Raw genomic sequence first — 125,207 nt, forward strand, 5'->3', positions numbered from 1 at the left:
AGAGGGAAAGCAACTTGCCCAAGGTCACACAGCTCATGAGTGGCAGAGCTGGGATTTGAGAGCAGGCTGTCTCTGGAAACTACTCTTTTTCCCCCTTAATTAATTAATTATTAATTATTAATTGGGGTAAAAAACATAATATAAAATTTACCATTTTAACCATCTTTAAGCATATAGTTCTGTGGCATTAAGTACATTCACATTGTTGTGCCACCATCCATCTCCAGAACTTTCTTTCACTTGCAAAACTGAAACTCTGTATTCATTGAACAATAACTCCCTATTTGCCCTTCCCCTCAACCTTTGGCAAGCAGCATTTTACTTTCTGTCTGTATGAATCTGACTGCTCCAGGTACCTCTTATAAGTGGAATCATACAGTGTTTGTCCTTTTGTGTCTGGCTGATTTCACAAAGGAGAATGCCTTCATCCATGTTGTAGCGTGTCTCAGAATTTCCTTCTTTTTAAGGCTGAATGATATTCCATGATATGTATATATCAGATCTTATTCATCCAGTCATCTGTTAATGGATACTGGGTTACTTCCACCTTTTGACTACTGTGAATAATGCTGTTATAGATGTCGATGAACAAATGTCTCTTTGAGACCCTGCTTTCAATTCTTTGGAATGCATAGGAGTCCGGAGACCACTCTTAACCCCACACTTCCTGCCTCTTAGCAGAATCCCCATGGGGCTTGTCCGCGGCCTTCCAGCAGTGAGTCTGGCCAGGGGCCATTTCAGGGAAGTCAATGTGATCAGAGAAGATGCCCTTGTCCATCCTCCCCAACCCCCACCCCCCCCAGATTGGTTTCTAATCAGCCATTCTCATGAAGGTGACAAGAAGCTGGGGACCATCTGCCTAGATGTGGTGTACCAAGGGGTGTGCGTGAACTTCCAGCCGCAGAGGGCTCAGAAGCCGGACTCCCTGGGCCACAATCCAACCTTGATGCTGCCGGGCCTTGTGACCTTGACTAAGTTCCCGACTCCCCTTATTTGTTCAACTGTGTGACGGTGTCATCATCATCACCAGCATCATACCCACCAGTATCTTTTTTTTTAATAATAATGAGATTGATATTATTTATTTATTATTAATTAATTAATTAATTTTTGGCTGCGTTGGGTCTTCATTGTTGCACATGGGCTTTCTCTAGTTGTGGCGAGTAGGGGATACTCTTCGTTGCGGTGCGTGGGCTTCTCCCTGCAGTGGCTTCTCTTGTGCGGAGCACAGACTCTAGGTTCGCGGGCTTCAGTAGTTGTGGCACGCAGGCTCTAGAGTGCAGGCTTAGTATTGGTGGCACACAGGCTTAGTTGCTCCGCGGCATGTGGGATCTTCCCGGACCAGGGCTCGAACCTGTGTCCCCTGCATTGGCAGGCGGATTCTTAACCACTGAGCCACCAGGGAAGTCCATACACACCAGTATCTTACTGTATGGACCACATGAGCAAAACATGGCAAGCGCTCACAACAGTGTCTGGCTGTAATTACAGGTAGAGCAGAGCCCAGTGGAGCGCCAAGCCCTCCAGCTGAGAGTTGAAACACCTAAGCCTCAGCTCTGCCACTTCTTGTGTGACCTTGGGCAAGTGACCTCATCTCTCTGAGCTTTGGTTTCCTCATCGTTTAGAGATGATTATACTTCCCCTGCTTCACTGCTGGGGAGGAGATCAGATGAGACCCCGGATGTCTGTGATGCTGATCTAGTCACCTCACTGTCTTAGGCACCCTTGTTGCCTGTGTGTTGGTCCCGTGTTCCAGCTTGTGAGGGGCAGGGTCAGGGCCTCACACTTGACACCTCCCCCAGATCCCTCATTAACTGGATGGGGTGCTTCTGGACCCCAGAGCTCTGTCCCCAGCCACTTGTAGTTGCACGGGCAGAGCCCCAACCTCAGGGAACTGAAAGGGAATTTACTGGCTCACATAGGGAAAAGTCCAGGTAGGGCTGGATGCAAGCGTCTGACGAGGCTCTCAGGACCCTTCTCTATCCCTTAGCTCTGCTTTCCTCCATTCAGGGCTTATTTCCAGGCAGCCTGTCTCTACATGACGGCAAAGGCAGTCAGCTGCTCCAGGCTCACAGCAAACCAGTGAGCAACCTCAGTGGAAAGAGAGTTTCTTTCTCTAAATAGTTCCAGCAAACATCCTGGGGCTGCCTCCCACTTTCTGAACTTAATCTCAGACCATCTCAGAACATATCCTGGGATTCTGATTGGTTAGTTCCATGTCATGTACCCACTCCAGACTTGGGTGGTTCAGCCCCACTTGAAACCTGGGAACTTGAACCATGACCCGTGTCTCCCCAAAAGAGAACTGAAGTGCTATTATCAGCAGCCAGGGCAGGCAGAGACTACAGGTGACGAATACAGGTGTTAAGAGCCATGGTCAGGAAGCCTAGTTTCTGGTCTAAGCTTGATCACTTACTCCGTGTGTGGCTTGGAGAAAGTCACTGTCCTTCCCAGCCTCAGTTTCCTCATCTGTAAAAGGGGGTTTGACTCCATCATTGGGTCCCCAGCCTGACTGCTGCTGGAATCTCCTGGTGAGCTTTTTTTTTTTTTAATTTATTAATTAATTTATTTATTTTTTGGCTGTGTTGGGTCTTCATTGCTGCGCGCGGGCTTTTCTCTAGTGGCGGAGAGCGGGGGCTACTCTTCGTTGCAGTGCACGGGGCTTCTCATCGTGGTGGCTTCTCTTGTTGCGGAGCCCAGGTTCTAGAGCACAGGCTCAGTAGTTGTGGCGCATGGGTTTAGTTGCTCTGCGGCATGTGGGATCTTCCCCGACCAGGGCTCGAACCCGTGTCCCCTGCATTGGCAGGCGGATTCTTAACCACTGCGCCACTAGGGAAGTCCCTCCTGGTGAGCTTTTAAAAATGTAGGTTCCAGGGAGTTCCCCGGTGGCCTAGTGGTTAGGATTCAGGCTTTCGCTGCCGTGGCCCGGGTTCTACCCCTGGTCGAGGAACTGAGATCCCGCAAGCCCTGCAGGCCATGTGGCCAAAAAATAAAAATTAAAATAAAATAAAATAATAATAAAAATGTAGATCCTTGGCCCCATCCTAGACTGTTCTGATTCAGCAGGTCTGGGGTAGGACCAAGGACTGTGCGTTTTGGACAAAAACCTCAGAGGGTTCCGATTTGCTTTTGAATGAGATGAGTCCCAAGATCTCTCGCATTCTAATGTCCTCTGATTTTAGAGTCAATTAATATTGGCTAAAAGCCTGAGCAGGCAGACACAGCAATGCCCCCCAAACACTCCACCCACTCCCCAGCACTGGCCTGCACCCTTTCACTTGGGCAGGGCCTGTAACTAGCTCTGGCCAAAGAGGTGTGTGAAAGTGACATGTGTCACTTTCAGGTTACTGCAGTTAAAGCCCAGGCCCCAAATGTCAGTCTCTCTCCTGTCTGCCTTGATAATTTGTGAAGCAGAACCTGAACTGCCAGGTCACTGCCACACACAGCAAAGATGTGACAGTAGACACAGGGGTTTCTGCCCTGTGGGCTTGGGCCTTGATGTTCTAACTGCCCTCCTTTCTCAGCTGAATGGGAGCCTCCAGTGTAGAGCAGTGGTGGCCCAGGGGAGGAAGCAGGAAGGCTGTCCAAGGCCAGAGGCATCGTAGGACATTGGAGAAGTCTGGGTGTGGATTGGCTGGGTGGCCCAGAGCTAGCTGATATTCATGTAAGGCATTCGGGTCGGGGGAGAGCTATTGCTCCCAGATGAGGTGTCCAACCTTATCCGGGTTGGAGGGCAAGCCCCGCAAGGAGGAGTGAGTCACCCAGAGTCCTGAATACCCCTGATGCCGAGGATAATCCATCCAGAGGGCTTCCAGATCGAGGTCATTTCCTTCCATAGAGCATGACTTCAAGTGGCTTTGAGAATGTTTACACCAATGGATGGTCAGTCCCTTCAGAGGTGACCCTTTGTTGGATTTGGCAATTTTCCCTGTGATCTTAGAAAAAAACATGACTCTGCTTTTCCATTGTACATTCTGGCATGTGTGGGTACCAGGTTATACTTTGCATTTGGGTATCTTCTTACTGCAGAGAAGGCCTCTACCCATGAGATTAAAATTTAGCTTTAAATTTTAATTTATTACGTTTTGATTGTTATTATTTATTACAGACACAATGTATAATATTTCCATTTTAAATTTAAATTTTATTTATTTTAAAAAATAATACATTCCCATAATACAAGTCAAAAGATACGGAAGGATGTACAATGAGAAGCAAGTCGTGTTTTCACCCCTGTCTCTCAGTCCCTCAGTTCCAGAAACAGAATCGAGTGACATTTTAAGAAAAACTTGATAGTAATAATAGGGACCGTTTATTAAAATTTGTTGTGTACTGGGTGTACAGTAGGCATTTTCCATACACCATCTTACCAATGTCCACGATGGCCCTATAAAGGTGGTATATTGCAGAAGAGGAAACTGACCCTTTGACAGGGGAAATCACTTGTCCAAGGTCACACAGAGAATAAAAGGCAGAGCCAGGGCCAACATCATGCTTTTTCCCAACGTGCTGGCTGCCGTGCATTATCACTAATTAACATTGGTATAATGTTTTTCTATTTATAAACTGTGTCACAAGATATTTAGGCCTCATAACAATCCTTTGAGGCATATGGGGAAGACATTACGGTTGTATCCTGAAGACAGATGAGGAAACTGAGGGTCCAGGAGGTCCCATGTTTGTTTCTAGCCACCACGCGTGTCTTAGCCCTGTGCCAAGGGCTTTACAAACGTTAACGTGTTTAATCCTAAAAACAGCCCTTGGACTTTTTGACTTTAGAATTGAATAAAGCGAGAGTCAGAGAGGTAACTTAGGTGACTTTCCTAAGGCGGGTATCACAAGTAACTGGGAAAACTAGAATTTAAACCCTGGTGGGTCTAACCTCACAGTGATACTTTAAAAAGCATCAAGCACTATGACGTGCAGAGATGGAAACCCCTTGTGTTTTCCATTTGACTAGCCCATTGATCCTCACATCAAAGCCAGGAGGGTAGTGTTATTTTATTTATTTATTTTTAAAATAAATTTATTTATTTATTTTTGGCTGTGTTGGGTCTTCGTTTCTGTGCGAGGGCTTTCTCTAGTTGCGGCAAGTGGGGGCCACTCTTCATCGCGGTGCACGGGCCTCTCACTGTCGCGGCCTCTCTTGTTGCGGAGCACAGGCTCCAGACACGCAGGCTCAGTAGTTGTGGCTCACGGGCCCAGTTGCTCCGCGGCATGTGGGATCTTCCCAGACCAGGGCTCGAACTCGTGTACCCTGCATTGGCAGGCAGATTCTCAACAACTGCGCCACCAGGGAAGCCCCGAGGGTAGTGTTCTTAATCCCAATTTCCAGGTGAGAAAACTGAGGCGTAGGGAGCTGAGGCGGAGGGCCCAGTCACACAGCTAAGAAATAATAGCGGCAGGATTTGAGCCTGCTTCTGATCCTGTGCGGGGCTTTCCCCTACACCCAGCCCCAGATCTGGGACCTGCTCCTTCTGACGAAGCCGCGTCCTTTTTTCACGTCTACGGGTAGTGATTTCACCAGCCCTTGTGAGCACCTGACAGGAGTCACGCGGAGTGAGGGAGAGGGTCACTCCAGAGGTCAGACGAAATGACCTCTAGCAACCCTTCAAGCCTCAGTTTCTGTGATTCAGTGCCGTCAGTCTCACCTCGGCATTCCATTTATGCCCCAGTCCTCATTTCTCCACCTCCCGAAGTTCCTAAACTCCTTTCACCCTTGACAGAAATTTTACAGACCACTCCGAGCTCGGTCAGAATGGGAACCTGGCGGACCTGTTGCACCTCGGCAACCATTGGTTGTCGTGGGGGTGGGGGTGGGAGCGGGGCGGACAATTGATCTCAATTTACATAAACGTGCTCATTGGTTCATGCGACAGGAGTGGGCAGGCTCAATCAATCCACCTGGCAGAGGGTGGAGCGCGCAGGACTTCCGGGCAGGACGGGTGGAAGGAACACCCGGCCCGGTGAAACAGGCCCGGCGGTGTTTGTGGGTGAGAGGTGCCAACCGCCTGCATCCGGTTTACAGCCGGTCCGCAAGTGCGGCCTCGCTGTAAATGTGAATCTGCTGGGGCAAGACGCAAAACACAGTAACAGGACTTCTCTGGTGGCGCAGTGGTTAAGAATCCTCCTGCCAATGCAGGGGACACGGCTTGGAGCCCTGGTCCCAGAAGATCCCACATGCCACGGAGCAACTAAGCCCGTGTGCCACAACTACTGAGCCTGCGCTCTAGAGCCCGTGAGCCACAACTACTGAGCCCGTGTGCCATAACTACTGAAGCTCGCGTGCCTAGAGCCCGTGCTCTGCAACAAGAGAAGCCACTGCAATGAGAAGCCCACGCACCGCAACGAAGAGTAGCCCTCGCTCGCAGCAACTAGAGGAAGACCGCGTGCAGCACCGGAGATCCAACGCAGCCAAAAATAAAATAACTAAAAAATAAATAAATAAATAAATAAATTAAAACACAGTAACATTAGGGGAGGGCAGGAGTGGGAAGGAGATTTTTATTGTAAAACCTTTATGCCCAAACTGTGAATCTTGGGAGCTTATCAAAACATATATACGCATATTTAGTAAAAATAAAATATAAATTAAAAATATACATACGTGTGTATGTATATGTATAATTTTTGTATGTAAATGTGTAATTTTAATTTTATATTTAATTTTATTTTAAATATATATATATTTAAAATTTATGTTATTAGGCTCCCATAGTGTGTGTGTATATGTGTTCCACATATGTGTGTGCAGATAGTTAGAAATCGATATGCCTATAGATACAGATAATAGATGAATAGATCATCTTAAGACACTACCAGAGACTTATAAACTCCAAACTTCTTAGCCTGGCATTCAAAGCCCTCTGCAACCCACCCTAGCCATCTTCTCACCTGCCCATCAACCCTGAGCACAAAGCTACAGCCCGTGGATTGTTCTATGTGCCCGATCGACCTTTCTGCCCCTGCATCTTTGCCCTTGCCTCTCCCTCCCCATGGGATGCTCTCTCTCCTTACAGCTCCATCTTTGCAGTTCCACCCAGCTTCAGGGATCACTCAGAGGCCTCCTTCTCCTTGACCCACAGTCACAATTGATCTCTGCTTCCTCTGTGCTCTGAGGGCACTTGGTTTGTACTTGTTAGAATGTCCACCAGAATGGCTCGCCATGGTCCCCATTGGTTCATTAGCCCAACGCCGCAGTCTGGGCCCAGTGTCATTGATTGATTCAACAAACATTTATTGAGCACCTCCTCTGTGCCAGCCACTGTTCTAAGCACTGAGAATAGAGCAGAGAACCAGCCCTATAAGTTCCTGCTCTCCTGGAGTTTATGTTTTAGTGAAGATAAGAGTTAATGGATAAACCAAGGCAGTGTATAATTTGTCAGGCTGAAACACACTCATGAAAAAAGCTAAAGCAGGAGAAAGGGGCTGCCCTGGGCAGGGGGTGTTGGTTCTCATTCAGATTAGGGGTTTAAGGATGGTTGTATGGAGGTGACGTTTTAGGGGCGACCTGAATGAGGTAGGGAGGGCAGTATCAGTAGTGTTCCAGGCTGAGAGAGGGAATGGCCATGTGTCCAGTCAGTGCCCAGCAAATAGACATTGAATTAAACTGGACAATGGAGTGGGGGGAGAGAAGACAGTCACAGACCCAGGAGAGAGTAGGGGCAGCTTCTTATATTCTCCAGGAGAGGCGAACTTGGTCTCTACCCAAGTGACTGAGCTGTAACCAGTAGCACAACCTTTGGAAGCCACACCAAACAAGTTAAACTTCTCTAGGAAGGCAGCGTGGAACTGCTGGAAAGAGAGCCTGATTCTCAGCTCAATCCTGGTTTTGGCCCTTGTCTATGTGACCTTAGGAGCCACTTAATCTCCTTAAGCCTCATTTTCTACCCTATCTGTAGGGTGATAACACCCATCTTGCTGACATAGGGACCATTTCTTCATCCCTAACCGTGAACTAGGTCCTGTGTTAAACTGTTCCCATACCTTATCTTACTTACTACTCACAACAACATTTCAGTAACTTGCCAAAATCTGCAACAGAATTCCCCTGATGTGTCATGAAGGTAATGTCATGACTAGTATTTTCAAAAATGAAATAGATTAGAAAATATCAGAGTACTGGGGGGATACCTGTTTCATTTATGTAAGAGTATTTGTATTACAAAATATATTTCTTATAGTGGGTTGGGGGTAAAAAACAAAAACTCTAAAAACAGCCTTTGGTAAAATGCCTGCTGTAGCATTTGGCATGTAGGATTTGCTGCATGCAGGGTTGCTATGGGAATGTAATGAGTTAGGCAGCACACCTGGAGTTGCTCAGTGACCCTGGGCCCTAGGACCTCCATGCTGGACCGACGCTAACAGCAGGACTGCTGGATTCATAGTTCTTATTACGCCTGCATGATGATGATGATGAAGGTCCTAGAAGACCATACCCAGCCTGATCGCTCTGTTGGGGACTCTCAGGCCAGCCTCTACCCACTGTCTCCATCTCTAGACTAAAAAGCAGTAGAAGTGAAAATTATGTTCACAGAAAAACCTGCACATGGATGTTTACAGCAGCTTTATTCATAATTGCCAACATTTGGAAGCAACCACGATGTTCTTCAGTAGGTGAACAGATAAATAAACTGTGGTACCTCCAGACAATGGAATATTATTCAGCACTAAAAAAAAAAAAGAGAGCTATCAAGCCATGAACAGTCATGGAAGAACCTTAAATGAATTATTACTAAGTGAAAGAAGCCAATCTGAAAAGGCTACATTCTGTATGATTCCAGCTGACATTCCATATGGAATGTCATTCCATATAACATTCTGGGAAAAGCAAACTATGGAGACAGTAAAAAGATCTGTTGTTGCCAGGATTTGGGGAAAGTTGGGGGGAGAGGGATGAATTGGTGGAGCAGAGGGGATTTTTAGGGCAGTGAAAAAACTGTATGATACTATAATGAAGCATACATGTCATCATACACTTGTCTAAACCCACAGAAAGTACACCACCAAGAGTAAACCCTGATGTGAACTGTGGATTTTGGGTGATTATGATGTATCAGTGTGGGTTCATCAGTTGTAACAAATGTACCACCAAAAATGGTTCTAGTTATCAATTCCTGTGTGTGTGTGTGTGTGTGTGTGTGTGTGTGTGTGTGTGTTTCCCCACACCAAGAAGCACTGCTCTGGATACCAGCTGGGTGCCCTACAATTCAACTCAATTCTGGCACTATTTACCTGGAGATGGTGTCAGATCCCACAGGTTAAGGGCTCAGTCTTACAAGACCATTCCCTTCCCCCACTTTCGATGCCAATCACAACTCCAGGTTGTCACCTGTGCCTCTGACCAACTGGCTATAGATCGGAGCTTCCAATGACTTCCTCACTGGGTTCAATTAATTTTGAACTCAGGAAACCCATTTACTCACTAGACCACTGATTCATTATGAAAGGATGTAAGTCAGGAACGGCCAGATGGAAGAGCTGCATAGGGCTGGATATGGGGAGAGGGGGCGTAGCTCCCATGCTTTCTCTGAGTGCACCACCGTCCACATGTCTCCCAACCTGGAAGCTCTCTGAGCCCTGTCCTTTTTGGGTTTTTGTGGAGGCTTCATTACAAAACCTTGCTTGATTAACTCACTGGCCATTGGTGGACTGATTCAACCTCCAGCCCCTCTCCCCTCCCTGGAGGTCAGGGGGCTGGGAGAGAAAGTTCCAACCCTCTAATCACAAGGATGGCTCCCCTGACAACCAGTCCCATCCTTAAGTGGGGTCCAAAAGTCATGACAAAAGACACCTTTTTTGCTCTCTTCACTTAGGAAATTCCAAGGGTTCTAAGAGCTGTGAGCCAAGAACTGTGGCTGAAGGCCAAATATATATATGAAAAATATATTTTGGTTATCTGAATGACCAAATACATGTTTCTTGTAAACCACAATGTCTCAACCACTCTGGTGGGGGACAATTGATAACGGGGAGGCTATGCATATGTGGGGGCAAAGGGTATACGGGAAATCTCTGTGCCGTCCCCTCAATTTTTCTGTGAACTTAATCATGCTCTAAAAAATAAAGTTGGGACTTCCCTGGTGGCGCAGTGGTTAAGAATCCACCTGCCATTTCAGGGGACATGGGTTCGAGCCCTGGTCCAGGAAGATCCCACATGTCCCGGAGCAACTAAGCCCGTGCGCCACAACTACTGAGCTGGCGTGCCACAACTACTGAAGCCCGCACACCTAGAGCCCGTGCTCCGCAACAGGAGAAGCCCACAATGAGAAGCCTACAGACCGCAAGGAAGAGTAGCCCCCGCTTGCCGCAACTAGAGAAAGCCCGCACGCAGCAACGAAGACCTAACGCAGCTAAAAATAAATAAATAAATGTATTAAAATTTTTTTAAAATAAAGTCAATTTAAAAAAGGGCAGGGGCTTCCCTGGTGGCACAGTGGTTAAGAATCTGCCTGCCAATGCAGGGGACACGGGTTCGAGCCCTGATCCGGGAAGATCCCACATGCCGCGGAGCAACTAAGCCCGTGCACCACAACTACTGAACCTGCGCTCTAGAGCCTGTGAGCCACAACTACTGAGCCCGTGTGCCGCAACTACTGAAGCCTGTTCGCCTAGAGCCCGTGTTCCGCAACAAGAGAAGCCATTGCAATGAGAAGCCTATGCACCGCAAGGAAGAGTAGCCCCCTCTCGCCGTAACTAGAGAAAGCCCACACACAGCAACGAAGACCCACCACAGCCAAAAATAAATAAATTAATTAAAACAAACAAAAAAAAAACATGAAAAAAAAAGGGCAGGAGAAGGGTTGCTAAGAACTGGGCCCCTGGAGTCAGGCATCCTGGGCTGGAAGCCTGGCCCCATCACTGTTTGCTCTGTGAAACTGAGCAAGTTACTCAATCTCGCTGTGTTCAGTGGCCTCATTTATAACGTGGGGAATGTAAAGAGACCTACCTCATAGCGCTGTTGCAAGGATCACAGGAGCGAACATAAGAAATGTTCTCAGAAAGTGCCCGGCACATATAAACATCACCTGTTTACTGTCCTCTTAAAGGCCATGGGAAGCCACCGATGGAGGGTCTACCAGCAGAGGAGGTAATTTCCAGCCCCCTGGAGACCACCTTAAGGCCAGACACTGCCATTCACAGCACCTGCCCCCTGCACGGGTGCTTCTAGTAGCTCGAAAACTTGGCCACCTGTTTACCAGGAGGCACCAGCTGGGAGCCTCCACCTCACGTGCCTTCGATGGCATCTCCCTATCTTGCCCAAGCACTTTGTGGTTTTGTCTCCATTTCCTTTGGTTACATGTCTTCTTGAGGTGCAGAGGCTTCTCTTGGGCAAGAGCAGTGCTTCCTCAATCGGTCTTCTCTGCTTGCCAGGGTCTTTGGCCCTGGCTGCCTCAGCCTTGCTCCAAACCCTCTCTTATCTCCAGAATCTTGCAAGTCACTCTGTCTCCACTTTGGCCAAGACAACCATGTCCGCACTTAGGCCTCTCGAGTTTGTAAAGCACTTTTCCACATATTTTATCAGATGAGCCTCATGCAAACAATCTTCTTAGATAGACGGGGCATGGAAACACTGAGGCCCAGTATAGTCAAGTGATTAGCTTAAGATCACACAGCGAGGAGGTGGCAGAGTTGGGACCAGTCCAGCCCTCTTTTCTATGTAACAATAAACCACCATAATCCATGTGTGTGGCACCTATGGTGTGCCAGGCACTGTGGCAGGTTTTTACCTGCATAATCTCATTTAATTCTCATCAGTGCTTCTCAAACTTTACCATGTATCCGAATCCCCTGGTTGTGATGTTTAGATGAAGATTCTGATCCAGCAGGTCAGGGGTGGGGCCTGAGATTCTGCATTTCTAGCAAGCTCCCAGGGGATACTGAAGCTGCTGGGTTAAGTGGACTTACAATTTGAATAGCTGGGGTCCTCTCAGTGTCCTCAGACCTAGGGCTCACCCGCCTCATTCTTTCAGGTGAGCAAAGGTTGGCTCCAGGTGGTTAAGAGACTGCTCTGGACCACCCAGCTAGCAGGTGGTGGAGCTGAGATTCAAACCCAGGCATTCAGGTGCCCGATCCAGGCTGTCTGCCTTTATATCCCAGCTGCTTCACACTGGGGGTCAAATCGTTGGCTCCAGATCGCTGACATCCTATGACGTCACCTGACTCTGTCATCACCCAGCTGGGCTGGGCGGCTACCTACCGTGGCTTCCGCATCTGGGAATGGACTTCACACCACATGGCCTGACCTCCCAGCAAGGGATACGTTATGATCGTAAAGTCATTTGCCACACAGAAGGCCCAATGTTAAGAATGCACCCTCAAAGGGAAGAGAGGCTAAGAGACACTCCCACACCAAATCAAACAGGCCACGCTTGGCTGTGGGTGCCGTGCTGGGCCCAGTGGATGCCATGCTCTGTCACAGCATGGGCATGGGACCAGGGCACCTTCAAATACCTGCTTCCGTGGAACTGGAAAAGGCGGAGATTATTTTTATTCTTTTTCCTTTTATAACAGCTTTATTGATATATAATTCACATACCATAAAATCCGCCCTTTTAAAGTGTACAATTCAGTGGTTTTTACTGTAGTCACAGAGTTGTGCAACCACCACCACTATCTAATTCCAGAACATTTTCGTCATCCCCCGAAGAAACCCCATACCCGTGAGCAGTAACTCCTCTTTCCCTCCTCCTGTCAGCCCCCGGCAACCACTAATCTACTTTCCGACTCCATAGATCTGCCTATTCTGGACATTTCATAGAAATAGAATCATACAATATGTGACCTTTTGTGTCTGGATTCTTTCACTGAGCATCACGCTTCCAAGGTTCATCCATGTGGTAACATGTACCAGAACCTCATTCTTTTTTATTGTCAGATAACACCCCGTTGTATGGAAGGCCACATTTTATTTATCCATTTCTCAGTCCATGGACATCTGAGTTGCTTCCTTTCCTTGGCTATTATGAATAATGCTGCTATCAACATGCATGCACATTCGTGTACAAGTTTTTGTGTGAACATATGTTTCATTTTTCTTAGGTGCATACCTAGGGGTGGAATTTCTAGGTCAGATGGTAACTTCATTTTAGTACTTTGAGGCACTGCCATACTGTTTTCCAAAGTGGCTGTACCATTTTACAATACCAGTGATGCATCAGGGTTCCAATTTCTCTGATATTTGGATTTATTCATTTCCTTGTAAAGCTTCTCAGTGGGAACTGAGACTTTCACTTGGGCAATGCAATGTGGAATAAACACCCAGCAACTGTGCTGTGCTGAAGCAAGTTTGCCCTTGGAAACAAGCAGGCTTGGCCTTGAGGGCTGGTCCTCCCACTGAGCTGTCTGTTTTTGATAGTCACTTAACCTCTCTGAGCTGATTTTCTCTCTTGAGACCTGAAGTGGCATCTAATAGTAGAGATCACAGGTAAATAGAGTTTGAGAAGCTTTGGGCAACCTTGTCCTTTACTTATTTATTTATATTTATATTTTTAAAATATGACTTGAATATTTTATTTCATTTTTAATTGAAGTATACTTGATTTACAATGTTGAAACTTATCCTTTTTTAAAAAAAAATCATCTGCTCCCAAAGGCCTGATTCTAAATTCACGCTTGCCCTAAGAGGGACCCAGTGGTGGTAAAGAGCAGCGTATTGGAAGACAAGTGGGTCTAGATTTAAATCCCCGCTTTGTCTCTTACAGTCTAGGAGGCCTTGGGCTTGTAAACTTTACCTTTCTGACTCTCCAATTCTTCTTCTGTGAAAAGGAGATTAGACACCACATCCCAGGGTTGTTGTCAGGATAAAACGTCTTGTGGTCAGCATGCAGTAGATGATAGACACTATTTTTAAATTAATTAATTAATTGTTTTTGGCCACGCCACACAGCTTGCAGGATCTTAGTTCCCCAACCAGGGACTGAACCAAGGCCATGGCGGTGAAAGCGCTGAGTCCTAACCACTTGACCACCAGGGAATTCCTGATAGGCACTATTATTAAAACACGGAAGACTCATTCATTCCACTAGCATTGACCCAGATCCTATTGTGTCAGTTGCTGTGATGCTAAGGTGGTTTTCAGGTCTGCGCTCACAGGTTTGGGGGACCAGACAAATAAACAAAGAACTGTGTGACAGTGTGACCAGGGCTCTCAAGAGGTGTGTTTAAAGTTCTCCGTGACTGGAGAGGAAGGGGCATGGCAGGCAGGAGGAGCGGCCACAGGAAGGTCTGGGTGGAGCCGGGGCCGGTGGGGGAGGCCGCTTTCTACAGGGTGGATGGTGGGGTAACATACTCCCAGAACTTGGTCTCCTCTCGGCTAACACCCCCACCCCCTCCGTCGCCCCCATCCAGGAGCCAGAAGTGGCCTGTCTACACTGAGGCTGGAAAGAGGGCAGACCTTTGGCTTATAAATCCAGATCAGATAAAGGCTCAACACCCTTCCTTAGCATACATCCAAACCTCTGTGTATCCAAGGCCCGGTAGCCATAGGGCACTGTGGACACCATGAAAAGTGGATTTATAAAGGGAAAAGGGAGATGTGACATAAACTGGATTGGGGAGGGAGGCAGAATGGCACAGAGAAAAGGGCTTCAGATTATGACTCTGCTGTTTAATAGCCTGTGATGTCTGGCAAGCCAAAACTGCTCATTCTAGCCTCAGTTTACTCACCTGCAAAATGGGGCTAAACACAACATTCCTCAAACAGTAAATGTCAAGATGAAGCGAGGCAGCATGAGAATGCAGTTGCAAAAGCTAAATGCTGTAAACCTGCATGAAAGTTGGTTATTGTCATCTGATGAATGGATAAGCAAAATGCGATGTATCCATACAATGGAATATCTTTCAGCAATAGAAGGAACGAAGTACCGATACATGTTCCTGCATAAATGAACCTGGAACACTCATGCTAAGTGAAAGAAACCAGACACCATATATTGTATGATTCCATTTACATAAGCTGTCCAGAATAGGCACATCTATAGAGATAGGCAGTAGATTAGTGGTTGCCTAGGGCAGGGGGAGGAGGTTGGGGGGAAATGGGGATTGACTGCTAATAGATATGGGGTTTCTTTGGAGTGATGAAAATGTTCTGGAATTAAATAGTGGTCATGGTTGCACAACTCCATGACTATCCTCAAAATCACTGCATTGTACACTTTACCTGGGTGAAAGGTATGTGAATTATATCTCAGAAAAGTTCTTAAGAAAAATAGAGGCATGGTTATTTACTCTCCAGCACCCATCTGTGGAAAGACACCACGCAACAAACACAAATGAATAATTGTATTATCTAGCATTGATGGCGTGCTTTCACATCTATTCTTTTTTAAAAAATTTTTATTGAAATATAGTTGATTAACAATGTTGTGTTCGTTTCAGGTGTACAGCAAAGTGATTCAGTTATACATATATATATATATTCTTTTTTTAGATTCTTTTCCACTATAGGTTATTATAAGATATTGAATATAGTTCCCAACTGTAGTTCCTTGTTGGTTATCTACCCCCTATATGGTGGTGTGTCTATTTTAATTTTTATTAGCTTATTTATTTGTTCATTCACTTTACAAACATTTAACCGTGCCGCGTCATGGGGATACAGGCACAAACAAAGCATTGATCTGTGCATAAGAAGCTCCTGGCTCCTTGTTCGGAAGCAGGCAGGCTGATAGTACAAGGATGCTGTGACAGAAAGAAGCCCAGGGTGCTATGGGAAGAGGACCTCCATACCAGGTAGGAAGATCTGAGAGGCCTCCTGAAGGAGACACCCCACTCAAAGGCTCAAGAGGAAGGGGGGGAAGTGTGTGTGCATCTTTGAGTGATGGCAGGGAGACCAGGGTGGGCCCTAGACAGAAAAAGGTAAATTGGGCTTGGGAGCCCATGCACCAGATTCCTGGCATGATGTTTGTTGAGTGTGTGCTAAGAGGGGGGCCCTGAGTACCATTCCAGGAAAGGAGAAGGCATGGTCCTGTGCTCAGTAATCATTTTTTTTTTTTTAAGATGTGACATATTTTATTTTATTAATTAATTTTTTTTTTTTTTTTTGGCCGTGCCATGTGGCATTTGGGATCTTAGTTCCCTGACCAGGGATTGAACCTGCACCCCCTGCAGTGGAAGCCTGGAGTCTTAACCACTGGACCGCCAGGGAAGTCCCAGTAATCATTTGTTGAATGAATAACAGATTTATAAAATAAGGATGCTCAGGACCCACCACCTTGGATACTGACTGAATGCAAATCTCCCCAGAGATTCCAACATCCACTGGAGTGGAAGCTCCTCAGTAGGACCACAGGTCACCTGATTAAGCCCAGTGTTTGCCCCACTTAAAGACGATGCAAACCACCTGGAGGGCTTGTTAACATGCAGATTTGGATTCCGTGGGTCTGGGCTGGGTCCTGAGACACCGGACTTCCAACCAGCTCCCAGGTGAGGCCGGTGCCGCTACGCTGCTGGTCTGGAGACCCCAGTTTCTGCAGCAGGTCCTCGTCCTTTCCTACCCCTCCTGCCTCCTTGACACTTCCCACCCAGGCACCAAGCTGCTCAGTCCTGCACAGTCTGTGTCTTCTCCCCACTGGGGCTCGCACCCAGTTTTCCTGCCTGGAATAAGCTTCTCCTCCCCCTTTCCCTAGATGTCCTCCTTCTGCCCTTACACACCCCTCAAGTGCTTATTCTTTGCATCCCTCACCAGGCTGTCCTGTTAGCACCAGTGAGAGGATCAACAGAGCAGAACCTGAAGCTTGTCCATCACCAAAGCCCAGCACCTGGCACAGGGTCTGGCAAATAATCCACCCTCAGGAAATACTTGGGGAATGAAAACTGAACCTGCTAGAGGAGGTAAAATAGAAGTTGGATGATTATCATCATCATAGCAAACACTCTTTGGCGCTTACTCTGCGCTGACTCTTGTGGGTGTTTGACATACATGACGTCGTTTCATCCTCACAACAACCCAGTTTTGTAAGGAGTATCATCATCCCCATTTTCCACATGAGGATACTGAGGCACAGTAGGTGGTAGAGTCTGGATTGCGACCCAGGAGGCAAAAGACAGGCACACGACGGAAGGGGAAACGTGTGGTCAGAGGATGCTATAGGTCAGGAGGAGGGAGAGGTCGCTTTCTAGAGGGGGATCAGGGTCTGGACGGATGGGTTGGGGCCAGTGGGCAGAATCGCCAAAGAAGGTGTGAGAGCAGTGGTGTGACAGCGGCCAATTCGTAGAATGGGCAGGTTCAGTGAGCTGCTGCTGCTTGGGGGGTAAGTCCCTGCAGAGGACCAGGGGGTGACGGGTCTTAGCAGGAGATTGGAGATAACTGCATGCGGCCCAGGATACCAGGCTAGGAGTTTGGGCTTCACAGGGAAAGCACTGCAAAGGTTTTTGGCCGGAGAAGGGCAGAATGTAATCTAGGCTCTTTGAGGGCCAGGGCAGAGTCTACGCAGACAGAGCATCAAAATGAGAGGTTTTGGATTTTGTGCAGTGAGCACACCTGGGTTCAAATCTCAGCCTTGCCACCTATTAGCCGAACAACCTTGATCAAGTTACTTAACTTCCTGTCCTAATTTTCTCCTCTGTAAAATGAGGAGAAAAAGTCATGATGATTGGGTTGTTGAGAGTAATGAACCAATAATAATCGTAAAGCTGTTATCAGAATGTGAGCGATCTAGTATAATCTTGGACAAATTACTTAACTCCTCTAAGCCTCAGTTTCCTCATCTGTGAAATGGGGGAGAATAATAGTACCCACATCAAAAGACTGAGATGAGGATGTAATAAGGCAATGGATGTGCCAAGTGCTCAGCTCCATGCCTGACACATAGTAAGAGTTCAGTAAGTCTGTGCTGAGCTGCTGCTCATAGCTGGGCTTCAGGACATCAATCTTGGGATATGGAAAATACCAGTGGAAATGGGAACAGACAGTGGGGGAGAGCCCCGCTGGGAAGCTCAGGTCACGGTCTGGAGGGGAGGAGGGGAGGGCAAGTGCCAGAGAGCAAGGAGATGCTGGTGAGAAGGAAAGGAAGGCTGGGTGAGGTGGGGGTAAGGGGAGTGAGGAGTGAAGTCAGGGAGTCAGGGAAGAGAAAGGACAGGGGAGCGAGAGAGGACTCTGGGCTTGAGTCTGATCGGCATGGAGAGGCTGGCAACGTGAGCAGAGCTGGGAGTCAGGTGTGCAGACAGGTTTGGCAAGAACCACATCATTACACAACTGAACAATAGGGAAATGCACCAAGAATCTTGGGTAATAGAACTGTAGGTGATTTAGATGTTTTTCTTTATGCTTAAAATTTTTTTCTAGGTTTAAAAAATGAGAACGTGGTATTTTATACCTATATTTTAATTTGTAGCATATCTTTTTATATTTAAATTTGATTTATTTAAATAGATAATACATTCATATGAGGCTCAATTTAAGAGAGAGAAAGGTTTTTTTCAGTGGAAATTCTCCTACTCCTGTTTCCCCATCAGCCAGTTCTTCTAAGAACAGCCAGTGTTACTTCTTGTATATCCTTCCAAAGATATTCTATGTTTAGTTCAAGATGTATTATTTTAGCATAAAACATTATGTGGATTAAAAAAGACTGAAGGGCATATGCAACAAAAGAAGAAAATAGGCAAATTGAACTTCATGAAAAACAATTCTGTGCATCAGAAAACACTATTAACAGAGGGCTTCCCTGGTGGCGCAGTGGTTAAGAATCCACCTACCAATGCAGGGGACAGGGGTTCGAGTCCTGGTCTGGGAAGATCCCACATGCCACAGAGCAACTAAGCCCGTGCGCCACAACTACTGAGCCTGCGCTCTAGAGCCCGCAAGCCACAACTACTGAAGCCTGAGCGCCTAGAGCCCGTACTCCGCAAGAAGACAAGCCACCGCAATGAGAAGCCCGCACACCGCAACGAAGAGTAGCCCCTGCTCGCGGCAACTGGAGAATGCCCACGCGCGGCAACAAAGACCCAATGCAGCCAAAAAAACAAAAACAAAACAAAACACTATCAACAGAGTAAAAAGGCAACCCAGAGATTAGGAGGAAATACTTGCAAATTATATATCTGATAAGGGATTAATATCCAGAATATACAGAGAACTCCTAAAATTCATCAACAAGAAATCCCAATAGTTTGATTCCAAAATGGGCAAAGGACTTGAATAAACATTTCTCCAAAGAAGATATGCAAATGGCCAATAAGCACATGAAAAGATGCTCAGCATCGCTAATCATCAGGAAAATGCAAATCAAAACCACAATAAGATACTATCTCACACCCATTAAAATGGCTACTATCAAGAAAAAAATTTTTCACCTATTTTCCTGTTGTATATACAGGACTTTGTTGACAGTCCTTTTTAAAAAATTTATTATTACAGAAAATAAGCAGAAGTGAGGATGTGGACAAATTGGAATCCTTGTGCATGCACTCTTGGTGGGAAGGTAAAATATATCGCTGCTGTGAAAAACAGTATGGTATTCCTAAAAAAATTAAAAATAGAATTACCATATGATCCAGCAATTCTACTTCTGAGCATATACCAAAGAACTGAAAACACAAGAGATATCTGTGCATCCATGTTCATAGCAGTATTAGTCACAATAGCTAAAATGTGGAAGCTACCCAAGTATCCATCAATGGATAAAAGGATAAGCAAAATATGGTATGTACATACAGTAGAATATTACTCAGCTTTAAAAAAGAAGGAATTCTGACATATGCTACAACATGGATGAAAGTTGAGGACATTATGCTACGTGAAATAAGCCAGTCACAAAAAGGCAAATACTGTTGATTCCACTTACCAGGAGTGACAGACCTAGAGTCAAACTCATAGGGACAGAAAGTAGAATAATGGTTTCCCAGGAGGTGGGGGCAGAGCAGGAGAGGAGGATGGGGAGTTATTAGTTAGTGGCTATAGAGTTTCAGTTTTGCAAGATGAGATGAGTTTTGGAGTAGGATAGTGGTGATGGTTTCACAACAATATGAGTGTCCTTAATGCCACTGAACCGTACACTTAAACCTGATTAAGATGGTAAATTTTACGTTATGTATGTATTTTAACCACAATAAAAACAAATTAAAAAAAAGAGACTGAACATCAGGAAGAGGCTGGTGTTGGAGATACGGATTTGCAAGTCATTCACATGGCTATAATATTTAAAAGTGGGGGAGTGGGTTAGAAGCCCAGATCTAGGATGGAGGAGAAGAGGGGAGAAGAGAGCTGAAAATAGTGGGCACCTCAGTATAGTACGTAGCACATATGCTCTGAAGCTCCACTGACATGGGCCGAACTCTGACCCCACCACTGTGTGGCCTCGGCAAGTCACTTAAGTTCTCTGAGCCTCTTCTTCCTCATCTGTAAAATGGAGATAATATTCATCTCTAACCTCACAGTGTCCTTGTGAGGATTAAATGAGATGATATTTAAACAAGGCATTTAGCACCGTGCCTGTCACATGGTAAAACACTCAATAAATGTCAGCCTCTGGCAGAGGCACTATTAAAAGTATTTAAGGACAGATACAACCCAGGTACCAACCAACTGGAAGAAACACCGCCTTCAAAAAACAGATGCAGTCCAAACCTGTGCATTCCAGCAATCATGGAAGAGAGAAAAAGGAAGGTGACCAGTCCTTCTGGGGAGTTTCTAGAAAGTCTGTGTTGGGAGGAGGGGATGTTGAGCAGTTTCAAATTCCATCTAGGAAGGCAAGACCTGAGTGAGGCGTTGGGCTTGTGGACCACGGAGGGGCAGTTTTCAGAGAGCGGGAGGGGCCCAAGGTGAGTGAGAGCAAGGTGAGGTATCCGGGAACCTCATGCAGATGCTGTGAGTTAAGGCTCACTTTCTGGAGAAGTCTGCTGATGAGAAGGAGGGGAGAACGAGGAATGTATCCCCCATTAGAGTATTTTCACTGCCCTAAAAATCCTCTGTGCTCTGCCTGTTTGGCCCTCCCTCTTCCCACAACCCCTCAACAGCCACTGATCTTTTCATTTTCTCCACGGCTTTGCCTTTTTCAGAATGTCATGTAGTTGGAATCATATAGCGGGCAGCTTTTTTCATATTGGTGTCTTTCACTTAATAATACGTGTTTAAGCTTCCTCCACGTCTTTTCATGGCTCCAGAGTTCATTTATTTTTAGTGCTAATATTTCATTGTCTGGATGTACAACAGTTTATTTATCCATTCACCTACAGAAGGACATCTTGGTTGCTTCCAAGCTTGGGCAATTATGAATAAAGCTACTATAATCATCTGTGTGCAGGATTTTGGGTATATGTAAGTTTTCAACTCCTTTGGGTAAACACCAAGGAGCACAATTGCTGGATCATACGGTAAGAGTACATTTAGTTTTGTAAGAAACCACCACACCGGCTTCCAAAGTGGCTTTGCATGCCCACCAGCAATCAACGAGAGTTCCAGTTTCTCCACACCCTCGCCAGCATTTGGTGTTGTTAGTGTTTTGGATTTTGGCCATTCTAATGGGTGTGTAGCGGTGGCTCATTGTTGTTTCAATTTGCATTTCTCTGATGACATATGATGTGGAGCATCTTTTCATATGCTTATCTGCCCTCTGTATATCTTTTTCTGTTAAGGTCTTTGTCTTGTCTTTTAATCATGTTGTTTCTTTTCTTATTGTTGAGTTTTAAGAATTCTTTGAATATTTTGGATAACAGTCCTTTTTCTGGTTTATTTTTAAGACAGAGAAATCTCCAGGTATGTTTATAGGTAGATGCGCTGCCACGATGCTGAAGAGAAAAAGAATTAGCAGGAACACAAAACTATATATACTATATATTTGAATTTTATTTCTTTGTGTTACTTGTAACTTTTAATTTTATATAATTACAAACTTAAAGAAAATTGCAAGAATAGTACAAAGGACTCCTATATACCTTTTACCAATCTTTGCCCATTGTTTACATTTTGCTCGAAGTTGATTTTATTATTTTCCTTTTTTTATTGAAGTACAATTTACAATCAGTACAGCACACAAGTCTTAAGTGTACAAATCAATGAATTTTACATGTGAATACCCAGTGTAACCACCAACCAGACCAAGATATAGAACATTCCAGTATTCCAGAAGGTTCCCTTGGGTCCTCTCCCATTCACTAACTCTCTTCAAAGGGAAACTCCTGGCTTCTCTCGCTAGAAGTTGATTTTGTCTGCTTTAGAACTTCACAAGAATGGAATCATACAATACCTACTTTTTTTTTTTAAATCTAAACTCTTTCACTCAATGGTATGTCTCTGAGATTCATTCAGTAAAAAAAAAAAAAAAAAAAAAAAAAACAGCTTAATTAAGATATGTCACATACCATAAAGTTCATCCTTTTAAAGTAAACAATTGTTTTTTTTGTTTGTTTGTTTTTTTAGCATGTCACAGAGCTGTGCAACCATCTCCCACTATCTAATTTCAGAACATTTTCATTGTCTCAAAAAAAAAAACTCCCTCATACCCATTAACAGTAAATTGCTATTCTTTCCTTGCCCCAGTCTCTGGCAACCACTAATCTATTTTCTATCTCAAAAGATTTGCCTGTTTTAGACATTTCAGACACATGAGATTATACACTATGTGGTCTTTTGTGACTGGCTCCTTTTACTTAGCATAATGTTTTTAAGGGTTATCTATGTTGTAGCATGTGTTAGTACTTCATTCCTTTTTATTACTGAGTAATATGCCATTGTAGAAATATGCCACAGTTTTGTTTATCCACTCATCAGTTCATGGATATGTTGTATTATTAGTGTTACTGTGTTTTTTACACATAACACTAATTTGTTCTTTTTTATTTCTGTATAGTAGGCCATTGTATGAACATTCTCAATTTATCCATTGTACTGTTGTTGTTGTTTTTTTATAAATTTATTTATTTATTTTATTTTTGGCTGCCTTGGGTCTTTGTTGCTGCGTGCGGGCTTTTCTCTAGTTACGGCGAGCGGGGGCTACTCTTCGTTGCAGTGTGTGGGCTTCTCATTTGGTGGCTTCCCTTGTTGCAGAGCACAGGCTCTAGGCATGCAGGCTTCAGTAGTTGTGGCACTCGGGCTCAGTAGTTGTGGCTCGTGGGCTGTAGAGCGCAAGCTCAGTAGTTGTGGCACACAGGCTTAGTTGCTCCGCAGCACGTGGGATCTTCCCCGACCAGGGCTCGAACCTGTGTCCCCTGCATTGGCAGGCGGATTCTTAACCACTGTGCCACCAGGGAAGCCCCATTGTACTGTTGATAGGCTTTTCTCTTCCTAGTTTTTGGCTGTGTTAAGCTGCTATGAACATTTCCTTTTTAAAAATTTTATTTATTTATTTATTTATTTTTGGCTGCGTTGGGTCTTCGTTGCTGCACGCGAGCTTTCTCTATTTGCTGTGAGCAGTGCACGGGCTTCTCATTGCGGTGGCTTCTCTTGTTGCATAGCATGGGCTCTAGAGCACAGGCTCAGTACTCGTGGTGCACGGGCTTAGTTGCTCCACAGCATGTGGGATCTTCCCCGACCAGGGCTCGAACCCGTGTCCCCTGCACTGGCAGGCGGATTCTTAACCACTGTGCCACCAGGGAAGTCCCTGCTCTGAACATTTTTGTACTTGCCTTTGTTGGGCCTGGGCACTCATTTCTGTTGGGTATATAGTTGAGTGGAATTGCTGATCATAGGTTATACAAGTATATTCAACTTTAGTAGGTACAGCCAAACACTTTCCCAAAGTGGTTGTAGAAACTTACACTCCCACCATCAATTTATGAGAGTTTTAGGAGCTCATCTTTGCCAACACTTGGTATATTAATTTCAGCCATTTTTGTTGGGGTAGTGCTAACTCATTGTGGTTTTAACTTGCATTTTATGATAACTAATGATGTTTAGCACCTTTTCATTTGCTTACTGGCTAGTTATCTTTTTTATGTAGTACTCATTCAAGTTTGCCCATTAAAAAAAATTGGGTTGTCTGTCTTTTTCTTAACATAGATGTTCTTGATAAATTCTGGATACACACCCTTGGTTATATATAATGTACTGTAAATATTTTCTCCCAGTCTGTGGTCTGAGTTTTCACTCTCTTAAATGTATCTTTTGATGAATGAAAAGTTCTTAATTTTAATGAAGTTCTATGTAACAGTTTTTCTGGGCTTCCCTGGTGGCGCAGTGGTTAAGAATCTGCCTGCCAATGCAGGGGACACGGGTTCGAGCCCTGGTCTGGGAAGACCCCACATGCCGCGGAGCAACTAGGCCCGTGAGCCACAGCTACTGAGCCTGCGCGTCTGGAGCCTGTGCTCCGCAACAAGAGAGGCCGCGATAGTGAGAGGCCCGCGCACCGCGATGAAGAGCGGCCCCCGCTTGTCGCAACTAGAGAAAGCCCTCGCACAGAAACAAAGACCCAACACAGCCAAAAATAAATAAATAAATTAATTAATTAAAAAAAACACAAAAAACAATTTTTCCTATGGTTCCTGTGGTTTATACTTTTTGTGTCTTAAATTTTTTTTTGCCTACTTCAAGGTCATGAAGAACTTTCTTCTAGAAGTTTTCTTGTTTAATTTTCACATTTAGGTCTTGGATTCATCCTAAACTATTTATCTCAAAGGTATAAGACAAGGGGTAAAGATTCATGTTTCCATGTGCAGATAGGCGACTGATCTAGCACCATTTATTAAAAAGACCATCTTTTCCCCACTTATTTTGCAGTGGCACCTTTGTAATAAATCAGATGACCATATATATGTGGATCTCTCAATTTTATTTTAAATATGTGTGTGTATAAAGATTTGAAGGAAATAAGATTTGTTAACAGTTGCTACAGTGTGCTCGTAAGGTTGTGGGTAATTTTGATTTGCCTTCTTTTTGGTATTTTTCTACACCAACCGTAATACTATTTTAATACTCAGACAAAAGAGATAAAATATTTTTCTAAAATATTACAAGGGTAGACACCAACGAGGGTGCAGGTTCTGGGAGATAGAGGAAGAGTTAAGCTGGACAGTAAGTAGGAGGGCTTCCTCATTTAGGGAAGGATCCAGGCTAGTAGATGGGGAGCAGAGAATTCAGAGCTTGGCTGACAGGCCATCTTCTGAGTGACCTCATTTTACTGGAGAGGGTGGTGTAGGAGGCTGAGGGTGAGGAAAATGGAAATGATCATTATCCATAATGTCGTGTTGTAAGTACACATTGCTTAGCCGTTTATAAAACACTTATAGGCTCGCTTCTGTGTTCCTCCCAACAGTCCTGCGGGCTGGGCAAGCCTCCGTGATTACATGCATTTTATTTATTTATTTAAATTTATTTAATTTATTGTTGGCTGTGTTGGGTCTTCATTGCTGCACGCGAGCTTTCTCTAGTTGCCGCGAGCGGGGGCTACTCTTCGTTGCGGTGCGCGGGCTTCTCATTGCGGTGGCTTCTCTTGTTGTGGAGCACGGGCTGTAGGCGTGTGGGCTTCAGTAATAGTGGCTCGCGGGCTCTAGAGCGCAAAGCAAGCTCAGTGGTTGTGCATGGGCGTAGTTGCTCCGCGGCATGTGGGATCTTCCCAGACCAGGGCTCGAACCCGTGTCCCCTGCATTGGCAGGCGGATTCTTAACCACTGCGCCACCAGGGAAGTCCCTACAACCATTTTGCAGATAAGGAAACAGATGCTCTCTGAGTCCTGTTCAAGCATCCACTAAGGACCATTTCATGCCAAGCCTTGTGTCAGTTCTGGGTCCACAAATAAGGCATACTTCCTATCTGCCCTCAGGCAGCTGCTAGCAGAGAAAAAAGTTAAGTACATGGACAATTAAAATCTAGTGTGTAAATACTATGAGAGATAAATTCAAGATGATGTAAGGGTGGACTTCCCTGGTGGTTAAGAACCCACCTGCCAATGCAGGGGACACGGATTCGAGCCCTGGTCGGGGAAGATCCCACATGCCGCAGGGTAACTAAGCCCGTGCGCCACAACTACTGAGCCTGTGCTCTAGAGCCCGTGAGCCACAACTACTGAAGCCCACGCACCTAGAGCCTGTGCTCCGCAACAAGAGAAGCCACTGCATGAGAAGCCCGCGCACTGCAGCGCAGAGTAGCTGCCGCTCGCCGCAACTAGAGAAAGCCGGTGCGCAGCAACGAAGACCCAACGTAGCCAAAAATAAATAAATAAAAATAAATTAATTAAAAAAAAATAAAGATGACGTGGGGGTGAGTCTTTTTCTCCCAGTTTTCAAAAAATTATGCAAGTGATATATGTGTTAGAAATACAGATAAGAAAAAGAAAAAAATCAGTCACAGTCCTTCTGCCAAGACATAACCCCTACTTAGACTTTGATATAATGCCTTTTAACCTCGTTCTCTCTCTCTGAGACATACATGCATGTATACACATAACACACACACAAACATTACAAAAAAATAAATGAAATCCTGCTATCATAGCATTCTATAATTTGCTCTTCCTCACTTAGTATATTTTAAGTCAGTAATTACAAATCTACATACAATTTTTGATGACTTTCTGGGTACTATTCAACATGTGGATGTATCAAAATCTATTCAACCTCTTACATTGTACATTTACTTCTAATATTTAATGACTATAAACAATGTTGCAAAGAACTTTTAAACCCATCTTGGTGCACTTTCCCGATTATTATTTTATGATTAATTATCAGAGAAAATTGATCAATTTACTTTCTCACCTGTATCTCTAAACCTGGCTAACAGTGGACATTTTATTTTTTATTTTTTTTTAATTTGATAGGTGAAAAATGGCATCCCATGTAGTTTTGTTTGCATTTCAGATGACTGATTTTTTCATAATTACGGGCCATTTATATTTCTTTTTTTAATAGCCTGTTCCTTTTTTGGCTATTTTTATTTTGGAGTATTGGGGGTTTTTCTTATGGAAGCAGAAGAGCTCTTTACATATTGTTGATAATAATTCTTTGTCACAGAGTTGCAAAATCTTTTTTCCAGTTTTCCCTTGCCTTTAGATCATACTTTTTTTGAAGCTCATTTGGGAGAATAGTCATGATAGGAAGAACATTCCAAAAGGAAAGAGTAATGAGAAATTTACCCTCTCAGATATAAAATGTATTATAAAGCTACCATCCTTAAAGTATTGTGGAACTGGCACAGGAACACACAGAAAGGTCACTGGATACAACTCAGAAACAGATCCAAGAATATATGAGTTCGGTAGGTGATGGTGGTGTTTGGATAGCTGGCTATTACAAAAATTATATTCGATTTCTTTCCCACTCCAGAATTAAAATGGATTCCAGATGGATTAAAAATGTAAAAAAATCTTAAAAAAACAAAATTAATCCTCTTGTTGTGGGCAGTAACCAGGAAAAAAAAAATGCGCTTTGCCTACCTAAAAAACCCCAAGAAAACATTTTGCAACAAATACCCGAAAGGAAGTGTGCGAGTTAACCACGTGGAGGTAAAGAGAGGCTCGGAAGGGCACTCCAGGCTCAGGGAACCCGTTCGTGCAAAGGTCTGGAGGCTGAAAGACGGCAGCATGCCCACTCTAAAGAGAGGGTCAGAAATCGAACTTAGGGCGCCCAAAACGGATCCGGGGCTGAGTCCAGGTCCACCCCCACAGGCCGTCTTAATTGTAAAATAGCACTTTTCCCATATATGGTACTTAATGTCTGTTCTGGTAGAATGACATGGGTCAGGGAAAACAGCTCGCGGGGCGGGGTGTCAGAAACCCGGACTTCCCCAGTCTGCTCCCGCCTGGCCTCGCCCTGGGTCAGGCAATGCGCCAAAATCCCGGCTGGGAGGCCTCTGCGAGTCTAATCCTCCTGATTGGACTCTCTCTGTGTCAATCCTCCTCCTGGAACCTGGCTGTTTGTTGGGCCCGCCCTAGGGGGCGGGGCTCCCGCCTAGGAAGCGCGGGGGAAGGTGGAGAGGGTGGAGGTGGGGGCGAATGGGGAGAATGAATTCCCACCCCTCTGGCCCCATAGGCTCCGCCCTCTGCCTTCCCACAGGTCAAGATATCTGTCCATCATGACCAGAGGCAGGCTGGAGTGGGTGAGACAACTCGGGAGGCGGGTTCGTCCCGCCAGGCTCCGCCCCGCAGCCGGCGCCCGGCTCGGAATGGGCCCGCGCGGAGAGGGCGGGGCGGGAAGGAGGCGAGGAGCCGAGCAGGGTGCGGTGAGGCGCGCATATCACCGCGGTTCCTGAGCAGGGTACCGAAGGCTGAGCGAGGCTGACCTGCTGCAGCTCCCGCCTCGCGCGCTCGCCCCATCCCGTAGTCGCCAGAGCGCTCGAGAAAGACCTCTCGGGAGAAGCAGCGCTTGTTCCCCGGGGCAGATCCAGGTCCAGGTGAGCGAGCCCCACCGGCGGGTCCCGCCCCAAGCAGACGGACGGCTACGGGACGCGCGGCGTCTGGGGCGAGCGGGCCGACGTGTGGTTCTTGGCCTCCGCGCGGCCGGCGACCGGCGCGGGCGGGCGCGAACGCTGCGGAGCCGGTCCGGGGCACCGCATCCTTCGCTCCGGGAGGGTCTCCCGGACCTCTGCGCGGACGCTCGGGGAAGGCGCCGATGGAAGCGAGGCCTCGGGGAGCAGAGGAAAGCTTCGGGGGCCGAGCGCTCCCCGGAAACCCTCCGTTCCCCCCGCCCCCTCCCGCTGGCGCACTCCGCCAGCCGGGCACCCGGGAGCCTCGACCTCCCCCTCCTGCCGGGGCACGCGCCCCGCCCTCGCCTCGCCCAGTGCCCAAGTTGGGCAAACTTTTTAACCCCTTCTGGGGAGCCTCTGTCCCTTGGACCCAGCCGCACGGGTGAGGGAAAGGCGGGAGGCTCGGGGCGGGGGCTCCTTTGGAAGTTGCCCGGCGTTTTCGAAACGGAGGTAACGGGTAGGCGGGGACCGTTTGGCAGCTGTCAGGGCGTCCTCCTGAGTCAGAATCGGACAGTCCTGCTGCAGACATTGCGCTCGGCTGTTTCAGCCCTCCGCTCCAGACTTCCTCATTCGGCCGGCTGCGATCGGCTGGGCGGAGGAGGGGAACCGGGAGAAGTGCGGGTGGGTGCATGGGAAGGGGTACCCGGCGGAGACCGCGGCTCGACGCAGGAAAGACGCCCCTCCTCCCCCAAAGATCCTCGTCCGTTGACTTTTGACTTCTGCTCCCGGGGAGAGGAAGGCCCGCACCAATCTCCGCGGGCCCGGCGCGCACCTGATTCCAGCGCACCTGCGGGCCGCCCCAGTAGGGCGGGGGCGGGGAGAGCTGGGCCCTGCTCCTCTAGGATCCGGCCTGGGCTCTTGCATCGTTCCCGTTTGGGCCAGATCCGGGGTTTTCTACTTACCTCCCACCCCCACCCCGCCCTATGTGTCCGTGTGCAGGGTCTTCACCCCATGCTATCCTGGGGCCACGCCGAGGGCGGGACTGCATCCCCCCTCCCATGCCTCCCGAGAACCCCGGTGTCTCAAACAGGCCGAGTACCCTCCTGGACCAGGTTGCCGGCTGTCTTGAGGCGGGGGCAGGGCGAGCGTCGGGGCTGCTGTCTGCGGCCCCACCCAGCCGGTGTGGGGAGAAGGTTCCGGGGAAGTCCCAGGTCCTGGGGACCGGCGGTTCTCTCCGCTGGGCAGTTGAGAGGCCCAGTCGCTTCTCGGTTCAGTGCACCCTTTCTTGGGTTTAACAGGATTGCAAAGTAACTGTTGAGTAACTGTTGAAGGGGAAGAGCCTTAGCGCCTTCCTGCCAACACTGTGGCCATTTCTCACTATCTGAGCCTGTAACCTCACCCGGTGCTTTATTCCCTTTTTGGTAAGGAGGGAGGCTGCTTTAAGGCCTATTTAGACAGTCACTTGATTAGTATTAGTCAGTTTATGTACAAGGCTGCTAGGGGTGGGGGGAGGGTACACAGATGTGTAATTGAGCAAATATTTAACTGGCTTCTCTGTGCCAGGGACTCAGCCAGGTGGTAGGGGGGTGAGGTTGAGCAAGACCTGGCCCCTGCCCTGGGGCATCTAGGGGAGAGCTGAAACAAATCTGCAGATGACTCTAATGTGAGGCGAAGATGACAGAGACCCCAGAAGGGTGCTGTGAGTCATGGGGATTGGGAGAAGGGAGCCAGCCTATCCGCGGGGGAACCCAGAGGCCTCTGCCCACGGGCAGTTGACAGTCCTCAGGGGGAAATAGTGGCCCAGTGACTGAAATACAAAAGCAGCCTGTGATGAGTGTCCCAAGCAGGCTGCAGACAAAGGACTCGAGGAATTCTGAGAGGGGGCCACTACTGTCTGGGATGAGGAGGGAAGCCGCCCCCAGGAAGGAGGACGTTGCAGGTTTGGCAAACCGAGGCAAGCATTTGGTGTCGGGAAAGTGAGGACTCATTTAGTGGATAATTGAGGGGTAATTAAAAACATCAAGAGATTGCTCCATGTAATTTGAGAGCCGCTGTGCCCCCAGATGGCTGCAGGGTGACACTGAAAAGCTCTACTCTTCACATTCAGCAAGTCCCGGCAGTGCCCGTGGGCAGATCCAGGTGCTGGGGTTGGCAGGCTCTGTTTGGGGAAGGGCAGCCCAAGAGGTGCATTCTGTGGGGCTCCTAGTCTGAAGGGCACATGAGGGGAGAGGATGGAGAGGGGCAGGGCTCTCTGGTTTTTATTTTTTATTTTTAAACTTTTTAACCTAAGGGGCTGGAGATGGGACAACTTCCCTCTTACAGGATGAAGGATGCATGTTAATCACAGCCTGCCTCTTGCCCGTTTTTGCTCCAGAAAAAGACAAAACAAGGATCTGTTAGGGCTTTTTAAAGGGAGAAAAGCACACTCAGAAAATGCTGCATTGTTGTGTTGCCTGGTGGAGGGTATTGCTAGAAGCCAGGCTAGCTGTGCTTTCTTCACTTCCTCTTCCAGCTAATCCTTCCATAAAGTACTTAAGACAGCCCTTACCAGCTTGACATCTTTATTTCAAAAGGAGAGGCGGGCTTGGCTGTTGTTTTCCTCTGAGCCTGGCCCTTCCCTTCTCTTGGAGGGGGAGAAAGAGAAACCCAAGGCAAAGGGAAAAAAGGAAAAAAAAATCCGTGCCTTGACAGCTTCCTCCCAAGCATCGTGTTCCAAAAATATTTAGAATAACAAAATCTGTGTGTCGTCTTAATTAAACAAATGTCCTAATTTGCTGAGCATAAAACAGCATCTCTGCCCGCAGGGGCAGGAAGTGCCTTTTCCCTTTGTGCAGCCTCAGAGAGTCACTGCCTCTCGGCTTTAACCCTTGGTGTGCTGAGCCCCTGGGCTTAAGCCCTCTGGTGACAATGGCGTGGAACCCTGGCTGCCCCCTGGGAAGCAGTGAGCCTGTGACTTATGGAATCCCGTTCTTCAGAGCTGGGAAGAGTGGGGTCGTGAGCTTTGGCACTAGGCAGAGTTCAGCTCCCGACCCTGCCACTTATATGACTGTAGGCAAGTCATGTCACCTCCCTGAGCCTCAGTGTCCTCATCTGTAATATGGGAATCATGGTACTTATCCTGCAGGATTAGATGGAAGAACTAAAAGAAATAAAGCATACAAAGGGCCTGATATATAGTGACTATGTACGTTTTTAACTTAACTCCTGGGTTGTCAGGTGAGGAAACGGGAGGCGGGGTAGATGGATTTCCCGGCTCTTAGCTCAGTGCTCTTTGTACTTCTAAAAATGGTGAGCTTGTGTGTGTGCAGTGCTCATTGACCACAGAGCCCGAGTGGTAAAAACACAGGTGCTTCCGGGGCCCATCTGCTGATGCTTTTGGATGCTCTTGGTGATGAACTTGTGCTCACTAGCCTTGTTGCAGGGCCCTGGCCCGGGCAGAAGGTACACAGACTCACTGCGATTGTAGTTCTCCAACACGGTTTCCGTGATCTAGGAGAGAGCCAAGGGGTGACATGGAAAGAGCACTGGACTTTTAGTGTCTGGAGGCCTGGCTTCTGGCTCCGGCTCTGGTTGGGTGAACATTTGATTTTGGTAGAAGGTGCCATATCGCTCCATAAAGGCATCATACCAGTTTATGTGTCCACCAGTTATACCTGAGAGGGCCCGGGAAACTGAAACATGCACTTTACTTTCTCCAAGATTAATTTTAATTTCTCCAAGATGCCCCAGTTTCTTAGGCACTCTCATGCCCTGTTGGTAGGAGTCTAAGTTGTAACAGCTCTCTTTTTAGGAGGTAGTTTGGCAATATCTGTCAAAGCATTGTCTTTCTGATTGATTTCTAGGAACTCACCCGGCAGGTAAACTCAGACGTGCAAAAGGAAATGTCCGAGGATATTCTTTGCAGCATCGTCATAGAAAAAGACAGGAAATAAGCTAACTGTCCATTAAGAGGGTCAAATAAATCATGGCACGGCTGTACAGTGGGAATCCTTGCAGCCCTTAAAAAAATGAGGCTGACCTATAGGTACCGATAGGCCATACTCTTCAAGATATATTGTAAGTGGATAAAACTAGAAGCAAAGTAGGATACATGTTGCTCCCTTTTGGGTGAAACAGGGTATGTCGCCTGGGCTGTATGCACGGAAAGCTACAGAAACCCACGTAATAGTGGTTGTCTCTAGATAGGGCCCAGGAAGCCGGAGTCCGGGGTGAGCATTACTTTTTTCACTAGATGCCTTTTTACATGCGTTGCCCTTAAATAGTCAAAAATTCAAAATTTTCTTAGTTTTATTATCTATACAAATAAGTGGTTGGCTGGCCAGTCTTAGAGGTCTCCACTTTAAAATGCATTGCTCAGGATCCCAGATTGCACACTGAGTGCCTATAGTATTCAGGGAAGGAGGAAGGGTCTTAAAAATGGGCTGAATTGCTCTGTGGTTGGAACATTTTCGGGCCTGTGTTCTTCTCCATGATGTCATATGATCACCAGAGTGACCCCTTTAAACAAATGTCTACTCTGACCCACTCCCTTGTGTTCTGGAAAATGGTAGATGATTGCTTTTTCTCTGCAGTATGAGAAAAGGAAGCCTGCAAGATGTGTCTGGAAAGTATTTCAGGATGCCCCTTTGCCAGCTTTCCCACAATCCCCCTGGCTCCAAACGGTCCTCTTGTCCTTGCCTGGGGAGACCACCCTGACCAGAAGACCAGACCTTTATTCTCTTGGGTCCTCCTCATTTGGAAACTTGGGGTCATTGCAACCCACCCCGTCTCCGGTTGTCCCTCACACATCTGGCCTGTGGTTTTTATGTATTAATAACATTGGAAAAGCCCAAATTCTTGAGAAAATGTGATCAGAGGGGTGTTTTGAATTGGAGGGCCCCGATCCCCTTCTCAAGGAGGACTGCCTTAGTCTTGCATGATGTGGGCCCCGGAGAAGACGTAGGCTCTGCTCATCACCGAGTTGGTGCTTTCAGCCAGTGGCAGACCCCTTCAGGGTCTCGGGCAGGGCTGTGTCCCTCCCAGGCAGCCTGTAGGCCTCCTGGAAAGATGGTGTGAGTCACACATGAGTACCCAAAATGAGCCTGCGTCTAAAATGGGCCTGCCACCCCATGGGCAGGTGGTTTGAAGTCTGGATGCCAACCTGTATCTGCCCCCTCTGCCCGCACCTGCCCCTCAGGCTTTGAGGGCACCAGATATTTGGGGAGCAGGAGGGGAGCTGCCCCCTTGCGTCTGATGCGGGTCTCTTTAAAAAGTAACTGAGGCAGGCAGGCAGGCAGGCAGGCTGCTGTTGGAATTTCTCAGGCCCCCATTCTGCTGACTGGTTTCTCCAGCCTGAGGTGATTCAGCACCCGGGATGGGACACAGCACACCCGGGCCTGGGCAGGTGGGCCCGGAGAAGGCTCCTGGCCAACCTTCGGCTGAGGGCGAGGCCGTGTAGGGAGTTCCTCCACAGCCTGACTCTCAGGTTCTCACAGCGGTGCCTTCAGCAGCTGTCTTCATCTCTAGCCTGGGTGGGGAAGCCTCCCGCTGTGGCTGGAGGGAACCTTGCAGGGCCTTCTGGAAGTTGCCACTGAAGGGTATGGCTTCCTGCCTGGGCAGGTTGGGCTGTGGCCTGCAGGGAAGTTGAAGGTGCAACTGATCTTCCCCCCGCCTGCAGGTCACTTTCTTGGGGCCTCTCGGAGGTCCTTGGTCCTTATGGTCCTTACCGTGTTGCCCAGAGGACCAGGGGTCCTCCACGGGAGGTCCCTCTCTCACCTCCGTGGATGTTATTTTGGGAACTTCTATCTCAGGTTTTCTTTTCCTTTCATTTAACTCTAATCCTGAATGATGCCCTGCTTAAAAGGAAAATCAACAGCAACAGGACAGTCCTCCCTACTGAATTTGCTTAGGATTGTAGAATGTCTGAGCTGGAAGGGGTCTTAGGGATAGTGTAATTTTTGCTGCCTCCCCCCCAATTAGAGGAGTGAGTCGCCCAAGCTCATTCTGTGAGTTGGTAGAAGAAAGCTCTGGCCCCTGGTTTCCTTCAACCCCAGTGCCTTTCTCTCAAAATCATGTGGCCTCGCTTAAAAGTGTTTTTGAGCTGTTATCATGCCTTTCCTCAACTTTATGCACTGTTTAGCCCAGCAACACGTACTTAGCTCCTTTAATCTTCCCTCAAGAGTCTGTTTTTCCACACCCTTAATCTTTTTCTTTTTGGGGGTTGTGGGGGAGGGGCCCAAGGGTTAAGAAATGGGGTGAGAAGTGTTTCGGGTTTCTCTGAACTCCTTCCAGTTGGACAGTTCCACTTGGGCTGGAAGTTCCTGCAGCTCAAAAATCAATATTTCACACGGGGCAGCGCCAGGCATCGAGCGGGTGGGCCACTCAGAGAGCCACACCGGCTTTCCACGGTCTTTCAGCCAGTTCTGGTTTCTAGTAATTTTAAGTCACTTAACGTCTTGGGTGATCGAAGTGTTGTATCTTTGATACAAAACCCACGTAGAGGGCACCAAACCAGGGCTTTGGGATCTGGTGGAGCTAGGACCAGACCCTTGCCTTTCCTCCCACTGTTAGGCTGGAGCCTCAGTTTCCTCATCGGCCACATGGAGGTGTCGCTTTCGTAGGCTTGTTGTAATTTACATATAAATATTTGCCAAGTGGGCCAGTCCTTGTCCTCCTCCTCTTCCTCCCTTTTGCAGGTTGTCACCAACATCCTCTGTCCTCGGGTGGTAGGAGATGTACGTTCAGCTTTTAAAGATTTTGAATTTGCGCAACAAGCCTGTCCCTCGATAAGAAATAAGAAGGTGCGGTGAGATGACTGAGGAACCTGCGAAAAGATTCCCTGGGCTTGGAGGCTGAGGTTTTCCAGGCCTGCAGCCTTTGCATTCTTCTCCCCAGACCATACAGTTCAACTGGTGACTGATCTGAGTCGGTTTAAGCATTTAAAAAAAGTGATTATAAAGCTGCCAGGGCACCTTTTTTTCGAGTTGTCTATGTTCAAAAGCCGCCACATTTCCTGTGTTTTGCATTAAGTCACAGGGCTGGAGAAGGCAGCTTCCTGTCTGATAAACATAAAGATGAGGCATTTGGAACCATTTGGGTGACTTAATCTAACTGGGCTGGAATGGGGAAGAAGGTTTTAGACCCCGCTGAACTGAGAGGTCAGAGGTGGGGTCTTTTTTCATCTTTTCATCCCCAGTTTCTCGCCAGCGCCGGGCATGGACTTGACCTCTCGTCCTTGTTGCATGAGTGGAGTTCAGGTCTCACTGGTACCTGTGCCCGTAAGCCTGGGGACGCGGAGGCCCAGGCAGCCAAAGCTCTAGATTGCCATTTAGTGATCTCTCCATTTCATAAAAGGCGGATGCTCGGTACTTGTCTGGAAATCTCTGGGGTAAGAAAGTTGGTGGCAGGTAGCTATTTTAAAGTTTTTGTCTATTTTTTAATATTGAAGAGCCAGCTGTTGGGTATTGATCCCAAATTTCTTGGCCAAGTCAGTCATCAGAGATGCCTTGGGCTCCTGCTGTGTGGCCTGCTCTGTGCTGGGCCTGCTGGGGCTTCAGTGGGGACGAGGGCAGAGAGTCCATCCCTGGCCTCAGGAGCCTTACCCTTTATTAGGGAGTTGGGACACTGGGACAGAGACTTGGGACGTTAGGAAGCCCGTGCCACCCTGAGTGAGCAGGGATTTCTGGGCATCTCAAGCCAGCTTCCTGGAGGCTAGGATCACCTGGGAGGAGGAGGGAAGATGAGGAAGGTGGGCAAGGAAGGAAGGAAGAGGCTCTGGTGGAGGGACACTGGCCTGGTAATCAGGATATCTAGGTTGAAGTCCCAGCTCTGCCCGTAATAGTAATAATAATAAGAGTTAAATTTGATTGACCACTTGCTAGGTACCAGGTGCTTTGCTTGTGCTTTTACATGAATTCTCTCATTTAATTCATTCCCAGGAGGTAGGAAGTTAATCCCCATTTTACAGATGAGGAGACTGAGCAGGGATTCAGACTCAGGCGCTCTGATCCCTGTGTGTCCTTACAGATGCCCTTCCCTCCTGGGTTTGCCTGTTCTCACTTGGCAGTGAAGGGTTGGACTGGTCCCTGAGTCCTCCTTCCTTGACAGTGGCCGAGAATTAATGAAAAGAGTAGAGCTTTGGGCCGGGGCAGAATGGGGCTCCTCATCCCTAGTGCAGTTGGCTGTTTGGAGCGAGGTTGCCAGTTCGATAGTGTTGCCTTGGCTACTGACTTCACCTTTAACCTCAACCGACCATTTTTCAAATGTGTGTGTGTTTTGTCCTAAGGGAGGGCAGCGTAAATCCCGGCTGCCGTGCCTGCCTGCTGTTGGCGGGGCCCTGGCTGGTCCTCACTGGGAGCCAGCCAGCCAGAGGGCCCGCCACCATCTCCATAGTGGGCTCTTCTTGACATCAGCCCACTTGCAGACTTGCATTCCTCTCGCTTCATTTGTCCATCTGTCTATCATCGTTCAGTAACCACTTCTCAGAGCTTTACAGTGTATGCTGGGTGCTTGCCTGGCTGCTGGGAATAAGGAGGGGAAGGAATCAGGGGCCCTTGTTTCCAGGAGCTGTTGGTGTCCCACCAGAGTGCTGGCGGCCCAGGGGGATCTGAGGAGGCTTCCTGGAGGAGGCAGCATCTGAGCTGATTGCAAGGTAGGGACGTGGCACAGCACGTCCAGGCAACAGGGCTGGGACCTTGTTCATTCACTCAGACTTCGGTGGAGCTTTGTTCAAGGGTGATGCAGGTGGCCAAGGCCCTCTGAGTCACCCTGGACTAGTAAAAGATTTCTTCTCCCCCTTAGTGGCTCCAGGCCCCAGCCCCATCTCTAAGCCCCTTAAGCAGCCCAAATGGCCCATTAAGGTCTGCTTGCCTGTGCCATTTCCTGGGAAATGTGGCGGTACGGGATTCCACTCCCAGGCCCTTAACCTCTGGGTGGCTGCTGGGAATTCTGCCTGTGTCCTCTGCTTATGTGGTCAGCAAGCACACTGTTCCCAGCTGAAGGATCTGGGATGAGATTTTTCATGGAGTGTTGAGAGAGACAATTGTTCCTGGAATAGGTTCCCTTTTTTTTTTTTTTTTAAATTAAGTTATTTTTTATTTTATTTTATTTTATTTATTTTTGGCCGCATTGGGTCTTCGCTTATGATGTGTGCGGGCTTTCTCTAGTTGCGGCGAGCGGGGGCTACTCTTTGTTGCAGTGCGCAGGCTTCTCATTGCGGTGGCTTCTCTTGTTGCGGAGCACGTGCTCTAGGCGTGTGGGCTTCAGTAGTTGTGGCTCGCGGGCTCCAGAGCGCAGGCTCAGTAGTTGTAGCGCACGGGCTTAGTTGCTCTATGGCATGTGAGATCTTCCCGGACCAGGGCTTGAACCCGTGTTCCCTGCATTGGCAGGCGGATTCTTAACCACTGCGCCACCAGGGAAGCCCCTAGTTTCCCTTTTTAAAGTAAAAGAAAAGCGGGGAGGGGAGGTTTGTTTATAGCACAAACAATATAATAACAAACCTGGCAAGAAACAAATTTGCCCCTCACTCCATCCACTGTTTGCATTTTTCTGGGTTTCCTGTCCATATACTTGCATATTTTACAAAATTAAATATTAAATTAGATACCGTTGTGTGTTCTGACTACTCAGTGCTGTAATATAAAGTTTCCTATGTTGCAGCAGTCTCCACAGTTATTATTTTAATGGCTATGTTATGGTCCATGGTGGGAAAGAACCATTATTGACTTTGCCAGAAAGTTCCATGGGTTTTATTGAGTCTTTTGGAAATTCATTCATTCAGCAAATACAGAAACTGCTGGGTGGTTAGGATGTAGATGAATGAGACGTCCCAGATCCTACCCTCAAGGGGCTCACAGTCTATACCCAGGGAAGAATCACTTCACTTGGGCGTCGTGGGTTGTGATGGTGGTGAGCCCTGGAGAAAGTGGTAGCTTAGATGCCCTGGTAGAGTTGATGGAAAACAGGTAAAACCACTTTGTCATCAGTGGTGAGAAAGCGCAGGAACGTGGACCTGGGAGATCTTTCTGGGCTCATTGGAGGAAGATCTTTATGCCCTCTCTCCCTGAGTGGTTGGTTCATGCAGGTCTGGACCAGAAAACGCCCGGGGTGGGGTGGCGGTGGGCGGTAGTGAGGGACAGCGACTCCGAGGGACCATGTCAGTGGGGAGGCGGGGGGTCCTGGCCCTCCTGAGGGAGGCCCCTTGGTGACCACGGTGGGAGGCGGCCAAGGGTGGGGACAGCAGTGGGGGTGCGGTGGGGACGTCTGAGAATGTCCAAAGCCAGACAGGCCACTTGGGTTGTGCTATGGCTCCTGCCTCTGGGGAAGGAACCAACTGTAGCAACAAGTTGCAACAGTGTAGTTTTGTTGTAAAGAGGAAGTTGCAGAATCCTAGTGGCTGCTTTTGAGCAGACAGACGTTTCCAACAGTAAAGGAGTTTTTGGGGGCGGGGTGGGGCGGGGCTGGGTGTGAGGGGAGAAGGCGGGTGGTCAAGGGCCTAGAAACTGGGCTACAATGTCTTTGCTCTGGTGTTTTCTTTCATTCCAGATAAATGGCTTCTTCCCTCTTTCCAGCTGCCCTCTGCCCCTGTCCCCCAGCCCCAGCTTCTGGCTCAAGGGAGCCTGGCCTGAATGCTGCAGTCTTCCTAGAGCGCAGGAGAGAAGCCAGCCCCATCCCCGCAGGGAGTGAGAGGGAACGAGAGGGCCAGGGCGGGACGTGGTCACTGGGACACCTCCGTGGTTCTGTCTGTTTCAGGTTTTGCCGACCTCATTGGGTCCCCTCTCCAGGCCGCAGCGGCGGTTTGGATCAGTACCGGGTCCGCAGGGTTGAGGTTTGAGTAGGAGAGCTCTGTCCTGGTCCTCTGTCGTATGCTCCCCGCTCCGTCAAATACACACTCAAAAAACCAAAAACGAACCCTAAACCTCACCTAACCTTAGTTTTTACATATTGACGTTAAATTAGTAATGAGAATAAACCATTAGCTGGGAATTTCAGCACTTACTAGATTATAATGTTCCCTGGTGGTCAAGGTGAGGTCCAATGTGTATCTTTTTAAAATCTCCTGTCACCTTATTTACACTACTGTTTGGCGGTGATTATAGACTAGAGATTATCTTTGAATTTATTCTATTTAAAATTATTTACCAGCTTTTATATTGGAGGAGGAGAGGTGGGGCAGGAATAGAGAATTAGATAAAGCAGAAGGAGGCAGCGGGGTGTGGGGAAGGGAGTGGGTGACTCTAGAAGTGGCAGCGGGGTTTAAATCCCATTTTCACTCAGTTTATTTATTCATTAAATATGTATCAAATGCTGGCTGTGTGCTAGAGACTGTTTCAGTGCTGGGGATACATGACTGGATAAAAGTAACCAAAGTCTGTGGTTGACATGCCAGTGGGGAGAAGCAGACAGCAGCCAGACAAACAGGCTCACTGTGGCAGGTCAGGGTGGTGGTCATGCTGTAGAGAATGGTGGTCAGGTGAAGGCATGTACAGAGCACCACAGACCGGGCTGCTTAAACAACAGAAATTTACTTCTCACAGTTCTGGAGGCTGGAAGTCCAAGATCAAAGTGTCCGCAGGGTTGGTTTCTGCTGAGGTCTCTCTCCTTGGCTTGCAGATGGCCGCCCTCTTGCAGCCTCTTCACTCAGTGTTCCCTCTTTGCACACATCCCTGCTGTGTCCCTGTGTCCATACCCCCTCCTTTTACTAGGACACCAGTCAGATTGGATTAGGGCCCACCCTCATGGTCTCATTTTCACCTAAATACCACTTTAAAGACCCTCTCTCCAAATACAATCACATTCTGAGGTACTGGGGGTGAAGGCTGCAATATGTGAATTTGGGGGGCAGAGTGCAGCCCCTAAGAGGGGAGAGGGGAGTGGGTATGTGTCAGTGTCAGAGGAAGCTCTCTAACCCAGGGACACTCTATCGGTCCCTCTAGGACTTCTCTCTACTTCACTGATTGTTCCTTTAACTGCTTCGAGCCCCAGTTTGCTCACCTGTAAAATCTGGTTAATAAAACCCATCTCTTGGTGTCCTTTGGGCAGCTAAAGTGTGGAAGGCACTCCGTGCACTCACTGTCTGGTTCATGGGGGACCCCCCAGTAGATGTGTCCCCGTACCCTCTCCTGCCCCCCGCCTGCCCTTGGTTCACAGAATGCCTTTTCCTTCTGTCCTCTTTCATCCTCTCTGCTCCTGAGTTCCACTCCTCGACATCAAAGTGCCGCAGTAACCAGGCCCCCAGAATGGACCAGGGATGGACAGTTCTTAGGTCGCTCTGCCTTCCTCACCGGGGTGATGGCATCCCCCGCCCACTCTTGTGGAGCAAGTGTTCTCGGAGATGGCTTCTCCCCTCTGATGAGCCATGAACACTGCTTTTACAAGAGCAAGGGGAAACGCTCGCGGAAAACTCGTGCAGGACTAGAAACCTAAACTCCCAGTTGCTGGCCAAAGTGTTGGGTGGCTGCCTGCCAAGGAGAGCTTCCCTTGCTCTGTCAGCACCCACGCCCCCCACTGGTTTCTGGCTTAGCCCTTCTCGACCCTACTTGCTGGTGTCCCTGCCCTATTAGAGGAGTTGCCACTGGACGCCTTGCACTGTATGTGGCCCACTGTAAGTACTTAATACATGCTTCAGAGACGGGTGAATATATTCGTACCGGAGCGTGAGCCAAGCAGACCTGCTTCAGCACCAGCACCGTCACTTAGCTCTGTGTGACCTTGGGTAGGTGACTTCATTTCTTTGGGGTCTGAGGTTTAACCACTGTGCCATGGTTCTGTCTGGTACTTGTGTAAATAGGCAGGGGACTTGGAGTCAGACCCTCTGTCCTAATTCGGATTCTCCCCTGTGCCAGCTCTTGGACCTTGGGGGAGTCATGCATCGTTTCTGTGCATGTGTTTCCTTGTCTGTGGAACGGGGAGAATAAGAACTACCATGAGCGTTTTGGTGCTCAATAAAGTTTAGCTTTATTGTTTATTTGTTTTATTTACATACAGTTTCTCCAGCACAGTGCCAGGCTGTCTATAAATATATCTATTTTATCCATTTTTAACAAACCGATCTTCCTGTGTTTTTTCTATCACTGTGAAGTTTGAAGTCACACTCGGTCTACACACCTAGGGCAGACCAGTGTGACAGAGGCTGAAAAAGGATGGCTCTCTTCCCCTTTAAGACAAGTCTCAGGCTTTAGTTGTCCTTAGGCTGAAATAGCCGAGCCCCCGTCCCCTTCTGGCTTTCAGACAAGAATCCGAAGAATGTGATACTCCATTGAGGACCTAAGCAAAGATCAGGGGCTGGGGCAGGATTCAAGGCCCTTCCGGGGGACTTTAGCCGGCCGCCTTTGTGCTCCTGGACCTGGACATTCCAAACTGGTTGTGGTCGGGAGTGTGAACCACAGGCCTGTTAAATTCTTGCCTCCTCAGTGGGATCCACAGGGGACAGCTGGGAGGGGCGGGGAGGGAAACCTCCCCCTTCCCACATGCTCATCTTAGAGAAATCGGATTAAAGGAGTTTGCAGGTGAAACTTGCCTGATGCGAGGGGGCTTGCGTAGGCCGCTTGGGTGCTGGGTGGCAGGGAAGGTTGTGGGCCGTCCCCTTCCTGACCCATTGCTGACGGCCGGTCACCAGGTCTTCTTACCAGCCTTGCCGACTGCTCTGTGCCTTTGCTGCCTCTCTGCATGTTCAGAGCCTGCTGGGTAGGCGCAGACCCCGCGGTACAGGCAACAGCAGCTACTACTCGCGCCCTGGAGCAAGTCACCGAAGCACCCTGGGCTTTGGTTTCCTCATCTGCAAAGCAGGACACTAACAGAACCTACCTCTGCGTTGTCGTGTGCAGTAGTGAGGTCTCATGTGATAAGCACCCAGAACTAAGTGTCAGCATGGTCCTGTGCTGTGGGCTTTGTGATTCCTGTACAGATGAAGAAAGGGAGGTGCAGAACGGTTAAATTATGTTCCCAGGACTTTCCTGGTGGCGCAGTGGTTAAGACTCCACCTGCCAAAGCAGGGGACACGGGTTCGAGCCCTGGTCCGGGAAGATCACACATGCCGCGGAGCAACTGGGCCCGTGAGCCACAACTGCTGAGCCTGCGTGCCACAACTACTGAAGCCCACGCGCCTAGACCCTGTGCCCTGCAACAAGAGAAGCCACCGCATGAGAAGCCCGCGCACCACAACGAAGAGTAGCCCCCGCTCGGCGCAACTAGAGAAAGCCCGCGTGCAGCAACGAAGACCCAACATAGCCAAAAATAAATTAAAAAAAAAAAAATTATGTTCCCAGAATCCCTCAGCCAGTGAACGGAGACTCCAGTGCCCACATCGAGGTTGGCCGGATGTGTCCCATCCTGCGCTGATCCCACAGCCTCTGTGGGATGTGTGTGCACACGTCTGCGTGTGCACCTCTGTGTGTGGGGGAGGGGGGGCTCCGCCCAGGGCAGGCTGCTGTGGCCAAATCTGGCCGCTCCCTAAGGCAGGGGCCACCACGGCTTCTCTCATGAAGCTTCAGCCTTGGCCCCTCTGGGACCAGCCTGTGGCCCGGGCAAAGGAATGATTCTCAGCGGGTGGTTAAATAAGCAGCGGCCAGGTTTCTGGTGACAGATGTGGTGAGGTCATCCCTGCGGCCAGGCTCCCTGCTCAAGGACAGCTGGGCTGGCCAACCTTTCAGACACGGGTGCTACCACACTATGCTCTAGGAGCTGTCATTTAATTTTTGTGGAAAGTGTGAAATAAGTGGGTTTTATCTTCACCCCGCGTGTGGCTCGTATTTGGGTCATTTTCTCCCGGGAGGGCGAAGGCTCTGGGATGCTGCTTGTCCAGCCTGGCTTCTCTGGAGAGCTTGGCTCTGCCCGCCCTCCAGCCTGTGTGCCCAGGGCTGGCTCCGTGCTGGCTCAGTGGTGAACAGGCCCAAGGGATGGAAACGAAAGAGAGACAGTTTGCTGTGCAGTTTTGGATTTTTTGTTTCTGCCGTCCAGAGTGATCAGAGCAGCCCAGGGGACATGGCCTCCTGCCCTCACCATCCCAGGTCCTCTGCTTCCCACGCAAACTCTCACTATTGGGCCATCCCGACCGCAGCTCTGCTCCCTTGGACCCATTTTGTGAGATCCTGCTTAACCCTCTGGAGGATGATGAAGGAAGAAAACCCTCTTAAGTCAGTTCACGTTGCCTTGGTGGAGAAGGAGGCCACTCCAGTGCCCCTTTGCCTTTGAGCTGGTAACCAGGGGGCTCCTAAAAGTCCGTGGACTGTACTTGAGGGTCTCTGTGACCCCCTAAGATGGTACACAAAGGGTTCACAGCCTCCAACCAATTCTCAAAGGGGTCTTTGATGGCTGGAAGTGTTAAAAACCACTGATCTAGAGAGATGGGGACTTTGGGTTTCCTGTTTATAGAGTGTGTGTGTGTGTGTGTGTGTGTGTGTGTGTGTGTATGTGTGTATGTGTGTGTGTATAAACAGATATGCAGAGGCATATCTGTTTATACACAGAGACACACACATCCACACACACACACACACACAGGCTATTATCAGGCAGGAGGGTCTGCTCATTATAGGGTTAGGTGACATTGTCCCAAGGATATAAATGTGTGGAGAGCACCTTCCTGGGGCGGTGGGCTTTTCCTCTCCCATCTCATCTGTATTAAGGCTTTAATATAGCACTTCTGGGCATCTCTTCAGTGTGGGGCTAGGCCTGGAGCTTTGAGTGGTGATGTTTTGATAGTAGTGGATTTGATCTGTTGTTACTCTGCATACAGAAGAAACTGGGCTCTTCTTTCTTTCTGTCCTTGTGATTTTCCACCTGGGCTCCAGGTCCTCAAAAGATGTTTCCTAAGCCCCCAGATCCAGACAGGTCACTTCACCTCCCTGAGCATCTGTCTCCCTCTTTTTTAAGGGGGATGGTGGGGAGCAGGGAATGGGGCGGGGGCCGTGGGATACCTGCCATGGCTTTACTGAGGGTGTCAGGATCAAATGATGGGAGCAGCGGGAGATGAACAGTCCAGCCCAGGTCAGGTGACTGGGGTGCTACAGCTGCCATCTTACCTGCTGGAGGTTTGACACCGCCCCCCGCCCCGCCCCCCACCCCCAGCCTTGCTTTGGCTTTGGACTTAACTTTTGCTTGTGAACTTCACTGTGTGATCTTGGGCAAGTTGCTGGCCTAGTCTGAGCCTCACATACCCAGTGAAGGCTGAGGTCAGATGGGTGTTTTTCAGGCTGTCAGTTGAGACTCACTGGTGGGTTGTGAGACTACCAGTGGCAACCAGTAGTTTTAGGAACTAAATAGACTCGAGTGGAAGATATCAGAGTGCAGAGTGTGCACATATCATTTTGCGAAGCTTTTGTTTGACACATTTGCGTATTCGCGATAAAAAGCTTTTAAATTATTTTTTTTCTACTGCGACTTGAGAGTTTAAAAAAAATGTTGGCGCCCCCAGGATGAGATGCTTCTTGCGGGGGCTGGGTGGGGTGGGGTCTTTCAGCCCTGACTTGTGTGGTTCCTGCCGACAGGTCGAGCTGGGTCTCCTCCACCGCTGCAGCTGAGCCTGTAAATGCAGCTCCCTGCAGGATCAGACTCTTTAACTAAAGTTCTTCACAAAATTCTGGGAAGTGAGCTGCATTCCTGGGGTGGAATAAATCATGCTGAGTGAGGCTAGGCAGGATGTGACTTCAAAGCCCCCGAAGTGGGCTTTGTGAGCGCAGCATTTGTGACTGACTCATTATGAGCTAGCTCTGCAGCGACACAAACTCCTTGAGAGAAGAGGCAAGACTGTCCGGGAGGGGCACCGGCGGGCCCGGGGCGCCACCAAGCACCGCTCCTCCCTTAGCTCATTTTGGTCCCCACAATAGTCCTGTGAGTTGAGCCGTGCTCTGACCGCATTGCAGAGATGGGGCTGTCAGCGCTCTCCACTGGGGGCTGCACAGCCCCACGCCCTCCTGTCCTCCAGCTGTCCCGGGGAGGGGTGGGGGCAGCTGGTAGTATCTCCAGCTGATGCATGGAGAAACCGAGGCCTAGGGGCCGAGTCAACCTGGCCCAGTTTGTTCTGTTAGTAAAGTGACGGGTCTGCAATCCCCCGGCCAGTCTTGGCTGTCTCCTGAGTCTGATTCTTTCTAAGACGCCTTCCATAAAGGTCATGAATAAGTTATCACCATTTGGAAGGTCTCTCTCCTATCAGGGCCGACTTAAATGACTGCCTGATCAATTCAGGAAGATCGTTGTTGACCTCTGGCCAATCGTGTGTCAGTTAGAAACAAAACGGAGATTAGTGTACATCAGATTTAGCTGGAAGGGTGGTGGAGAAGAAAGAGGGCGCTGATATCCTGAATGGCCACAGAGAAGGCTCAGCCCATTCTGGGCCTTTACTGCCTTGTCTACTAAAGAGAATCACTGAGGTTTGGAAAATAAGATGCGGGATTACTGGGCTTATCCTCAGGCACTTTAAGAATGGGCGGCAGAGAGTCGGTTGGGCTTGGTCCTTGGAGTTTGGACCTTTTGGGAGACTGGAACCTTCCCCGTTTCTAAAGTTCATTAGGGATTACTCAGCACCTACGCAGGTCCGTCATCAGGGACCCGGTGGTGACTGGGATCCGTCGTGGCCCTAGAGCTCTCAGCCCAGCAGAATGGGATCAGGATGGCTATTGGTGGTAGCGGCTACGATATTCAGGGATTTTGTTTGTTTTTTGTGTCATTTGAACATCACTCAGAATAACAAGCTGCTGAAGACCTGGCGGGTCCTGGATTGAGTGGTCTTCAAACTTGTCTTTCGTTTCTGACCTCAAGTTGGGCTTCTCAGCCGTCCTGATGTGGACTCAGGAACCAGCACGCTGCACTTTCCCATTGAGACTGCGGCCGTATAATTAAATCTTCTCAGTATGGTTATTTTTCTGTGTTGGGTTTCAGCAAACTGTACTTGCATGCTTGGGGAAAGAAAAACCGTCCTATCAGCAGAACCAAAGGGAAGGAATAACTTGACTGCAGGAATCTGAAGGTTTGTGTCACCCCTGTGCGAGTGTGGGAAGCTCTTGAGGGTTCAGGAGATGCTATCTGCGGGAGGGCAGGGGGGTGTATCCGTGCACAGTTCCTGATGAGAAGTCAGCCAAGCTATTGTGTCAACCTTGTCAAACCTGGGGGTGCATCTGGGAGGATAATGTGCACCTCGCTCTTTGGGGGGGACCCCCCCACCACATCTGAAACGACTTGCTTCTCTACAATTTCTCCTGGGCAGCCGAGTGGAAGCTCATTACCGAGTAGGTGAGGCACATGTGTGATCTCACTACACAGATATTGAACCAGTTAAAAGCAAAGTCAACGTCCAGTGCAGACAACTTACCCGCAGATCTACTGGCAGCTGCTCGCCCAGCTTCTTACCATCGCGTGAGAGCTGCGTTGCTGGTGTGCCTGTCCTCTCCTTTGACACCAGACCGGAGGGGTTAGGAGGGAATGGTTATTCTGCTGGACAGCCAGGTTCCGGAAGGCACAATGTGAGCTGTAAACCCAAGCATTCTGAATAGTCGAGTTCACGTCCACAGGCACCGACTGACTGAGGACCCTCTCTCTGAACCCTGGGCTCAGTCAGCACCTGAAGGAGTTCCAGGGATGATGGGGACAGGCAGAGAGGTTCTGGTGGTTCTGGTATAAGGCAGACTGTGCTGGAGCTGGCCTGGGGAGAGGAGAGAGAAAGAGGAATAATATACCGGGTGTTAGGAAAGGCTGCCTGGGTGAGTGGAGAATTGTGATGAAGCGAAGACTGTCCTCTGGGGAGTTGTGTGGTTTTTTTGTTTGTTTGTTTTATAAATTTCTTTCTTTCTTTATTTTTGGCTGTGTTGGGTCTTCGTTGCTGCGTGCAGGCTTTCTCTAGTTGCGGCGAGCAGGGCCTACACTTCGTTGTGGTGCGTGGGCTTCTCATTGCGGTGGCTTCTCTTGTTGCGGAGCACGGGCTCTAGGCGCGTGGGCTTCAGTAGTTGTGGCACGCGGGCTCAGTAGTTGTGGCTCACGGGCTCTAGAGCACAGGCTGAGTGGTTGTGGCCCACGGGCTTAGTTGCTCCGCAGCATGTGGGATCCTCCCGGACCAGGGATCGAACCCTTGTCCCCTGCACTGGCAGGCGGATTCTTAACCACTGCGCCACCAGAGAAGTCTGGGAGTCATGTTTGAATGAGAGTGTCTGGCAGGGGACAGGAGAGATGGGGCTGGAAAGGTAGTTGGAGGCATTGGTTGCAGGAGCTGGTTGGGGTCTAAAGGCCATAGGGATCTTTCTCTTTAGGTGGGAAAGGTCGTCATTGTGAGTGGTGGATTTCTTAAATAGCAGAGCTGTTTTCAAGCTCTGCTTCCTGCCCTGATTAGTTGCTTGATTCATTCATTAAAAATGTACCTTGTGGCCCTGAGGACAGGATGGTATCTTAGTGGAGGAGACTGAGTCGGGCGCTTTGGTCTCTGACACATGATGCAGGAGATCTGTGCCCGAGACACTTTGGTAACACTGGCCAGAGAGTTCCTGGGATGCTGGATCACTTCTCACTTAGGAGAAAGTGACCGCAGTGGGCATGGACTGCCAGGGTTCTCCTTGCCTGGGTTCTCCCTGAGCTGGGCTGTTCGGAGTGGTAGCTCAGAGGGTGAAGTCTGCCTCCATTTGCCCCCCGCGTGTGGCATGTGATCTCTTTCTCCCCAGCCTTGTCAAGGAACTCTTTCTCCTCTCAGGTTGGAAGCCCCCTCCTGGCTGGTCCATGGTACTTTCCAACTGCTGACTTCTCTGGTTGCCCCCTTAAACTGAGGTCAGGGAGGGTGATCTCTTTAAAATACAAATCCAGTGATGTCACCCTCCCCCACCTCCCCTTGTCCCTAGAATAAAGTCCACATTCCTCAACATGGCTGATAAGATACTGGGTGAGCAGCTGTGCACCCCCTCCTCCACCCCCAGTCTCCAGCTACTCCCTCCCACGCCCCCCTGCCCCCGCCCCCTAGTCCTCCCCCCTGCCCCTCCCCCTAGTCCTCACTAGGAGGAGGAAATCTGCATACTCAAGTCTGGTGTCACTTTTGATGGCCTGCGTTCCTTGGGTGCAGGCCCTGTATCTCGGCGTTCCCTGGGGAACTCAGGAGTCCTGGGAAGCCCCTCCAGCTGGCCTCTGAGGAGGGAAGGGTGAAGGGGATGGGATCTGGGGCTCTGGTGCTAAATTCCTCTCTGGCCTGTCTCTGGTCTGGTTTTCTTATCTGCTAAGCATCGATACAGGCTTGGGTTGGAATACTGCTAATGGAAACAAGTCCCAGCTTCTTCTGTAAGCAAACAACATTCCTGAGGTGGGGAGGGGAGGGGCCCATCCGCCATTCTCCCATTCCTCAGCAGCTTCTGGGCTCTGGGCAGCTGGGGGGCCCCTCCCCCCTTCATAGCCTGGGGAGAGTGAGCACCTCGGGGTGGGGGGCTGCTGTGAGGTTGGCCCTGGGTGGCTGAGTGGCCGAACAGCCCCCGTGTTTATGCAGGAAGGCTTCTGTGTCCATTATCTTGTTTGAGCCTGACAGCAGCTGCCCAGCAAGGGTCACCCAGCTGGTCAGTGCCAAAGCCAGACTCAACCGCAGCTCCTCTGCCACAAGCCTCCTGCACACATCCCACCAGACCAGCATTTCCCAGGCCAGCATCAGATATTTTTCCTGAAGGATATTCCTGGGCGCTAAGCCTGAGTGGGCAAAATGAAGTGGGTTTCCTTACTGCAGGCTTCTCAGAACCTTTTGTGTGCATCACGGCTCAGCAGGAGGGCCACGGGATGCAGCATTTCCAACCTTCCTTGGCCAGAAAACCCTCTCCCCTCGTGCAAATCACTTAGGAGGCTAAGGTGGCTAAGAGTCACCGGATTGTACCACCTTGTTCTCTGTGGAGTAGCGTAACCTGGAGAAACAGTCACCAAGCTTCTGGAGGGTTTTTTCGTAAGCCCCAGGTATCATTCCAGGAAGGATTAGGATTAATCAGGTCAGGAGGACAAGACAGAGGAGTTGGGAGGCAGTTCCTAGTAAATGTCGGATTCTTTGCTGGGAAGTTGAGTTACAACTCCTCCAATGGTCGACGGTCCATACTTTTTTCTCTTTCTAAAGCTAGGAAATTGAGGTGTTCCCAGCTTGAAGATCACGGGAATCATGAGCGGGGGATCAAACCCAGGGCCGTCCAACTCCAAATTCGTGCCCATTCCATTCCTTGCCATCATGGTGCATTACAATCATTTTATCTTGGGATCAGCAGAGCCGGTGCCCCACGAGGCAGTGGTTTCTCCAAGTCCTGTCTCTTTGTTCTGAATTGGTACCAGAGAACGTGCCTGTGGCACTTGCTCAGCTGATGCAGACCAAGGACAGGAGAGGCAGGAAGCGTGGCCCAGGGCTTTTCCTGGCTCCCAGTGAGGGCAGAGGCCACGCCACCCCAGCTGAGGTCCTTTCTGCTATGTCTGGTGGTAGATGGTAGGCACCTCCATCTTGGTTAATCAGGGGGCGCTAGGTGGTTCCAGAAAACTGAGATGGTTTATTCAACCTTACGCAGAGCTTCTTGGGGTCCAGTAAGTTACCTTTAGCACTATTTCTCTTTGTGGGTTGAAAGCCCCCATATGCTTTCTTTCCCTTTTTGTTCGGGGGATATAAAAATTAGTCCACAAATGGCTCGGGGTTTGTAACAAATAAGACAAATAAGGTGGCTGCGACCCTGGTGTGTGCTTTCAGCTCTGCTCTCCCTGTCACTTCGGCTCTCGTACTCTCTGGCCTCTCTGCATAGCTCTTCGAAAACCTTCCCCATTTCTCCTCCTGCCTCCTCTTCGTCTTGTTCCTTATTCATTCATTCAGGAAACTTTAACTGAGCACCTGCTCCAAGTCAGGCATTGCACTAGACGTTTGAAGATGAATGAGAGCTGGTCCCTGTCCTCAGATGAAACTGCACATCATGACAGTCCAGCTGTTGGATGACTGCAGTGGATACAGGACAGAGCCCAGAGGGGAGGGACGTGAGGGAAGTCTTTTCACAGCAATCAGAGGACGGAGCGTGGAGCTATTTGAGAGAGGGTTCCTGGTGCAGAGGACACCTCTTCTTCGAAGGCCCGGAGGCGTAAGCAGAGTGGGATGTGAAGGAATTGTTTATGAGGAGCTGGGGACGGCTTAGGCTGCACCACAAAGGGAGGGCAGGGGGAGAGGAAGGGCTAGGAGCACAGAGGAGATTCATGGGTAGGGTCACAAAGGGCCTACTCACCGTGCAAAGATGATTTGATTTTATTTTGGGGAAGTCGCAGAGCCCTTGAACTGTTTTGGATGGGCTAGGAATATCAGTAAAATAGAAAGTAGCTTGCCTAGAAATGGAGCTGCTGAGTCATCCTGAATGCAGTGAGGAGGCTGGATTTGAAGGAGGTGGAAGATGCAGGGGAAGAAGAACCAGCAAGGAGCAGCTGTAACAGCCCAGAAAGGACTGGAGGCGGGCCCGGTATGGAAGGGGTGCTGGCCATGAGGTTGGTAGAGGGCTTGCTAATCCACCGGGGAGGAATTTACAGTGACTGCTTTGGGTGACCAGAAGGACAGTGTCTTAGCCAGAGATGGAGACCTAGAAGAGAGTGCAGGTTTGGGGACAGGAGGGTGGGGGGAGTTTAGGTGTGATAATGCTTGTGGGTCCACCAGGTGGAGACGTCCCTCTGGTAGGTGGGAAACATTCACCTGGGTATCATCCCTGGAACTAATCCTTTTTCAAAAAAATTTTTGGCCGCGCTGCTCGTCTGGTAGGATCTTAGTTCCCCGACCAGGGATGGAACCCATGCCCTCGGCAATAAGAGTGCAGAGTCCTAACCACTGAACTGCCAGGGAATTCCCTCCCTGGGACTAATTCTGATTTGCCAAAACCATCCAGTAAATAGCATTTGATGGATTTCCCAGGATGATGGGGTGAGCTGGCCCAGCCATGGACGCGCTTCCCCCTGCCCTGCCCCCAGCGTGGCTGCTTTCTGTCTTCCATTAATCTGGGCCTCTTTTTGTTTTTTTTAAATTAATGAATTTATTTATTTTGGTCTTTGCTGCTGCGCGCGGGCTTTCTCTAGTTGTAGCAAGCGGGGGCTACTCCTCGTTGCAGTGCACGGGCCTCACATTGCGGTGGCTTCTCTTGTTGTGGAGCACGGGCTCTAGGTGTGCGGGCTTCAGTAGTTGCAGCACGTGGGCTCAGTAGTTGTGGCACGTGGGCTCAGTAGTTGTGGCACACGGGCTTAGTTGCTCCTCGGCATGTGGGATCTTCCCAGACCAGGGATCAAATCCTTGTCTCCTGCCTTGACAGGCGGATTCTTAACCACTGTGCCACCAGGGAAGCCCCTTAACCGGGGGCCTCTTGATGCTGGTGAACTTTGCATATGAATCACTGGCTGAGCTGCCGTGTTGGAGGCTCTGAGGGAGATTCATGTCCTGTCTGGGGAAGTACATCAACCTCCATTGCCTGATTTATTTTCTTTTAACTGGACATTTAGGAATCTTTAAAGTACAGTCAGGTAGTGGTCATAACCCTTAAAATACAGTGTATTACAAGGGACAGTCCTTCCTTGGTGACAGCACCATCCATGATGGTCATTGTTTGGGTCCAGGGAATGATTTTGCTCTGAGGACTTCTGTTTTAAGGAGAGTTGGCTTGTGCCCTTGAGAGTTGGGAGAGAATTTACTAAGGAGAGGTCTGGGTCCCTGATGCAACATTTGTTCATACTAATCCCTTAAATCAGTGGTTCTCAGCTGGGTGTAGTTTCCCCCCACTCCCCCCCACCTTTGGCAATGTCTGGAGACAATTTTGGTTGTCAAAACTGGGGACCAAGTGCCCCTGTCATCCAGTGGATAGAGGTCAGAGATGCTGCTAAACATCTTCCAATGCACAGGACAGGCCCCACAGCAAAGAGTTATCTGGTCTCCAACGTTCATAGTGCTGAGGCTGAGAAACCCTGCCTTAACTGATCACATAATTTCACAGTTTATGAAAAACTATACCTTCTCCCTTGGCCTGGAATACTTTTTGACCATCTTTCTCCTCCCCCATCAGTATTCTACCCATCTTCCGGGACCCAGCTTAAATGTCATCTCCTCCATGAAACTCTCCCTTGAGTTTCCAAGTTTTCCATCGAATCACCCCTTCCTCTGTTCCTACAAGCAAGTTGCTTGTTCCTCTGTTTTGCTTCATGGAATCTTGATCCATGGTTGGTGGAATCTGTGGATTTGAAGGGCCAGCAGTACTTCTTCTTCATCCATACAGCCAACCTATCTGTTGGGCGCCCACCATATTTGGTGCTGGGTGCAGCTGTGAAAGGGAGAGGAAACCAAGGAGCTTGCTTTCTATCCACTCTATATAAATTGGCACTGTCACTAGTGGTATGTGTCTATCCTGTCATCTCACTACATTACAAGCTCCTTGGGTCCTTTGCATCTTTGTCACAGTATTTTTGCACGTAGAGCCTCAGTATATATTAGTTGATTGAATAAGTAAATCTTATGAGTTTGAAATTTTCTATATTATTTCAGCAGCTGCTTTCATAGGCTCTTTTTTTTAATTTAAAATTTTTATTTTTATTTTATTTATTTATTTTTTGGCTGTGTTGGGTCTTCGTTGCTGCACACGGCTGCAGGATGATGGGGTGAGCTGGCCCAGCCATGGATGCTCTCCCCCCTGCCCTGCCCTCAACGTGGCTGCTTTCTGTCTTCCATTAATCACCTGGGCCTCTTTTTGTTTTTTTTAATTAATTAATTAATTTATTTTGGTCTTTGCTGCTGCGTGCGGGCTTTCTCTAGTTGTAGCAAGCGGGGGTTACTCTTCGTTGCGGTGCATGGGCTTCTCATTGCAGTGGCTTCTCTTTGTTGCCGAGCATGGGCTCTAGGCACGTGGGCTTCAGTAGTTATGGCACACGGGCTCCATAGTTGTGGCTTGCGGTCTCTAGAGCGCAGGCTCAGTAGTTGCGGCGCTCGGGCTTAGTTGCTCCGCGGCATGTGGGATCTTCCCAGACCAGGGATCGAACCTGTGTCCCCTGCATTGGCAGGCAGATTCTCAACCACTGCACCACCAGGGAAGCCCAGCTCTTTTTTTTTTTAACTTTTTATTTTATATTGGAGTATAGTTGATTAACAATGTTGTGTTAGTTTCAAGTGTACAGCAAAGTGATTGAGTTATACATATACATGTATCTATTCTTTTTCAAATTATTTTCCTTAACAATGGAACTCAGGCACCTTGATAGTTTCATTTCACTCGAAAGCAATGGCTATAAGGAGAAAGAGAAGGGGTCTGTTTACCTGTGCTCTCTGGGATGGAGGTGGGGATTAAAAAAAAAAATTAAAGGGGCCTGCTTGCGTACATCAGTGACTAAGCTGGAACAGGGCTCTGGTGTCTGGGTTGAGGCTGCCTGGGTCTCTGAACTGGAACCTCGGCTCAGAGAACTTGAATGTCTCCCCCAAGGTCATGGCCCTCACCTTACTTTTAGCTCCGCCGATTTAAGGTGGAAATGTGAAGAGTCTCTTGTACAAACCAGCACAAGGGGATGGGGTTTGCAGCCTCGAGCTGGCATAATTAGAGCTGGCATAATTAATGTCCGTTTCACTGGTTTGCTTCCCCAGCGGGGTTCTAAGGTTGTTCTCCCCACGGCCGCGGAGAGCTCGCGGGAAGGCAGTCTAAGTGGAAACTGAGCAGGGCCTTGCAGCCAAGTGGCTCTGAGTTTGAACCTGGCTTTTGTGACTTGTCTGAGCCTCATTTCCCCCATCTGTCATATGAATATGATGACATACCCCTTATGAAATGATTGTGAGGACTGAGTGAGAAAATGGAGAGCTTAGTAGCAGGCTCTCAGTACTTTAAGATGAGTTAAGATGGTAGCTTTCAGATGAGTTGTGATGACTTTGAAAGCTCCAAGCCTAGAACTTGGCCCGTGGAAGGCTACATAAATCCTACCATCTAGGAATGGAAAAGCTCACAGTGTCTGGACCACTGATTTGTCCTAGTACAATAAATTATGTCTTTAAGGGGCTGGCAGATTCTTTTCCAAACAAGCACACAAGCAAGTACAAAGAGAACCAACCGAAGGGAGGGAGGGAAGGAAGGAAGGAGGGAGGGAGAGGGAGAGGATTCCTTGGGAAAACAAGAAGGAGTAAAAGATCCAAATGGATCTTTGGGGGGGAAGGGGAGAAGGCAAATAATCGAGGAATGACATTTTGTGTTAAAAGCAGAGGTTTTTGGTCAACCTATTTACTTTCAGTTTCATCATTTCCTGAGAATCCTAATTTAGCCTCTGGTTGTGTCCTCTCAATTATGGCCTAAAAAGGCAACTACTTGGGTTTCTTGGAGTTGGACTGGCACCCGCAGGAAGCCGGCATGGAAAGGGCTGGCTTTAGCCTGATCTGATCTCCAATGGGCCAGAGCCGCCTCCTTTCTCCTTAACCCCTTGCTGGCCTGCTGAGTCCTGCAACTTCCCAGGACTTCTGAGGTTCCCTCTTCTGAGCCACGAGCTCTTTCCTGCAGACAGTTTTCTTAGTGCTGGTGTGGTTGCTGCCAGGTGGGTAGCCTGCCCAAGTGGCCGTGCACGCCAGTGTACCCTTGGGGGCCCGGACGGATGTTCCTTTGCTCCCATAACTCCACTTGAGAACTTATCTCAAGGTGGTCCATTAGATAAGAGGAAAACAACTAGTAAGCGGTATTTTTTTTTTAAAATCACTTTGGAATATCATGCAGCCATTAAAAGTGATTACTAACGGGGCTTTGGGGTCAGGGGTCCTGGGTTCGAGTCCTTATCCCCCCCAGCTGTCAACAACAGGTTACTTTCCTCTGAGAGTGTCTGCATTGTCTCCTGTAACAATGAAGCATTTGGATAAAAACCATCAACAAGCAGACTATGGCCCTGTGGGGAAGTGGTCAGAGTGAGGAGGGAAAATACAAAATGTGAAACTCCCTGCCTGAGATAGTTAAAAATCAAGTGTTTCTATGAGCCAGGACTAGAAGGGACCATTAAAAAAAAAAAAGAGAAAACTAATTTTTGTGGGGAGAGTGTCAGGAATTTGGTGGGGGGTCTTTTTCTTTCATCTTGTAAACTGCTATATTACACGCAGTTTTTAAAAAATTTCAGAGGCCGTTTAGCATGGTCCCAGGACAGGGCGGGGAGAAGTGGCGTGTGCCGGCTGCCGCAATCAGGCAGTCGCCTCCCTGGTGTCCTTTCTATAAAGCCCCTTCCTTCATTGCTCAGAGCTCTGGACGGTGGCGGCTTGCTTCACCTGCATCCTATCACCTGACAGGTGAGCGTTAACCTGTCTGCTGGCTTCCCCGCCAGGCACACAAGAGTCAGCAGCCACTGGGGCCCAGGAGCCTCTACCTGACACAGGTGGAAACAGGGGCTCAGCTGCATGGCCCCCAAATCCTTGAATGTGGATGTTCCTGTCCAGGCCTGGTGAGAAGGCTCTTGGATAGAAACTCCATTGTTCATCGTGACCTCTGCAGCTCTCCCCACCGGTCTAGCCCCGTGTATTGATCTGGGCATTGCCGCTAACCCACATCATTCCAGCAGAGTCGCTGAAACCAAACGGCTCTGTCCTTGGCCTGGCCAAGCAGCCGTGTTTCATGAAAAGTCCTGCTCAGAGAGAGGTGCTGAGGCCAGTGGGGCCTGCTCAAGCCCACTGTCCAGGGGTGGCTTGGCCTCGCTGGAGGCAGGGGGCTTCAGCCCGATCCAGCTCTGAGGGGGCGGGGTGTACCCCTCCCTCTTACAGGAAGTATGGCTTGGCCTGCAAATCTCAGATAGCTATCAGAGGTAGACAGTGCTGGCCTCTACCTGCCCCCTGCCCTCCCACTGAGGCCTGAAGGTAGGGTAGAACCAGGAGCTGAAGGTGGGGGTTGGGTGGAGGCGTCCCCTGCTACCTGCTGCAATGTTCATGGCCTCCAGTGCAGGCTCACTGATGAAAGGGCCTGGCGGTTTACCCAGATTCCCAGGGTAGGCCAAAGGCCAAACGCCCAGGGCCTGCAACCTCGAGGCAGCCCGCATACTCTTTGCTCTAGGTTCCCCCAGGGTTGGAGTTGCTGGGGTGAACTGGAGTTTGATGAGGGCCAAAAGTCATTCTGCCATCACTGAGGGATCACTCACTGTTGACAGTCTCAGGGCGAGGGAGTGAGAATGTTGAATTTCACCCCGCTCTGCTTTTTGACAGGCCACATGGTCCATACCAGGAAGGCTCATTCTCAGCCTCCCTGGCTGCCTGATAATGCCCAGTAAATATCTGCTGAATGTTGTGGGATGCATTCTCCTGTACTCCCCGTGTTCCACTCAACTTACTGACAGTTTCAGCCCAGCCCCAATGTTGGCCTGACCTCTTTTGCGAGACCCCAGGCACAAATGTGCTGGGAAGAGGCCAGGCCTGGAGACCAGGCAGATCTGGGTTAGCCCATAACTGGGCTGGGCAACTCTGGGCAAATGACTTGCCCTCTCTGGACTGTTTCCTCATTTGTAAACTGGGGAAAATAAGAGCTTTTTTTTCCCAGGGTGACTGATGGTTAGTTAGGTGAGGTTGGGAATAAACCAAACTTGATGTTGGTAGGTAGGTGCTTAATGATTGGCCCCTTCCCCCCTTCTCTTGGAGTGATCTTGTAAAGGGTGCCTTCACTGGACTGGGTTGGTGGAACTCCTAACGAGCAGTGGACCTGGGGTTTTGGGCGACAGGGTTGACGTGAATCCCTTTCTGCATATTGATGGGAGATTGTCCTCTCCTTTCCGCGTTTGAAGTCTGAGGAAGGGCTGAGAACCAGCAGCCAGGGAGGCCCTGTGCGCAGTGATTGTTGCGAGTTCTCGCGCATGGTGGTGACGTGATTGGGGAGATTGGTTTGGGGACCCTGGGTGCTAGGACTTTGCAGAGGGCGACTGGCCCATGGTCAGATGGACGGCAGAGAGGCAGAAGACAACTGGTATTTACTCTGGCAGAGAGAAGCCTTTGATTTGTTTGAATGGACTGGCCAGTGTGGAGGTGAGGACGGCTGGATTTGGGCCTGTCTAGCCTCCAGACCCACACAGAAGATGAGGCTGGCCAGGTGGTCTGCAGCCATCCCCCTCCTGCCTTGTTTGCTGCTGCCTAACTCTGGGCCCTGCCTGCTTCTTCTGGGGGTGGTCCTTGCAGGTGGATGGTGCCCCTTGGTCCCCCAAGAGGGGCTGCCAGGGTTTGCTTGTGCTGCGAATGTAAACAAAGCCACTGGCTGAGCTTGCTGGGGAGGCTGCCAGGCTCTGCTCCTTGGATTTGCCTTCCCTTGTGGTGGGTGGGAGCTAGCAGATTTCCTGGAAAACAGCCTCTCCTGGAGTGAGTCCAGGGGAGCCCCTCAGCCTTGATCTGGAAACCATTTAATGAGCCCAGATAAGAAGGCCCGGGCAGCCCAGACTTTTGCTTTTGTTCTCTGCCTCCCAAGCCTTCAGCCTGCTTGGCATCCAAGTTCCTGTTGGGATCAGGAAGCATGAAAGACTGTGAGACTCTGGGTTTGGATCTGGGGTCCTCCCGGCTTCCTGGGCCTGGGGAGGGAGCCTTGATCTCACAAGCGAAAAGCTTCCCTGTGTCATGAGCTAGTCAGTGAGCTTCTGGGTTGTTCCTCTGGTGGCTGTGGGCTGGCTCTGTCCTAGACCAGGGTTTCTTTTTCTTTTATTTATTTAATTTAATTTAATTTTTATTTTTTATTTATTTTTGGCTGCGTTGGGTCTTCGCTGCTGCGCGCAGGCTTCCTCTAGTTGCAGCGAGCAGGGGCTACTCTTTGTTGTGGCGTGCAGGCTTCTCATTGTGGTGGCTTCTCTTGTTGAGGAACACGGGCTCTAGGCATGCGGGCTTCAGTAGTTGTGGCACGTGGGCTTCAGTAGTCATGGCTCGCGGGCTCTAGAGCACAGGCTCAGTAGTTGTGGCGCACGGGCTTAGTTGCTCTGCAGCATGTGGGATCTTCCCAGACCAGGGCTCGAACCCGTGTCCCCTGCATTGGCAGGTGGGTTCTTAACCACTGCGCCACCAGGGAAGTCCCTAGACCAGGGTTTCTTAGTCCTGCTTTTGGTTCACTCAAAGCAGCTGTCCTCCCAGCTGATCCCAGCCTGAGCCTCTGAGCAGGAATAAGTACTGTGGTTAGGCTATGGGAGACCACAGAGACCAGGAGTCCTTCCTAGGTAACTCTGGACTAAGCCCCTTACCTCCAGAGAGCTTCTGTTTCCTCATCTGTAAAATGGGATGATAACACGTACTTTACCCACTTTACAGAGTTGTTAGGAGGAGGATCTTCTGAGATAGTGAAGTGTGTGTGATAGTATTTCATAAACTATAAAACCACTCAGATATGAGGGATTATTATTTTATCATCTTTGTTTTGCAAATCAGCTTCAAAAAAGGCAAACACACGTGGACTTATGTTCTCCTGGCCCATAAATTATGAGTGTTGCCTTTTTACATTAGTGCCTCAGAAGGGAAGCACTCATTACTCTCCATGATGTGTCCTGGAGCCTGACTTCTTTTCTTCTCGCCTTATTTCTTGGGGCGATGGAATTAAAATCTGTTGGCAACATATTGGTGTTGTGTTTTCTTCTCTTGGTTGACTCTGCGAAATAAGAAAAAGTTTTTTAAACTGGAGACTTCCACTCTGTGCACTTGTCGTCAGTTGCCTTTTTTGGGTTAACTAGAAGTGTGTTCTTGTTGGAAGTCCTCTTAAACTGTGTGGTCACTTTCCTGCCTTAGCAGGTGTAGCTTAGTGTGACTCTAATTACATCTTTCTGAGATTCTTATTATGCATATCATTTGGCACAATCGTTGTTTATAGATTTGTTTGATTGTGCATTGAGCCTGGGATACATCTTACCATTAATTCCTTACAGAATCTCTGATATCAACTTGTTTTTTCAGTGATGTACACCTTTCTCCCGAAGGTAGAGGGCGAGAAAATTTTGACAAATTGTACAATCTGGTTATATATAATTTTACTTATTATAATGCTGTACAGTTTGCAAACATATGACATGAGTGATCTCTATGTGGCTGGCATAGTTGTAGCTAACATTGTATCCTTTTTTCCTCCCTCAGGTCCTGGCTGTAAGTCACCATGGCGCAGCAAGCTGCCGATAAGTATCTCTATGTGGATAAAAACTTCATCAATAACCCGCTGGCCCAGGCCGACTGGGCCGCCAAGAAGCTGGTATGGGTGCCTTCCGACAAGAGTGGCTTTGAGCCCGCCAGCCTCAAGGAAGAGATGGGCGAGGAGGCCATCGTGGAGCTGGTGGAGAACGGGAAGAAGGTGAAGGTGAACAAGGATGATATCCAGAAGATGAACCCACCCAAGTTCTCCAAGGTGGAGGACATGGCGGAGCTCACGTGCCTCAACGAAGCCTCGGTGCTGCACAACCTCAAGGAGCGCTACTACTCAGGGCTCATCTATGTAAGTGGGCGGGGCTCTGCACGGGTGGGAGGTTCCAGGGCTCATCTACATAAAGTGGGCGGGCTCTGCACGGGAGGGAGGCTCCGGGCTTATTTACATAAGTGAGTGGGGCTGTAGGCGGGAGGGAGGACCTACGGAGAAGGAGATACACTGACTGGTGTTAAGTGGAAAAGTCCTCCTTTATAGACCAGCTTCACCCAGGCTTCTAATATGGCAGGTGGGAAGGATTGAGGCCCAGAGAGGGCAAGGGACTTATGCAGAGTCACACAGCCAGGTGCTGGCAGGCCTGAGACTGGAACTCAGGTTTCAGTATCTATGTCTTTCTTGATGAAAATATTGTATGGACCAAATTAAAAGTCCCTGTCCCTCGGGGTATTAACCACTTAAATTCAGAATTAGTGACCTGCAGAAAAATAAACAACCTTAAAGGAAGCATTGCTTGTCTGTGGAGGGGAGAGGGGAGCTAAGTGCTGTTGTCTGGGAGTGGGACTCTCCCCTTGGCATCCTCAACTGCTTATGTTAGAACCACTCTGCTGGCTCTAAGAAATGGGTCCTGCTCAGTAAAGCAGAGTGATTCAGGTCATGGGAACTGGAGCCTCCAGGATCTGGTTCCGGTCTTGGCCCTTCCTGACCATTTGCCATGGCTACGTGGGGCCTCACTTCCTCATCTATGAGGAGTCGTGAAAGCATTGTAAAGCACCAGCCAGCCCTGGGCTTGCGCAGAGCCTGGGCTCTGTAGCTGCTGCCGTTTGTCGTAGGTGAAGGTAATTCCGACCCTCTGCTCGGCCTTTTATGGGTGTCGCTGTTCAGTTTGGGTCCTGTTACAGCATTGCTGAGTGTGCAATAAGTCGGTGGCCTGCACTTGCCTATCAGCTGGCTGCAAACGGAAATATTAGTTATGAAAGTGCATTCGATGTTAGTTGCTTCATCTCTCAGAGTGTGGGTTTTACTCTAGGCAGGCATGGACCTGCGCCTACAACTCGTGGGCAGGACCTGAGCCTTTTCTCCAGAACTCTTCAGCTGCAGGCGTTAGGCCTTAACTCCCGTTTCTGCTTCTTTGCTGGCATCTCCCGTGCGCAGATCCTCCTGCCTCGGTCCAGCCTCGTCCTTGGCATCCTCACCAGAAGGAAGTCGATTGTCTGTGCAGTTGCCCTAATGGAGACCCCAGCAGGTGCAGAGCTGCGGGGAGATCAGAGCCGCTCGGTGGGGCTGCCTGGGCAGGGGGCGCTGCCTCATTCACAGGCCCCCTCTCTGCACACGCTGTTCCAAATTGCAACCCCGGGAGCCTTTGCGCTGTGTGTCTGCCTGGCGTTGTGGGCAGCGTGGCTGATCCTGCGCCGCAGCTGCTCTGTTTCTTCGGTGGGGGGAGGCCCGGGGGCAGGGGGCAGTCGGGCACAAAGAGCTTCTGTGGCCCGTGAATGGAGCAGCTCCCTGGTGTGGCCGTGTGGGAGCAGAGCCACTTGTTCAGTGTCTGCGCCTCCACGGGCCTCCAGCAGGACGGGCTCCCAGTACAGCCCCTTCCTCCCACCTGAGCTGCAGTGCTCATTCCTCGGGGCTTAGTTTCATCATCCACTGATTTGGTGGGATTAGCCCAGAGAACTTTGAGGTCCTCTTGAACCCCCCATGGGACCATCTGCCCACCCAGCTGTCAGAAAGGCTTGTCCTAGTAAAACCCAGGCCCCTTCTGCTGTCACCACCAGCTGTTTCCAAACATCTGGCCCCGTGGCACGCCCTAAACGTGTGGCCACGTTGTCCTTCGCTTTCATCGGGCTGGATTTCCTAGAGTGTGGGTTTTCTCAAACCCCGGGAACAAAGCTCACTTGTTTCAGAGCTCCTGGGATGACCTCGCTGCTCCCTGGCCTGCTATCTCAGCCCCACCCGACAGTCATGGAGGGAAAGCCAGAGGTTTCCTGCCGTGCTCCCATCTTCTCGTGATACCCAAGCTGCAGGTTGCCAACACCTCGTGCAGACTTCTTTGCTTCAGAGCTTTCCTGGTACCTCCTGAAGAGAGTAGTTGGAGGGAGAACAATTGACTGATTAACCCAGGAAGAAGGAAATTCAGGGCCCTGCATCCCCTCCTCCAAGCAGAAGAGGCAATCAAGCACACTTGTTCATTTCCAAGCTCGGCTGCTCTTTTGCACGGGGACCGGTGCGTGGTTGGTGGGTCCTTCCGGAGTTCTGCTTTCAGCCTAACTTCTGCTTGGAAAGTCCAAGACCTGTAGCCCTTGGCCAGTGCTGGGAAGGGCCTTTGTGCTCCCGACTGGTTCCTGTGTGGACCCTGTCTCTGGATTCAGCCACAAGATCCACCCTCAGTTTTGGCGAGACTGGAGTGGGCAGGGTGGAAGGAACTGGATTGACACATACCCAGCCCTCAGATGTTGGCTGCTGTTGGGTCGAGGGGCAACACTGTGGACAGTGAGGGTTGAGGCCACTTGTAGCAAGGGAAACAAAAAGATGTGAGGAGTTCGGAGAACCAGCTTCCATGACCAAGGAGGTCTGCAATGGGGGGATTGTGGGACCTAGGTCTGCTCCCAGCCCTGCCAGGAACTGCCTCATGGCCTTCAGCCATCACTCAGCAGTCGGGGCTGCAGGTGTGAGTCATGGCTTATGGGCCTCGCTTCGCCTGGCTTCTTCTGGGCCTGTGGCCTGTTTTCCTAGGGAGAAGGTGCTTGGGTTGCTCCAGCTGCCTAAAGAAAGCTGTCCCCCCACAGTGAGCACCCGTTACCTGGGTGGTCTCAGGGGGTCTCGCCCAGCTATTAGGAGTCTGTCTTTTTTTTCTTGTCGGGGAGAAGCATCTTGGAAGAAAAAAATAGCAGGAAAATTATTAGAAAAAGAGGACACTGAAGAAAGGCAGATCTGCCTAGACCGTTGCCACTGGAAACTGCTCTCCTGCCCTACTCTGAGCCTCTCTCCATGGCTGTGCTGGGTGCTGTGATCCTCATAACCATTCAGTGAGGATCAACTAGTCTGCCTGTGCCCATTTTACAGATTGAGAAATTGAGGGAGAAGGAGGTTAAGAAACTTGCCCTTGCTGAGATTTGACTCTGGGCTCTGATTTTAACCTGGTCATCTCAGACTTGGGGTATTGGGTGTATTCTCGGGAGCCTCACATGGAGTGTCGACGAATTGGGTTCCCCTTCAAGAGGAGACCTGAGTCTTGGAGAAGGCTCACACGGGACATGAAAGTGGTCTTTAAGTTTGTTTTTTTTTTTTTTTTTTTTAATTTATTTATTTTTATTTTTTTATTTTTGGCTGTGTTGGGTCTTTGTTGCCGCACACGGGCTTTCTCTGGTTGCGGCGAGCGGGGGCTACTCTTCGTTGCAGTGTTCAGGCTTCTCATTGCAGTGGCTTCTCTTGTTGCAGAGCACGGGCTCTAGGCGCGCGGGCTTCAGTAGTTGCGGCTCGCGGGCTCTAGAGCACAGGCTCAGTAGTTGTGGCGCACAGGCTTAGTTGCTCCGCAGCATGTGGGATCTTCCCGGACCAGGGCTTGAACCCGTGTCCCCTGCACTGGCAGGCGGATTCTTAACCACTGCGCCACCAGGGAAGCCCTGGTCTTTAAGTTTTTTAGAGATTTTCATGTGAGTGTCTCTGGAAGATTCCAGGGAGAGAGGTATCTGTCAGTGATCTATTATCCCACAAAGGATCCTAGATGGTTGAGGAGCGCCATGAGTCTTTCCCAATGCTGGGAAAGTTTAGGCGTGAATATCTCAGAGGGTCCTTCAAGGTAGAATAATTTGTATTTCCACACAGTTTGCTTGCTGCAGCCGAATCCTTTTCCCTTTGTGCATCTCTCACGATGCCAAACACATCTTTATCGTCCTTGGATCTGAGTTTCGTAACTGGACTCCTACTGTCCACGAAGCTCGCCCCGGATCTCGCCCGATGCACACGCTTGTCGACATGCACAGCTGGCAGCAGTCTTGCAGTCGAGGGAGGCTCCCCTCAACTGAAAGAGCAGAGATGGTGCTGGTGCCCCAACGCCTCGGCAGGTCTGCCGGAGTGGGGCCCGGAGAACCAGGGGCTCCGGCGGTGGCTTTCACATCAGGCTGACTCGGGGTCCTTAGAAGCAGCAGGCATTTTGCCACAAAGTGTGCATGACATTGAGAATCAGACTTCCTAACCCATTCCTGTTTGCCGCTCTTTTCTTTTAGACCTACTCAGGCCTGTTCTGTGTGGTCATCAACCCTTATAAGAACCTGCCCATCTACTCCGAAGAGATCGTGGAAATGTATAAGGGCAAGAAGAGGCATGAGATGCCTCCCCACATCTACGCCATCACAGACACCGCCTACAGGAGTATGATGCAAGGTGAGTGCCGTGGCCTTCCCAGGGGCTGAGCCTTTACCTCTAGCCTTGTTGGCACCTTTGCAGGTGCTCCTTCACGGTGATCTTGTGGCTAGATTGGTGTTGATGGCACTGGTGAGGGGGCCGTGCATTGCAGAGGTCTGTAAGCCATTGCGTGAGAGCCAAGACCAGTGGCTATCAAATAAGATGTTTGTATGTTGATAGAATGTTCAAGAAGCTTTAAAAAATGCATTTCCTAATTATTTTCCCAATTTCTCATTCTTGTCAGGAGCTCCTTTGCCAGTCCTCTGAATTCCAGGCCCCCTCTTCTACCAGTTACTTCCTTTCCTTCATTATTTTCACCTCTTCTTCTCTTCTACACAGTTTGGAAACATGCTTGAGTTTTCACATCTTTTAAAAAAAAACACACAAAGTCTCTCCTGGATTCTTTGCCCTACTGTAGGTTGTCTCTGATCTCTCTCCCCCGTCATAGTGGAGCTTTTTAGAGGAAGTATCCGTGCTTACTACCTCTGTTCAACACTTCTCAGCCACACTCCTTGCCCTGCACGTCGTGCCCCCAACCCCCCTGCCCCCCATTCTGTCTGACAAAGGCCACCCTCCCTTCTGTGGAGCTCTGAGCTCTTATCTTACTTAACCTCTCCCAGGATTGGACAGTCTTACCCACTTCCTTTTTTTTTTTTTTTTTTAATTTTTATTTATTATTTATTTATTATGTTTATTTTTGGCTGTGTTGGGTCTTTGTTTCTGTGTGAGGGCTTTCTCCAGTTGCGGCGAGTGGGGGCCACTCTTCATCGCGGTGCGCGGGCCTCTCACTATCGCGGTCTCTCTTGTTGCGGAGCAGAGGCTCCAGACGCGCAGGCTCAGTAGTTGTGGCTCACGGGCCCAGTTGCTCCGCGGCATGTGGGATCTTCCCAGACCAGGGCTCGAACCCGTGTCCCCTGCATTGGCAGGCAGATTCTCAACCACTGCGCCACCAGGGAAGCCCTTACCCACTTCCTTTTGAAAGCCCTTCCTTCCTGTGACTCTCTGGTTCCCCTAATCTCTGCCTTGCCCATCTGCATGCTTCCCCCCCGTTACACCTGGTGCTCCTCAAGGTCTCGTCCTCTGGACGATGGCCCATCCACTCGAGTGGTTTCGCCATCACTTTCCAGCTGAGGACCGGCTCTGTTAGCTGTTTGCTGCCAGCCACTTGCTCCCGGCTGCCATTTCTCCATCCACCCAGTCACCCAAGCCTGGAACCTGGCTCATCTTATACTGTCCCCTTTCTCTCTCACCCCTTTTTCCAAGCCAGTCAGCACTCTCTATAGATTTTATCTCTTTTAACATTTCTGACCTCCTTCCCCCTCTTGTCTCTGTGGCCCTGGCCTTAGTTCAGGCCTCTACAATTTTTTGCCTGTACTATTGCTGTGACCTTTGCTCTTAATAGATCCCTCTCTCTGTGCTTCTATCAGAGAGTCGTCTTTCTGGAATGCAAATCTGATCAAACCTCTGATTTGAACTCTTGAAAAGTCTCCTCAATTGCCCCAAAGATAACCCTTAAACCCTCCAGCAGCATACGATGCCCTTTGTAATTGGCCTGCTGCCTACCTCTCCAACTTCCTGGCTACATGGAACTCCTTACATTTCTCCAGTAGGCCTCTCTGCTTGAAATTGCCATGCCTGTTCCATCTGCCCTGCAATAGCTGGCAAGTCTCTAGTCTTTTGTTAAAGACACGACTGAAGCATAACTGCCAGCCAGGGAGGATGTCTGGGCTAGCCCTAGTAATACTTTGACTTAGGTGTGGACTGGGCCCTTGTTGCCTTTATATTCTCAGAGCTTAGTCAACTACCTAGCACAGGGCTATGTTCTCATATCTTGTATTGATAGTGGTTTTTCATGTCCTATTACATGGGCATCCTTTTTTTTTTTTTTCTTTAAACTTTGTAGTCAATCTAGGCTGTGGTGGTAATGAGTCTTATCGTATTAACAACTTTGTCCCTGGTTTAGTGGTTTAAAATGGCAACATGTGGGTCTGTCTTGTACCATCCACATAGTGCTGTGGAAGGTGTTTCATTGCCAAGCTTGGTGCGAATTATGTAGGTTGTACAAGTTTGGCCTACCCTTCGGCTCATGTTCACATCTATCAAAATTCCTTGAAGAAGCCAGCCCTTTAGTTTTAAAGTAGGATGTCTGTTTCAGAGTGCTAACTAGAACAGTCTGGTAGGAGAACATTCTGTGAGATTCCAGAAGAGCCTGAGTCTGTCTCTAGAGGTTATGAGTCAGTTTTCTCCTTGCTCTCATAATTGGCCTCATGCAGGAAGTGTACCCTGGAGTATTCTTGAGCTCTGCACGACTGAGTTAGGGCATGTTCCCACACTTGGATCCCAGACCTGAAAGGTTTTCTAGCAAGTGGGATTTTTCACTTCTTGCCAAGCCATTATGATAAGAATAATGTAGTGATGTACAGCATGGCGCCAGGAGTCGGAGTCTCTGGAACTGGACTGCCAGCCTTTTTTCTGACAATCTGTGGGACTTCTTCCCAAAGAGATTCGCCCAATTATTACGTGTTCAACAACCACAAAGAATTTTGAGGGGCAAAAGTCAGCGTTATAGGTTGGATATAATAGGGAAAAAAAAAAAAAAAAGGGAACTTGCAGAGGGCTGGAGCTTTCCTTTGTGTTGATCAGGAAGTCTTAGCCATAATGGAATGGCCTTGATGGGAACTGAGGAGCCACCCCAAATTATGAGGGTAAATGGGTGGGTGTTTTCATCTTTTGGACGTCTGCAGGCACAGGAAACCTAAGGTCTTGGTGCTTTTTTAAAATTATCTGTGTAGGTGCTGGGTCCACGTACTTTCTAAACCTCAATCTGAGAAGTTTTTGCCCGTTTCTGCTTCATGTTGGACTCGGTGCAGCTCTTCAGCCCCCATGTTGACCGAGGACGTTTCCAAGTTCCCTCTTGTCGCACACAGTTGACCTGCAAATCAGCAACAGATTTCTTGTTCTTGGGACAGGGAGGAAGTTAATTAACAGAAGTTGCCTCTGTTAGGATAAGACAATTCACCAGTAAAGGAAGTTCTCGGGCGGAGCCTTTGGTGCCTGCCCTGCATCAGGCGTGGACAGTGGAGCCTTGGGGTCTGCAGGTTGTCAGAATCAGTGCCTCTCTTTTGGAGAGCGTGTCTTACTTATTAGCACATGCTGCCCCTCTGGCTTTGGGGAACACAGGTCTGTTCTCTGACACTTACATCCTAAAAGCCACGGCCAGACGGTTCCTTTTCTGCTTTTTCTTTAAACAAGAACTAGAAAAAGATTTCCTCCCTGAGCTGGCTGTGGCTTATGACATACTAGCATTTATTCTGCCAAGTAGGGGAGTTGGTGGCTTTGTCTGGAGACTTTTATGAGATGAGCTCTTTGACTTCTCCTAGGGACCTCCCTCCGTCTTTCATCTCTTAAACGCTCTGGTTTGCCTGTAAGTCCTGATTTATGCCTGCCGTCTTGCAGTTAATATTAACACTGCCCTCTCTCACTTTCAGAAGCACTCCAGTTTGGATGATGAATTATATGGTTACTTTACCTATTTGTCGGACGAAGCCAGGGTTTCTCAAACTTGGCACCATTGACGGTTTGGGGCTGGATATCCATTCTCTGTTTTTGGGGGGTGGGGGTGGGGGGGGTTTGTCCCGAGCATTATGGGATGCTTCACAGCATCCGGGCCTCTACGCACTCGATGCCAGCAGCACCCTCCCTCTGCAATTGTGACAACCAAAAAGGCCCCTAGACATTGCTACCAAATGTTCCCTGGGGGGCAAAATTGCCCCCACTGCAGAACCACTGGACTAAGCATTGCAGATTGGTTTTATTCTAAGTGTCAGCTCCCATCAATCAGTAGTGCCTTGCCTAACCCTGTGTTGACAAAGGATCTGGGACTCAGTGCCAAGGAATGCTGGGATAGATTAGTGCTGTCTGCCGTGGGCACAGGTTGGGGCATGGCAGCATATGGTAGCCTGGATTAGGCCATGGAGGTAGTAGATTGGAAAGTGCCAGAATACTAAGAGATTGAGTACATTACTTTGGCACTGGAGGCGATGGCAGTCCAGGTGGAGAGACAGACATGTTTGTACACAGGGCTCTGTGGCCAAAGCTGTATAACAGGACAAGTTGCCACCTACACCTGGTGCCAGCATGACTGCGGCAGGTGTCGGCTGTCTTGGGAATTCAGAGGAAGGTGTGGCCGCCGAGGCCTGGGGTGGTCAGAATGGCACCGTGGAGGTTGGCTCCTGTGGAAGGGCTGGCAGGTATATGTCAATAAATGGTTGCAGCACAGCCCAGACGTACCCGGCTCAGTTTTGTTTGTTTTAATCCTCAGCCTTGGGTTTAATTAAAGTTGCGGTGACCTGGTAGGTTCACCCTCCCAACCCTGGCTTTCCCGTTCGGTTAATTTGTTGTCCTGGGCATTACTGGGCCTTCCTACCTTGTGGTTGAACCGTTCCTCAGGATTCTGTAAAGCGCGGAAGGCTTTGAATGGTCTGAGGCGGGGAAAATGCGAGAGAGCATAGGGCAGACGTCCGCCCTGCGGGGACAGGGTAGCAAGGGCTGCCCGGGGAATTCAGGAGAAGCAGCACGTGGTTTGTCAGACGCACGGCTGGGTGGGGAAAGGGCGCTTCTGGCTTCCACCCTCAGTGGGAAAGAGTGTGTGTGTTCTCACAGGAGGACTGGCCAGCCGAAGAATTTGAGCTCAGTTATCTCCCCAGGAGCAGTAGAAAAAGACCCTCTTCTTTGTTAATTAGTTAGAATGCCAGGTTTGGTTCACTTTTGGTGACTTTATGGTATTTTAATGAGCTCCCAGCATTTCTAGGGGAGTGGCAGCAGGGTTTGCTCTCATTCCAGACCTAAACTAATGCAAGAACTATTTAACCCTTCGCTCTGCACTAATCCCACCTCTGCTTCTCAGCGGAAGCTGCCCCAGGAGTGTTTGGTCACCAAGGGCCCGGTGAGTATCCACGTGCCTCTTGGTGCTTGACTAACCTTTTCGGGTGAACAAGGAAGGGCAGAATTTGAGCGTTCTCTTCACATCTGAGGACGACCCTCCCGCATCGTAACGGTAAAGGGACAGGCCCGGAAACATTAAGTAACTTTGCCCAAAGGCCCCCAGAGAGCCAGCCCCAGAAGCCAGGTCTCCCGACCCCGCCCTGGTGCCCAGCCTCCAGGGCGCCGCTGGGTGTTGGGAGGGATGCTCCCGTCCGGCTGGCCGGTTAGGGCCGGAGGGGCCCTCCTGCCCCTCTCGCGGCGTTCTCCCCGCCCTGCCGCCTGTTGCCCCCGTGAAGCTGTCTGCCCTCCACGGTCTCTCTGAGGAAAAGCTCCGTGCTGGGGAAGGGCTAGGAAGTGCTTCGACGGTCCAGTAAACCATGACTTTGAGCAGATTCACCAGGACAGGCCGCCGAGGAAGCCGCAGATGTGATGATTCCACTTAAGCAGGAATGTGCTGGCCAGGAGGCTCAGGCCCTGCCAGGGGGCCCCGCCAGCCGGCGGCGCACCAAGGCCCCGCTGTCTGAGGGAGGCCTGGAGGCAGCAGCTCACCCCGAGGGCTGCGCTCTGTCACCCCTGCCACGCGGCTACCCCTGCCGGCCGCCCATGCTGGACGCAGCCCCTCTGGGGCCTGCTGGGGGCGGGGGCGGCCTGAGAGGCAGGCAGGTACACTGCAGCAGGAGAATGGGGGTCCAGCACCTGGGGGCCCACCTGTCTCGGGGGCCGCCTTGACAAATGACACAGCGCGTCTGGAGTAGGTCAGCAGAAGGAGTCTGCCGGGTCTCTCTCGGCCTTAGCTTAAGGGAGAGGCTTGCCTTGTCACCAAGAAGCGTGCAGAATAGAGAGCGCAGAGTTCAGACTAGTCGGCGTCTGGCTCTGTCACGTCCTGACCGACTGGGGTCCACTTTGGGCCTTCATTTTCTCATCTGCCTCTTGGCCGGATAAACGTACTTGGCAGGGTTACTGTCAGGATCAAACAAGGGGCCGTGTGTACGGTTCCTGGCCTGTGACAGGTGCCCATTAGAAGGTAGCAGTGGGACCTGGAGATGCGGTGTCTTGACTGAACAGTCCCTGCCTTCCGCGAGACCTGCGCACGGCACATCCCGTCCGTCCATGCTCCCATTTGCGTGATGAAAGTGATAACCAGGTGCTTCCTCAGGTGGCTTCTTAATGTCCTCGGTGAGCATCCCCCCCGAGGCCAGGCTCTGGGTACCAGCACGTACAGGAAGTGGCTTGCTGTAGCTGGTCCCCTGCGGTGACCGTGTGATACACAGGTGTGCGCGGCAGACGCAGCCTCTAGCTTGTCTGACGTGGTCCACGGGCCTCAGCTGGCAGCACGAGGCCTTGGGGTCGACGTGGCCTCGGGGGTCTTCAGGAGAACGCCGTGCACGCGAGAGACGGTTCCTCCGTGGCACTGGAGTCGTCCTCTGTTGACGTGCTGGTGGGCTACCAGAGGGGCGTCATGACAGGCAGCCCTGGGCCCCCTGCCCCAACACCGAAGCCCGGGCAAGGAGGCTGCTTGGTTAGGCCCCACCCCCCAGAAGGAAAGTCGGCCCACGGAAAGAGGCTACTTAATTGTGGTCACGCCTGTCAGTCTCATTTCTGTATAATGGTCTTTCTAGAAGAGGAATCTTTGGTTAATGGGTCCTCTTCAAGGATTCAGCTTTCGGCTTGCTTTTTTGTTTTGTTTTTAATCCAACCCAACAGGGCGGCTCTGCTTTGCTCTGGGCCGCCTGAAGTGGGAGAGGAGAAAGAAGTGACCTCTCGGAACCTGAAACTTTGGGGGTGGTCGAGAACTTGGGCCCATGTCTCTGTTACTGTAACCCCCCTCCCCCCAACAAACAAACAAACAACAAAAACTCACCTGCATAGTCTCTAATGGCTAAGCTGCTTTTTGCTTTTAACTTCCCTGGCCGAATTCCTCTCTCACTGCCTGCTGAACACTGCCTAGCAGCTCGTTTTTCCTGTTTTCTCAAGTTCTGGCCCTGAGACCCCAGGAGAGCATGTCGTGGTATGTCAGGGCTGAACATTGGTGCATTTGGAGAAAAGGGTTGCTTTCTTCCCCTGCCTGATTTCTGGAATTAAGCTATCAGAGGAGAACAAAGTAAATTCCCTAAAACTAGAGATAAGAGAGCTGAGAGTCTGCAGGCCTAGAAGTCAGGATAACATAAGTGGCTTCTGTAAAATCCCTTTAGTCTTGACCAAGGCTAATGGCCCAGTGTCGACCTTTGTAATAAATTCTGTTCTTCTGGCAAAACAGTGCTGACTGGGGCTCGGGGTGCCATTCCAGCTGGGCTTCCTGACTCTTGTCGAAGAGCTGGTCTCTCCAACACGAGCTGGACCTCAAACACAGTAGGGCAGAGCTGTAAGCTGAAAGCCAAGAACAGAAGCCCTGTTCCAGGAGCAAAATCTGGCCCAACAGTTACCAGCCCATCTTTTATTTCAGTTGAGTGCCTTTCACAAGGCGACCGGAGCCACTGGCTTCTGCAGGGAGCATCTTCAAGTACCACTGTGGTTCGTCTCCTAGCATTTGTGTTCCTGGTTCTCCAGGTTTGGCGAAACCTGGGAATGGGACATTCGCAAAGCCTGCTGTCCTCCTTGGAGGGCTGTTTGTGCTCCGACTTGGAGCCAAGTTTGTCCTGAGCTTTGCCTGGCAGTGGCCATCTCATTTCCTGCTTGTGTCCCTTTGTTCTTCCTTCCTGTCCTCCCCCGAGAGCCCAGCCCTCTGCAGAGCTGTGACCTGTGGCTTAGTGCTCTCTGTACCGGACTCAGCCAGGGCCTCCTCCTGCCTGTCTTTTCTTTTCCTCGAGGGATTGTTTCAGAGCAGGGCAGAACTGGCCTCGGGGGTTGTCAGGTCCCCACCCCACCACCCCGGTGTCCTCATGGCCTTTGCAGTGGGCCGTCTACACTCACACGTGGCTTTTGAATCTCCCTCCATCCTGGCAGGCTCATGAGCAACCTCAGCAGCAACCCCACACGGAGAAGTTCTCGCTTCCGGCCCTGCCCGCAGGAAGGTGGATAAACAACCAGCAGTGCTTTTGGCGGGTTTGCCTGTGCGCTGGGAGCCCACCTGTGTGAGCCGCCGGATGCATTTTGGCCAAGAGAGGGTTTGTCGGGGGCCTCGCTTGCCCCCGAACAGAATGAAAGAGCAGTCCCTCGGGCTTCTTCCTAATTGTCAGGGGTGCTGGTGGGAGAGGGCTGCCCGATCTCTGTCTCCTGTACCTGGGGTTCAAACCCCGACCCTACCCGGGGGAGCACGTGGGTGGAGGCAGTGGTCGGGGCCAGCTGGCTTCTGGCCTGGAAGCTGCTGATCGAGCGTCTGCTTGGTCTGGACCCACCCTTGTACCTGGCGAGAACATTGCTGGTGACCACGCCGTGTGCTTGGGAGCCGCTGGCAGGCTTTCCTCCTTGCTGGCTGACTGCGGTGCAGGCAGACAGGCAGGCTGCCAGGGCTCCGCGACACGAGGCCTCTGAGGCGTGGCACCGACCCGCGGCCTCTGCTAGCGGGAAGCATTATTTTGCACCTGCTTTTCCTCGCCTCTCTGTTTGCTTCCCAAGCGCTTGTAACCCAAGCTCGCGAGTTGGGCTGGCTTTGGAGAAAGTGGCAGACAGCTTGTGAGGCCGGTGTGACACATCGTGAGTGGGGATGGCCCGTTCTGCGCAGCACTGAGGCGGGGCTGCTGGTGGCACACAGAGGGCCCTGCCCTGTGGGAGCAAAGTGGGGAACTAGGCAGGCATCTGGAGGCCTGGGTTCTTGGCCCAGTTTACGTGACTTTGACCAAGTCATTGGGTTTCTCGGGACTTGGTGTCCTGACCTCTAGATGCAGGTGATTGGACTGCGTGCTCTCTAGAGCCTTCCCAGCCTCCAGGGTCTGAGCTCAAACCCACAGGTCTCTCCACGTTTTACACCTGGCGAAGTGCTTTGCATTTTGGCCCATTGGGACCAAAATGCTGCCCCGGAGTTTGCCCCAGCAGCCCGGGGCTCCCATCCCAGGCAACGCGGAGCAGGGGTCCCACAGGGGTCTGCTGTGCAGTTTTCGCAAGACAACCCCCTTGGTGGTGGACAGTCTGAGGCCCGCTGGCCATGGGTCGTGCCGTCTCTCACCCCACGCAGGCGTGTTGTCCAACCTGTAGCTGCCCTTGCATTCGTTTTTGCTTGGCCCGTATGCACGGCTGTCAGTTCTCGAGAAACCCGGCTGACCTGAAGACAGGTCCCGCGGGCAGGACCCTCTTCCAGGTGCCCCCAGAGAGCAGCCCCGCGGCAGCTCGGCAGGCGTTATCTTAGCGAGCGCTCCAGTGAGTCAGCCCTGGGCAGCTGCTGTTGGTGAACCGGGCCCCTTCCCTTCCTCCTGTACTTCCTGTCGGGGCTGATGTCACATCGCGGCTGAGCAAGCCTCGTGGCCTTTTATGGACAAGAATCGGCAGCTCCTCTCACAGAGGAAGTGAGCCAGAAGGCCCCTCGCGTAAGCCTGTACCTGGGCCGAAGTACCTGCGGTCAGGGCTCCCCTCCGCCCACCTGCGCCGGGGCCTTCCGAGCTGGCTGGAAACACCTGTCTGTTTGGACATCGGCATCGGCTGCAAAAGGCCTCAGGGCTTTTGGGGTTTAAAATAAAATCAGGGGAGGGAATGGCCTCATCACCGAACATGTAACTTAAAACCTTCCTCGCTGTAGTGTTCCGAGGAGGCTGCGCAGTGGGGAGAGCTGGGAGGTGCAAAGGGCTGGGGTCATTAAGGACAGTTTCCAAGCGCCTGCCCTGTGCCTCGTGCTTCAGGCACCCGCATCATTCGGTCCTTGGAGCGGCCCTGCCCTCTGATTCCCCAGAGGCCAAGGGGCCAGGCATCCCGAGGGGCCGTGCAGGGCGAGGCTCGTGCCCCGGGCTCTAGGGCGCGCAGCCACTGGCTTTCTTCTCTCTGCCGCTGCTCCAGACACATGGACCGGTGGTTGTAAAGTGTGCTTGCAGGGGCCCCATCTCCACTGCCCAAGCAACTCTGGTTTTTATCTCTTGCTCTTCATATTAGGGACTCAGGAAGATTTTTTCCTGAGGAAAGGCTGCTGCTGCTTTTAAAAGAGTTGAAAAACACTGAAGAGATTCGTATTTCTGTCTCTACCCCATCCCCGTCAAGTCAGGACCAGGGCAGGAGGGGTTCAGAGGCCCAAGTCAGGCTAATGTCTTCATTCTGCGGGGAGCCTGTTTCCCAGAACAGGGTCGTCTTTGGTGGGCGCACTCCCCTGGTTCTGGGCTGTCGGGTTCCTGTCTGTCTGTCTGTCTGTCTCCTCTGTTGTGGAGGAAGGAAGGGTGTTTTCAAATAAGCCTTCGGTCCACGTAGACCCAAATAAGGAGTTGAGCGAACAATGGAGTGGTCTGGACCCTCGAGGGTCCGTGTCCTGAGAGCTGACCATGTGGGGAGTGAGTATTAAGGAGGGTCCCGGCCGGAATGCACCGGGGCTCTGGCAGAGTAAACTGAGCCAGGCGGAGAGCCCAGAGCCGGCTGGCTGCTGAGAATTCCCTCCACCCCCTACCCAGAAGAGATACTTCTGTGCTCAGGAACCGAGCAGAAGTGTGGTGAGACAGGCTTGGGCAGACCAGGGACAGTGCCTGCCTCACCTACCTCCTAAGAGATTACAGACCCAAACCCACTGTAAAAGCTGCGAAGACTGACGCTGGGGGCCACAGTGTCATTCATGGTGGGCAGGTGGATTTGGGGGCACCCGCTGGTGGGGGCAGAGTTGAGGAAATCAGAAAGGCCTCCCATCACTTTTCCTCTGTGAAAGCATTTGCCCAAATGAATGTTCTGGCAAAGCAAATTAAGGTTTCTTTAAAGTGTAAAATGCAAGGATTGGAGGGTTTCCTTTTACGCTGTGTTGACAGTGGTCACTTGGCTTCAGGAATTGGAGGTGGAAGGTCAGAGGGGAGGGAGAGCTGGAGATGGTGGGGTGGATGGAGGTTACATGAGGAGTTTGGGTCTGAAATTGGGATTTGAAGCGTGTGCAGGCCTGTGTCTATGTGTGTGTGTGCGCATCTCTGTATGCCGTGCACCTGTGTGTGCACCCACAGGCGTGTGTGTCTGTGTGTACATGTGCCTGTGTGCATACACACGTGTCTGTACACATGCCTAAGAACGCCTGTGTTCGTGTACGTGCACTGTGTGCACGCGTGTCCACGTCCCTGCGTGTGCACGTGGGTCTGTGTGCGCACGTGTGCCTGTGTGTGTGTGCCCACACGCGTGTGTTTGGGGGCTCTGCTTCCTGTTGTTCAGCAGTTCAGCATCCGACTCCTCCTCACACAATCAGAGGAATTCCAGCCATCCCAGGGACCAGGCCTGGGCAGCCCTGGGAAAACGGTTCTTTCTGGGAGGGATGGGAACATTTCCTTTTATGGTAGTGGCAGCCGCTGCTGCCGGCCCGCCCACCCATACAGGTACATTCTTGCCACTCTCACAGCGGGGACGGAACACGCCCGTGAACACGCCCGCCGCTGGGCCTCCGCCAAGATGCAGTGGGGGAGGTGCAGCCCCATCGTAGCTTTGTTGGTTCCAGACTCATCAAGGTGGGGTGGGTGCTGGAAGCTACCCCCCCCCCCCCCCCCCCCCCCCGCCTTCCCTGCTGCCTTATCGATACCCGGCCTACCCGGGCGGGGTCTATGAGACTCGGCCAGGTCTATCTCAGCCCCTGCTGTGCAGCCTCGCAGGGCCTGGTCCTGTGGGAAAATCGAGAGGGGGCAGCAAGGTCACCCTCTGGGTCTGCTCTGAGCCCTTGCCCGGTGCGGGGCAGGGTGTGGGCTGTGTCTGTGTGAGTGGCCGGGTTCCCTCCGCAACCCCCGCGCTGTTGATATTTCTAGGGGCTGGAGGGAGGGCAGGGACAGCTGCAGCTTGTGTGTTGGATGCGAGGTTTCTTTTTACTTCTCCCTGGCCGGACTCCCTCTCTCCCTCCCGAGACAGGAGAAGAGGTGGTCGTAAATGCCCACCCGCGCAGGCTGCTGGGATCAGCGCACTGGAGGCACCCCTCACGGAGAGGCAGGTGGCCTCGCTGCACGATGTCTCTACTGGTGCCGAACATCTAAGTCCATCTCCCGAGGCCATACACACAGGCAGCCCTGAGTCACCCTCCCGATGCCCTGCAGGTTCTTGGCTGGGCAGTTGAGCCGGTGTGGGTGTCCTTCCAGATCACCGACATTGGTGTCTATCCAGCACTGACACCACTGACACCACTGACAGCTACCAGAACCCTTGTTAGTTCTCAACTAGTTCTCCCGCTGCCCTGACCAAGCCGTCGCCACCCATCACAGCGACTTCATGATGGGGAAGTGGGCAGAGCGCAGCCACCTGTGGAGTTCATTCTGTTTACAGGGTTCCCGTCTGGGTCCTTTTCACGTTCTCTCTGTTTTTCAAACTAATCCTGCCAGGGAGTTAGTAGCACGTTTACTTTATGGATAAGGAAACCGAGACTCGGGAATTACAGGGCTCACTGCAGCCCAGTGTTGGTCAGTAGCCTGGACCTGGATTCAGGCTGATTTGACCTCCAGGAGGTGGGCGTATCCCAGGCGATGGGATAAAATGAGTTTACATTTTCAGCTGTTGCTTAAAATTGCACACTCGGTCCTGAGCCAGTTCAGCCCTAATATCTTACAGCATTTCTGAGAAACTTCGCTTTCAAAGCCTGGCATTACTGTTCCTCCTGCCTTCCAGGGGAGTGCATTGTTTACAGCCGTATTTGCTGACCGGTTCACAGAGCTGGGAGAGTTGCTGAAAGTTCCTGACCCCCAGGCCTGGAGACCACAGGGCTCACAGAAACTCGTCAGAAGCTGATTCTGATGAGCTTCTGTTCTTTCCGAACTGCCTCCAAACTCCCATTACTGAGAGTTTTCCCCGTGCCAGACCCCACACTGGTGCTTTCGTGTGTGTGACTTCCACGTTGTATACCATCATCCCCCGGGGCTCCAGGAGGGTTAGAGCTCTAAGACAGCATCTTAGCCCAGGGCTGTCCCACGGCAAAGCCAGCCTTGACCTCACCGCTCACCCCACGTCTTACCTGTGCCTCTTACCCGGATGGGGACAGTGTTTAAAACACCTGCCGCAGGCCTTGTTTCTAACAGCTTCAACCTCCAGTTAGAAACACGCGGGGCATGAAAGTAGACTCCCGGGGAGCTTTCCAGAGGTTGGCTTTCTCGGAGGGGGAGCGACAGAAGTCTTTCAGTGTCATGGGGCCAGGTGGGCGGCCAGGGCGGGCAGTTTGAGCTCCCGGAGGAGGGAGCAACTGCCCCATGTCGCTGCCACCCAGGAATGTCCCTCCTCCCCGTGATGGTGGCATGGAGGGCCAGTGTTCCAGGCTTCACGCTCCTGGGAAGTGGGCAGGACGATGGGCGGCTCTTTAGAAGCCAGAGCGGGAGGCTTTCATGTCTGCTGGAGGTTAACCTGATGTCTCTTTTGTTTCAGACCGAGAGGACCAGTCCATTTTGTGCACGTAAGTGTTTCTGTCCGGGTGGCAGGGCCTGTGTCACCCTGATCTGTTCTCACTCTTGAAGACCCCTACCAAAACCTAGGTCGATGAAATCCATTCCCAATTCAAGCCCCTGCTGCTTCCCCAAGGGAGAGGCTTCATGTTTGCTCCTTAGTGGTCCTGCAGCATGGATGAGCTTGATTTCATGGCCAGAGATTTAATCTCCTTCCTCAAAGGAGGCGGTGGAGATGAGGGTGGCAGTGCAGAGAGGAACAGCAAGCGTCTTCTCAACAAGGCAGGATCAGGAGCTGATTGGGCCCCCAGGACACGTTCACTCTGGTGCTGAACCGTGGCTTTCTTTATCTGGGCTTCTCACCTCCGTCCTCTGAACCTAACAAGGAGCTGATAAATAAACCCATTGCCAAGGAAGTTAACGGTACGAAACATTCCTTCGAGTGAAGTTTCGAGGGAACATGTATAAATGCCTTTGACCCCTGAGTCAACAGCTGCCTAAAACTGACTCCTGAGACATTTGGAAGCAAAGGCTGCCAAGTGACCAGGGCAGGCAGCGGACAGAAGTTTACTCTGGTCAGGCCTGCAGAGGGCCATGGGAAATGGCCCGAGGGAGTATTTCAGAGCTTAGCATTTGTTTGCCTGTCCCTTTTCCTGCTACTGGCTGTTGGGTCCCTCACTGGCACCCCACAGAATGGGAGACAGTAGAGCTCGTAGTGGGAAAGGGGCAGACGCAAAGGATTTGGCCACCTCTCCCCTGAGAACTTGCTTGGCTCTCCCGGCAGGGGTGAGTCTGGAGCTGGCAAGACGGAGAACACCAAGAAAGTCATTCAGTACCTGGCTCACGTGGCGTCCTCACACAAGAGCAAGAAGGACCAGGTGAGTGCAGGCCTTCCTCCCCGAGGAAGAGAACTTAATGATTCGTGGTTTGGCTCAAAATGAGAGTGTTTGGGGACTGAAGCAGAGGCCAGGCCTGCTTTCACTGAGGCTGGGAGTGGGTCTGGTGGTAGCCCGCCCGTTTCTCCCTTGACCTCCTAACTTTGAGTCGCTATGGAAACCGGAGACCGCCCGAGGTTCGCAGCTAATGCTGCGCGGCCCCCGCCTCCGAGGTCGGAAGAGAGATTCCAAAACTTGGCTCTCAAGTTGATGGAGACGTGAAGGATCTTGGGCAGGCCTGCACTGGAACACCTGCTTCTGTTCCCTGCTGTTGAAGTGCCTCTGGGTGGACAGCCCCCAGCGAAGAGAGAATGGGCAGCTGGAAAGACATCTCACTTCCCTTTTTTTCCCCTCTCCCTCTTGGTGGATTGTGGTCGAACCCAGCAGTGTCCTCGCTAGGTGAGCTGCACGTTTACTGCACGTTCTACACCAGGAATGCGTGTTCTGTCCATCGTGTGCCCTTGAATTACGATTTTTTTTTCTAAGCAGCTTTTCACCCCACACCATTGTCACTCTCTGCGTCTAGACCTCTTCTCGTAGGCTCGGCTCACTGACTGTCTTGGGAGGAGGGGCTGGGTTGTGACACACGGTGACCTCGCGTGCACTCTGAAATGACAGCTCCTGCAGAGTGGGGACAGGCCTCACCACCTAGCTGTTCTCAGACGCTCCGGTCAGGCCCAGAGTTCCCACGGGCACACGGCACGGAAGGCCCCGTGCAGAACCCTGACCGAGGCACAGCGGAGTGGTCATCTGCCCTCCTGGACCCTCACACGCTCAGTGTCCTGGACCAGATGGAGATGGGTGGCTCCCGCCTGCCACCACGGTGCCAGCCCGAAGCAGTGCCGGGAAGGCCACGCACAAGGCTTCCCCAGAGTGAGGTGTGATCAGTCTGAAGCATGCCCGTGTGGTGCGCTCTCTCTTTCTCTCAGGCATACACTCTTAAACTTCCCCATGAAATCTAAGTGCCAGTGGTGTCCCCTCAAGCCGTCAGGGGTAACTGTGCCATCTGGGTGCGCCCCCCCCTTCCCGGGGCGCCGTGTGCAGCTTGTATAAGTAAGTAGCGGTGTGTGTCTCTTTGCATGCGGATCTGGGGTGTGTCCTGCAGAATGTCCTAACTAGCACAGTCTTCTGGAATCGAACCAAAAGTAACTTTTCATGTGTCCAACTTCGCAAGGCATTCTGAATCTTTCTCCAAGAGTTATATTTAGAAACGAATGAAGTTTTCTTTTGCTCCCTCTCTCTACCCACCTCCCTCCCCCATTTTCCATTCTTTTTAGGGGACCTATTTTTAAAACAGGGCTCTGAGGTTAGGAGTTCTCTAGCTGTGGTTTTCCATCTTTGGATTTGCAGTAAAATCCATTTCCCAACTATTCATTGAATGCCTAGTATGTGCCTGGATCTCCGGAGGGTGGCCTTGGAGTCCCTGCCCTGCGGGATGGGAGGCGGTACCACAGTTAGAGAGCAGGAAGGGAGATCCACGCGCCTTCCGTCTGGGGCTGCTCCAGCTGCAGGGGGGAAGGCAGGCCCCCAGCACTCAGGACGGCAGGTGAGGGCTGTGACAGGTAGAGGCACACTTGTCACGTCCCCTTTCTCAGGCCGCTCTGTGTGGTGGGCACCCTGTCCCCGGCTCCAAGTTCAACTCGAGTGATCGAATAGGCTGCCCCTGGCTTCCCGTGACCGCTCAGGCCCTCAGTTGTAAAGGCCATTGACCAATTTGGTTGATTTCCTTGCCTGAAGCTGTATAGTGATTTTCCACACACAGCTGGGCCACGAGACACTCTTGAACTTGGTTTGCGCCCTTGTGTTCTGGGCCTGTCACAGCGTACTCTGGGGGAGTGCGCTCCCCGCAGTGACCCAGGTGCTCATCCCAAGACCGCCCATTGGGACACCCCAGACCTTACCTTGTGGGGGACCGGGCTTTGGCCAGACGGCAGGTTGGCAAAGCAGAGCTTGGTGGAGGGACTTTCCAGGTGGACTTCCAGAGGCTGAACAGTAGCCTTTCATGCTCTTCCTCTTCCTCCCTCTGTTTTCTGTGTACTAGTTAGAGCCCCGGGCAGAAACTCCACCCAGTGAAGCCCTTCAGAAACCGCGTGGGTAATTCCAAACCTCATGAGCATACACTGCCTACCTCGTAATTTCACAGTATGTGGATTTCATTGAAAAATAAAGGTCTCTTCTGTGCCTTTATTGAAAAATAAAGGTCTCTTCTGTTCTCAATGAAGAGAAACCCGTAGGTTAGCCGCCGCTATTGTCAGCAGGGAGCTCGGCTTGGGAATCTGAGGTGGTTGCTCCTGGGTTGGCCTGGTGGTCCCACGTTCCACGGTAGCAGCCCGTGTCCCCAACAGAGGCCTTAGCTCTGCCTCCAGGCTGGCGGCAGGCTCTGGTAGGGGCCAAGCTTCCATCTGACTGCGGGAACGGGAGTGGCTCGGCCAGCTTGGCAGCCTGGCCTATGCTTTGAGAGGATGTTGTAGTGGGTGGGTGAGCAGAGCTCATCCAAATCTGGCTCCGTGGGCTGCCTTGGCCGCCTTCCCAGGCCCGCCTGAGCCCGGGGGATGGAGGCCCAGTGTCCTGTGACCGCTGGTGCCAAGCACTCCTGTAGAGCCTGCCTGTGGCTTCACTGACCCTCCTCCACTTAATCTGTACAGTCCGAAAACAAGACTCCCCAGCCCTGGGAGGAGCCCTGACCGGGGATGGCTGTGGGAAGAGGAGTGTCTGCCGGGGCCCCTTCTGGTCTCTGGTGGGCTCGGCCCGACCCCAGGGCATCCTCGGTGCTCTGCGGACGGGTCTCGTCTGCGGCAGGTGTGCCTGGGAGGCTGTAGTTCACGGCTCTCCCGGGAGCCCCTGCTACTACCCGTTCTCCTCTTCATCACAAATTACAGGCAGCCTTTATTTCCGGAAAGTCCTGGCTTGACTCCAGCCCTGCTGATAAATATAAAACCCCACCTGGCCCTTGCGTGATGTTCTCTCTCCCTAGAGGGTGCCCAGGTATTAAGGTGAACAAGAGCCGTATTTTCCTCAGGCAGTGTTAGTTATTATCTGGCCTGCTGGGAGGATGAAAGGCCTGCCCACCTGACAGGGTAGAGCCCCCAAGTGGGGCCGGGGGTGCAGGGGAGACAGGGCAGTGACTGACAGGTGTGAGGTAGAAGCCTTGAATTCGATGACCTGCTTTGCTGGTTGATGGCTGGATGACCTTGGGCAAATCATTCCCCCTCCCTCAACCTCTGTTTTCCCTTCTCTGAAATGGGGCTACTCTGTCTTTCCTACCCTAAGTATCATGAGGATCCAGGGTTAAGAAGGCATAAATAAGGGGGCATTTTGTCAACCACCAGGTGTCATGAGACCCCAAGTAGGGTTTATTGGTGTTCTTGATAAGTAATTCAGAACCCAGAGTGGGCCTTGTTGATCCCATGCTCAGACGCCTGACCTGCTGGGAGCAGGTTTGGCGGGGGTGGGAGTGGAGGACGGGACCAGCAGGGGAAATGCAGAGTTTATTAGGACACGGATGAGACGAGCTGGTGTCTTTTGTGGATCTGGTTCCCTCTCTCCTTGTCCTATGGGAAAAAAACATTTTTTTGTGGTCTGTCAGGTGGGGATTAGAGGCAAGGAGGACAGAGGGAGGCCAGCATAGCTGGGATGGAAACTGTCCAGGGGAAGGAATGGTGCCTTCACGTCTCTTTTTGGCTCAGGTGCTGCTTCCCAACGCATCCTCCAGGGTTGATCCAGACCATTGGGCCAGGTCCCCAGAGCTAGCTGGGTGGGCTGCCTGCTTTCCTTTTCGATCACTGGTCGGTTAGCCCAGGGAAGTAAGTTCAAACCAAGCAGGGTTTCCAGATGCCTGGCGGGAAGGTCACTCTGGAGTGACACAGGGACTGCCAAGGCCGGTGTGGCCAGAGCCCATCCGGAAGCCTCCGTCCCTGGCACGTCGGATGTGTGGACACCTCTCTGCCACCTCCCCTCCGCCTGGCGGGGCAGGTCTGCCAGCCCACGCCGCTGCCTGGCCCTCACTGCACTTCTGGGTTCCTTTCCAGGGCGAGCTGGAGCGACAGCTGCTGCAGGCCAACCCCATCCTGGAGGCCTTCGGGAACGCCAAGACCGTCAAGAACGACAACTCCTCTCGATTTGTGAGTGCCGGCGCTCACGGGCGCCTTCCCACCGGTACTCACGCCCCAGACGCGGAGAAAGGTCGAACTTGGTGCTTCCCGGCCTGTCGCGTGCAGTAGGCTGGGTCATGCACCTGTGTAAGGAGCTTCCTCAGCTCAGGTGGCAAAGCCAGCGAGGCAGTGGGGAGTCCCCGCCGGTCCCCTGCTTGTCCTGCTGTAACCGGCAGCCAGTTAGAACGCAGGGCCAGACCAGGCAGGAGGAACACCTCCAGATAACTTCTTCCCTCCTCTCCTCCTCCCCTCTGTGGCGGAACTTGGGCGCCGCTGGAGCTGGGCCCGGCTCAGGCTTAGCTGTGTGGCCCTTCTGAGTCCTGAGCACCTACGCAGTTGGGGTGCGGGGCCCCTGGCCCGGGACACAGGATCAGTCTCTTGGCTTTCTGCCTCCAGGCTGTACCACTGGAGGTGGGGCTGGAGGATGGGGCCTCTGATCTCTTCATCCGTCTTTCCTTAGGGCAAGTTCATTCGCATCAACTTTGATGTCAATGGCTACATTGTGGGAGCCAACATTGAGACTTGTATCCTTGTGGTTAATTGTAACAAGTGTTCTGGGTCTTGGGGGGGAGAGATGTGACCTTGATGGAGAAGGAGCTGCTTCCTGATTCCAGCAGTTTCCCCTTTCCGGGCCTGTTACGACACCTTGTCTGTGCCACCCGGAAGAGGACCAGGATTAAGCTCATTGAGAACTCAGCTCAGAGCTCAGGTTTTTCTTCACGGGCGGGAAAAAGTTCAGCTTAGAATGGGATGGAACTATGGAAGATCATTCAGTGTGGGTCCCAGGGGGTGGAATTGGGTGGACGCTACTTTGTTTCTCCCTGGTGTTATAGCCTGTGCTGCTGGTAAGAGTGTTCTGAGCTCTGTTCTCTCGTGAGAAGGGGCCCCTTTAAACAGATAAGGCTCCCAAGTGTGAGGGCTGCTGTTTGCACAGGCTACACCCGTGAAGGGTAGAGCCAAGGTAGTTGGCCTTTGTTTTGTTTTGCCACTCTCTGCTGGTGAAGTTCTGTGGCTTTGGACAGGGCTGGGGGCATGTGGAGGGCTGGCTGCCTCCTCTCTAGCGAGCACCGTTCCTTAATGTTTGCAAAGACCTCCTGGAGAAATCTCGTGCCATCCGCCAAGCCAAGGAAGAGCGGACCTTCCACATCTTCTACTACCTGCTGTCTGGGGCTGGGGAGCACCTCAAGAGTGAGTAGTGGGCCCACAGCCTGACACGGGGGCTCCCCCTGCTGTCGGGCCACACACTGCAGTTAGGAAATGAAATCTCGGCCTTTGGGTGGGCAAGAGGAGCACGACTTCCGTTCCTGGGCCGGCTGAGGGCTTGGCCTCTGTTTCCGACCACGCCAGAGGAAGCCTGGCAGGTCACCGTGCAGCTGCGGACCTCGGGGCCCCAGTGCTCTCAGGCGGGGGGGGTGGGGGGCGGTCTACGTGCGTGCCCATCTTACACCCTGGGAAGAGTCGGCCTTTCCGGCCACTCCGCGGTTTCTGGGGTATTTCAGGGCGCTCCCCGGTCTCCCACACCTTTGAGGTCACGATGTTGACTGGAGCCTCTGGTTCCAACACCTCCTGACCTTCACGAAACCTTGCCCTCTGCCCCCCACAGCTGATCTCCTGCTGGAGCCATACAACAAGTACCGCTTCCTGTCCAATGGGCACGTCACCATCCCCGGGCAGCAGGACAAGGACATGTTCCAGGAGACCATGGAGGCCATGCGGATTATGGGCATCCCAGAGGAGGAGCAGATGGGTAAGGGCCGGTCCTCCTGGGGGAGAGCACTTCCTGCTGGCGCTGGCCCTTAGGGAGTCTGTAACGGCCGGGAGGAAGGCCTTGAGTGTGTGGTAGGTGGTCCCTCAGATTTGAGGCTCAGGATTATTTCTTCCCGGTCGTATTGCCTAGGGACGTAGGGGAACAAAGGACAGGTTACCAGTTGCCCAGGGTCCACCACTCGTGTTCTTGCCATTCGCTAAAAGTGGACTAGCCCTGCTTTGTCCAGGGCGGGTGTGGCAGGGGCTGGGGCTGGGGTCTCTGCGCTGGCGAAGCTCAGAGTGAATACAGTGTGCAGCTTGCCTGCGTCTTCTCGTTTCTCTGGAGGGAGAGTGAGGAGGGCCTGAAGGCTTTACTTTAGGAAGATTGGGGGCTGGAGAGACTGCACCCCATTCTCTAGCGTTAGGGTCAGTCACCTTTGCTCCGCAGATAGCATGTGAATGGACGGGCGTGGCTGTGTTCCAATAAAACTTTATAAAAATAGACCACGTGCCCCTGGGTAGAAGCGCATCCTTGGTCCGGATTTGGAGAGGTTGGGAATGTTAACAGAGCTTGTATCTAAGCTGCGGTCAGCCAGAGGCCCTGGAGACATGCTTTAGGCTGAGGCCTGGTGCCCCCCACTTGGCTCATCTTGCCTGAGGGCCTCGGGGGGAGACACCCACTCAGGGGCCTATTCCAGCCCCCGCCTGGTTCTGACCTGCCTTTGGTTGCACCTGAAGGCCTGCTGCGGGTCATCTCGGGCGTCCTCCAGCTCGGCAACATCGTCTTCAAGAAGGAGCGTAACAGCGACCAAGCATCCATGCCCGACAACACAGGTGAGCCCGTGGGCCCCTCGCCTGAAGCAGAGGGGCAGGTGCCTGGGCTTGCACTGGCTTAGGAGAAAGGGTCTTGGAGCAACTCCAGACACTCCTGTCTTTTTTGTTGCGTGTGTGTTCGTGGCTGCCCGTCACTCCGCATTTTTTGTGAAACACACATGAACACGACCCTGCTGCCTCTTCACGGAGTAAGCCTCAGAATGAGTTAGGAAACCCATGATCCTGTGGCCCAGCGTTTCCCCTCATTTGTTCTGAGACCAGACCGGTTGTCTCAGTAAAACAGTCACTTCTGCTGTCACTTGCCTTGCACGTGAGGACACGAAACAGTGTCGTCACCCCAGCTCCTCGGTCACTGCTAGGCCCTTGGGTCGTTGCAGGTGACTGGTTTACGTTAGCCTTAACACGCGCTTCTTAGGGGCTCTTGAAAAAAATGTAACCCGTGCGCGTGTGGATTGTCCTGTTCCGTCCCCTGTGTCTGGGGCAGCGCTGCCTCGAGTCAGTCCTGTTTGTGGGTGGGACCCTCTTTCACACTCAGGACGTGGCCGGGGTGTGCGGAGGTGCGGATGCCAGGCCCCCGGTTAGGACCCGCGCCGCCGGCCTGTCTGAGGGGAGAGCTGGCTGTTCCGTGTGCCGTGGAGGCAGGGCTGGGGCCCGGGCTCGTTGTCCTGGTAACGATCGCCCAGTAACCACAACTCCCCCAGGTGGAGCAGCGGGACTCCTCCTCTTGGGTTTAATTGAAGCCTTTTACCCCTTCCGTCCTCATTCTCTGAAAAACGCCAGCTGCCCAGAAAGTGTCCCACCTGTTGGGTGTCAACGTGACCGATTTCACCAGAGGGATCCTCACCCCTCGCATCAAGGTGGGACGCGATTACGTCCAGAAGGCCCAGACGAAGGAGCAGGTAAGCCCTCCGGCTGGGGTCGGGCCGCCTCCTTGGCACGGGCCACTGCAGCGGCCGGGGTGAGGCCTGCGCTGCGGCATCCTCGGTGTTCGGTACCGTCTCACCTGGGTTCCTCACGGGGTCCTCCCAGCACCTCGGAGAGCAGGTGGTGTTACCCCCACTGAGAGCACGAGGAAGCTGGGCCCGGGGTCCAGGAACATGGCCAAGGCCCCCGCCTAGGCAGGGCCACCCTCGGTGGGGACTCTGGGCTGCCATGTGCCTTTGCCCTGGAGTCAGTGTTGAGCTGATTGGTGGGCGAGGATGCAGGGGTATCCTGTTCCAGGATAAAGGGAAGCAAGCCCCAGAGTGTTTCTGTAGCACAACTCGTCCTGGTGCCAGGGCGGCGGCACCCGCCATTCTTGGAGCCCAGGCCTCAGGGCTGTCTGTCCCCCACGGGCTGTCCTGCCGCACGTGGCGAGAGCCGGGCAGGGGTCTGTGCTGCTCGCACGTGCCCGCCGCCCAGGACCTGAGTCCCTGCCCGCAGGGCCTCTGTGGGTGGTTTCTAGTTTCTCTCATGGCCCTGGCGCTGGGTGGTTTCAGGCTGCTGCTCCCATCTCTCAAAATTACTTTGAATTCACGTTGATGAGTTCTTTTTCCAAAGGGTGCCGTCCACCGGGCCTCCTGCTTGTGGCTGACAGCTGATTCTGGGCAAAGCGCTCCCTCCAAAGCTGTTTTTCAAAAGACAGCGGGCATGATTATGACCAACTGTTCGTTTCCCTGATAATTAAAGAAGCTTAATTTTTTCATGATGAAAATACTACATGAACACTTAAGATTCAGAAAAATCAAAAGTCTAGAGAAGGAAAAAAATTGCCCCAGTCCTACCCAGTGACGCTTATTGGGCAGCTTTTTCCTTCCTGCAAGGCCTTTTCCTTCTTTCTTTCTTTTTAAAATGTAGTTGTCACCTTGGCTTTTCATTACGGAACTTCTTGAACATTTGCACAATAAAGTGGAGAATAGTGCAGGGAGCCCATGTGCCCATCACACGGGCGTCTTCAGGAGTCACTGACTCATGGCCAAGCTTGGTTCCTGGTTAATCTGGTCGCCCTGCACCCCTAATTGTGTAACTTGAAGCAAATCTCAGACATCTTGTCATTTCTTCTGTAGATACTTCAGTTCGTCTCCATTTATTTTAAAAAGGTCTTTGCAAATGTCTAAGTTCACTCTGCCTGTATTGTTGGATATTTAGGTTATTGCAGCTTCCTTCATTATAGATAACACCACAGTGAACGTATTTGTGCATGAAGCTTTTTTTCCATCCTTAGGGCTGTTTCTCTTGGGGGGGGGGCGGCCCACAGGTGACATTATTGGGGCAAAGGGAATGAGAACTTAAAGGCTTCCTGTATCTGACTCCCCGCCCCCCCGGGTGTCCCCCCACCAGGCTGACTTTGCCATTGAGGCCTTGGCCAAGGCCACCTACGAGCGCATGTTCCGCTGGCTGGTCCTGCGCATCAACAAGGCTCTGGACAAGACCAAGAGGCAGGGCGCCTCGTTCATCGGGATCCTGGACATCGCCGGCTTCGAGATTTTCGATGTGAGCATCTCCTCCCTCGTGCCCCCTCCCGCCTCCTGAGCCTCTGGGCTGCCTTCTCCTGGGGCTGGGATCCTCTCTCCCATAGCCCCACAGCAATGCGAGCTGGCCACCTCCTTGCTTGTGTGGAGACAGAAGACACCGGTTGGGCATATTTTAAGCTGAAACAAGATGCCCTGTGGGGTGAATTGGGAGATTGGGATTGACATATATACACTAATATGTATAAAGTGGATAACTAATAACAACCTGCTGTATAAAAAAATAAATAATATTCAAAAATTCAAAAAAAAAAAAGATGCCCTTTGCCAACCAGAAATGCTGGCAAGAACGATACCTTCTGGATGGAGTTCTGGGAGGCCTCATGGACAGGGGCTTTCTGTTGATTTATTGCTTATTTATTCTCAAATATTATGAGCATTGTGACAAGATATTGTCCCTGCCCATAAAGACTTCAGGTAGGAAAAACTGATAAAGTAGATCAGCAGAGGTTCTTAACCTGGGGTCCATGGCAGATTTCAGAGGAACCATGAACGTGGGTGGGGAAAAAAAAATCACCTCTTTATTTTTACTAACTTTTCATTGAAATGATGCAGTTTTTTGAATTGTGGCTTGAGCAGAGTGTACAGACCTCAGTAGCATTAGCAGTGGTTGGATCTGTCACCACCAGAAATCAGACATTTTCACGTCACAACAGTCATTGAAGAGATATAACATCATTTACGTTCATCTCTCCTTCAAAATTCTGGAAGTTGTTAAGCCCATGGCTTGTGCTTTCTAATGAAGAAGCACCGTGTATTGCTATGTCACAATATTTTGATAATTACATTTCAACATAACTTCTTTCTTTTAGAATCTATTTTATGCGTTTAAAAGCTTTATCCTGATATAAGGGACTTTACCAGGCTGCTGGCGAGGTCCGTGGGCCCCAGCAGTGCAGCCCCTGCTGCTGGGTGTGAGGAGGGGAGGCCCACAGGGGGCGGCACGGAGGGGCCCCAGGAGGTTCTTCCCCAGCAGCCGTCCCCTTCCTTCCCGAGGGACTTGCAGGCCATGCAGTGGGAGGGTGGGCATCTCTGTGACCTTGTCCCCCTCTTGCAGCTGAACTCCTTCGAGCAGCTGTGCATCAACTACACCAACGAGAAGCTGCAGCAGCTCTTCAACCACACCATGTTCATCCTGGAGCAGGAGGAGTACCAGCGCGAGGGCATCGAGTGGAACTTCATCGATTTCGGCCTCGACCTGCAGCCCTGCATCGACCTCATCGAGAAGCCAGTAAGAGCCACACCTGCGGGGCTTCACCCCCGCCCTCTTCGCTCTGCCCTCCTGGCGCTGGAACTACCCAGAATTCTGACATGAAACGATTTGCTTTTGTGATGAGTTTTTTTTTTTTTTAATCAGTTGCATTTTCTAACAAACAAGAACCCATGTGGCTCCCAGGCCTGTCAGCCAGTCCCCACAATGTCTGAGTCTGCTCTCTTGTCTTATAAGCTCAGTGTACGGAAGGCTCTTGGGGCTCTGGGGTGCTTCCTCTTCCTCGGGAGGCTTGTCCTAAGTGTCACCTGTCACCATGTAGCTGTGCGGACATGGAGGGTGGGGGAGGGGATGCGGAGGGACTCAGGGGCCGGGGCATCTGCTGGGGGCGGCCTCTGGACGTGGGCCGGGGGTCTGCTTGGCCCATCAAGCCCGCCAAGGGATTTCCAGGGCACTCGTTGGAGAACCCTTCTGACGCATCATTTTATTAAGGTGTGTCAGCTGTAGCCTAGACCCCAGAAGTTTCTTTTGAGCTAGAGCTCTTAAACTGAGTGCTTTCGGTAGTGCTTCTTCTTCTTCTTCTTCTGTTTTTTTTTTTTTTCCTCCCTGCGGGGAAGCACTGCCTACTTTCTGGAGAGATTCTGGGCTTTGGCTTCTTACGAGGGCAGGAATGGGTGGGTTTCCAGGTCGAGCTCACCTGTGCGACGCTGTGCTCCCTCCAGGCAGGCCCCCCAGGCATCCTGGCCCTGCTGGACGAGGAGTGCTGGTTCCCCAAAGCCACGGACAAGAGTTTCGTGGAGAAGGTGGTGCAGGAGCAGGGCACCCACCCCAAGTTCCAGAAGCCCAAGCAGCTGAAGGACAAAGCTGACTTCTGCATCATCCACTACGCTGGCAAGGTGAGGAGCGCACACACAGGAAGGTGTCGGCCGGACCTTTGTAGGAGACTTAACGGCGATTCTAAGACCGGGAGCCCCAAGGTGTGGGGCGGGACGCAGTACTCTTGTCCCGTGACTCGTCCGATGACGTGCCTGGTGCCTTCAGCGTTCATGGGACTCCCCCACCTCGCCAAGCACCATCACATGTTCCGTTTTGTTAGAAGCTTGCGGCAATCCTGTAAGGTGCCCAGGCTGGTGTCCTGTTGTGTATTATTATTAGGTGCATTTTCCAGGCGCGGAAATGAGATTTGTGCTAAAGGCGCAGGCCGTGGAGTCTGTATTAGAGCTCTGCCCCTGTGTGACTTTGGGCTGGTTACCTCACTTCTCTGAGCCTTGGTTGATTCACGTGGAAAGTGGGGATGACCACCACTGACCTGGGTAACATGGGTTAAAGGAGCTTGTGAGCCCACAGTGGGCAGTCAGTGCTCTGGGGCAGGGCCTCTCAGCCTCCGCACCGCCCCCTCGGGGGCCGGGTCAGGCTTTGTGGTCGGGGCCCGTCCTGTGTGTTGTATGATGTTCAGCAGCTTCCCTGGCTTCTCCCCACCAGAGGTCAGTAGCGCCCTCCCTACTTGCCAAACCAGAAATGTCTCCAGACATCCCAGAACATCTGCCACATGGGGGTGGCACAGTCCCCTGGGTGAGAGCCACACCCGTAGATGATGGCTTTGTTATTGCCAAGGCCACCGGCCAGTAAGTGGCAGAGCTGCCTTCACACCAGCTGGCGCACGTCCTCCAGCTGGCTTGTTCCTGGGGCTTGAACCTAACTGAACAGGGATGTCCTGAGTCTGCAGAGGTCCGTGCTTAGACTAAAGCTGAGTTTTCTCAGCAAACTGTGTTGCTTGCATGGAGTACCTAACTATTGGTTACACTCGGGTGTGTGACAAGATTTATTTACTTATTTTTGGGAGCTGTGCCGTGTGGCTTGCGGGATCTTAATTCTCCAATCAGGGATCGAACCCGGGCCCACAGCAGCGAAAGTGCCGAGTCCTAACCACTGGACCGCCAGGGAATTCCCACAAACTCCCTGTTTAAAGAACCTCTGTTTTCTCGTTACCTAAGGTAATGGCACCTAAAGCCCCATTTCCATTTCCACCCTTGTTAGAAATGCAGGAGGGCTTTTGTTGCACTGTTGTCTGTGATGCAAAAACTGGGTGCACCCGAAAGCCCACGAGGGGCCTGAACGGTGAAACTGGCCGTGTGCATCCTCGCCTGGGCTGCACTACAGCCGCTAAAAGGACAAGGACGCTGCCTGTGCCCAGGGGGACACATGGCCAAGACACTCAGCTCCAGGGCTTGTCATCTCCCAGGAGGTAACTCTGCCCCTAGGGAGAAAGAAGCCACCATCCTGTACCTTGTCATCAATAGCAGTGCGTGTGCGGAAACCTGTCGAAAGGGGCCAGGAGGGGACCACAGGCTGAGAGCGGCGGTTACTGCTGTGTGGTTTAGGACGGGGGTTGCAGCGGCTTCCCGCTCTGTTTGTATCGTTAGAGTATGTAATGTTGTACTACTCTTGTTATTAAGGACATATTTCAAAAAAGATAAGAATAACGCATATCCAGGAAAACCTGGGTATCCTGAAATGACAAAGAAAAAGTAAAAATTACTTGCCTGTTACTAAAAAGAAATATTACCACATTTTGGCTAACGTCCTTTCAGAATTTTTTCTTTAGGTTCATGTTACCTTAAAAAAATTAAAAACAGAATATTCCGCGGTGTAACTATAACCATTTGCTTGGGGTTTGCGTGGCTTAAATTTTTTGCCCTCTGCGTGACTCCGCAGAGAACATCTCACGGAGGCCTCCGCCCTGGTCACTCCTCATTTCCTTCTTGGGGATGTAAACGCCGGGTCGAGGGTTCACAGTTTTTAATGTTTCCGCCTGTGGGGTCGGCTGGTCATCGGAGAGGCTGCGCGCGCCAATGTCCCCCGAGCAGCCCGTGACCTGGTGTCCCGTCTTGCAGGTGGATTACAAAGCTGACGAGTGGCTGATGAAGAACATGGACCCGCTGAACGACAACATCGCCACGCTGCTGCACCAGTCCTCTGACAAGTTCGTCTCGGAGCTGTGGAAGGATGGTACGCCCTTGGCCCTCACCCCGCCTCCCGGTGCCCCCGGCCGGGCCTCTTCCCTCCACGGCAGCGGGCCGAGCCCAGGACGTGGACCGGGGGGTTTGTGGCCGCTTAGCACTCGGGAGCCTGGGCTCCTCCAGCCCTTACGGTCACCCTGTCCTTGAGCCCCGAGCATCCTTGAACGTGCTGCGCAGCCACTTGCTCTGGGACAGAGGCTTCCCTAGGCTCCGTGGCCACAGACAAGCCCTTTCTAGCGCGGGGGTGTCGCGTGATGGCCCGGCGCCCAGGTTCCCGTCCCACTCCTTTCTGCCTCCCTGCTTCTCCCTGGTAGCTGGTAGCTCTGGAAGTGGTTCTTTTCCTTGTCTCTGCTGGTCTCTCCTCCCTTCTGCTTGGGTTTTGCTTTAACCTCTCTGTTGCAGAGATGCAGAGCACCCAGAGAGCCTATTCCTATCAGCGCTTTCCTGCCCTCCTCCTCCTAGAACCAGGTGACTGGCTGCCCGGTGCGGCGTCCGTCCGTGTGTGCTGCATCCAGGGCTGCGTGACGAGCGCTTCTGCTGAGCTTCCTCTGCCATGGCTGCTCCTGCCTGACTGTGCCCCTTCCCTGCTCTCGGCCCCGGGCTTGTGGGGAGGCCCCTCCCCGCTCCCCAGCGCAGGCCTCCAGTGGAAAAGCAGGCACATCAGGGCCGTGTTTTGATATTGACACTTCTTGTTAGATCTTAAAAGGAAAAAAAATCAGTTTACAACCTATACCCCCTTCAGAACTCCCGCTCGTGAAGACGGCGTCTCATTGATTGGATGGCTGCCACGTCTCAGCACGAGGCGCTGTGCGCACTGCTGTCTGTGTTCGTGTGTCTGTGCGTGCGTGCACCTGTGTGTGTATGCAGCAGTCACTGCTCCTGGGCCAGGCCTGCCGGGGGCAGGGCACACTTACATGAAACGGCGGGTTGTTACGGGGCGTATTGGACCTCACACTGGGCAACCTGAGTGGTCTTCACGAGCCACCCACTCCCAGGACACCTTTGGTGGCCAGAGGGGCCCTGCGGTGGCTGCATGAGGTCCAGATGCCTCCCGTTTTAATTGAGGGGGTTCATCGGGTCCATCCTCACTCCCGGCTTCCCTCTTGAGCAACAGTCCTTTGTGTTGCCTTCAAAAAGATAAGAGATCTGACCACAGAGGAATCGGAAACCGACTTTGTCACAGAATTCTTAACTTTTGCAGCCAGCAACGGAAGCTTTCAAATTTAACATTGGCTCTTGCTTAAGACTGGCCTCACATCGCCGGCCACTTAGGTTGGGTTTGTTCGTTGTTTTGTTTTCGTCTGGGAGGAAGCAGTTCATTTCATTGTTCTGGGCGGGAGCCACGGTGATGAGGGCTTCTTCCCTGGAGGGTGGGCTTAGATGATAAAGACCCCTGAGCTTGGAGACCAAGGGAGACGAGAGGTAGAAGGAGCCTCGGCCTCTGGGGTAGTCACTGGCAGTAGCGGTTGTCTGGAACTCTCTGCTCCGACACCATTCCTGCTGCGCTAAGTCCCTGATGTAGAGAGCCCTGTGTGGGGCCGTTGCAGACAGAGAGGGACTCGTCCAGAGTCCTGCAGGCGATGGCAGAGTAGCTTTAGGGCTCCTGCCTTCTGACTCCTGGCCCAGTGCTCTCAGGTAAAGGTCAGCATGAATTCAGGATGCTGAGGTTTTCATTTCATCTGGGACCCAAGGACGACAGGATTCCTGTAAGTCAAGTTGAACACCTCCTCAGAGCCAGGCAAGTGGACGAGCTTGGCTCGCCACTCCAAAATGCGTTATTAGGTCCAGTTTGGTTTTTGTTTTTCCCAGTTATTCTCATAGCAAATGGTTGTTATTTACCAGCTATCACGACACTCGCCAAAAGGCTACACAGCTCCTATCAACTTACCTGAATCACAGCTATTGTGAAAGGGGATTCTGGTTTTTGTTTTTTTTTTTGGAGTATAATTGCTTTATAATGTTGTGTTAGTTTCTGCTATACAATGAGGTGAATTAGCTATATGTACACCTATACCCCCTCCTTCTTGGACCTCCCTCCCACCCCCACCCTCCCCCACCCCACACACACACATCCCCCCTATCTAGGTCATCACAGAGCACTGAGCTGAGCTCCCTGTGCTTTATAGCAGGTTCCCACTAGCTATCTGTTTTACACATGGTAGTGTATAAATGTCAGTCCTAATCTCCCAGTATTAGCTCTGTCGTGTCTCTGGGTTAGGAGCTCTCCAGGGCGGCTGAGATAAGTGCCGTGGCTGTGGCGTTAGCCTTCACGGCTGCGCTGCTCCCCTCAGCGGCTCTGCACTCTTTCCAAACCCTTCCCTGCTTTCTGCTCCTTGCTCACAAGGTCACCTTCGCTCAACATGTGGAGATGACCTTAGCCTGCTGTGTAGACTCCAAGTAGAAACAGTCTGCTGTTCCGTAGTCTCCTCTCCTTCTGTCCAGATTGTCCGTCTGTCTTTCCCGCCCCTCCGCCCCCACCTGGACCGCCGGGTACTCACGTGCTTCTGCGTGCTCTCTGCAGTGGACCGCATCATTGGCCTGGACCAGGTGGCCGGCATGTCGGAGACGGCGCTGCCAGGGGCCTTCAAGACACGCAAGGGCATGTTCCGCACGGTGGGACAGCTGTACAAGGAGCAGCTGGCCAAGCTCATGGCCACGCTGAGGAACACCAACCCCAACTTTGTCCGCTGCATCATCCCCAACCACGAGAAGAAGGTGCGGCCACTCGGGGGTGTGGCGCGGGCCGGGCACACCTGCGGGCCACTCCACCCTTGTCTGTCTCCCTGTGCAGAAACTCTGTTCCCCGCCGCACACAGCACCCTCGGTTAAGTTCCCCGGCGGGGTGGCTCAGGCACCCTTAGGGGATAGGCTGCCCTCGTAGCCTGCGTTTCTGCCTCTCCCGGACCTGGATCACGTCATTAACTGTGCTGTCAAAACCTGTGGGCGGCAGCGACTCCCAACTCCCTTGGGGGCTTTTGCCCTGTTTCATCCAGAGGGGGCCGCCCCTCTCTCCATCAATTCCTGGGCGCAGAAGTAAGAGCAGGTGCGTGTATTTTCTTCTCTAGGCTGGCAAGCTGGACCCACATCTGGTGCTGGACCAGCTGCGCTGCAATGGGGTTCTCGAGGGCATCCGAATCTGCCGCCAGGGCTTCCCCAACCGCGTGGTCTTCCAGGAGTTCCGGCAGAGGTGAGCAGGGCCCCCGGCCCAGGGCCGGCTGCTCCCCAGCAGGGACCTCCGGTAGGGGAGCCGTTTCCTCGTCCACATTGAGTTGAGTTCCGGCCGGCTCCTCACACGGTTCTCTGTGCCACCGTCTACGTGAGGAGGGATTTCTCTGTTTTGTTTCTGAAACAAAAGTTATCTCGTTGGCTTTCACTCCTAGTCACTTTGGGAGCCTGGCGCTGTTTGCTACAGTTAGAGGAGCTCTGAAAAGAAATTAAAGGAGGATCAGCTGGAGCCTTGGGTATTAAAGGAACTTGATGGAAATGAAAGTCTGCTGTGTGTGCAGAGGGGGACAGTAGTGACACCGGCTTCTTTGCTTAATGACTGTGTTTAGTGCCAGTTGCTGTCATGATGCAGCCCTGTGTTTAATTTCTTGGACCACCCCGTTGATTGGTGGGTCCCTGCAGCATCTCAGTGAAGAGATGGGCATGGCCTTCTGGGGTTACAGACGCGGATGCTGGGTGATTAGCAGTTAGTAAGCCCACTGCAAAGCTCACCCTTGAGTGAATGAAACAGTCCGACATGAGTTTCCATTTGCTTTCTGGAAAGCACCAGGCCTTCCTCATGCCATTTAGCCTAAGGAAAGAGCACGGCGGGATTCACCGAATGTCCCCTTTCCTTAGGAGACTCTGTGGAAAGAATTCTACATCTGCTACACCATAGGGACGACCCTGATCTCTCACGTATATTCCAGGCCACATGGAATCCAAGCTAGGGCTAAACTGACCTGGCTGCCCTTTTCTTCCTCAGATACGAGATCCTGACACCAAATTCCATTCCTAAGGGCTTCATGGATGGGAAGCAGGCGTGTGTGCTCATGGTGAGTTGAGCTGCCGTCCCCGCCTCCTGTGTTGGGTGACCTGTGGCCAGAGCCCCTGTGATTGGACGGGGTCCTTTGGATCCGTTGGCACCGTGCTCTCTTGTTTCTCCAACAAGCCAGTTCTGATTCTGCCAGGTGCCCTGAGCGGCAGCCCCCTTAGCCCTTGGTGGGGTCAGGACAGCGTGTGGGAGCGGGGTGGGGAGGAGGAGGAGGCCAGAGCCGCGGCGTGGCAAGGCTGTGGTGTGAGACGGCCTCTTCCTTTTGGGCACATTCTGGTTCTTTCTTGCGCACATCTCCTCCGATCTTCACATGCAGTGTGGTTGGCGGGGCAGCTTGCCACCAGGGCACCACGACCAGCCCAAAGCCGCCAGTGTCTGAGTTTCTGGACCTTTCCTCTCTTTCCCCCAGCTCTGAACCAGTGCCTGACGGGCAGTGGGCAGTGGATTCTGCATAGTGAATGAAGGCCCTGTGGTGACCCAGTGGCCGTGCTGAGGCTGTACCCACCCAGTCGTTTTTCTGCTTTGCAGGCAGGCGTTCCGCTGGGCCTGACGTGTCCAGAGTCAGTAGCCAGCACCTCCTGCTTGCTTTACTTCGCGTTCTTTCCAAGGAGTCAGCAGAGGATGGGCTGGGCTTGGGGGTGGGGGAGGAAAGAGAAAAGGGAAGAAAAATTCAACATCTGCTCTGTGCAAAGCAGCGCATTAAGGGACAGGGAGATGGGGGCTAGAAGAGGAGGGAGAAGACACAGCTCCCTGCTCTCCGATGCTTGCCACCTGGCAGAGAGGAGGCGTGAAGGATGGAGGGTGTGCCTCCAGCTCGTGTCTGGGCCGCTGTTTCTCCGGAGACCGAGTTAGCTGCTGGCCAGTGAGGGGTGTCTCCACTTCTGGCATAAGCAGGTCCCCTCCGTCCAGCCCTGCAGGGAAGATGGGCAGCTTGGGCTCTTTATGCCGGGAGGGAGGTGGGGCGCGTGGCCGGGGGATGCCCACAATGGCTCCACCTGCCCTGGTCTCCCCTTTTCACAGGGCCTCTTCCGGGCCTGCCGGGTCGTTCGTGGACACCAAGGCCCCCAGATCCCACTTACCCTATTCAAGACTCTGCCTCTTGGAGCTTGTTCTAAATCTCTTCTCTCCCAGACAGACAGATGGACAGACAGACCCTTGCCAGTGGGCTTAGTAAGAGAGCCTTGTTACTGTACCAAAACAGCCAGGTAATGGTAATGACGGCTGAAGTCCATTTGGCACTGGTCACACGCTTGACCCTGTGCTTAGTGCTTTCTGTGCATTCTCTTGTTTGACTCCCACGGCTCTTCTAGAAAGGAGGTGCTATTATTTGCTTTGTTTGTTGACTTTTCTTTTAATTAAAGAAACCATTATTCCCATTTTACAGCCGCGGAAATATGGGCTCACAGAGGTTAAGGCCTAGGGTCATCTAGTTAGTATTTGATCCTGAGCTGGAGTCTGTGCTGGGCTTGGACAGAACAATGATGCTTGGCCGCCTCCGCTTGGAGGGTGACCTGACTGGGCATTTGTAGAGCGTGACTGCAGTGTGCGGGGCTGCACAGAGAAGGAAGAGGAGACCTCCAGGGTCCCTTCAGGGCCGAGACTCTGTGTTTCTTTGCCAGTCTGACTCGTTACCTGCCCCATGCCGGCCCCCACCTGACTGCTCCCCAGCGTGCCCCCAGCCCCGCTTTCCCTGCACCAGGAGAAGGCCGCCCGCAGAGCAGCAGGACTGACCCAGGCTCCAGGCCCCTCCCCCGTCCTTGGCCTTGCTCCAGGGCTCCGCAGGGGTGGCAAGGGGTAAGTGGCCAACTCTCCTCCGTCTAGATCAAAGCCCTGGAGCTCGACAGCAACCTGTACCGCATCGGCCAGAGCAAGGTCTTCTTCCGGGCCGGCGTGCTGGCTCACCTGGAGGAGGAGCGGGACCTGAAGATCACGGACGTCATCATCGGCTTCCAGGCCTGCTGCAGGGGCTACCTGGCCAGAAAGTGAGTCCTGGGACGCCCACCCCACCCAGCCTGCCCCGCGCCCGGGCCCTCCCAGCTCTCCTGTAGCGGAGGACACTGAGGAAGCGGTGGCCTGGGCGCCCTAATGCCAGTCAGGTGTTGCCCAGGGAGGCCCCCGTGGCCTTCCCTGCCCCCCTGCTTCCTGGATTTCTGCCTGAGGTTTAAAGTGAGCTAGTGGGAGGGGTGACTGTGCTTGGATTTGCTCGTCACAAAAGCTCCTGCCACCGCTATTCCTTCCTGTGTCCCTCACGTAAGGATGACACCCAGAGCCGGCTGTCCCCAGAGGACGCCATGCTCCCAGAGGAGGAGGCCATCCTTGAGTCCTGAGCAGCTCCTGTGGGGGTCAGGGTCTGACTTGCTGCAGGAAGGTGGGTGGGACAGCTGCACATCTGTCCCCTGAGCCCTCCGTGTCTGTGCTCAGGGGTGTCTGTTCCAGCCTGAGATCTGAGCGCTGGGGGATGCAGCATGAGTTTGTGGTGTTTGGACAAATGGACCTGTGTAGGACATCAGCTACTGACATTCTCCCCCTAAACCAAAGCCACAAGATTGTGGGTGGCACCAGGGTGGGGAGCTGCAGTCGATAGATGGACTTAATGACCAGGGCTCACACTTGACTCGGATCTGTGGTGACCTCTCTCGCCCCTGAGTGACCTCGGCCCCGGGCACCCTCTGTGAGGTCACCCACAGGATTCAACCTGAAGCCGACTTCCTTCCTGCCACGTCTGTTTCGTGGTGCCCCCGGCAGGGGTCGGTCCCTCCGGAAAGGCCTCCATGAGTGAGGTCAGGACTGTCGGGAGGGAGGTGTGCCATCCCCCGCCTGGAGGGCTGACTGTGACCCTCGCCCCACAGGGCCTTCGCCAAGAGGCAGCAGCAGCTGACGGCCATGAAAGTCCTGCAGAGGAACTGTGCCGCCTACCTCAAGCTGCGCAACTGGCAGTGGTGGCGACTCTTCACCAAGGTGGGTCTGGAAGGGCCTCCGTGTGACACGGGGGACGAACAGGGCTCAGGCCCTGGGGCTGGCACTTTGCCTTTGCGTCCCTGTGCCCAGCACAGGAGCCTGGGATGATCCTGCCCATGGGGTGTGAGCCGGGGCATGTGTCCGGCGTGGACGGCCACAGTGCTATCAGGCTGGGCTGGGGCGGCTCCAAGGGCGGCTCCCGGGGTGTCAGGGCCCAGCCCGCCCACCACGGCTCCACGTGGCGACAGTGCTACCCCCCAGAAACCACGGGCAGGTGAGAATCTGCAGCCGGCTGGGTGGGTCCTCCCGAGCCTTTATAAAAGTTCGTTAATTATTAAAGTTGTTCAGGCTGCTTTTGTTTATGATAAGTGATCTGTGGTAATTGCGAAAAGTTAGAGTAACCAAAAGGGTAAACAAGAAAATAAAAATTCACCTGTAATCCCTTCATCCTTGTGCCAATGTCGATACTGAATAGATGTTTCAATATTTAGTCTGCTTTTTAAAAATTATTTTTTCACTCCCGGTAAATCTCTGCTGTGTAAACCACACACGTTCTTACGTAGCTGAGCTTTGACTTGTATAAACAGTCACGTACTTTGCATTTTGCATTTAAAATTCCTTCATGAGCATCATTCTTAAAAAGTCAGCATACTGTTCCCTAGAGATGTTTCATAATTTATCTATTTTTCCAGCAATGGATGTTTATCTCTCTCTGAAATTGTCACTGTTATAAACAATGCTGTCCTGAACATCTTCATGCACGCATAGGGGTAGTTTCCCCGAAATGTAATTAGTGGGTCAGAGGCCTATGGCACACAGTACCAAATTGATTTCCAGAAAGATTGTACCCACTTGCACCTCCTCTGCCCTGCACCCTACCTGCCCCTCACTCTCATGAGCTTGCGCTTCCACAGGTGAGGGGAAAGCCCCACGGCTCTCAGCCTGGACAGGCATCTTCCCCTGAGCGTGTTTCCTCCTCAATCTCCTCTCCTAGGTCAAGCCGCTGCTGCAGGTGAGCCGGCAGGAGGAGGAGATGATGGCCAAGGAGGAGGAGCTGGTGAAGGTGCGGGAGAAGCAGCTGGCCGCTGAGAGCAGGCTCTCAGAGATGGAGACCCTCCAGTCCCAGGTGGGTGTCTGCCGGCTCTGCCCAGGTAGTGCTGCCACCTGCTGGCAACCAGTAGGCGAGGCATGCCTGGTTAATTTCTCTGCAGACCCTGTTAGGGGTTCTGTGATGTAGGAAGGCTACCCCATGGGATGGAAAGCTCATGAGTGCTGGGTTCAAGGCCCAGCCCCTCTCTGAGCCTGTTTTTCTCGGGATCTTGATGTACAGCTCACGGAGCGGTGGTGAGGGATGGTGGGCGTGATGTTTAAACATGGCTGGCAGCTTAAGCGTCCTGAGACGGAAGCTGCTCTCATCAGCAGGGCTCTCCCTGCAGGAGCCTGCACTGGAGACCAGTTCTCCTGTGGGTACAAGTGGCCCGAGGCGGCTGTAAGAGCTCACATTTCCCACGCGTTCTCGCAGCTCATGGCTGAGAAGTTGCAGCTGCAGGAGCAGCTCCAGGCAGAAACGGAGCTGTGTGCCGAGGCCGAGGAGCTCCGGGCCCGCCTGACCGCCAAGAAGCAGGAGCTGGAAGAGATCTGCCATGACCTGGAGGCCAGGGTGGAGGAGGAGGAGGAGCGCTGCCAGCACCTGCAGACTGAGAAGAAGAAAATGCAGCAGAACATCCAGGTGCCCGGAGGAGGGGCAGGGCCGGACCCCAGGCACGGGGCGGAGGATGGCGTGCGTGGGGAGCAGGGGCGCCACAAGTGCCATGGGAGGACAGCCTTTGTCCCGGGGGCAGCCTTGGAGACGTGTTCTCTTTGGGACGTTTTTTTTTTGTTTTTTTTTTTTTTTTACGGCCGCGCGGCTTGTGGGATCTTAGTTCCCTGACCAGGGATTGAACCCAGGCCCATCGGCAGTGAGAGCTCGGAATCTTAACCACTGGAGCACCTGGGAATTCCCTGGGTGGTTCTTTCTGACACGTGTGTGTCAGGTGCCTGTTAGCGCTGCCCCACTGAGCGTTGAAGCCAGTTTAATTCCCCTCCTCCGTCCTCGCTCTGGCTGGTCTGAGGAGTGGAGGGTGGATGCTTGCTGGACGAGGCCCCTAGGAACACGTGACCCCACAATTGGCCTGGGGTTCTTGTCCCCGCACCCCAGTTTTAAATACATGACCGCACACGTGGGGGCCGGGCCCCAGCCCAGTTGCTCAGGCGTCGCCCTGGCTTCACGTTAGGAGCTGGAGGAGCAGCTGGAGGAGGAGGAAGGCGCCCGGCAGAAGCTTCAGCTAGAGAAGGTGACCACTGAGGCCAAGCTGAAGAAGCTGGAGGAGGACCAGATCATCCTGGAGGACCAGAACTGCAAGCTGGGCAAGGTGGGGCGGCAGCCCGGCAGCCAGGGCACCGGGGCAAGCGGCTGGGTCCCTGTCAGCATCCGCCTGGCGACAGGTAGCAGCTGGGAATCAAGTTAGAGGAGAAGGAGGGGCAAGGTCAGGATGCGGACCTCCATCTCCAGAGGATGGGGGTGGCCAGGTTGATAGGGCAGGACGGCTGCCCGGGACCCTGTGATGGGGGGAGTTACGCTGGCTGTGTGGCCGCTTGCTGTGGCATTAGGGCTCCACTGGTGGCCACACAAAGCAGAAAGTGAGAAGAGCAGGGGCACTCTGGGGGGTGAGGAAGGGGGAGGTCGAAGGCATGGAGAAGGCGACGCCATCCCGCCTGCCCTGTATTCCCTCGCTGACACTCCCTGTCACCTGGCGGCTCTTCTTACCTGAGCAGAAAAGGGTGACGCAGGCCCAGGAAGGGCTTGGGCACCCCCTTTATGGGTCCCAAGGAGGCTTACCCAGCTATTGCAGGGGAGCTAGGGACCTTTCAAAATGACTCCTTTGATCTAGGAAATCCTAATGAACTTGACCAGGTGTTTAAGGCCCTGCCCCACCATTCAGTCCTCAATGTCTGGGTGAGTCGTGCCTTGAGGAGAGCTGACGTGTTCTGCGCTCAACTGACTTTAAGCTCTGACCCACCCTTGCCCCACCAGGAGAAGAAGCTGTTGGAAGACAGAATAGCCGAGTTCACTACCAACCTCATGGAAGAGGAGGAGAAATCTAAGAGCCTGGCCAAGCTCAAGAACAAGCACGAGGCAATGATCACCGACCTGGAGGGTAAGGGGGTGGCGGCAGGAATGGTCGGGCTCGGGATCGCTGGAGTGTCCCCTGCTCGGGGGCCCAGCCTGGGCCTCGCTGCCAGGAGCTGGAGTGCCGGCCGGGTCTCCCACTCGCTCTGAGCAGGCGAGGCTGGGGTCTGTGGTATCCGGCCACTGCCCTCGAGACATGGGGGTCAGCGCCCGCTCCCCGTGGAGTCTGGACCTCCAGGCACTGGTTGGGAGGGACGCTCCCCCAAGTGACGAGCGTTGAGAATTGAGCTCTGGCGTTTCTCTCGTGTCGCGCACCATGCGTTTCACAAGCTTCTGAGACTTCCTAGGAGCTTCTAGGTTTGACTGCGGCTCTGCCACTTACTAGCTGTGTCATCTTGTACCTATTAATCTCCGTGAGCTTGAGTTTCTCTTACCTCTAAGCGGACACAGCAAAAGGGTGAGTGTGAGGACTGAACTGAATAACGCGCGTGGACGTGCTGTGTGTGTTGTAAGATGCCGGGCAGGTATCGCGAGAGGCCGTTGCTTCACATGGGGCAGGGAGACAAATCATGCCTCCGTCTCCCTGTGCCCTGGGATCCGTGGTGGCTAGGAGGATGACACAAGCCCAGGTCTGTGCTGTCTGGGGACCCCTTGTCCCCCTGCCCCTTGAGAGGAGTGGAACGGGGGGCAAGGGGAGCCCAGACCACTGGCGGGGCTCTGAGCTCCAGCCAGAAACCACTGCTCCCTCTGTGGCGACGTGGGACAGCCCGGTGCGCAGGGCAGTTGTCAGTGCCCAGTGGACGTAGGGCTGAAACCATCTGGGCTGGTCGCTAGGAGAATTTTCCCAGCTTGGTTTCTTGGCCCCTCCTGGGTTAAGGTGTTCAGGCCATCAAGGGGAAGAGACGTCCTGATACAGAGATCTCTTCACCTGGGAATAGTCTGAAAGACTCCATCATGCAGGAGGTCTTGGAGCAGCAGGCCTGCTGGATTGGCAGACATGAAAGTTTGACACTAACAAGCGTTGCCAAAGATGTAGAACAGTCAGAACACACACACGCTGCCAGTGGGAGTATAAATTGGTAGACAGTTTCGGAGAACAATCTGCCAGTGCCTAGTGAGGTTGAAGCTTTGCCTGCAACCCATGCCTCTTGTCCATGTGCGTTGGGAGTCATGGGCAAGAATGCTCACAGCATCGTGGCTCAGGAGGGCACACAGCTGTAGGCTGTGCCCATCTATCCTACAAGTGCCCATCAGCTGTAGGATAGACAGATAAGTTGTGGTGTGTTCACGTGGTGGAATACACAGACAGAAGTCCAAATGGATCGATTACAGTGACACTTAAGTCGCTAAATCTCAAGATTTTAACGTTGAGCGACAAAGGTAAGATGAGGAATAAGAGTCGCCAGCCCTTACTGCGCACGCTCTATGGGCAGGCGCGGTTCCAGGGGCTTTCAGATACCAACACATTTGAGCCTCCCAACAGCCTAAGGAAGTAGCTTGTCTTATAGCCTTACTACTCAGATGAGGCACAGAAAGGTAAGGACATCACCTAGGTGACGTCATAACAGGAGTTGTAAAGCCCATTGGACTCTGGCCCCGCTGTACTGTCTCCATAGAATTCATATAGGACAGATCCCTAATGTAAGTTCAGATCCATGCAAGACTAAATGTTATAATTTTTAGGGAGGCAGACATGGTGGAGCCTCAAAGGGAAACGAGGGAACTGTAAACACGAACTTTGGGGGAATAGTTCCCTTGGTGGGAAGGGTCAGTGGGTGGGGTTGGGGAGACAAGGACTTGGAAGCTTATGGTGACGTTCTTTTCCTTCATCCAGGAGTTGGGTATGAGTGTGAATCATGATCATTTAAACAGCACAGATGTTTTGTAACAAATATTTGGCATTTTATGTAAGATTTGAAGACAAAGACAGATCTGTAGCCACTGAGGGGTCTGTTCGCATCTCTCCATTCTTCCTTCTCAGAGCGCCTGCGAAGAGAGGAGAAGCAGCGTCAGGAGCTGGAGAAGACCCGCCGGAAGCTGGAGGGAGACTCCACGGACCTCAGTGACCAGATCGCCGAGCTGCAGGCTCAGATTGCTGAGCTCAAGATGCAGCTGGCCAAGAAAGAGGAGGAGCTCCAGGCTGCCCTGGCCAGGTGAGGGCCAGAGCATGAGCCAGCGCCCGCACTCTCAGCGTGCCCCCTGCTGTGGTTCTCGGTGCATCAGTGAACTGCGGGCACGCGCTTCGCTGTTGTCTTGGAAGCCAATTAATGACAAAACATTTTCTGTTCACTAAAAGTGCAGTCTAGGGCTTCTCTGTCACTTGTAATTTCCAAAAAAGTCATCCACAACCCTAGTCATCCAATCATAGCAATTCTTTCCTTTTTAAAATTTCGTGGCTACAGGCATGCTTTTTAAAAATAGATTTTATTTTTCCAGGCATATTTAGATTCATAACAAAATTGAGCAGAAGTTACAGCGAATTCCCACGTTCCCACATGAACAGCCTCCCTCATTAGCAACCTCCCCCACAAGAGTGATACATTTGTTACAATTCGTGAACGTGCACTGACACATCATTATCACCCAAAGTCCGGAGCACATTTGTATTTTTACTTAGTTGCTGTAATTATGGACTGTAGCATTTTATTTCCTTTTTTTTTTTCAGTTAACATTTCATTTTTTTTTGATGTTTAAAGCACTGAATCTTAATTTGGAAAATGAAATGATTCTTCTGTGAGGTTTTTGAATTCTCCAAGTGGAACAGCGCTAAGTCTTCTGGATACGTCAGATGTTTTTGCTGAGAAGAGCTCCTAAGGGCCATGACTATGACTGCCAGAAGTGGCTTTGGCTGCACCTCTCTAAAGCCTTTTCTGCAGACTCTGCTCTGCGTAGGTGACAGTGACCTCATTCTGATGTTGTTGCTCTCTTTGGCAGAGTGGAAGAAGAAGCCGCCCAGAAGAACATGGCCCTAAAGAAGATCCGGGAGCTGGAATCTCAGATTTCTGAACTCCAAGAAGACCTGGAGTCTGAGCGTGCTGCTAGGAATAAAGCTGAGAAGCAGAAACGGGACCTCGGGGAAGAGCTGGAGGCTCTGAAAACAGAGTTGGAGGACACCCTGGATTCCACGGCTGCCCAGCAGGAGCTCAGGTGTGTCTTGGGACCGACTGCCCCAGTCACTGAGGGACAGGGGTGGTGGTGCAGGGAAGGGGAGGCTGTGGCCTGGGAGGGGTGGACCCCAAGTCTCTGCACACACACAGTGGCCTGTTGTCATGGAGCAGAGAGCTCGGAAGCTGATGGGTCCTCAGCAACTTCTCCCTAGAGTAGAGGAGCTTGGCTTGGAGTTGGGATGAGGCAAGGGTGGGCTTTAAAGCTAAAAGGCTACAGAAGCCTCTACAAAGTGTGTCTGCGGGGAATTCCCTGGCAGTCCGGTGGTTAGGACTCTGCGCTTCCACTGCAGGGGGCACAAGTTCAATCCCTGGTGGGGGAGCGAAGATCCTGCATGCTGCGTGGTGCAGCCAAATAAATAAATTAATTAATTAAATTAATCTGCTTATAACTCACTCCTGGCTCCTCGTATTTAGAATAAAATCCAATTCCTTACATAAAAGGCCTACGGTACATTAAAAAAATAAATACATAAATAAAGTGTGTCTGTGAGCCTGGGCTGTAGGATGGATGGCCGCGGAGAGAGGCCAGCGGGCAGAAAGCTGCCTGGGGGGGCCAGTGCCCCTTGCCGCGTGCTCTCTGCTGCCACAGAAGAGCCGCAGGGCAGCCTCGCTCCTGGATCCCCGGCCTCCCTCCTGAGGGCGTTTCTCTGTCCAGGTCCAAACGTGAACAGGAAGTGAACATCCTGAAGAAGACCCTTGAGGAGGAGGCGAAGACCCACGAGGCCCAGATCCAGGAGATGAGACAGAAGCACTCGCAGGCCGTGGAGGAGCTGGCAGAGCAGCTGGAGCAGACGAAGCGGGTGCGTGGGCCTCCCCAGGGCTGGCTGCGTGAGGCTCTGCCGCCGTCAGGGGGACCCTTGCAGAGTCTAGGCTCCAGCCCTTCGTGGCTGTGTGACTTGGGGATATAGGTCCCTCTGTGCCTCAGTTTCCCCATCTGTAAGGGAGGCTGATGATAGCCCGTCTCATGCAATTAATGTGAGAGTTGGAGTTGGTAACATGTGAGGCACTTAGATAGTAAGGGCTCGGTAAGTTGTTCAAGAATCATTTATTCTCATTCTCATTATTATCTTGTTCATCAACCTGCCAGACCAGAAAATTTCATGGAATTGGAGCGACTCTGAAACTGAGTTTCAGAGGGCCATCGGGGTCCCCTTTTCTGAAGCCCATCCCTTCTCTAGAACACCCCCAGCAGGTGGTCAGTTGGAGTCTTCGTGGGAGAACCCTGGGGATGTTGACCCCAGATGGTTTCTCGGCCAGGCAGCTGTGTCCGGGCAGTTCCTGAGCAAGACAAGTCCTGCATCCCGTGGCTTCCAGCTCACGGCCACCCTTGGTGGCAGCCCGAGAAGGCAGAGGCTCTTCCATGTGGCAACCTGTATAATATTTTCAGAAACCTGCCTTGTCTACCTGTCTACCTTCAGTTTCCACCTGGTTCTGGGCAGGTTGAAGCCTTGCCTGGTCCTTTAGCTGTTTTCACCCAAAGTGACTTTGCATTCACGCTGGGTCCAGTTTACCCTTGAACTTGCCCGTGATGCTGTGGCCGGCTCGGTGTGGACTAGATTGGGATTGTCGTGGTTATTCTGTAAACTCGGCTTTTATGTTGTTTGGAAGAACATTACTGTGTTACTTTGAACATCAAATTTTCAAGAGGCTTTCCTGGAAGTCTAACTACGAACAATTATAATTTCCCTCATCCTACGATAACAACGCTAAAATCTTAACATCAGCAATGATGACATCTTGCCCTTGGATGCTCCCTGAACCCCATGCAGGAGGCCGGGCAGGGATGGTTTGAGAGCTGGGGGAGCCCACGTGCCGGGTGTCCGGCCCCAACTGGGTGCTGAGTTCACATCAGGCCCGAGCCGTCCGAGTCTGGGGCCCTTGCCAGCTCGTCATCCCCTGGACTTGCCCAGTGTCGTTTTTGCTGCAAAAGCAGCCGATTCTGGGTCTGGATCCGCCGGATCTTCGATGATGTTAGAAAGACCAGTCTCACGTCACAGGTGCCCCCTTTCACGTCTTCGCTTTTCTCCCTGCTGCCAGGTGAAAGCCAACCTCGAGAAGGCCAAGCAGACCCTGGAGAGTGAGCGAGGGGAGCTGGCCAACGAGGTGAAGGTGCTGCTTCAGGGCAAGGGGGACTCCGAGCACAAGCGCAAGAAGGTGGAGGCCCAGCTTCAGGAGCTGCAGGTCAAGTTCACCGAGGGGGAGCGCGTGCGCACGGAGCTGGCCGACAAGGTCTCCAAGCTGCAGGTGAGGCCTCCGCCGGACCTCCTGGGTCCTGGCCCACGTCGCCAGGGCTCCCGCTCTTCTCTCTCTCTCTCTCTCTCTCTGTCTCTCTCTCTCTCTGTCTCCGCAACCTGGCTCAGTCTGCGAGGCCTCTGGGGTTCAGCCTGTGACTCAGGTCCAGCACGGCCGAGAGAGCCGAGGTGGGGCCCAAGCAGCCGTGGTCGAGCTCACGGGGCTTTGTCTCCCGTCCGTGCACAGGTCGAGCTGGACAATGTGACAGGTCTTCTCACCCAGTCGGACAGCAAGTCCAGCAAGCTCACCAAGGACTTCTCCGCTCTGGAGTCACAGCTGCAGGACACGCAGGTAAGGGCGGCGACGGGTCCCTGTGCCCGCACGGCGTTAGCGGCCAGGCTTCTGGGTCTTTGTCTCAGAGCACCCTCCCCTGCACCCGCGGGCTCTCTGCGTCCTCCCGGCTCCTTGCCAGGTCTTTGCTGGCTGCCCCCTGAATCCGAGGGACCGCTCCCCTCTTCCACCAAGGGTATGGGGACCGCGAGGCCCTGACGCTGCGGGTCCTGAGCCCCTGCCCTCCCTGTTCTCGGAGTAGGAGCTCCTGCAGGAGGAGAACCGGCAGAAGCTGAGTCTGAGCACCAAGCTGAAGCAGGTGGAGGATGAGAAGAACTCCTTAAAGGAGCAGCTGGAGGAGGAGGAGGAGGCCAAGCGGAACCTCGAGAAGCAGATCGCCACCCTCCACGCCCAGGTGCAGAGCCGGCTCCCTGCAAGACACCCCAGGGAACTGTGGGTTGGAGCCTGCAGGTTGGGGAGCTTCTGGCGGGGCGCCTACCTGGACTCCAGAGCACAGCCCTGCCGCTGGGTCCGCCCAGGCCTCCCCGAGCTGGACACCTTCCCGTGGGGAGCTCCTGCCCTCCCCAGACCTGGGGTCCCCGAGGAGAATTTAGGAATCCGTGAACTTGGGTGGAGGAGACGTACATCTTCATTTCACCAACCTCCAGCTGGCCTTCAGCATTTTCTTCTGTTACGAATGTAGGCAACAAGCCGTGGCCCTGGCAGTGCCCGTGGCCTGTTCAGTAGGAACCACCGGTCATCGTGTCCGAGCTGAGGCCAGGCTTTGGGAAGGTCTTCGTGCTCCTAGCTACTCAGGAGCCTGCTATCTGCTGTGCTGATAAAGAAGCACGATGGTTACTGAACCACAGTCTTAAAAAATACCCGACAACTGCACTTTTCTATATTGGTTTCTTGGTAATCCTACATATTTTGCTTTATGCATGTTAAAACCTCGTTATGAGAAGGAGGTCATAGTCTTCTCTAGACTCTGAAAGGGTCTGGGGCCAAAGATAGGCCAAGGGCCCTCTTCCGGATCCTGTCTTAGGACTTAAACGTGCCAGAAGATCTGCACCAGGTCGGGGAGGGTGCAGGCTCAGTTCCACACCTGGGTGGCGGTAGGGAGTGTGTGCACGGTGGCAGCTGTGTGTCCAGATGCGAGGAGGGGGCTGCGAGACGGACGCCTGCAGGCAGGGGGCACCAGGCTGCTGCCTGGGGGAGGGGAGGGGAGGGGAGGGGAGGAGGCTTCCCACTGTAGGCCTCCGTCTTGGTACGAGCGGCTGGTGCAGGTCACGACTGAGAGGCCTTCCCAAGCTGACCTGCGGTGTCCGCCTCCCCTGGGCTCCATGCGCTAGGCACCTGCCCTCTGCAGAAGCTCCATTTCCCTGGCCCCAGAGGGAGAGGGAAGTGGTTGGGGGAGCCGTCTCCGTAAGTGGGTTGGCGCCCCGTTCCTCCGGTGGCGGGTGGCAGGCCAGCTCCCAGCTGTCCCAGGTGCGGGCATGTTACCCGAGCAGGTGCCGTGCCGGGTGCCTCCTTACCTCTTGCTCCCGCCCAGGTCACCGACATGAGGAAGAAGGTGGAGGACGGCGTGGGGTGCCTGGAGATGGCCGAGGAGGCCAAGAGGAAGCTCCAGAAGGACCTGGAGGGGCTGAGCCAGCGCTACGAGGAGAAGGTGGCCGCTTACGACAAGCTGGAGAAGACCAAGACGCGGCTGCAGCAGGAGCTGGACGACCTGCTCGTGGACCTGGACCACCAGCGGCAGAGCGTCTCCAACCTGGAGAAGAAGCAGAAGAAGTTCGACCAGGTGGGTGTTGTTGGTGCTGCCACCGCCTCATGTCCTCCCCTCTGCAGACAGCCTGCCTCGGGCAGGGGCCGCTGTCCGTCAGCCCGGCCCGGGGTCACCATCGCCCAGCTCGGGAGGAGGCCCTGGGGGGCAGGCGCTCAGAGGGCCCTCCCGGATTCCAGCTCGTTGAGGCGCCTGGAAAGAAAGCGCTCAGAACTGGGTGTCTTCACACGATAGGTTTGGGAGCAACTTTTCCCCTTTCTTGGTTTTTTATGTTTTTCGAATCTTCTCTAATTCGAATTTTTCTTTATACGTTCGTAACTCTTGCTTACTCCAGGAGACCTTAGGCAGCTTACCGAGACGCAGACAGTGGGGTGGGATAGAAAAATGGCATAAAGCAGGGGTCGGCAAACTGGCCGAGGGCGCCCACTGCCTGTTGTGGACAGAGGTATTGTGCACAGCTGTCACTACAGCTGCTTTTGTGCTAACGTAGCAGTTTACGCAAAGTCTGAAGTCACACGTGCAAAGTCTAAAGCGTTTCCCATCTGGCCCATTTAAGAAATAAGTCCATGGAATAAAGAGGTGCTGAAGCAAAGGGAAGGGGAAGGGGGGAAAATAAGATGATATGGTCAGGGTGGGCCAGCTCAGGGAAAAGATGTCTCACATCCTTGGAGGAGGGCCACATGGGATTCGCGCCTCCGGGCAGCCAGATTCACATTCTTTTCAAGGTAAACGCCAACCAGTCATTCAGGGAAACTAGGGGCTTTCCGGGTCCTGAGGGTGAAATATTTACTTCCTGTGGGTTCTCCTGGAAGGGGCACTGAGTGTCATAAAGAACCTTGGTTACTAAGTGATAAAAGTTACACAGACGCTAATGGGTTGTGGCAGAGGCCATCTCCGCCTTCGTCTGCTTACGAGGACACACTGCACAGCACGTGTCACAGTCAGAAGCAGCCGGCTCGCTGCTCTCCTTGGTCCCCCTCCCCCCAGACCTGGCCCCTGGGACCCTCCTTCCCCAGGGAGTTCGGGGCCGGATGCTTTACCTGCCAGAGGCCAGCAGGCCCTGAGCTCTTTCTGAGAGCCGGTCGCTCGAGCCTCATGGTGCCCGCCTGTCTCCCAGCTCCTGGCCGAGGAGAAGACCATCTCCGCCAAGTACGCGGAGGAGCGCGACCGGGCGGAGGCGGAGGCCCGGGAGAAGGAGACCAAGGCGCTGTCTCTGGCCCGGGCTCTGGAGGAGGCCGTGGAGCAGAAGGCGGAGCTGGAGCGGCTCAACAAGCAGCTCCGCGCGGAGATGGAGGACCTCATGAGCTCCAAGGACGACGTCGGCAAGAGCGTGCGTCCCCGAGCCCGCGGCCGGCACTGGGGCGGGGGCGGGGGAGGGGGGAGATGGGCTCAGGATGCGAAGGGTCAGGGGCTCATGGACACGGAGGCCAGGGACCCTGGGGGCCTCGTGCCCCTCTGCTCCTGACCAGGTCCCCTCGGCGGCAGGTCCACGAGCTGGAGAAGTCCAAGCGGGCCCTGGAGCAGCAGGTGGAGGAGATGAAGACCCAGCTCGAGGAGCTGGAGGACGAGCTGCAGGCCACCGAGGACGCCAAGCTGCGGCTGGAGGTGAACCTGCAGGCCCTGAAGGCCCAGTTCGAGCGGGACCTGCAGGGCCGCGACGAGCAGAGCGAGGAGAAGAAGAAGCAGCTGGTCAGACAGGTGCGGACGGCCCTCCCGCTCCCCTGGGCAGAGGCGGGCAGGGAGCCCCGGGTTCTGGGGGCTCCTTTCTCCTTCCGCTGGGACTGTGGGAGTCCCCTGATTATGCCCTCCACACCCTCACATCCCAATCCTCTGCCTGGGGGTCAGTCACCCCCTCTACTAGGGTTTTATGGTCAGGAATCCGCACTGTCCCGGGAGGCCCCATGGACGCCCCGGGACTGGACCAAGCCCACCTGGGCCGCGAGCTGAGGCAGGGTCTGTGGGTACGTCCGGCCTCCTGAGCCGTCGGCATCTCCCCAGGTGCGGGAGATGGAAGCTGAGCTGGAGGACGAGAGGAAGCAGCGCTCGATGGCCGTGGCTGCTCGGAAGAAGCTGGAGATGGACCTGAAGGACCTGGAGGCCCACATCGACTCGGCCAACAAGAACCGGGACGAAGCCATCAAACAGCTGCGGAAGCTGCAGGTGAGCTCAGGCGGGACCAAACCGGATCCAGCTGCACATGGCAACGCTGGGCTCAGCACGGGGCTGGGACACTAGTGGGGTGGCCGATGAATGCTGGCAAGTGCCGCCTTGCCCTCCCCGAGGAAGGTCTTGGGTGCCTTTAGCTCCATCTCACAGATGGAAACCCAGAAGCTGAGCAGAAACAAACTAGTCAGAAGCAAACTTGCAGTAAAATTGTTGTCTTTGAGTACCTTAAACAAAGAAACAAACAAGTGTACACCTAGAAATGCAATGGCGTTATAGTCACTTAGTCACTTAGTGGCAGATTTCTAGAATAAACCAGATGTGACCCATTCCAGCCTTAATGGACGATGGTGGAAGGTTCCAAGCTGATGGTTCAGAGAAGCAGCCCAGAGCACAGAACACGTACTTGGCCTCATCAGTAATGAAAGAATAATAAGTTTAAAAAACCAGCTCTGAGATGCCACATCATATCCAGCAAACCAGCAACAATAAGAACGAGTGTAAACACTGGTGTTTGTGAGGTCGTAGGGCATAGGTGCTCTCATTGCTGGTGGCCGCTCTACCTGGTACCACTTGGCCGTGCCCAGCAAGGGTTGTATCCTTTGGCCTGGGGAATCCCAATTTGGGATTTATCTGCAAAAGGAAAAAAACCACAACTATTTCCCAAGATCTTCAGAGTTAAAACGAATCACCAGTAAACAAAGGACATATGACCACGCCATGTTGCCGGGATTAACCTGGCAGGTGGCCGTTGACCTGGAGCAGTGGGATGGCGCCAGAGCGCAGGATCCAAATCAACAGGAGGTGGTAGAAAGTAAACAAAAACATAGCTGGACTTGTACCCACCCGGGGCCTAACGCTGCCGCAGGTGTGCTTTGTAAATCCTAACAGTCAAAAGCGTGTAAAGATGGTATAGAATAAAGGGAAGCTTTGTCTTTACTCTTTTGCCCTTTTATAGCTATGTTGGTTGAATGTGGCCGCAGGCTGAGACCCAGCCATCGGTCCCCGTTAGCGGGGTGTCCCTGTGCGGGGGGTGGGCACACGGGAGTGGCGGGGATGGTGGCACCAAGCCTCTCCTCCCTGCCCTCAGGCCCAGATGAAGGACTACATGCGGGAGCTGGATGACACCCGCGCCTCCCGCGAGGAGATCCTGGCGCAGGCCAAGGAGAACGAGAAGAAGCTGAAGAGCATGGAGGCCGAGATGATCCAGCTGCAGGAGGTGGGCCGGACCGGAGCAGGGCGCTCGGGGCCTCCCCCCACCTGCCTGGGCCACCCGGGCAGACCTGGAAGAACGGGCCAAGCTCCAGGAATGGGCTGGGGTGGTTCTTGCTTTCTGAAAGAACACCCCTCAGGGTTTCATGAAGTAGCAGGGCTCCCTGGTGTGATTAAAACGTGTGTGTGAATCAAATTGTCACCTCCTGGGGCCGGCTCCCTCATGAAGCGAGGCTTTCACCACCGCCTGCTGTGACTTGCTGCCTGGCGAGGAGGGGTCCCTCACAGAGGCTTACGGCACCGAGTGTCCCCTTAGCGGCCTTGTCCCTCACACGAGGCAGGTTGTGAAAGCGTTCCCCAGGCTCTAGGCAGTCTTCTGCCTTGAGGACGCTGGCTACCAGGTTGCTCCTAGCCGGGCCAGGCACCCAGGCTCTGCTCGTCTGCCCTGCCCAGACCGGCTGTACCCTCCTGCACACGTGGGTCTCTGGTGAGGCCGCCTCACCCTCAGGGTGAAGCCCTTGCCCCCGCCGGCTTTCAGAGCCTCGCACTCTGGCCTTAACTCACGTCTTTGTCCTGTCGCCCCTGCTTCCTGTCTGCCTGGAAGGTAGAGGGACTGGCACCCCGTCAGGCCAGGATGATTTCCTGTTTATTGCAGCATCCCCGGCACCTGGCTTAGTTTTTAGCACTTAGATATGGGGGCTGTGTAATCATACGGTGCCTAAGCTGTGACTTCAGAGGGGCTCCTGAGAACGGGCTTCATGGAGGAGGCAGGCCTGGGAAGGGGTTTGGGAAGAGGGGGCCAGGGGCTCACAGTACCGGGGACAGAGGAGGGCTGTTGGCTGCGGGCGGCCCCGGCGGGTCACATTCCGGGTTCCCGTGGCAGGACCTGGCGGCTGCCGAACGTGCCAAGCGCCAGGCCCAGCAGGAGCGGGACGAGCTGGCTGACGAGATAGCCAACAGCAGCGGCAAAGGGTGAGCCGGCGTGAGCGCGGCGTGTTCCGCCGGGCGAGGAGCGAGCGGGTGAGGGGTTCCCCGCTCTGGCTCGGCCCCTCTCACCTCTCCCCCCACTCCCCAGTGCCCTGGCGTTGGAGGAGAAGCGGCGCCTGGAGGCCCGCATCGCACAGCTGGAGGAGGAGCTGGAGGAGGAGCAGGGCAACACGGAGCTGGTGAACGACAGGCTGAAGAAGGCAAACCTGCAGGTGAGCGGCCGGGCCTCTCTCCGCACCAGGGCCGCCTCGGTGACGTGAGTGGGCCTCCCCAGTGGCCGAGGCAGAGGCAGCCGCCCCCTGATGCTTAGGGGACAATGTCCTGGTGACTGCACTGGCTCCTTGGTTCCTCTCTCTCGGGTGTTGTGCTGCTTCTGGACCCTTCACGTTGGGCAGCTCCCTCTTCTGGGAAGACCTAGTGATCAGGGGCCCTGCAGGGTCCAGCTGCCCCTCCTCTGCCCCCAGCCGGGATCCCCGCCTTCCTCAAGGTCACCAGCCCTTCTTCCCACAGATCGACCAGATCAACACCGATCTGAACCTGGAGCGCAGTCATGCCCAGAAGAACGAGAACGCGCGGCAGCAGCTGGAGCGCCAGAACAAGGAGCTCAAGGTCAAGCTGCAGGAGATGGAGGGCACTGTCAAGTCCAAGTACAAGGCCTCCATCACCGCCCTCGAGGCCAAGATCGCACAGCTGGAGGAGCAGCTGGACAACGAGACCAAGTGGGTGCCCCTCACCCGTCACCGGGCACCATCTGCCAGCTCCTCTGTGTGCCCATCCCTGAGACTGTTTCCCCCCATCCTGACGGGGCTCTCATCCCTTTCCCTGGGGCCTTTTGCTGGGGCTTGTGGAGTTTGAATAGGACCCACAGCCCACTTCTAAAGTTGGGGAGCCTGATGACTCTCTGAGGGCTGAATCAGAGAGGTGGGGTTCCCACCTGCCTGGGCAGCCCATCCGTGGGCTCAGCAAGACTGAGACTTCTTTGGGGGTAATGGGGGTCAATCTTCCTTTTTCCTAGCTTTTTTTTTTTGGCTGCACTGAGCAGCGTGTGCCATCTTAGTTCCCTTGACCAGGGATTGAACCCATGCCCCCTGCACTGGAAGCGCAGAGTCTTTAACTACTGGATCGCCAGGGAAGTCCTCTTTTTCCTAGCTTTATATGTGCTCTCTGAGATGTGTCAGTTTCCTTCCCTGAACCTCAGTTTCCTTATCTGTGAAATGGGGCTAATCCCAGTGCCTTCATAAGAGTGTTCAGTAAAGACGGTCCACCTTAGCATCAGGGGAAGTACCAGTGAGGCCCAGGAATGGGTGGCCCGGCCTGTGGATTTGTCGGCCAGACCCTCCGAAAGACGGTGCCCCCCTGATCCTCTGTGTTCATGCCTTTCAGGGAGCGCCAGGCGGCTTGCAAGCAGGTGCGTCGGGCCGAGAAGAAGCTGAAGGATGTGTTGCTGCAGGTGGATGACGAGCGGAGGAACGCCGAGCAGTACAAGGACCAGGTGTGTTGGCGGCGGAGCGGGGCCCTGCCCCTTGGCGGCTGAGGGCGGGGAGGGCCACAGGCATGCGGGGTCGTGACCGGGGCCCCTGCCACGCGTCTCCGCAGGTGGACAAGGCGTCCACCCGCCTGAAGCAGCTCAAGCGGCAGCTGGAGGAGGCCGAGGAAGAGGCCCAGAGGGCTAACGCCTCCCGCCGGAAACTGCAGCGCGAGCTGGAGGATGCCACGGAGACCGCGGATGCCATGAACCGCGAGGTCAGCTCCCTCAAGAACAAGCTCAGGTGAGCCCCGCCGGCCCCACCCGCCCGTTCGCAGGACCCTCTCTCCTTCAAAAAGTTAGTTTGTCCTGAAAAGAATTCGGAAAATGAGGCTCCTATAAATTCGGTCACCTTTCTCAGCTAGATGTCAGTGAGCAAGGCGCTTAATGACGCCGAGAAAGTGCCAGTCAGAGAGCCCTTCCTCGTTCTCCTTGCCTCCTGGGCTGTAGCCTGCCCTTTTTTTTTTTTTAAATTAATTAATTAATTTATGGCTGTGCTGGGTCTTTGTTGCTGCGCGTGGGCTTTCTCTAGTTGTGGTGCGCGGGCTTTTCATTGCGGTGGCTTCTCTTGTTGCAGAGCATGGGCTCTAGGCACATGGGCTCAGTAGTTGTGGCACGTGGGCTCAGTAGTTGTGGCGCACGGACTTAGTTGCTCCACGGCATGTGGGATCTTCCCGGACCAGGGATTGAACCCGTGTCCCCTGCATTGGCAGGTGGATTCTCAACCACTGCACTACCAGGGAAGTCCTAGCCCAGCCTTTTAAATAAACTCTCTGGGTGATTTATTCCCGTCCTGCCTGAGGAGTCTCTTCCTGTCGCAGGGCTAAACCCAATGAGAACGTTTTCAGGTTTTGTCAACTAGAAGTTGCTCGAGGCAACCCGGCCGGTCCCTGGCACAGCTTTAGGTGCTGGGTGAAGACGGGCATCTTCTGACTCTGAACCAATGGAAAGGGCTGCTTGGCAATTCTCAAAGGAGTGTCACATTCAGGCAGCATGAAATGGTTGAGGCAGAGGGTCTTTTTGGTCGAGATTCTCACTGCTTACCTCCTTTTCCCAGTGATCATTTTTTTTAAAGCATAAAAGCAACAAGAGCAGACAGTCTAGTCGGTGTGTGATATCGATTTTCTTAGCCGGGACCGGAAGGAGATGCCTGTCTTTGTACACTGTACACAGTCATTGTGTGTCTCTTAGTTTCACCTGTTTGGTACTAAGTGTGATCGGGGGTGGCATTTTGCAGAGGAAGCTTCATCTGCTCTTGTGCCTCCCCCCTTTTAATCAGCCCCCATTACCTGACTGCTTTTTGCTAGTGTTTTGGGTGAAAGTGGGAAGTTTCAGACCAGGGTGGGCAGGAGGGGACAGCCCTCCTGTCCCCGCTGGAGGCTGTGTCCCCGGAGGCCCCCCCCCACCCCCGTTGCTTCTCCCCGTGGGATGTCAGGAGCTAGTTTCCCTCTAAAGGTCACTTTGAAACACATGAGCAGTACTGCGGCCGCCTGGCCAACCCTGCTGACTGCTGCCTCTGCCCCCAGGCGTGGAGACCTGCCGTTTGTCGTGCCCCGCCGAATGGCCCGGAAAGGTACCGGCGACTGCTCGGACGAGGAGGTGGACGGCAAAGCCGACGGGGCTGAGGCCAAAGCGGCCGAGTAACAACCTCTTCTTCTCCTGCTGCCCGAGACGGACGACAGCACCGACTCCGCTTCCCCTTCCCAGCCCCTGCAGCACCCTTCCTCCCTCCTGGGACTGCTGTGACCGTGACCCCACCTCGTCCCCCCAGGCCAGGGGACCTCAGGCCTCACCTCCCCGCCCATCCCCCCAGGCCTCCTTGAAGGGCGTTCCGGCTTCCTCTGCTGCAGCCCCTCCTGCTCCCCTCCCACCATCCCCCCCGCCCCCCGGAATCTAATACCAAAGAGTCAGGGTCCTGGGCCCTGGCCCAGGAACAGAGTGACCAGCAGGATCTCCCCCCTTCCCTTGCCGAAAAGCACAAGATGGTGAGGTGAGGAGGGCAGGCCTCCGGGGATGGGCAAGAGAGTTTTCTACGAATCTATTTTTCTTCAGACTAAGGAGTTTTGCTAGCCCGACGCCCCAGAAGAGTTCTCACCTTCCCCCGCCTCCGCCACCCTCTCCCTTCTTTGCTGTTGGCAATCACACGCGGTGACCTCACACCCTCTGCCCCAGTGGCCCCCCACTCCCGTGGGCTCTGGGTGGTCCGGCATGAGCAGGCCCAGGGGGTCCACCTCTGTGCAGGGCACAGGAAGCTGGCGCGGGGAGGGAGGGACGTTCCTCCCCACCCCTGCCGGGCGGCGCCACTGTCACCTTCCTGATTCTGAAATGTCTCAAGTGCAATGATGACCCCTTTCCCTCCTTTGCCGAGGGCAGCCCGCCCCTGCTGCAGCAGGGCTTCTGGGCTGAGAAGACAGGGCCCAGGGGCCAAGCTGGAGAGGCCAGCAGTGACCTCTCCCAACACTCTTGGGGACCAAATATATTTAATGGTTAAGGGACTTGTCCCGAGCCTGACAGCCAGAGCAGTGGAAAGGGCCAGGTGATCTCGAACCTACTCCAGGACCGGGGCCCGAGGGTAGTTGACCTGCACCGTTGACTCAGTATAATTCAAGACTCTGCCATCTGCACAGATATTTTTAAAAGAAAAAAAAAGTTGTCTTTTCTCCCTCTAACTGTAATAAATGGTAAAATTCCAAGTCTTTATCACTGCCTTTCCTTTGGAACCACATCTAGAAGAGAGTAGCTTGTCCTACACTGGTCTACACTGGTGGCTGAATTTCCCTGTATTCCTAACTGTTTTGTATATGCTGCATTTAGACTTACTTATGGCAAAGAAGGCATTTTTTTTTTTTTAAGGAAACAAACTCTCAAGAAATCATGAAGATATATAAAAGCTACATATGCCTAAAAAGCTCTGAATTCAGGTCCCAGTTGCTGTCACAAAGGAGTGAACAGAACTCCCACCCCTGCCCTTTTTTTATATAATGAAAGTGCCTTAGCATGGTTGCAGCCGTCACCACTACAGTGAGCTGGTTTACAGATGTTTTCCACTGAGCATCACAATAAAGAGAACCTTGTGCTATGAGCTGTGTGTCTGGGGGTGTCTCTGCGCCGGAGCAGGTGGCCTAGAAGGGACTGTACCTGGGCCACCTGGAAGGGACTGTGCTTTCCTTCTGCAGCAGGCACCTACTTGGTGCAATTTCTGGAAGCTTCCAGGAATGCAGCACGGCTGGGGCACAGGCTCCAGTAGGGAGTGACACTCTGCAGTGACAGCCTGCAGAAAGGCAGGCTGGCCAGATTCAAGGATGCTAAGGGTGTCTCATAAATCTCGGTTCCTTTCAATTACTGAGAACCTACTATGTGATTGACACTGAGCTGGCCTGGGGGATAGAGATACAAGGCCCAGGCGCTGACTTCCAGAAGCTTTCTTAGTCATCAGACGATGCAAAGCCTGCTCTATGGAGATTCATCACAGGTACCATAGAAGGGAGGGGAATGAGGGAGTCGGTGCCGAGGCCTGTGGGTACTGGGGCAGGGGCTCTTCACAGGACTGTCAGAGCCTTTGTTCCTTCCTTCTTCATTCTTTGAACAAAGGCTGAGCATAGACCAGGCTCCTTGCCAGGTGCTGGGAGTGCGAGGGCAGGGGAGACGGATGTCCCTGCAGTTGCAGGCAGGAGGGGAGGCAGGAAAAGGCTCTCCGTAGAGAAGGGGTTTGGTGCCCACTTGATTCAAGGTGTGGACTCGCGGCAGGTCTGCATGTGGGCCCTCGGGGCCACCGTGTGGCTGGCCCGGTTGCTAAGGAGAGCTGCAGGCTCCTAGACAGGGCACCCACCAGGCCTCCAGCAGCCGACCCGGCCAGCCTCCGAGCAGGTGCACTTTCGGGCCCTGGGAAGGGAGCAGCAGGAGGTGATGGGAGAGGCGGGTGGGCGCCGGCGCTGGAGCCTGGGGTGCTGCTTCCTGTCAGCAGGGCCACGCTCCCTTAGAGGCTCTGGGCGGGGGGCCTTCCTAGCCTCTCCCAGCTTGTGGTGGCTTCAGCCTTCCTTGGCTTGTGGCTGCATCACTCCAATCTCTGCCTCTGTCTTTTCGTGGCCTTCTCCCCCAACTCTGTTGTCTCTCTGTGTGTCTCTTATAAGGATGCTAGTTATTGGATTTAGTGCCCACTTAGATAATCATTGTTGATCTCAAGATGTTTAACTTAAGGGATTTTCAAACACCCTTTTCCACATGAGGTCACATTCACAGGTTGCAGAGATTAGGTCACAGACATACATTTTTTTCTGGGGGGGGGCATCCATTTAACCCACTACAGGACCCGACAAATATCAGTTCTCCCCACCTTAAGGTCCTCTGGCTTGACTGTTCACCTTGTGCAGGGGAAGTACTGGACCAGGTGCCAACCTCTGCCCACCAAGGGGGTGCAGTCCCCAGGGTTGCCTGACCACCCACCGTGCATGAGCATGAGAGCCCAGGGGCTACAGATTCCAAAGTCCCCTGTGGGAGGGAGGGGGCCTTTGCTCCCTCTCCAGCTGCCCACGTGCTCTCTGTGGAGGCTAAAGCTTGCTAATGCCCCTCCTCCTCCCCGCCTCTCTCTCATTACTCTTGGTCATCCCTCCTCACTGCTGGCCCCTGAGGTGGACCGTTCACCCTGGTCCCAGCATGTGCTCACCTCTTCACTTGCGTCCACTGTGCTGTCAACTTTCCCACTGGTCTTGGACTGGTGGCATTAGCGACCTCCTCATCCCTAATTCTGACCAGTTGCTTATTTTTCCAAACAATTCCAAATCTTCCACCCAGACTATGGTTATGAAGACAAAAGCTGGCTTCTGCACATGGCCGGCAAGTGTCTGGCACAATGGTTCTGTGCTGAGAACGTTAATCCAATGTGTTCAGTGCCAGGTCACTGCACAGGGCCATCGATAGACAAGTGAAACTAGACTAATAACAAAAGAAGAGGGTAGAACTTATCACCTAGATTCCATCTTATTTTTCCTGGGGACCCCAGTGGGCTTTGCCAGTGACACCACTGTGACTTCTGGTATTGGAAGAGTCAGTTTTAAAAAATTAGTTTATCAGTTAAATCTTGATTACTAATGGAAATGAAATGGCAGGCATATGGATAATTAAAAATCGATGAACTGATGGAAGGGAGACAAGATGGTGAAATAGAACGGCCTTGAGCTCACTTCCCCTCATGAGCACACCAAAAATCACAACTAACTGCTGAACAACTATCAATAAAAAAGACTGGAATCTACCAAAAAAAGATATTATACATCCAAAGACATATAGGAGAAACCACAATGAGACAGTAGAAGGGGTGCACTTGCGATATAATCAAATCCCATCTCACCCGGGTGGGTGACTCACAATCTGGGGAATAATTATATTGCAGAAGTTCTCCCACAGGAGTGAGAGCTCTGAGCCCCATGCCAGGCTTCCCAGTGTAGGGGCCTGTCATCGGGAGGAGGAGCCCCTAGATAGTTTGAAGGCCAGTGGGGCTTGATTGCAGGAGCTCCACAGAACTGAGGGAAACAGTCTCCACATTTGGAGGGTGCCCACAAGGTCTGGCGTGCACTGGGACTCAGGGCAAAGACAGTGACTCCATAGGAGCCTGGGCCAGACCTACCTGCTGGTCTTGGAGGGTCTCCTGGGGAGGTGGGGGCAGCTGTGGTTCTCTCTGGGGTCATAAAATCTGGTGGTGGACATAGCAGGGAGTGTTCACCTACGTGAACTCTGGCTGGAGGCAAACATCTTGGGTCCTTGGCCCCGAGACCTGGCCTCACACCAGTGCTGGGATGCCTTAGGCCAAACAGCAAACAGGGCAGGAATACAGACCCACCTTGTCTTCAGACGGGCTACCTAAGGAATTCCTGAGCCCACAGCCATCTCTAGACACACCCCTTAATACAGCCCTGCTCACCAGAGGACCAAGACCCAGCTCCACTCACCAGTGGGCAGGCACCGGCCCCTCCCACCAGGAAGCCTGCACAGGGATCTAGACCAGCCTCACCCACCAGGGGGCAGACACCAGAAGCAAGAAACTACAATCCTGCAGCCTGTGGAACTGAGTGCACATACACACTCAGAACCTACCCTAGGACCAGCTGGTTCCTGGCCCTTGGGTGATGAGAGGGGAGTATACTGCTGGGACACAGAGGGCATCCCCTATAGAGGGCCACTTCTCCAAGGTTGAGAAACATAACTCACCCACTACATACATAAAAATACAAACAGAAATTTAAACAAAATGAGACAGCAAAGAAATATGTTCCAGATGAAGGAACAAGATAAGATCCCAGAAGAAGAACTAAGTGACATGGAGATAGGCAATCTACGCGAGGAAGAGTTCAGAGTGATGATCGTAAAGATGATCCAAGAACTTGGGAAAAGAATGGATGAACAGAGCGAGAAGTTACAAGAAATTTTTAGCAAAGAATTAGGAAAGATAAAGAACAACCAAACAGAGTTGAAGAATACAATAACTGAAATGAAAAATATACTAGAAGGAATCAATAGCAGAATAAATGAGGCAAAAGAATGAATCAGTAATCTGGAAGACAGAGTGGTAGAAATCACTGCTGTGGAACAGAATAAAGAAAAAAGAATAAAAAGAAATGAAGACAGTTTAAGAGACCTCTGGGACAATGTCAGATGCACCAACATTTGCATTAGAGGGGTCCCAGAAGGAGAAGAGAGAGAAAGGGCCTCAGAAAATATTTGACAAGATAATAGCTGAAAACTTCCCTAACATGGGAAAGAAAACAGTCACCCAAGTTCAGGAAGTGCATAGAGTCCCATACAGGATTAACCCAAGGAGGAACACGCTGAGACGTGTAGTAATCAAATTGACAAAAATGAAAGACAAAGAGAAAATATTAAAAGCAACAAGGGAAAAGCAACAAATAATATACAAGGGAATCCTCATAAGACTGTCAGCTGATTTTTCAGCAGAAACTCTGCAGGCCAGATGGGAGTGGCACAATATATTTAAAGTGATGAAAGGGAAAAGCCTACAACCAAGAATACTCTTCCTAGCAAGACTCTCGTTTGGATTTGATGGAGAAATAAAAAGCTTTACAGACAAGCAAAAGCTAAAAGAATTCAGCACCAACAAGCCATCTTTACAACAAATGCTAAAGGAACTTTTCTAAGGGAAGAGAAAAGGCCACAACTAGAAACAAGAAAATTATGAATGGAAAAGCTCACCAGTAAAGGCAAACATATATTAAAGGTAGGAAATCATTCACATACAAATATGATATCAAAACCAGTAATCGTGATGGGAGGAGAGTACAAATGCAGGATATTTAAAATGCATTTGAAATTAAGAGATCAGCAACTTAAAATGATTTTATGCTATACCAAAACCTCAGGGTAACGACAAACCAAAAATCTATAATAGATATACACACAAAAAAAGGAATCCAAACACAACACTAAAGATAGTTATCAAATCATAAGAGAACAAAAGAGGAAAGAGGAAAAGAAAGACCTATAAAAACAAATCCAAAACAATTAACAAAATGTCAATCAGAACATACATATTGATAATTACCTTAAATGTAAACAGATTAATTGCTCCAACCAATAGACATAGACTGGCTGAATGGATACAAAAACAAGACCCATATATGTGCTGTCTACAAGAGACCTACTTCAGATCTAGAGACACATACAGACTGAAAGTGAGGGGATGGAAAAAGGTATTCCATGCAAATGGAAATCAAAAGAAAGCTGGAGTAGCAATACTTAGACAAAATAGACTTTATTATTATTTTTTAAATTTTATTTATTTATTTACTGGCTGTGTCGGGTTTTAGCTGTGGCACACGGGATCTTCGTTGCAGCATGTGGGATCTTTCGTTGTGGTGCGTGGGCTCTTCGTTGTGGCACACAGGCTTCTCTCTAGTTGTGGCACGCGGGCTTAGTTGCACTGCAGCATGTGGGATCTTAGTTTCTCAACCAGGGATCGAACCCACGTCCCCTGCATTGGAAGGCAGATACTTAACCACTGGACCACCAGGGAAGTCCCAGAATAGACTTTAAAATAAAGACTGTTACAAGAGACAAAGAAGGACACTACATATCATCAAGGGATCAATTCAAGAAGAAGATATAACAATGGTAAATTTATATGCACCCACCCAAGATAGGAGCACCTCAATACGTAAGGCAAATGTTATCAGACATAAAAGGGGACATTGACGGTAACACAGTAATAGTGGGGGACTTTGACACCCCAGTTACACCAATGGACAGATCATCCAGACAGAAAATTAATAAGGAAACACAGGCCTTAAACGACACATTAGACCAGACGGACTTAACTGATATTTATAGAGCATTCCACCTGAAAGCAGCAGAATACACATTCTTTTCAGGTGTTCATGCAACTTTCTCCAGGATAGATCACATGCTGGGTCACAAAGCAAGCCCTGGTAAATTTAAGAAAACTGAAATCATATCAAGCATCTTTTCCAACCACAACGCTGTGATATTAGAAATCAACTACAAGAAATAAACTGCAAAAAACACAAACATCTGGAAGCTAAACAATATGCTACTAAACAACCAATGGATCATTGAGGAAATCAAAGAGGAAATCAAAAAATACCTAGAGACAAATGAAAGTGAAAACACAATGATCCAAAACCTAAGGACACAGCAAAACAGTTCTCAGAGGGAAGTTTATAGCAATACAAATTTACCTCAGGAAACAAGAGAAGTCTCAAATAAATAACCTCACACGTAAAGCAGCTACAGAGAGATGAACAAACAAAACTCAAAGTTAGTAAAAGGAAAGAAATCATAAAGATCAGAGCAGAAATAAATGAAATAGATACTAAAAAAACAATAGAAAAGTTCAGTGAAACTAAAAGCTGGTTCTTGGAAAAGATAAACAAAATTGATAAACCTTTAGCCAGACTCATCAAGAAAAAAAGGGAGATCAATCAAATCAAATCAAAATCAAATTAATAAAGTCAGAAATGAAAAAGGAGAAGTTACAACCAACACCACAGAAATACAAAGGATCATAAGAGACTACTACAAGCAACTATATGCCAATAAAATGGACAACCAAGAAGAAATGGACAAATTCTTAGAAAGGTATAATCTCCCAAGACTGAACTGGGAAGAAATAGAAAATATGAACAGACCAATTACAAGAACTGAAATTGAATCACTAATTTAAAAATTCCCAACAAACAAAAGTCCAGGGCCAGATGGCTTCACAGGTAAATTCTACCAAACGTTTAGAGGCACCATAACACCTATCCTTCTGAAACTATTCCAAAAAATTGCAGAGGAAGGAACACTTCCAAACTCACTTTATGAGGCTATCATCATCCTGATACCAAAACCAGACAAAGATAGCACCAAAAAAGAAAATTACAGGTCAATATCACTGATGAACATAGATGCAAAAATCCTAAACAAAAGACTAGCAAACCAAATCCAATGATACATTAAAAGGATCATGCACCATGATCAAGTGGGATTCATCCCAGGCACGCAAGGATTCTTCAATAACTTCAAATCAATCAGTGTGCTATACCACATTAACAAATTGAAGAATAAAAACCATATGATCATCTCAATAGATGCAGGAAAATCTTTTGATAAAATTCAACATCCATTTATGATAAAAACTCTTCAGAAAGTGGGCAAAGAGGGAAGCTACCTCAACGTAATAAAGGCCATATATGACAAACCCACAGCTAACATCATACTCAATGGTAAAAAGCTGAAAGCATTTCCTCTAAGATCCGGTCTTAAATGTAAGACCGATACTAGAAAAGTTCTAGATGAAAACATAGGCAGAACAACTCAGACATAAATTGCAGCAATATTTTTTGGTTCTGTCTCTTAGAGTAA

General features: G+C 51.9%; 1 protein-coding gene across 1 annotated transcript; it reads left to right on the top strand.

Moving 5' to 3' along the window:
• Nucleotides 1-28,051: 28,051 nt before the first annotated feature.
• On the top strand, nt 28,052-118,416 carry MYH9 (myosin heavy chain 9). Its single transcript, XM_082420780.1, has 41 exons — nt 28,052-28,261; nt 59,253-59,604; nt 63,756-63,912; nt 77,347-77,374; nt 78,148-78,241; nt 82,327-82,419; nt 82,910-82,973; nt 83,539-83,637; nt 84,053-84,196; nt 84,934-85,029; nt 85,810-85,928; nt 87,349-87,501; nt 88,597-88,770; nt 89,472-89,645; nt 91,644-91,758; nt 94,291-94,484; nt 94,835-94,956; nt 95,740-95,809; nt 97,630-97,790; nt 98,658-98,766; nt 99,761-99,892; nt 100,289-100,495; nt 101,040-101,177; nt 101,840-101,963; nt 103,917-104,088; nt 104,870-105,082; nt 105,758-105,902; nt 107,140-107,346; nt 107,581-107,685; nt 107,927-108,079; nt 109,217-109,465; nt 110,565-110,777; nt 110,933-111,145; nt 111,446-111,607; nt 112,701-112,829; nt 113,706-113,794; nt 113,898-114,021; nt 114,320-114,528; nt 115,193-115,301; nt 115,406-115,578; nt 116,861-118,416. The coding sequence occupies exons 2-41, from the start codon at nt 59,272-59,274 to the stop codon at nt 116,976-116,978; spliced, it is 5,883 nt and encodes a 1,960-aa protein (XP_082276906.1). The 5' UTR covers nt 28,052-28,261; nt 59,253-59,271; the 3' UTR covers nt 116,979-118,416.
• The last annotated feature ends 6,791 nt before the right edge of the window (nt 118,417-125,207 follow it).

The sequence above is a fragment of the Balaenoptera physalus genome (assembly GCF_965194825.1).
Source record: "Balaenoptera physalus genome assembly, chromosome: 13".
Classification (NCBI taxonomy): domain Eukaryota; kingdom Metazoa; phylum Chordata; class Mammalia; order Artiodactyla; family Balaenopteridae; genus Balaenoptera; species Balaenoptera physalus.

What these genes read in the sequence shown, in the direction of transcription:
- MYH9 (XM_082420780.1), top strand. Translation starts at nt 59,272, where the DNA reads ATGGCGCAGCAAGCTGCCGATAAGTATCTCTATGTGGATAAAAACTTC. An exon ending in ACAAGAGCAAGAAGGACCAG is followed by an intron (nt 78,242 to 82,326) that starts GTGAGTGCAGGC and finishes GTTCCTTTCCAG; the next exon opens with GGCGAGCTGGAGCGACAGCT. An exon ending in TCGACCTCATCGAGAAGCCA is followed by an intron (nt 88,771 to 89,471) that starts GTAAGAGCCACA and finishes TGCTCCCTCCAG; the next exon opens with GCAGGCCCCCCAGGCATCCT.